The sequence below is a fragment of the Mustelus asterias genome, chromosome 20 (genome assembly GCF_964213995.1).
Source record: "Mustelus asterias chromosome 20, sMusAst1.hap1.1, whole genome shotgun sequence".
NCBI lineage: Eukaryota > Metazoa > Chordata > Chondrichthyes > Carcharhiniformes > Triakidae > Mustelus > Mustelus asterias.
Window position 1 is genome coordinate 8927987 of NC_135820.1, and position 144179 is coordinate 9072165.

General features: G+C 45.3%; 2 protein-coding genes and 1 pseudogene across 5 annotated transcripts; 1 reads left to right on the forward strand and 2 right to left on the reverse strand.

Moving 5' to 3' along the window:
* Positions 1 to 31792: 31792 nt before the first annotated feature.
* LOC144508404 (phospholipase A2 inhibitor NAI-like) lies at positions 31793 to 103506 on the reverse strand. 4 transcript variants are annotated; one of them, XM_078236285.1, is made up of 7 exons: positions 103254 to 103503; positions 80127 to 80225; positions 46393 to 46503; positions 41457 to 41594; positions 39649 to 39792; positions 36643 to 36780; positions 31793 to 32587 (listed from the first exon to the last, which is right to left on the reverse strand). In XM_078236285.1, coding segments are annotated over exons 2-7 (729 nt in total). In that variant the 5' UTR covers positions 80128 to 80225; positions 103254 to 103503; the 3' UTR covers positions 31793 to 32390. The 4 variants fall into 4 exon arrangements, with proteins under 4 accessions (XP_078092411.1, XP_078092412.1, XP_078092409.1 ...); XM_078236286.1 differs by lacking the exon at positions 103254 to 103503 and adding an exon at positions 89664 to 89800; XM_078236283.1 differs by lacking the exon at positions 80127 to 80225 and having other exon boundaries at positions 103254 to 103506.
* On the reverse strand, positions 35575 to 35750 carry LOC144508815 (U2 spliceosomal RNA; annotated as a pseudogene).
* A 31959-nt stretch (positions 103507 to 135465) lies between the features above and the next one.
* Positions 135466 to 136620, forward strand: LOC144508752 (G-protein coupled receptor 15-like). The gene has a single exon (XM_078237062.1). It carries the CDS (start codon positions 135466 to 135468, stop codon positions 136618 to 136620), a length of 1155 nt encoding a protein of 384 aa, XP_078093188.1.
* Positions 136621 to 144179: the final 7559 nt, after the last annotated feature.

The window sequence follows — 144179 nt, forward strand, 5'->3', positions numbered from 1 at the left end:
GCAGATAGCATAATCAAGGACCCCACACGACACAGATATAGTCCCTTCCAGCTTCTTCCATCTGAAAAAGGTACAAAAGTCTGGGATCACATACCAATGGACTCAAGAACAGTGGCTTCGCTGACACTATCAGACTCTTGAATGGACCTATCATATAATAAGTTCGTCTTTCCCTACAGCGTAGCTAAGACTGTAACACTAAATTCTACAATCTCTCCTTTCCTTGCCCACTATGTACTCTATGAATGGTATGCACTCTCTGTGTAGTGCACAGGAAATAATATTTTTGATTGAATCCAGAACTTGGGGGTCATAGTTTGAAACAAAGTGTTAAACATTTTAGAACTGTGATGAGCAATATCTTCAGCTGGAGAGTGGTGAATTAGTGGAATTCACGACCAGACAAAGTAGCTGCGTTCAAACATCTTGTGAATTCATGAAGGAATTACATCGATCTCTTGGGGCTAAAGGGAACAAGGGATATGGGGGGAAGGCGAGCCCAGGATATTGAATTTGATGAACAGCCAAGATCATAATGAATGGTGGAGCACGTTCGAAGGGCTGGATGGCCTACTTCTCTTTCTATCTTCTATGAAGACGTTCCTACAAATGTGAAGGTCTCCAGTGGCTAGTCAGTTCATAGCTCTAAGTCACTGAGGAAACGTCCGTCTGTCTATCTCTATGTCTGTCTGTCTGTCTGTCACTCTCTCCAGCTCTCTGTTACTTTCTCTCCACATTTAAACCTGAAGGTCGTGGTTTGATATTCCATCGGTCCCCTTCCAGTCTTTTTCAATGGGTGACATCTGAAATTATCACTGCAACAGTATTAATTGTTAGTTTTCTAATGACAGCTGTATTCTCAGAAACCTGCTGTGTGCTAATAGTCTGCAACGTGCCATAATTGGCAATGACAAGAACGTTTTAAAATAATTGATGTGTATTAAAGCGAATCCTGAGCAGTGCCACAAATTAGTTCTTGAATTAGTTTGCCATGGGCTATGAGGGGAATGTTGAAAATCTTCAATTTCTTTTTGACGCATATTTCTCTTGTTCTCTATTTAAGATTCTAATTTTTTTGAAAAGGTGAAAGGCCACTGACTTGTAAGTCACTCTTGTTTTGGGATCTCGCTGTGCTCAAATGTTCCTCAGCTTTTCGTACTTTGCAGCATTGAATTCATTTATAAATGAGGTCAACCACAAATTGACCAATCCCTCGCGACTGCAGGACCAACTTCTCCGTTTGGAAATGTTTAAACATTTGTTAGAATATCAAACAACAAAGGAGGAGATGGGGAGGAGGAGGAGAGAGGAGCGGGAGGGGAGAAGTGGAGGAGGGAGGGGAGAGAGCGAGGGGAAGAAGTGCAACAGGGATGGGGGAGTGGGGATGAGGAAGGGTGGGGGGAGAGGGGGAAGGGGAAAAGGGGAGCAGAAGGGGAGGTGGGAGGGAGTGGGGAAGGGGGATAGGGGGAGGGGAAGAGAGAGGAGGAATGAAGGGGGAAGGGAACGGGGAGGGGAGAGTGGGTAGAGGGAGAGGAAGGGGTGGGGGAGGGGGAAGGGGAAAAGAGGGGAGGGGGAGAGGGAGTGGGGACGAGGAGGGGAAGGCAGTCGGGGGTGGTGAGGAGTGGAGATGGGGGAGATGGAGGGGGATGTGGAAGGGGAAGGGGGAAAAGGGAGAGGAGGGAAGAGGGGAAGGGGAGGGGGAGAGTGGGAGTGGGTGGGGAGGTGGAGAAAGAGGGGGAGGGGAGAAGTGGGTAGAGGGAGTGGGAAGGTGGAGAGGGTGAGGTGTTAGGGGAAGGGATGCGGTTGCGTCGTGGTGAGGGGGAAGGTGAGTGGGAAAGGAAGGGGGAAACGGAAGGGGTTGGGCTGGGGGTGAGAGGGGGATGTGGTTGGGGGGGGCGGGGGGCGAAAACAACATTCATTGTTGATACCTTCACCGAGCGTCGGTACAGTGATCGACACTTTCAAAGTGACATTTGTGGCAGGAGACACCATGTTATTTAAAACCGAACTCTCTGACAGGCCCAGCACAGCAGAGTCAGGGCTGCACAGCAAGTCTACTTGTGCAAACATCCAAATTGCTCTGGCAGGAGAAGTGGCTTCATTTCCAAACAAATAAGAACCGATGACTAACTTCCCCTCCTCGGGGCCTCATTAAAATGAAGTGTCTAGCGCGTGTAACCCTGTAAATATTTTTCCTCAATGCTTCTGATTCTGCGCAGTGAGATGCATTGCGTGAAATGTGCAAAAAGTGCTGTTTCAATTCATTTCATTGAGGTGTAAGTATTGGATTTGACTCAGTGCCTATCTTTCGCATGCCCAGGCTGACAAATCCGTGGGGGGAGAAAGAGAAAAAGTACATAATGGGGGAAGCAGATCCCGATAGAAAAGAAACTGTAGATGTGGTGGGTGGGGAAGAGGACAGTGATCTAGGTCTCTCTTGTCTGTAGCCACTGCACAGTTCCACGCCTTTTGTGCATTGCACAGGATACCAGTGAGACCACTTCTGGAATGTGGCTCGCAGCATTGGTTGTCGAATTGAAGGAAGAATGGACATGCGTTGGGAGTAGTTCAGAGGAGGATTAACTGGACTAATACCTGATATGGGTGGGTTGTTTCATGAGGAAGTTTTGGACAGGCTAAGCTTGTATTCATTGGAGTTTATAAGGGTAAGAGGCGACATGATCAAAATCTTTAACATCCTGAGTGGCCTTGATAGGGTGGACATGGAGAGAATGGTTCGGCCTGTGGGAGAATCTGGATGTGGAGATGCCGGCGTTGGACTGGGGTAAACACAGTAAGAAGTTTAACAACACCAGGTTAAAGTCCAGCAGGTTTATTTGGTAGCTTTTGCTGCCAAATAAACCTGTTGGACTTTAACCTGGTGTTGTTAAACTTCTTACGGAGAATCTGGAACCAGGGGGCCACTGTTAAAGATATGTGTTTGCCCATTGAAAGCTGGAATGAGAAGACTTTTTTTCCTTCATGAGGACATGAGTCTCTGGAACTCTCTTCCTAAAATGATGGTGGAAGCAGAGTCTTCGATTCTTTTATTTAATGCATAGCTGGATAGATTCTTAATATGCAAGAGAGTGCAAGGCTATGATAATCGGCCGAATTGAGATTTAAGGTTACTATCGGATCAGCCATTTTCAAAAAATAATGTTGGAATGGAGTTTTATTAATTGATCAGTTTCTGATCTGGATTCGAGTCTCCCTCTTTCTGTAACTCTCCTGTGTTTCCTCTCTGTGTCTCTACATAAAGTTTTAACAAATAAAACCAAGTGACTTAATGATTATCTGTGAAGCTCAGGAAGCAAATCTTGGCCTATTGCTGAGATATTGTTTTCATAATGTATTTAAAGTGACTTTGATTTGGAAAGTGGGTAGGGGGTGGAAGTGAAGGGGCGGTGGAAGTGGGGGTGGATTTTGTTAGGGAGAGGGAGAGTATGCCCCGATAGAATGGTAACTGTTTGGTGTGGTAACTATCACTGGATTTTGCTTATAGTTTTAAAACACCTGTAAGATGTTATTGCGAGTGAAGTAGCTCGGAGATTAGGGGAATAAAGGTGTTTAGGAAAGCTCAGAGTACTGTGTATAGCCACTGATATGTTGAGTATACTTCTGATTGCCTTTCGTGTTGTTGATTTTATTACTGAATGGACACATTTGGGCCAGTGGGCTGATGAATGGCAGATGGAGTTTAATTTAGACAAATGCGAGGCGATGCATTTTGGTAGATTGAACCAGGGCAGGACTTAGTCAGTTAATGGTAGGGCATTGGGGAGAGTTACAGAACAAAGTGATCTAGGGGTACATGTTCATAGCTCCTTGAAAGTGGAGTCACAGGTGGACAGAGTGGTGAAGAAGGCATTCGGTATGCTTGGTTTCATCGGTCAGAACATCGAATACAGGAGTTGGGACGTCTTGCTGAAGTTGTACAAGACATTGGTAAGGCCACACTTGGAATACTGTGTGCAATTCTGGTCACTCTATTATAGAAAGGATATTATTAAACTAAAAAGAGTGCAGAAAAATTTTACTAGGATGCTACCGGGACTTGATGGATTGAGGTATAAGGAGAGGCTGAATAGAATGGGACTTTTTTCTCTGGCGCGTAGGAGGCTGAGGGGTGGCCTTATTGAGGTCTATAAAATACTGAGGGGCATAGACAAGGTAGATAGTCAATATATTTTCCCAAAGGTATGGGAGTCTAAAACTAGAGGGCATAGGTTTAAGGTGAGAGGGGAGAGATACAAAAGTGTCCAGAGGGGCAATTGTTTCACACAGAGGGTGGTGAGTGTCTGGAACAAGCTGCCAGAGGTAGTAGTCGAGGCGGGTACAATTGTGCGGGTTAGGTTGATTGGCCATGCTAAATTGCCCCTTAGTGTCCTGAGATGCGTAGGTTAGAGGGATTAGCGGGTAAATATGTAGGGATATGGGGGTAGGGCCTGGGTGGGATTGTGGTCGGTGCAGACTCGATGGGCCGAATGACCTCTTTCTGCACTGTAGGGCTTCTCTGATTGTTCTATGAAAAAGTATTTAGATAGTTACATGGGTATGATGGGTATAGAGGGATATGGGCCAAATGCAGGCAATTGGGATTAGCTTAGGGGTTTTAAAAAAAAGGGTGGCATGGACAAGTTGGGCCGAAGGGCCTGTTTCCATGCTGTAAACCTTTATGATTCTATGACATGTTTTACTTTATATCATCACAATACCTGGGATATCATTCCCTGGTTTTCGAATCATATTCTAATTCAGATTATAGCAAATTGAAAAACACAGTTCATTGAGGGTTTCCCTTCTGGGATTTTATCATCAGCCATGCTTTCAACAACCAGTGGATATTTCTATTTGGCTGTTCTCTGTTCAGGGGAAAGTTCACAGAGCTCTGGTTTTGCTATCTCCTTGCTGATGGTGGTGCAGTGAAATGTCTTTCTGTAATAAAGGAATTGATGTGGAGATGCCGGCGTTGGACTGGGGTAAATACAGTAAGAAGTTTAACAACACCAGGTTAAAGTCCAACAGGTTTATTTGGTAGCAAAAGCCACACAAGCTTTCGGAGCTGCAAGCCCCTTCTTCAGGTGAGTGGGAATTCTGTTCACAAACAGAGCATATAAAGACACAAACTCAATTTGCATGAATAATGGTTGGAATGCGAATACTTACAACTAATCAAGTCTTTAAGAAACAAAACAGCATGAGTGGAGAGAGCATCAAGACAGGCTAAAAAGATGTGTATTGTCTCCAGACAAGACAGCCAGTGAAACTCTGTGGGGGTTACAAATAGTGGGACATGAACCCAATATCCCGGTTGAGGCCATCCTCGTGTGTGCGGAACTTGGCTATCAGTTTCTGCTCAGCGACTCTGCGCTGTCGTGTGTCGTGAAGGCCGCCTTGGAGAACGCTTACCCGAATATCAGAGGCCGAATGCCCGTGACCGCTGAAGTGCTCCCCAACAGGAAGAGAACAGTCTTGCCTGGTGATTGTCTTGTCTGGAGACAATACACATCTTTTTAGCCTGTCTTGATGCTCTCTCCACTCATGCTGTTTTGTTTCTTAAAGACTTTAATAGTTGTAAGTATTCGCATTCCAACCATTATTCATGTAAATTGAGTTTGTGTCTTTATATGCTCTGTTTGTGAACAGAATTCCCACTCACCTGAAGAAGGGGCTTGCAGCTCTGAAAGCTTGTGTGGCTTTTGCTACCAAATAAACCTGTTGGACTGTTGTTAAACTTCTTACTTTATAAAGGAATTGTCCAGGGGTGGGATATTCCTGAATTTAACGGGTTCCAATGCCAGTCACATTCTGAATGTCCATGCTGAATGTCTATTCCCAGGTTTGGCTGACTATAACTTAAAAGACTTGCTCCTGTGAACTCGGGAGCAAGTTCCAAGCATGAGATGGTGCGTTTTGAAAAGTAAAATTCCATTGTATCATTACTTATAATTACAAAATATGATTTGTGTGTTCCATGAAGAAAAGCACAATCATTAAGAGGCCTGGGTTTTGGGGCACATTGTAATGTTAATAAATAGGAATTACAGGAATGTTTAAGTTGATGTATTTCCTCTTGAAGTGCCAGGTAAATGTTAGGCATTTCACATGGCATTCAATTAGCATTCCAATACACATTTAATTGCATAAGAATTGACCTCATTCGACTGATTTGTGGGAGAATCAATGCAGATTCGTGCCTACGTCAACTATTTAATGCATATTTGACCTGCTTCTTTTGCCCATCTGATTGATTTTAAATGGAAAATTATTGTAAGTTTCAGGGCAATCCTCCATATTTTCAAAGGAATCAGGAGAAACCTGACAGTTTAAAAGTGGCCAACTCTGGCTGCTGGCTGATAAAACCTCCCAGAAAGCTGGGCAGGACAAACATAACCTGCCTGTGGACTGTGCTAAGGAAAGGTGTGAGACCCCTGAATGCAAGTGGCCAGGTGCGGCAGAAAGGCAGACACACCAGTGATCTAATCTTCAGAAGGACAAAGGGAGATGGAGACCAGCAGACGAACAGTAAACAGACCAGCAGGGAGACAAGGGCCACGGAAATCGGCCCATCCACAGAGGACAGGAAGACCCATCTCACAAATGGGATACCGTTCAGGAAGCTCCGGAGGAGCATTAAAAAGACATTAAAATAACGACCAACGGGGGTCAAGGCAGTTCCAGCCTTTTGTGTATGGACTTGACTCAATTCAACCGAGACTGTCGGTGATCGGAAGCCCATTGTCCTTGAAAATCACCTATGGGGGCAGAGAGGTTAGTTGTTAAATTGGGCTGAAGTTAAGATCAAGGGAGGCAGACAAGCCAAACCGAGCTCTCTTCCAGAATCACAAACTCATGTTCAGAGGTGAAGACCAACAGCAGCCCAGTTTTGACCCTGCACTGAGACGTTCGAGCCCATCACAAAGGAACCCCTTTTAGAATTGTGAGTATCCCAGCCAACCTTGTGAAGCTCCCGAGGATAGGATAGAGGTTGAGGCAAGGGGAGGGGTGGTGTATTGTAATTTTAAAGTTCAATAATCTTGTTTTGAACTGTGTAAAGTAAGATTTTACATTGTACCCGTTAGCATTTCTCCCATAGTGATAGTATAAAGTATAAGTTTTATTCATGTGTGGTGGGGTATTGGAGAGGTTGATTCTATTGTTAAATAAATCACTGTAAGTTTTGAAACTCGTTTGGAGTTCGTCTTGCCTCTTGTTCTCTCATCAGCGCACTCTGGTGAGGTCACAGTTTCAATATCCCTTACCATAAATCCGGAGTCTAAAACCGAGGATGATCTGAGCGATTGGAACCCGCTCACTCAAGGGAGACTGTTGGTCAGGAGATAAAGAACAGAGTCTCTCTGTTCTCTCTCTTGGAGACCTACTCGAGTGGAGTGGGTGCAGGGTGGCCGTTGTCCCACCGACAAAGGAGAGAATTTTTGGTGGGAATAATGTAGGGAGGAGCTACACGATAAATGGAAGAACCATAAAGGGTGTAGAGACGCAGAGGGACCTGGGTGTGCAAGTCCACAGATCTTTGAAGGTGACGTCACAGGTGGAGAAGGTGGTGAAGAAGGCATATGGCATGCTTGCCTTTATAGGACGGGGCATAGAGTATAAAAGTTGGGGTCTGATGTTGCAGATGTATAGAACATTGGTTCGGCCGCATTTGGAATACTGCGTCCAGTTCTGGTCGCCACACTACCAGAAGGACGTGGAGGCTTTGGAGAGAGTACAGAGGAGGTTTACCAGGATGTTGCCTGGTATGGAGGGGCTTGGTTATGAGGAGAGATTGGGGAAACTGGGGTTGTTCTCCTTGGAAAGACGGAGGATGAGGGGAGACTTAATAGAGGTGTATAAAATTATGAAAGGCATGGATAGGGTGAACGGTGGGAAGCTTTTCCCCGGGTCGGTGGTGACGTTCACGAGGGGTCATAGGTTCAAGGTGAAGGCGGGGAGGTTTAACACAGATATCAGAAGGACATATTTCACACAGAGGGTCGTGGGGGCCTGGAATGTGTTGCCGGGCAAGGTGGTGGAGGCGGACACACTGGGAACGTTTAAGACTTATCTAGACAGCTATATGAACGGAGTGGGAATGGAGGGATACAAAAGAGTGGTCTAGTTTGGACCAGGGAGCGGCGCGGGCTAATTGTTCCTTGTTTCTCGTTTCAAGGCTTCATTCTATGATCATCTTGCTGGTGCCAGTACAGAGCGAGACTGCGGATAGTTGGGAACCTGTCCCGGGGGCAGGGAATTCATATGGTGTTCGTGGAAGTGGAAATGACTAGGGTTGGGAAGCATTTTCCGATCAGGGCCATTGTGATCTCCTGGACTCGTTTCGATCGCCTCAGGGGGTCGGAGAGGAATTTCCCAGATTTTTTTTTCCCCATATTGGCCCTGGGGTTTTTCACTCTGGGTTTTCGCCTCTCCCTGGAGATCACATGGTCTGGAATGGGGGGGGGGGGGTGGGGGTGAGTTAACAGGTTGTAATGAACAAAGCATCGTAGCTGTGAGGGACAGCTCGGTGGATAGGATATTGTTATGTAGATAGGCTGGAAAATTGGGCGGGGATCCTGGATTCAGGATTCAATCCTGGACCGGGGAGCGGCGCGGGCTTGGAGGGCCGAAGGGCCTGTTCCTGTGCTGTATTGTTCTTTGTTCTTTGTTGTTGTTTGAATCACTCAGGCCTTGGTGGCGGTTTTGGGATGGCTGTGTGATAGAAGTATCAGGTTACCGGTCAGGTATAAACGGTGAGCCTGGTTCAGCGCTCTCTCCTGCGGAATTGCCCCAGTGCAGCATTCCCAGGCCTTTGAAATTTCAGGACCTGTAAGAGAGAGACAGTCGCAGCTATCGGCAGACCCCCAAATATCGGCCTGTAAGTGGAGTAAAGAGAAAGATCCCGCTACAATGGCGACCGCGCCAGGACTCGTGTGCTCTGGGATATGTGACTTGCCAGAGGAGGTGAGAGAAAGAAGCAAGATGGAGGAGAGAATCTCCTCTTATCTATTTTAAAAAATCAACCTTACCAAAAAATGGTGATAGCGCTCACAACAGCGGAGCAGCCCGCAGCGGCGGCCGCGGAGTGGACAGAGAGCAAGGATTATAATAAGGAACAGGAAAAGGCAGTTTGGCTGGCGTGCTTATCCCAGCAGGTAGCCAAAATGGAGAGACGTACTGCCATTTTGGAAAGACAGCTTGCAGAAGCAAGGACCAGCGCAGGGAACGCGCTAGAGCAGAGGAACAGCTATATGATGAGCTTTGTGAGGCCAGGCAGCATATCCTGCAGGCAAATGAATCACACAGAAACACCCAGGAATTTCTCCAATGCCAGACTTTAGAGGCAAAGGAGAGGGAGCGGAATGCCCAGGAACTCCTGGCTCAGAGTACACTGAGGTACAGGGAGCTGGAGGGTAGGTTCAGGGACATTCAGGCAGCATACAGGGTAGCCTGTGACGAGCGGGGGGACAGTGATCATGGGCCGTGTCAGGAAAGGATCGGAGAGCTGGAGGAGGCCCTGTCCAAAGTTAGGGGACGGGCGTACCTGGTAGGACCAGGAGGCTCCCCTGGGTGCAGAGGGCTTCACACAGCAGACGATTCCCCAGGGGCGAAGGGGAATAGACCGCCTCCAGAAGCGCTGGTAATGTGTCCGGGTTGGCAGGTGGGGTTCGGGCTGTCCAGGGAGGGACGGGCCCAAGGGGGGTCGGGAGAACACCCCCAGTTAGCGGCGTCTCCGTCGTGTGTAGCACGCCACGAGGCGGTGGTGCTACCGATCATGGTGGGAGAGCCGGAGACCGTAGTGTTAGAGGGGCAGCAGCCCCAGGTAGGGCAGATGTGCCCGGTAAGGCAGCGCAAGTATGGTTCCCCAGTGAGACAGGCAGATAGGGGACCGATAGAGAGCGATATAATAATTCCCCATGGGGCACACGCGCTCAGGGGGATGGTGACCCACATTCCAAGGTTGACCAGGGCGGGAGACCCGTCATTACATTTTATGGAGGTGCAGCAGGCAGCCGACATAAACGACTGTGATGAGGTGGAAAGGGTAAAACTATTACTGATGACCCTAGACTCATATCTATGTAAGGCAGTGACCTCCAGGGAACGGGGAAGACCTGCAACATGGGTAGTAGCACAGACAGCGGTTCTGGAGGCCATGGGGTTAAACCAGGGTAGTCCGTTCACGGTGTGGGAGACAAAGCAGCATGTTGCAGAGTCCCCGGACATGTTCGCAGACAGGCTGTGGACGGTGTATGAGGGAGCGTGTGGAACTCCTTTAGACAGGCAGAATTTGGATGAGAGAACAGCCCACTGGCTGAAAACACTGGGAGCAAACTGTCTCCCGCGAGTTAGGGCAAAGGCCGAGCATTGGTTCGACCCAATGGACCCGAACCTGAACGAGGCGGAGATAATTAGAAAACTCACCCTTGCATACCGCAACGGGGAGAAGGGTGAGGAGAAGCCCTCTGAGGGCAAGGTGCACAAAATTGCACCTGCAGCCCTCAAGAGGAGGGAGTGGAAGCAGGAAGGCAGTGGGATTTCAGACAAAAGACCGGTGTGCTACGGGTGTGGGAAGCCCGGGCACTACAGGAGGGAGCGTAGAAACCCGAATAGGTCAGTGGAGGAAAGGGCCCCGGTAGCAGCCAACCCAGCCCCGCTGGTAGGTGTCCCTGGGCAGGGGACTATAGATGTTAAAGATCTGCTGGCATATTTACAATCCAAAGCAGCATAACCCGGACAGGTGGCCATGGCAACCGGCCAGAGAGCACCCGTGTCCGTAAACCAAGCAACCCTATGACTAGTAACGAAGCAGCCCACCTTTTTATGCCCACTAGAATATGGCCCATGTGGGAGACCCTGGGTCAGGATGGGGGTCCAAGATGTAGTCGGGAGTTACCTGCTGGACACAGGTGCTTCCAGTACTATTGTCCACACAGACAACCCTCGAACATCCCCCCTATCCAGCGGGGCGCCCTCCAGTCTTGTCGGCTTTACAGGGAACGAGAAGGTTGTTTTTTTCTTGGTTCCTTTGTCTATCAGGTTAGGGACACTCCAGGCGCAGTGGAAATGCCTCCTGATGAGCTGGGAACAAGAGAGTAAAGGGATTTTAGGCGCCGATTTTATAGTGGCACACCAGGTCCTGGTGGATCTGAGAAACCACTGTCTGTGGGGCATAACAGGGGAGGGGGCTGGGAAGGAGGTCATGGTGATAGAGGAAGCACGAGAAGGGGGCCCTGTGTGTGGTAAAGCCCAAGGAGGGGAATGCTTTAGAGGCCCTAGTAAGAAATACCCCGGAGGACTATCAAGGGAAAGTGAAAGGAAATCGAGCCGCCTTCGCGACCCATAAGCATGATTGTGGGAGGGTCACCGGGACAGAGGTAAGGATAGATGGGGATCCCATGTGCCGACCCCAAAAACAGTATCACTTCCCCTGGGAAGCGGAGGCTGATTTAGAAATCGCCCTAAGTTCGCTGGCTAGGCAAGGCATTTTGAGGCCAATCGCCACCCACGTGAACTCGCCACTCTGGCCAGTAAGGAAGCCAGATAATTCATGGAGGGCGAGTGTGGATTATAGGGTCCTCAATAAAAACATTCCGGCTTGCGCCCCAACGGTGGCAGCCATAGCAGACCTGTTAGGAGAGATCCCAGCGTCAGCATCTCTATTTACAGTGCTGGACATTTCTAATGGCTTCTGGTCCATCCCAGTCAGGTGGAGGATCAATATAAGTTTGCATTTACATTTAAGGGGCAGCAGTATCCATGGAGCTGCCTCCCACAAGGGTTCCACAACAGCCCCAGCATTTTCCACCAATGCATGGCGGAATATCTGAAAGGATTTAGTGAGCCCCACAGACTCATCCAGTATGTGGATAACATTTTACTGTTTCCGGACAGTCATGAGGAACATTGGCCCCTGGTCGATGAGCTGTTGGAGTTGCTCTGTAGGAGCGGGTTGAAAGTCAACCCAAAGAAAGCACAGATCGGGTTGCGGGAGGTCAAGTTCCTGGGATTGACCCTTAGGGCCGGGGAAAGGGGGGTAGATGCGGCAAGAAGGCAAACAGTACAGTAACTCCCAGTCCCAGCGGAGGTCAAAGGGGTTAGGTCCTTTTTGGGAATCACAGGCTGCTGCCGTGATTTCATTGAGGACTATGCCACAACCGCAGCACCTTTGCTCAGGCTGCTACGTAAGTGAGTAGAGTGGGAATGGGATGAGAAATGTGAATCTGCATTTGTCCCACTTAAACAGGACTTGCAGAAGGCCCCAGCCCTGGGAGCCATTGACCCCAGGAGGGAGTTTTTCCTGGAGGTGGATGTGGGCAGTGATAGCCTGAGCGCGGTGCTCCTCCAGGAACGGCACGGCAAGCTGAGGCCGGTAGTTTGTGCCTCCCGGGTCCTCACGGAAGTAGAAAGGTCGTACTCTAACTGTGAGCAGCACCTGCTACCCACATACTGGGCAGTGCAGAAGGTGCAAGTTTTTATTAGAATGTCCCCCATCACTCTCCTGACCCATCATACCCCAACCCAAATGCTGTTGGACGGCCGGATTAAGGATGGCACGGTGAGCAGCGCTAGGATCACCCGATGGACCCTTCTCCTTTCCCAAATGGCTTTACGGGTGAAGGGGCTAAGTGAGCCGCAGCTCGCAGCCAACTTGGTGTACCCCGGGGAACCGCACCATTGTTCGGTAGAGGGGGTATGGGAGGTAGAGTTTGGCTTTCAGGCAGGGCTGCGCCCCACGGGTAGGGAGATATAAATGGACGGGTCCAGTACCGTATCTGAGGGCACCAGGCTCATGGGTTGGGCATCTGGGACCCAGAGGCAGAGATAGTCCTTGCCCTTAAACTCCCACATACTCTAAGTGCTCAGCAGGCAGAGCTGGCCGCAGTGATATATGTGGTGACCCACCCTGAACGTTTCCCTTGAGCAAGTCGATAGCATCTTTATAATTTTGGGAATCGCGAATTGTTGCTTACACAATGTCGCTCACCCTGGCGTGGAGGACCCGCAATCTGTCGGCGTCAGACTGGACTGCTGCCGAGGCCTCAACGTAATCCTCAAAGCACTTTAACCAATGGTCGAAAGTGTTCGATGCCCCAGCGGCACGCGGATCCAAGGTTAGCCGATCGGGCTTTAGCATCTGCTCCATTTTCTTTGAACAAAATTTTCAGTTTTGTCGTGAATAAAATTGATGCGCGATTAATTCATACGGGAGGCTAGAACGTACCCCGGAATAAAGGCTTTTGTTCACGACAAAAATAGGAGCACACTACTCAACAATATTATCATAGAATCATAGAAACCCTACAGTGCAGAAGGAGGCCATTCGGCCCATCGAGTCTGCACCGACCACAATCCCACCCAAGCCCTACCCCCACATATTTACCCGCTAATCCCTCTAACCTACGCATCCCAGGACTCTAAGGAGCAATTTTTTTTTTTAACCAGGCCAATCAACCTAACCCGCACATCTTTGGACTGTGGGAGGAAACCGGAGCACCCGGAGGAAACCCACGCAGACACGAGGAGAATGTGCAAACTCCACAGAGACAGTGACCCGAGCCAGGAATCGAACCCGGGACCCTGGAGCTGTGAAGCAGCAGTGCTAACCACTGTGCTACCGTGCCGCCCTATCCCAGACTAAAGACTACTAGGAAGTAGCAGTGACCTTTATACTCCTGTAAGAAGGCGGAGCCGAACGGAGTGTACCACATAAACAGTAATAACAGGTGGAACACCCAAACCCTAACCCCAACAGTAACAAGAGTAACATATGTACAAGTACCCATAGTGGGAACCATCTATGGTTCACCACACAAGGGAAGCAAATCAACGGAGGATTAGTGAAATGCACAAAGTGTCGGGTGAAGCTTAAGAAAGCCATTGGAAAAGAAAAGAGGGGAAGTGAGAGCCTCTAGCTGGCAAAAGTACTGAAAATATCAAAATATTCTATGACTATATCAATTGGAAGAGGATAACCAGGAAAAGACTAGGGCTTATTTGGGACGAAGGAATCTGTGGGTGGAGGCAGAGGACATTTGTAGAATGCTGAACGAATATGTCACATTTGTCTTTACCCAAGAGAATGAGGATGAAGGTTTGGAACTCAGGGTGAGGGACTGTGGGGTTTGTGAACAACTGGTCATAGGGAAGGTGTTGACAGGCTCAAAAGTGGAAAAATCGCCAGGTGCGGATGAATTCTGTCCCAGCCTGCTGTGGCAGACAAGGGAGGAGTTTGGAGGGGATTCTGACCCAAAATCTTCATTCCTCTCTGGCATGGTGGAGCTGCCAGAGGCCAGGAGAACAGTCAATGTGGTTCCACTATTTAAGGAATGTTGTAGAGATAAACCAAGTTACTACAGACCAGTGAGTCTCATGTCAGCGGTAGGGAAAATATTAGAGAAAATCCATTTACAGGGGCAAGGCTTGATTAGGAATTGTCAGCATGGCTTTGTCAGAACGACATCATGCCTAACAAATTTGATTGATTTTTTTGAGGACATCACCAGATGGGTAGATGAGCGTTGTGCAGTTGATGTAGTTTATATGGGTTTCCGCAAAACCTTTAAAAATGCACTATAAAGAAGACTTATAAACAAGATAAATGCACATGAGCTTTACAAAGTGGGTTCAAAATTGGCACAGTTGCATGAGAGAGAGGGTAATGACAAAAGGCTACTTTAGTGACTGGAAGCTGGTGTCCTTTGGCATTCCACAGGGACGTCTGTTATGTGCCCTCACAGTCATCATTTATCTTAATGAAGTAGAAAACTATTTGGGGGGCGGTGTGGCGGGGGGGGGGGGGGGGGGGGGGTGGTGGGGGGTGGGGGGTGGGGGGGGGGGGGTGGGGGGTGGCATCATTCGGAAGTTTGCAGATTGGCCTGATGGTTGACAGTGAGGTATAGTGTCCTGGGCTATAAGAGGATACAGACTGGATGATGAAATGGGCAGATAGTCCTGGGAAATATGAAGTGATAAACATTGGAAGTAGTAATTTGGCAAGGAAGTATTCCATGAACGTCATGACACCAGGAAGTTCTGTGGAAGGAAGGAACCTTGGCATGATTGTCCACAGATCTCTGGAATAGGAAGGGAATATTAGTAAGATAGTGAAAAGGGCATGAGGGACACTTGCCTTTATCAATCGGGGCACAGATAACAAAAGCAGGGGAGTCAAGTTGGAGTTGTATAGAGCTTTGATGAGGCCACAGCTTGACAAAGTTCTGGTCGCCACATAATAGGAATGATCTGATTGCACAGGAGTGAATGCAGAGGGGATTTACCACCATGCTGCTTGGGATGGAGCATTTAAGTTAAGAAGAAGCGTGGTATAAGCTTGGGTTGAAGCAGAGGACTGAAGGGCGACCTGATCAAGGTACATAAGATTACCAGGGGCATGGACAGAGTGGATCAGGGACAGATGTTCCCCTTAGTTGAAGAGCCAACCACGAGGGGCACAAACTCAAGGTGAGGGGCAGGAGGTACGGGGGAATGCGGGAAAAAACATTTTACAGAGTGGTGATGCTCTGGAAAGTGTGGTCTGGGAAGGTGATAGAGGCGAGTTGCCTCACAAATTTGGCAGGTCATAGCATTCAAGGCTATGGATCAAGTGCTGGCAAATGGGATTAGGTGGGAGGTCAGGAGATTCCTAGTGCTGCCACAGACTCGATGAGCTGAAGGGCATCTTCTGCATGGCATGCTTCTACGATTCAATGGTTCCTGCTCACCCCCAATAACCTTACACCTCCTTCTTAATCTAGAATCGATCCAGCTCTCCTGGAAACGTATTCTGAATCTATGCTTCCACTGTCTTTTAATCAAGAAAGATCCAGATGCTCAGCACTCTTGAGAGAAGATATTTCTCCTGTTCATATCTAAGTGAGCGACCTCTTTTTTTAAAGCAGTGACCCCATCGTTCCAGATTCTTGGACAAGAGGAAACAACATCTCCAGTTCCACCCTGTCAATTCTCTCAGGATCTTAAAGATTTTGATCAAGTCACCTCTTACACTCTTGAACTCCAGCAGATAAAAGCCTAACTTGTCCAACCTTCCCTCATTAGGCAACCCATCTATTCGAGGCATTAGTCAGCAAATCATTCCTGAACTGCTTCCAATGCGTTTGAATGTCCCTTAAATAAGAAGACGAATATTATGCACAATGCCATAAAGATGGTCTCCCTAACAACCAGTATAACTGAGAACATGATGCCTCAGCAGTTGATGAGCTGCGTGCCCACTTCTGGGTCGAGGCCGAAGCAATGCCCTCTTCCCACCCCTGATTTGTCATTGGACTTTCTTGAGGTGCAGCCTCCCAGAGTCAACAAGATATAAACGCAAGTCGATAGGGTCTGAATGCCATGGCAACCACGTGCATATGATGGAGGTCCCCACTGCTGACACTCTGAATTCTGCTGGGAAATTAGCGATTAACAGCCCTTAATCTTCCTGAATGCATGTTTGTGTGTGCATTTGATCCTTGTAAGAAGTTTAACAACACCAGGTTAAAGTCCAACAGGTTTATTTGGTAGCAAAAGCCACACAAGCTTTCGAGGCTCTGAGCCCCTTCTTCAGGTGAAGAAGGGGCTCAGAGCCTCGAAAGCTTGTGTGGCTTTTGCTACCAAATAAACCTGTTGGAATTTAACCTGGTGTTGTTAAACTTCTTACTGTGTTTACCCCAGTCCAACGCCGGCATCTCCACATTTGATCCTTGCCATCCATGAATGTATTGGTGTTGAGTTGCTAGATGTTTCTACATCTATCCCACTAAGCATCGTTGTGGTGGCACACAACATGATGGACAGCATTCACAATGTGGAAACAGGACTTTGTCCACTCCAGCTGTGTGTTTTCACTCTTACTGATACTGTTGTGAACAGATTCACCTGCAACATGTAGACTGGGGAAGATTAGGTCAAGTCAATTTGTCCCCTCTTGCTGGTTCCCTCACCACCTGCCGGAGATGCAGTCGAGAATCTATGTCCTTTAGGACTCGGTGAGCCTGACGAGCTGCTGCCGAGCACTCTTGGTAACGGACTTTGAATTTCTCCATGCAGAGAACATTCTGGGCCCTTGCCAACTTGGGGGATTCTTCTGAGTGGTGTTCGAGTAATTGAACTGGCGTCATGTCCTGAATGGCAAACTGGTGACACATGTGACATCTTTCCACTGAATAAAGGTATCCTGCCTGGCTGCAACATTCCCTGCTAAGACTCTCACTGTGGCAGTGTGATAATTGTCAGATTTCCCATTGGCGTGACCCATTGTTTGTCTGTCACTCTCTCTTCCTTTGAGAATCGTAAGTTTTTCAAGGACTCTCAGCTCTGTTTCAAAATCATTGTTCTCTACTATTCTCCCCAGTATTTTGTTATATAAATAGCCCCATAAATGCCTACAGTGCAGAAAGAGGCCATTTGTCCCACCAACTTTGCACCGTCTCTCCAATGAACAACTTAACTGGGCCAATCTGCCTTATGCCCAGCAACCCACGCATTTACCATGGATAATCCACCGAACCTACATATCTTTGGGCTGTGGGAGGAAACCGGAGCATCTGAAGGAAAGCCACCCAGGCATGGGGACAATATGCAAATTCCACACAGAATGTCAACCAAGGCCAGAATCAAGCTCTGTTCACTGGCACTCTGAGGCAGCAAGGCTAACCACTGTGCAATCCTTCTGCACATTGATATCTTAAATCTTTTTCTTCCTCAGTCTCTGAACTGTATGAGTTCTCTTCATAGTTGGTTACAACCTTCATCTCGACATTTTTTTATTCTTTCATAGGGTATGGGCGTCCCTGGCACGGCCAACATTCATTGCTCGTGGCAAGTTGCTCTTGAACTGAATGACTTGTCTGGCCATTTCAGAGGACAGTTAAGATACAACTGCATGCTGTGGTTCTGGAGTCACATGTATGTCCGGCCGGGGTAGGGTTACAGATGTCCTTAGCTAAAGGATATCAGTTAACATGTTTCTTTTTAACAAAAATCAATTATGGTTTTATGGTCGACGTTACTGAGGATTATATTCTTTGTGTCATACGGTGCAAGGTGCGAGATGTACCCAGTGTTGCTCCACATGCAGCAGGGAGAACCCATTCTCTGCTCAGGTGCTCTGGCAGTAATCCGGGTCACCTTCTGCTTAATGTGGAGATCCAAAACAGCTTGGGTCGCCGGGATTTGGTGGTAGAAGTCTCTCGAGAAAGAGGGGAAATGAATCAAATGTCACCATTATCCTGATGGCCACTCTGCATCGGGGGTGCACTGAAACCCGATATGCAAACACTGAGGCCCTAATTTTACCATTTTCATTCTAAGCGCTGAATCTGGACACAATTCAGATCCGACTTGGAAATCTGTTCCCAGGCGCCCCCATATGCACTCAGCCTGAAAAAAACATGGCAGGTCCCATTCGCGCTGTGGGCGGGGCTAAGCACACCCGAAACGATCGGAGATCTGAACTGCGTATGTACAGTTAGAAAACAAATTTGAAAAAGCGCACCCATGTCAGATCGCTCCTGGGCCGCAGAAAGCAGTGAAAGCAGCCCGGGAGCGAAAAGCGGGAGCAATGGACCCACACAGACATCACTGTCACCCTTGTCCACCCACCCCAACCCCCCACTACCCAGACCGATCGTGACCCCCTGCCCCCTCCCCCCCTCCCTCCCCACCGATCGCCCGCAGAATGGCAGTGGACCCCCCTGAACCCCCTGAACCCCCTCCCCCAACACCAGAGATCCATCTGCCCCCCCACCCCACCAGTGAGCGATCGGCCCTCCCCCCCCCCCAACCAGAGATACATCTTACCCGTCTCCCTCCTTCACCTCTCCCCTCCCCCCCACCCCAGAGAATGACCTGGCCTCTCTCCCCCCCCGCCCCCTCAGAGAATGGTCTGGCCTCACTCACCTGCCCCCAGAGAATGGTCAGGCCTCACTCACCCCCAGCCCCCTCCCCGCGGAACATCTGACCTGCCTCCTCCTCCCTAACCAGAAGACAACGATCAGCCCTCCCTCTCCCCCACCACCAGAAAACGATCAGCCCTCCCTGCCCCCCCCCCGCCCCCCACCACCAGACAACGGTCGGGCCTTCCTCCCTTCCCACCAGAGATACATCTGGCCTGACTCCTCCTCCTCCCCCTCCAACCAGACAATGATCAAGCCTCACTCTGCCCCTCCCCCAAACCAGAGAATGATCTGACCCACCTCCCTCCTCCCCCCTCGCCCCACCACTGATCTGAGTCACAGAGCCGTTGGAAACTCGATAGAACATAGAACATAGAAAGCCACAGCACAAACAGGCCCTTCGGCCCACAGGTTGCGCCGATCACATCCCCACCTCTAGGCCTATCCATAGCCCTCAATCCCATTAAATCCGATGTACTCATCCAGAAGTCTCTTAAAAGACCCCAACGAGTTTGCCTCCACCACCACCGACGTCAGCCGATTCCACTCACCCAGCTTGCTCTTCAGCAGCTGGAGCGCCCAATTCAGACTTTTATCCAGCAGGTTTATTTTGGCGCGATTCCAGATCGGCGAACACGGCGGTAAAGGGGGAAATGCTGATAAAGTTGGGTGGGCAGTTCATTAATTCAATTGAAATACATGCAAATGCATTTTGTTGTAGGTAAAAAGATACCTCTGAGAATGTTAGTGAGTCAAAGTACAGTGGCTTTATTACAAAAGCTTTTGGGAGAGATCTGGCACCTTAACAGCAGACACCAAACTTCTCTCCGAATACAACAAAGTGTGGATATTTATACATTATAGTTCCCAGTACCAGTCACGACGCAAACACTGGTCTGATCACGAATCACATTGCATCTGGTAGCCTCTGGTCACAAATCAGTCTTTGGTTTCACAGCCCTTCCGGCGGCGTCGGCAGCTTTTCCCTTGAAGTAACTGGTGCGGTCGCGGCTGTCCCAGCGGGCGTCTTCCTTTCAAACAGCCGTTATCGCACTTTACCATCTGCAGCTGTTTCCTTTGTTTAACTAGCACACAAGCCTGCAGAAACAGGTAAGACTTGCAACATCTGCAAAATAACATTTACATTTGACTGTCCATCTTTATGAAAATGAAAGTTAAAGAATGAAAGACATGAACAAATAAGGAAAACATGAATAAATAATTTATATTGATGCCAGGAGCAGTTTAAGCCTGGGGAAATCAGCCATGAAGAAGGGCTATGTTTGTGATATATTCGAGGTACAAAATTCATGAACCCTTTCCCTTCTTCAATTTAAATCGCCGTTGCACCTGTTTTGGGCACGAATCCGATCGCCACCATTCCTGGGTTTTGGTAAAGTGGCCATCTGCGCGGATGCGGGCGCGGATCGCATTAATGGCCTCACACCCGACTGTACCACGTTTTCATGCCCAAACACGGGCGCGACGCAAAGGTAAAATGGGGCCCTGAATGTAGCAATGACCACACAATCCAGGCAATTGTCCAGGCAACGTAACACAAAGAGAGGGCACAGAACAGAGCCAAGACAGCAGAGAATATCTCAGGATAAACAGGGGCTTTGAAGATTCAACTCATTGTGAAGTGTTCATTAAAGGGAACACATCTCCAAGATTTTACCTGAGCATTTCTTTGGTACTTTGATATAATGGATATTGTCTACCTAAGTTGAAGAAAACTGATGGACTGTGTTCCCTATAACTTCAGTTTGAAGAAAGGAATTGTGCCACTATTTTTTGCAGCCTCAGCTGCTATTAAGCTGGTTTGTTTAAATTGTCGAGAAGCTCCAATAAATTAAAGTTTACAGAATTAGTTGAAATAAAAATTAAAGAAGTTTGAAAACTAAATATTGAGGATTTAGATAAAAGAGGGCTCACTAAGATTGCAGCTATCTGGAGGGGTTTTGATATGCGAAGTAGCTCAGAAGCAAACAGATATTTACTTAAATGGCGTGGCGAACAATAGATTTTCTTATTTTTGATATTAAATTTGCAGAAGAGATTAATTCAAAGTGGAGTCATAAGAAACATTTCCAACTTATATGCTGGAAACCTGGCTTTGAAGGCGAGTCATCGATATAGAACAAGATCAAAAGGGAAATATGATATATCAGTAGATGGGTGGCTCTGTACTGAGTGAAAAGTTGCAGAGGAGAAGGAAGTCAAACAGCTGGAAAACAGATACGACCGTGGCCATACCAAGCTGGAAAATGGAACTCTCCCACAAGGCAGAATGTTCTTATGGGTTATGGGGAGCGGGCGGCTAAGTGGAACTAAACCACTGTCAGATCAGCCATTATCTTATTGAATGGCAGGGCAGGCTCGAGGGGCTAGATGGCCTACTCCTGCTCCTATTTCTTATGTTCTTATGTTCTTAGAATTCTAGGCATGGAGCTGGTAATTTGAAAACCCCAGAGAAAAACAAACACTAAACCAAAGAAAGGCTTCCTAAACTGAAAGGTAGCTCGTGGGTGGTAACTATTTACTGCATTTATCTCATCGTGGTATATTGTATGGGATTGTTTTGCGACAAGGGACATTTCTCACAATTCAGGAACGTAAAGAGATGCTAATAGGGTTAATTCCAGAATATAGAGTGTCTGTGCATGTATGTGTGCGTGCGTGTGTGTGTATGTTTGTGTGTGTTTCTGTGTGAGAGTATTTGTGTGTGCGTGTGTATGTGTGCTTGTGTATGAGAGAGTTATTGCGTGTGTGTGTGTGTGTGTGTGAGAGAGGGAGTGTGTGTAATGATTATTGTAGTTAATTGTAACCTTGTTTTGCATGGTGACTTTTCTTTGTGTGATTTTACATGCTGATAGAAATTCTTTCTTTTAAATGGTGACCACAAGACTTGACCCATTTCTTTAATGATTGGTAATCTTCTGTCACATTATACCAGCTTGAAAATCCATCCTCAACAAGAGGCACTCCAAGTTGCTCTGTCAGGTTCTGGGATACCCTCATATCTAAAATCACTGTGTTTCTTTAACAAAGTATCCCAAGTACATTGAGAAGTCAGGATGAAGGCAGGTGTGTTCTGTAAGAGGGTAGGATGGAGCTGGCAACATCATGAATAGGATTGTGTGTTTGGATAGCTCCCGGGGACAGATGGAAAGTCAGGGGCATCCAACAGTCAGTGAGGTGGATGAGTGGTCAGCTGGAGCATGCAGCATCACCGATTGGTATTCGCACTAGCAGGGTGTGAAGTGCAATAAAGGTTTAGGAGCGCCTTCGGACAGGTGAGGTATAGTCATGAGGTCGGAAAGGTAGTTGGGCACATGGAAAGGTAGTAAGGGCTTGGGAGGGTAGCTGGGAGATAGGAGAAGCAATCTGGGGTTGGGAGGGCACTCAGGTTAGGTGTAGGTGTGTGTGTGTTTTGGAGGAGGTCGGGGGTAACTCTTATTCGGATTTGGGTGGTCTTGGCCTGGCATCTAGTCATGACTGGGCGGAGTTCATGACTGGGTGGGGTTAGGCAGGTGGCTAGATGCGCAGGGGTGTCTTGTGATGGGTTTAATGTGGTTGAGCATTCTATTGACCCAGGACTTGGATTTGGTTTCAATGTTTCTAACTTTTGGTCGGTAACTTGTTCTTGTAGGATGGTCAGAACCATCCAAAGCTCCAAATTAAATCTTCTTAATTAATTATTCTTCCCAATAATTGCCCATCGGGAGTTTAAACCTTTTGGGCAAAGCCCCCGGTGGCCTTTGTGTGGGGAATTCCGGGGGGAGGGAGACTGCAGAACATCTACCTCCCAGGATTGACCCTCCAGAGTTCAAAGGTTTTGGTCACGGTGAGTGTAATTCTTAATGCAGCCAGGATTGTTTACTACGCTGTTCTCGCCGCACCCTGAAAGCCACACTCAGTTCCATGCGCCACCACATGAAGACGCTCGACATCTCGGTCCAGCAACACCGTCTTACTCTCTATCAAAGCTGTCCCTGTCGGCAGTTTCATTTCATCCTCCACATCATTCGACGTCTTAACAAAAAACTTTTCCTGTTTCTTGCAGATGTTAAGGAATGCAAGCTTCAACAACTTATCAACAACACTGCCCATCCCAGGCCCTCCACCAGTCCCAATCCCTTGAACTCCATCTCTTCGAGCCCCAGCCCTTGCCGTGTCTTCACCATACCCATCCGACCTTGCCCTCTCTGAGTCTGAGTCTGCTGTTCTCAGCAAAGGACTCAGATTTGTACCCTGAGAACCCCACCTCAATGAATTCCGGGCTCGACATGATGTTGAATTCTTCTTCCATCGCCTTTGTCTCCATGCCCACTTCTTTGGGCAGGAGTCCTCGCCCCGTTCCACAGATCCTTTCACGTGCCTCCAACAATCTGCCTCCAAATAGGTACCCCCACCAGGACAATTACCTGCCCTCGATCTTTTCATTGGGAACTGACTTCGGGACATTGGCCATCTCAATTTTTCTGCCCCCCTCATCCATTCCAACCTCTCTCCTTCTGAACTTTCCTTCGCTCCCTCAGGTCCAACCCTGACATTGTCATCAAATCTGCCAACAAAGACGGTGCTGTTGTCGTCTGGTGTACTGACCTCTACCTCGCAGAGGCTGAGTGCCAACTCTCAGATATTTCCTCCTACCTCCCCCTGGATCATGATGACACCACTGAACATCAAGCCATTATGTCCAACACCGTCACTGACCTCATTTCCTCTGGATGCCTTCCCCCCACAGCTTCCAACCTCATAGTCTCCCAACCCCGGACAGCCCACTTCTACCTACTTCCCAAAATCCACAAAAAGAACTGTCCTGGTCGGACCATTGTGTCAGCATGCTCCTGACCCACTGAACTTATTTCCTCTTACCTTGACTCCATCCTCACTCCCCTGGTCCATTCCCTCTCCATCTACATCCGGGATTCCTCTGATGCCCTGCGTCATATTGACTGCTTCCAGTTCGCAGGCCCTAGCCGCCTCCTATTCACCATCGATGTGCAATCTCTCGACACCTCCATCCCACACCAGGACAGCCTGAGAGCTCTTCGCTTCATTCTTGAAAAGAGGCCTGAACAATTCCCATCCACCACCACTCCCCTCCGCCTGGCTGAAATCGTTCTATCTCTATCAAATTCTCCTTTCACTCATCCCATGTTCTCCAAATCAAAGGTGTAGCAATGGGTACCTGAATGGGTCCTAGCTATGCTTGTCTTTTTATGGGGTATGTGGAACATTCCTCGTTCCAGGCCTACATGGGTCCGCTCCCACAATTTCTTTACCAGTACATCGATGACTATTTTAGTGCCACTTCATGCTCTTGTCCTGACCTTGAAAAACTCATCAACTTTTCTTCCAGTTTCCACTCCTCCATCGCCTTCACCTGGTCCATCTCAGACACTTCCCTTCCCTTCCTTGAACTTTCTGTCTCCATTTCCATCAATAGACTATCTACCAATATCCGTCACAGGCCCACTGACTTCCACAGCTACCTGGACTACAGCTCTTCACACCCCACATCCTGTAAGGACTCCATCCCTTTCTCTCAGCTCCTTCGCCTCTATCGCATTTATTCTGATGATGCTGCTTTCCAAAGTGGTGCTTCTAATATGTGCTCCTTTTTCCTCAACTATGGATTCCCATCTACAGTTGTCGACAGGGCCCTCAACAGCGTGCAGTCCATCTCTCGCGCCATGACCCTCAGCCCCTCCCCTCTCTCCCAGAACAAGGATAGAGTCCACCTTGTTCTCACATTTCACCCCTCCAGCCTCCGCACGCAAAGTATAATCCTCCGCCATTTTCGCCATCTCCAGCGTGATGCCACCACCAAACACATCTTCCCTTCACTCCCTCTGTCAGCATTCCGCAGAGACCGTTCCCTCCAGCAAACCTAGTCCACTCCTCCACTATACCCTCTTCCGTCACTCATGGCACCTTCCCATGCAATCGCAGAAGGTGTAACACCTGTCCCTTTACCTCTTCTATGCTCACCATCCAAGGTCCAAAACATTCACTCCAGGTTAAGCAGTGTTTCACTTGCACCTTTTTCAATTTGGTGTATGGCATTCGCTGCTCTCAATGTGGTCTCCTCTATATCGGAGAGACCAAGCGTAGACTGGGTGATCGCTTTGCTGAGCACCTTTGGTCTATGCATAATCAGGACCCTGACCTTGCTGTTGCTTGCCATTTTAACAAACGATCCTGCTCCCATGTCCACATGTCTGTCGTTGGCTTGCTGCAATGTTCCAGTGAAGCTCAACGAACACTGGAGGAACAGCATCTCATCTTCTAGCCAGGCACTTTGTACTTTACCCCACCTTGGCCCCCATTGTTTTCATTCTATTTTATTTATTTTTAAAATTGTTCTCTACCTTTTATTTCTTTGTTGTCTTTCTTCATTTTTCTCCGCCCCCCCCCCCCCCCCCGCCACTCTTTCCCCCCACTTCACCCCCTTCCCTTACCTTTCCTTCCTCCCACTTCCCCTTTTCTACATTGTACCTCTGGCCCATTCCCCCCTCCCCCTCCCCCAATATCTTCATCTGGCACGGCTTACAACTTCTTTGCCATTTGGCCATTCACACCCTTTATTCTCTCTGTGGACAGCTATTAGCAGTCTTTTCCCCTGGTGTCTATGGCTATGACTCATCTTTCATTCCCTCCCCTGCAGTACAAATATCTCCTACTTTCTATGCCTTTTAGCTTTGACAAAGGTTCTTCTGCTCTCGAAACTTAAGTTCTTTTTTCTCCTTACAGATGCTGCCAGACCTGCTGAGATTTTCCAGCGTTTTCTCTTTTGGTTGTTTACTATGTGTTGTCCAATCACAGAATCACATCTAATGTTGGATACTATATTTTGACTTTGGAAAGGTGGAATATGATCAGTCCCGTTACTGTTGCGAACAGACGAAGGGGGGTGCTGTTTGATATAATCCACCAGTCATTGGGCATATGCCCTACATACCGAGCACCGCACCAGCACAGTATTCATGTATTACATTATTCACGTTTGCAATAAGCCAAGCATCTTTTTGGCTTGACAACATAATTTTGTTAGCAGTGCATGGCACTATTGCTCCTGATTTAATGCAATGGTTTTCTTCAACTGTTGCAGAGATTGTTCAGAGACAATCACCTTCCAGAGTAATGTGAGGGATGGAAGGCACTGCTCAGAACCGAAAATGGCAGCCTAAGACCCATTCATGAGTATTTGTTGTATGCAGAAAGAGAGCAATTTGATGTGAGAATAAGTGAGCGTGGGGAAAGGGAGAACAGGTGAGACTGAGAGGACAGTGCATGAGGGAGAGAGCATGAGGGAGCAAGCAAGTAGTAGAGTGAGAGAGGCGGAGAGCGTGAGAGTGCAGGAAAGCACAAAGGACTGTGAGGTAGAGAGAAAAAGAGAGACAGAGAATGAAAGGAGCAAGTGATTTGGAGGTGTGGAGAATGGGTGAGTTGAGAGCAGATGAATGTGAGTGGGAGAGAATGGCAGAGCATGAGATGAGTAGACCAAGGGAATTGGATAAAATGGGGGAGAACAGTAGCTTGAGACAGTGAGAGAAAAAGCAAGCGAGAAGCCCGGAACACGAGGACGCGAGAGGGTGAGACACTCAGAGAGTGAGAGAGACTGAGGCAGTGAGTGAATGAGTGTGGGAGAGTGACTGTACTGAGTGTGAGGGCAGGATATTAAGAGAGCAAAGGAACAGGAACAACTGAGAGAGACTGAGACGTTGAGAGATTGAATGTGGGAGAGTGAGAGTGAGAACATGAACTGCACGCTGGACTGGGACAGTGAGAGCATGAAAGCTGGAGAGAGTGACAGACGGACAGAGAGAGAGAGAGGGAGAGAAAGAGAGAGCACTTAGGAGAGCAGGAGAGTGAAAGTTTAGAGCAATGAAAGAAAGTTGAATGCCAGAGAACAGGAGGGAGTTGGTAAAAAAAGGAGCATGAAAAAAGACATGGGTTTAGAAGAATGAATGTGACAGCAGTAAAGCAAGAGGGCAAGAGAGTGAAGTGAGAAATCGAGGAAGACCGCAGGAGAGATTTCGAGAAGTTTGAGAGATCACAAGAACAGGAGGGTCCAGAGAGGATGAGGCGATGATAGAGGGTGAGATAATGTTTTGAGGATGAGATAGCGATTAAGGTTGAGATAGTGATGGATGATGAGATAGCAATTGAGGGTGAGATAGCAATTGCGGGCAAGTTAGTGAAAATGGATGAGGTGGCTTGAGCAAGTGAGTTAGTGATAGAGTGCCAGATAGTGAAAGAAGGCAAGACAGTGGTAAAGCATCAGATAGTGAGAGCGGATGACATAGCAATGGAGTGTGAGACAGAAAGAAAGAGTGAGAAAGTAAGTGAGGCTGTGATAGAAAGTGAGGGTGATAGAGTGTGAGATAGCAATAGAGGGCGAATTATTGAAAGATAGTGTGAGCGGATGAGAGAGCAAGAGAGGATGAGATAGTGAGAGAAGAGGTGGGGCTTGATAGTGAGAAAGGGCGAGATAGCAAAAGAGTACGAGTTAGTGAGAGAGGGCAAGATTGCAATAGAAAATATGATAGCGATGAAAGATGATTTAGCGAGAGTGGCTGAGATAGCAAATGAGTGCAAGTTCGTGGTAAAAGGCGAAAAAGTGGTAGAGGGCAAGATAGCGATAGAGTGCGAGGTGGGAATAAAGGATGGGATAGTGATAGTGTGAGGTAATGATAGAGCGCGAGCTCGCAAAAGAGGGCAAGATAGTGAAAGAGTGAGATAGCGATAGAGGGCCTAGAAAGCGATAGAGGGCCACATATAGAGTGTGGGCAAGAGAGTGGGAGAGGGCGAGATGGCAAGGAACTGTGAAATAAAGTAAGAGAGGACGAGATATCGGTAGATGGTGAAATAGTGATAGAGGGCGAGAGAGCAAGAGAGGCCAAGAGAGTGAGATAATGAGAGAGCCCATGAGACGGTATAAAAGTGAGAGAGCATCAGAAAGTGTGAGAGAGCTTGAGTGGGCATCATAATGAGAGAGTGCTAGAGCACAAGCTAGTGTTAGTAGGAGAGGGTGAGACTGCAAGGAGATGGGAGAACACAAAACAATGTGCGATGGCAAGATAGCGAAAGGGTGAGAGTTTACAAGAGGAGAGAGCGGAACAGGAGAGGAAAATGACAAGTAACTGTAAAAGGACATGGTAAAGGAAGGTGAGAGAGCACAAAAAGACAAGCAATGTAATCGAAAGAATCTGAGAGGGCAGGTGGGCAAGGGAACATCTGAGAGCAATATGGTATGATAGCAGTACTATAAGATAGCAAAAGAGGGTGAGATAGAAAATTAATGATGGCAAAGTGGACAAGAGGGCACGGGTGTGCCAGAGAGTGCACAAGAGGAAGAGAATGCACAAGAGCAAGAAATCATGAGTGGACAAGGGAGGCAAGTGGGAATGAGAAGGCGAAAAGACAAGAGGGCATGAGTTGGCAAAAGAGCACAAATGGGCAAGAGAGCACAGGTACCAAGGGAGTGGGCAAGGGCAAGATAAAGTGAGTGGGCAAGGGAACATGTGTGAGCAAGAGAGCATGATTGAGCAAGAGAACGTGTTTGGGCAAGAGAGTGCGAGAATGCAAGGAAGCAAAGGTGTCCAAGAGAATGCGAGTGGACAAAGGAGCATGAGTGGGCAACCGAGCATGTGTGGGCAAGAGAGGGTGAGAGGGCAAAAGAGCACAATTGAGCAAAAGAGCGTGAATGGGGAAGAGAGGGCCTCAATGCAAGAGAGTGCAAGTGGTCAAGACAGCACAAGTGGACAACAAAGTGTGAGTGGGCAAGAGAAGGCAATATCGCAAGAAAACTGAAATGGGCAACAGAATGTGAGTGGGGAAGGTAGCACGAGTGGGCAATGCAGCACGACAAGGAAAGACAACGTGAATGGGGAAGAGATGGCAAGAGGGCGAGAGAGCATGAATAGGCAGGAGAGCACAGATGGGCAAGAGGGCACTAAAGGGCAAGAGAGCAGAAGTGGGAATGTGAGTGTGAGAAGGAAGGAGAGTGCAAGTGGGCAAGAGAGTGCGAGAGAGTAAGATAGCATGAGTGGACACGATAGTGCAAGATGGCAGGGCGGCGTGAGTGGGAAGGAGAGCATGAAATGGCAAGATAGTGCAAGTGGGAAAGGGAGTGTGAATTGGCAAGAGTACACAAGAGGGCACGAGATGGCAAGAGAGTGTGGGAGTGCAAGCGAACATCAGAGGGCAAAAGAGCATGAATAGATAAGGGGGTGAGAATGCAAGAGAGCACGAGTGGGCAAGGTAGGGTAAGATGGCAAGAAAGTATGAGTGAGAAAGTGGGCACAAGAGGGCAGAAAGGGCACAAGTGGATAGGAGAGCCTGGGTGCGCAACGGCGTGCGGAAGGGCAAGAGAATATGAGTGGGCAAGAGTGCATGAAATGGTAAGAGACGATGAGTTGGGAAGGTGAATGGGCACGAGAGATTGCGGGAGCATGAGAGCACAAGAGGGCATGAGAGCATAGGTGTGCAAGAGGGCTTTAGATGGCAATAGAGCGTGAGAGGGCAGGAGAATATGAGGAGACATGAGAGTGCAAGAGTATAGTGGAAAAAAGAGGGCAAGAGATCAAGTTGATGAGAGGGCGAGGGAATGAGAGGGCAAAAGTTGAGACAGCAAAGGGTTGAGCTGGTAAGGGTTTAGAGAAGGCAAGGCGTTGAGATGGGGAGAAAGCTAGATAGAGGTAGGGAGTGATATAGAGAAAGTGGGATAGTGAGATTTTGAGATAGAAAGAGGGCGAGATAACGGGCTAATTTCTTTACCCATCATCTTCAATTGGTGTTTTCTGGCTTCCGATCATTCTGCCAATGTAAACAATCTCTCCCAATCAACGTTGTTGAGGCGTCTCACCATTTTCAAAACTTCTACGCATTCTCCCCCGAATCAGAGAAATAATAGAAACCCTACAGTGCAGAAAGAGGCCATTCGACCCATCGAGTCTGCACCGACCACAATCCCACCCAGGCCCTACCCCCATATCCCTACATATGTACCCGCTAATCCCTCTAACCTACGTATTTCAGGACTCTCAGGGGCAATTTTTAGCATAGCCAATCAACCTAACCCGCACATCTTTGGACTGTGGGAGGAAACTGGAGCACCCGGAGGAAACCCACGCAGACACGAGGAGAATGTGCAAACTCCACACAGACAGTGACCCAAGCCAGGAATCGAACCCAGGTCCCTGGAGCTGTGAAGCAGCAGTGCTAACCACTGTGCTACCGTGCCGCCCCTTTGGTCGGTGTCGTTACAAGCTTGAGGGATTTGGAGGCCAATGGGTGTTTGGAATGGCCTCACTCGGCAGAGCAGGAGTAAAAGAACCACAGCTTGCTTACAGAAACGGTAAGATCCCTGAATTCTGCTTCTTTTGGACCGACCAATCAACCCCAGCATGACTTGATACTGAGTGCCCTGTTGATAAGACGAAGCGTCAGATCAAGGCCAAGATGAGATCAATGCACTTTCTTGACAGCTTGGATCTTGTTTGTCTCCCTTATGGGGTGTCTATATACGCTGCAAGAAAGGATGTCCCGAGGCATGGTACATTGGGGAAACTATGCAGACGCTGCGACAACGGATGAATGAACACCGCTCGACAATCACCAGGCAAGACTGTTCTCTTCCTGTTGGGGAGCACTTCAGCGGTCACGGGCATTCGGCCTCTGATATTCGGGTAAGCGTTCTCCAAGGCGGCCTTCGCGACACACGACGGCGCAGAGTCACTGAGCAGAAACTGATAGCCAAGTTCCGCACACACGAGGACGGCCTCAACCGGGATATTGGGTTCATGTCCCACTATTTGTAACCCCCACAGAGTTTCACTGGCTGTCTTGTCTGGAGACAATACCCATCTTTTTAGCCTGTCTTGATGCTCTCTCCACTCATGTTGTTTTGTTTCTTAAAGACTTGATTAGTTGTAAGTATTCGCATTCCAACCATTATTCATGTAAATTGAGTTTGTGTCTTTATATGCTCTGTTTGTGAACAGAATTCCCACTCACCTGAAGAAGGGGCTTGCAGCTCCGAAAGCTTGTGTGGCTTTTGCTACCAAATAAACCTGTTGGACTTTAACCTGGTGTTGTTAAACTTCTTACTCCCTTATGGGGGCCAGAGATCAGATTGAATTTAAGTTTGTTTCTTTAAGCAAGCAAGTAAATGGATTAAAGGCTCACCCAGTCCACTCTGTAACTTTAAAAGAGGAGTGCAACTTTGAGCTCGTTAGAAACTTTCTGAATTAATGAGATGAATTAAAACCACTGCTCCCTCACAGCGCTTGGTACCCAGATTCAATTCCAGCCTTAGGTCACTGCCTAGGTGGCGTTTGTACATTCTCCTGTGTCGGTGTGGATTTCCTCCGGGTGCTCCGGTTGTCTCCCATGGTCCAAACGTGTGCAGATTAGTTGGATTGGCCATGCTAATTTGCCCTCTGGTGTCCCAAGGTATGCCCGTTGGACGGATTAACCATGGGAACTGTATGAGGATAGAGCGGGGGAGATGGCCTGGCTAAGATACCCTGTCAGAGAGTGCGTGAAGACTCGATGGGCCAAATGGCCCCCATATGCACTGTAGTAATTCCACGATATAATAACGATGATCTGATTCTAGAATACAAAGTGACAAAAGAATAGCAGTTCTGGAACAGATTTAGTAAGATAAAAGCAGGATAGAGTTAATCTGACATTCAACTTCAGGCTGCTATTTACAGTACAAGCTATACCCTCTCATGTGGATTCTGGATGGCAGAAAACTTTCTGTTATGTCTTGCTCCACTGTCTTTCGGGATTTAACCTGTCCTGCATGCTGTTATATTTTAAAAAACCTTAAACATGTCCCTAATCTCAGTAAGTAGTCTCACAACACCAGGTTAAAGTCCAACAGGTTTATTTGGTAGCTGATGAAGGAGCGGCTCTCCGAAAGCTCGTGTCTAACCCAGTCCAAAGCCGGCAACTCCAGATCATGTCCCGATTGTGTTAGCCAGCACCAAACTCCCCACCTCCCCTCGCGCCCACTATCTACCCCTTGCTGGCTTTCCCGAGGCGACCAATTACAACTGCCGTTGTACATTTTATTACACAATTACAGGATGCTGATTCAATCAGAGCTGTAATCACATCAACAGCATTGAGCTGCCTGTGAACGCAGCCACATCACTCAGCTCCTGTAGATGCATTCACATCACAGATCACAAGAGACACAAGCCTGGTTTCAAAGCAGTATTAATGCAGATTTGACAGTGCAGAAAAATACGTAGATGAAGGAAATGCCACTCTGCCCCCCGCCCCGTAATTCTAACAGCCTGCATCGACACACAGAGAACATAACCTTGGTATTGTGCCAGTTACAGATTCACATTAAAAGCGATTAGCAGATACACCACAGCAGTGCTCACGCAGAGGCTCGACTCTGTAATCCCAGAAAACTGCCTCCAACTGGAACAGATTCTAACCGAGCCTCGTGTGTCTTCAATCTGAACTCCCTCCGCTGTCACTGCCGGACTCGTTACTGCCACTGTCACTTGATGCCGTTGTGGTGGTCGGAGGCACGGTTGTGGTGGTCGGAGGCACGGTTGTGGTGGTCGGAGGCACGGTTGTGGTGGTCGGAGGCACGGTTGTGGTGGTCGGAGGCACGGTTGTGGTGGTCGGAGGCACGGTGGTTGAAGCTTGAGTGGGGGTTTGTGGTGTTCATCCATTTCAGAGTTAGGGGAAAACAAAGAAAACAATTTGGTTAAGTATGTCTTTGCTCTCCCGCGCAAAAGCCCGCACTTCGATATAAATTTGACACTAACTCTCGCAGGCAACTTTTTATGTAGCCTGCAAATTAATGTTTTTGTAACAACCCAGAGGTTTCCTTCAACGCCATGTCACAGTATTAGGTTGAAAACGTCTGGGAGAAAATGTCTGGGAGAATATCCCAGGCTAAATATATTTGCTGCTGGAGAGAGGGAAAATTCTGCTCAATAAGGAGAAGGGTATGCAATAAATATGTTTCAAATAATACAATGTTTTCTTAGAATACATAAGGAGAAATTCATTTTGGCTAATTAAATCAGGCATTGTACAATGATTCGGATTTAGTTCACAATTTCATAGCAGACAGACCTGTGCAGGAAAATGATGATGACAACGCAATTACATTCTATATTAATTTTGAGAGCGACATCTTTCAGTCCAAATCAACTCATATTTATATTGCGTTTGAGGGTGTTGAATCTTAATCGTAAGAAGATAAATTCCAAATTAGTGATCAAAGATGAAAGGAAATTACTGCGGCTGCTGGAATCTGAAACAAAAACAGGAAATGCTGCGAAAATCTAATCAGACCTGACAGCATCCGAGAAAAGACAATTGAACCAACGTTTCGAGCCTGTGTGACCCATCGTCAGAGAACTGATTGTGATTTATTGACCGAATAGACTATCATGGTGAATGATAGATAAACTGCGGGAAAATCTCATAGGAAAAAACACGCCTTTAACTTAAATCGCTCAATTGGGACAGCAATCTGCGCAAGGTCCATCCTTGTCTTATCCGAAGAAGTTAAGAGTCATATAATATTGCAAGGCACCATCATGTGACGAAGAATTGTGGAGAAATTGAGGATTTCAAATGTTTTAGGAACCAGCAGTTAGTGATTACAACAACATTGATGCAGCGGGAAGAAATATGAGAGTCAAGTGAAACTAGCCTGAAGTGTAAGAAACAATTTTAAAAGTTTGGTTAATGGATACCGAACAATATTGAGCATTTCTAAAATGAGTGTTGGTCCCTTAGAAAGACAGACGGGATCAATTAACAGGAGTGCGGGGTCTTGGGGGGGGGGGAGGGATTGGGGTAGTTGGGAGGGGGTGGGCGGATCGATGCCAGCATGGATGAAGAAGTTGCTGAGCTTTTCCAGCATTTTCTGCTTTAATTTCAGATTTCCCGCAACAGATGTCATTTGTTTTATTTTATTTAAATTATTTGTTTTCGATGGGATATGGACATTGCTAGTTAGACCATTGCCACTTGACCTGGACTTGTTAGGCTATTGAAGACACTGTTATGAGCGAAATTCTGCTGTCGCCTGTCAGCCAAACGATGGAAAGTGGTCATTTGGTTTTCTTCTGAAGGGCACAAATGCACCATATTGAGAGTAGGTCTGTATTTCCAGATTTATTCAGTGAATTGGAACTTCGTGAGCTGCCGTGGTAAGATTTGAGCTCAACAATGAGTGTAAGTATCATAATGTAATTACCATGACCAGAGAAAAATTATTGGGAAAATTTAAAACAACTAGGCGCAAATTTCCAGAACCTGATGGCTTAACGGATTTTTTAAAAAGATGTAGCTGCAGAAATAGTGGAAGCAGGGGGTCATGAATTTCCAGCATTCGCTTGAACCTGCAACATTGTCAATGATGGAAAGACATGATCAATTGTAAATAGAGGGAGCAATTAGGGAACGAGAGGCTCGTTAACCCGGCATAAATCTTCCAGAAAAAAATGACACCATCTATTTTTAAAGAATTCTCAGCAACAAACTTAAAGTGTCACAGACAGGAACAGAGTTGGAGAAGCTCAGCAGGCTGGGCACCATCTATGAGGAGAGAAAACGGATTTAACAGTTTGGGTCAATTTGGTTTTTCATCAGAGCTAAAAAGATGGAGAAATGTGATATATATTAAGCTGAAATTGTGGAGATTGCAACAAGATGTAACTCCTTAATTATAAAGGATAAAACGGCCTGCGGTGGGCGGGAGTGGTGCGTGTGCGTCTGTGTGTGTGTGCGTTGCGCAGGAGGGGGCGAGAAGCTGGTTATTGAATTGAGACAATAAATACGCGGGGTATTTATATGCAAATGGGTGTCCTTGGTGATGGGGCTCACGGTGTCCACTGTTACATTGAGGTCTCTACAATTAATTGGCGCCACAAGGGTCGGGCTGCGTTATCAGTTCCTCAGAATGACATTTTAAGCTATGTTTGATTTGCATTGTTTGTTTTACTTAAGGGTCGGTTACGTTCCTGACATCGTTTAATGGTTCATTTCAGCCCAGCTGGTACCAACGGTTCAGTTACAGAGTTGGGTGCAACCACATGTGTTATTCCGCTACTTTATGAAGGTGTCAAATGCTGAAGAGAGATTGACTTTCTGTCTTCTTCTTTGCCAAAAATGTTGAATAACAGGGCCTGACTTTGAAAAATGGGCCAAGATGTTTTGACTCGGGGAAAATGGGAGGCAATCTCTTCAAATGGTGAAGCATTCTCAAAGGGTTTCACAGAGTTGGAATGGATGAATGTGTCTCCCTGACTGCGGAGTCAATAACACGGGGTCAACTTTTCAGGGAAGGGAATCTGGGCGGCATTGTGGCATAGTGGTTAGCACTGATGCCTCACAGGGCCAGGGGCCCAGATTCAATTCGACCTTGGGTGACTGTCTAAGTGGACATTCTCCCTGCGTCTGTGTGGTTTTCTTCCAGGTAATCTGGTTTCTTCCCACAGTCCAAATATGTGCAAGTTTTTTTTATTTTTTTATACTTTTCCAATTCAATCAAATCAAGTCCAATTCAGAGTCTCAACAAGTTGAGACATTTCCGATCCAAGCTGACAAGACAGGGTCTTCACACCTGTCTTGGGCCTGATCTACATGAGCCAAGCTGATTGGAGAAGGGGGAGGTTGCCTCCTCCAAGGCTTGATCTCATTTGCATCTTAGCCAAAAGGCTGAGATGCCACTTTTAAAAATTGCTTCATATGAATATGAAGCTTAAATGCAACCCAATGACCTCGACCAAGTGCAGCATCCAATCCATACTACACTTGATCTTAGCCAAAAGGCCGAGAAGCGATAGTCCAAATATGTGCAAGTTTTTTTTTGTTACTTTTCCAATTCAATCAAATCAAATCCAATTCAAAGTCTCAACAAGTTGAGACATTCCCGATCCAGGCTGACAAGACAGGGCGAGCGACCAAATCACCCTGTCCTGGGTCCGATCTACATGAGCGAAGCTGATTGGAGAAGGGGGAGGTTCCTCCTCCAAGGCTTGAGCTCATTTGCATCTTAGCCAAAAGGCCGAGATGCCGCTTTTAAAAATTGCTTCATATGAAACATATGAAGCTTCAATGTAACCCAATGACCTCAACCAAGTGCAGCATCCAATCCATACTACACTTGATCTTGGCCGAGAAGCAAGTTAGCTATATTGGTCATGCTAAATTGTCCCTTAGTGTCCCAGCATAGCGGAGTAAGTATGTGGGACTATGATGATTGGACCTGGGTAAGATGAGCCTGTGCAGACTTGATGGGCTGAATGGTCTCCTTCTGCATTGTAGGGATTCTATGATTTCTGAATGAGATTAGGAGTAATGCAGGTTGCATATCTTTTCCATTCTTTTGCTCTCGAGGGTCCAAGATTCTTCATTGTTGAGCAGCTTCAAGGTGAACATTCAAGAGAAAATAGTTAAATATTTTACAGGATGGAGTGTAAAAAGCTATTGGGGGAATTGCAGCAAGATCGGGTGTACTGGTTTATTGGGATAAGGGGCCAAAGACGTTGCATTTCTGGATCATTCTAGGGATTGGTTGATTCAAGATCTGAGAAGGGGGAATGGACAATCAACAAATTCCCACCCTCAGGTCGTATGGGAGTGATGCACACCCAGGATACCATCTACTCTGTGGTTTCCCGTGATAGGCAGGAACCAGCACTGAGGTACACTACTTCCCGTGTTTAGCCATTACCATTTGCAGTATTGCACAGATTCGTCTCACAGCACGTGGGTAGAGGTGTCAGATTTATAGAAAAGATTGACAAATCGATCGCCTTTGCGCATAAATTAGTAGAAGCACATCCTTTGACGAAAATAGGATTTGTCCCGACTGCAAACAAACAAAATGCAGTTTACCTTTAGTACAATTGGCAGATATGACAAAAAAATCATCTTTCATTATCCAAGTGCAGTTCAAATGGTGTGAGTAAATTAGTTAGATTTGCTTGTCCATCCAGGCATTTTATATTGAGTTATTTTGTTCACCCATCTTTAGGTTTATTTCATCTATTGTGATAACTGGCTATGTCCCGTCTGACAGGCAAGAAGGAGCCATCACTGCTCTTTGCTTTCGGTCTCTTATCTGAATATGCAATAGCTCGTTCACAGCCCTTCAAACTTAATTACTAAATTGCTTCCTGGCTGTCTAAAAATGCATGGATAAAGTGGAATAGATGGATCCTACTTGGAAGGGGTTCGGGGATAGGGCTGGCGGGGTCCAGGTAAAATACTCTTTTGGAGAGTTGGTGCAGACTGGATGGCCCGAATGCCATCTTTCTGCACAGTAGTGATTCTATGGATGCCATGGTTCCTGGGCTTTGACCTTCCTGATTTGTTTCTATATTATCCTCACTGCCTCTCTTTCCAATGTCCAGTGTCCATGGTGACATAGTGTCCACTGCTGCCTCACAGCGCCAGGGACTCGGGTTCGAGTCCGGCCTTGAGTGAATTTCTGTTTGGCCTTTGCGTGAGTTTCCCCCTGGTGCTCCGGTTTCCTCCCACAATCCAAATATTACACCAGGGGTGTGTAGGTTATGCACGCTGTCTCGGGAATAGATGATCTTTCAGAGAGTCGGTGCTCTCCGAGAGTGTGGGCTGTACTCTAGGGATGTTACATGCTCAACATCAAATATGGAAAAAATAGCAATGGTGAAACTGTGCCAGTATTAACATAGCCAGATTTAGATTAGAGTTTATTTATTAGTGTCACAAGTAGGCTTACCGTAGCACTGCAGTGAAGTTACTGCAAAATTCCCCCAGCCATCACATTCTGGCATCTATACGGATACAATGAGGGAGCATTTAACATGGCCCATGCACCTAATCAGCATGTCTTTTAGACTTTGGGAGGAAACTGGAGCACCCGGAGGAAACCCACGCAGACACGGGGAGATCGTGCAGACTCCACACAGACAGTGAGCCAAGCTGGGAAGCAAATCTGGAACCCTAGTGCTGTGAGGCAGCAGTGCTAACCACTGTGACTCCGGACCACCCAAGTTTCACACAAAACAGGTCTCACAAGCAAAAGTGAATTTAGGTTTCGGTGAAAAGCATTGGAACTTTCATGTGAAGAGCATTTGCAGCAAGAACGAGAATGGATGGCACAGGCACAGATCATTGGGTTGGATCGGGTTGCAAGGTGACCAATGTTGGTAACTAAATTGACTGATGTTTCGAAAAGGGAGACCCAGTGTTTAATGTGCTGCAGCAACACCGATAATTAAGAATGTAAAGCCAGGAATGAGGAAGAATCTGTGATCACATTGACCCGAGCCCATCCCCCCGTCAAAGTGCTGACGCAAACCCTTCCAACAGTAACATGACGAGTTGAACATTTCCCCAAAACAAAAGTTAGAGCACAAAGGTCTACTGAAAAGGACAAGGACCCCTTCTATTGAATGTAGAATATTAGCACGGCCGGAGGATTGGCTAACTGATAGAAGACAGAGAGTTGGTATGAGGGGCATTTTCAGGCTGGCAACCTGTAATTCGTGGAGTATCACAGGGATACTTGTTGGGGCCACAGCTATTTACAACATGTATTAATGATTTGGATGCTGGAAGTGAATGCACGATTGCAAAGTCTGTGGATAATTATAGGTAGCAAGGCAAGTGATGAGGGTGACACAAAGATTTTAAGGGGGATATGAACGGGTCAGGTGAGTGGGCAAACAACTTGGTTGATGGAATATCATGTAGGAAAATGTAAAGTTCCGAATTTGGTAGGAGGAATGAAGGAGCTGCATATTATTTAAATGGTGTAAGCCTGCAGAAAGCTGCAGCACAAATGGACTTGGAGTTCCTGGTGCATAAATCACATTAAAAGGTGGCATGCAATTTCAGCAGTTAACAGGGAAGCCAAATAGAAAGTTGGTTTTTACTTCAAAGGGAGTGGAGTATGAAAAATAGGCATGTCTTGATAAATCTACCAAGGCACTAATGAGACCACACCTGGAATACTGTGAACAGTTATTTCAGGGTGCTTGACAGGGTCGATGCTGAACCCTTGTGATAGAGTCGAGGACCATTGGGAGTGATCTCAGAGTAAGAAGTCGCATGCATTTAACAAAATTGATCAGCCATTTATTCTCTCAGAGCGTAGTGAATCGGTGGAATTATTTACTGTAGGCAGCTGTAGAGGTTGGGTCGTTAAGTATGAGCCAGACTGAGAGAGACAGATTTTTAATCAGCAAGCGGATCAAGGGTGGTGTGGATAATGTGGGAAAGTGGGAATTAAGGATTATATCCAACCAGCCATGATCTCCTAGAATGGCAAAGCAGACTCAATGTGCTAAATGGCCACTGCTGTTCTGACATCTATATGGTCCAGTGTCCCCTTTCGCACAATCTCATGTTCTCCTATGGCTGCAACCAGATCCAGAGGATAGCGGCATAGCCAAGTGAGGTGGGGGGAATTTACAGGATAGAAAGAGACTGCAAAGAGCTTGGAACAAATTGACTATCTCCTTCACTTACACTGCAAAAGTAAGATGGCCGAATGGACCTTTTCGGTACCATTTCTGCCAGTGGCCCACCTCAGCCTAGCTGAGCCCTGGTCAAATATGTCGGGCCAGTTAAGTCATTTTATGATGAGTGAAATGATTTTAGTTGGAATTGCCGAAAAAATGTGGACAAGCCTCAATGTTGAACAACAGGAATGGGGAGATTCGGATAGTGGAAGAAAAAATGTTACACATACACAAGCTCTGTGTGCCTGATCCAGACAAACACGCATTCTGATCGCCCACACACTTCACCACTTTCTGAGTGCTCGTGCAGTCCTTTTCATCATTGGCCAGACACTCATAACATTGCAGTCCATTCTCGGTCAGATTGGGAGGATCTGCAATGAAAAGCAAAATAAACAACAGCTGGTTGGGTGGTCACTGGGGGACCAGGTCTTCATTTGTGCGTACAAAATTTGTACAAAATTCACTTGTACAAAACTCTGGTGCGGCCGCACTTAGAGTATTGCGTACAGTTCTGGTCACCGCATTATAGGAAGAATGTGGAAGCATTGGAAAGGGGACAGAGGAGATTTACTGGGATGTTGCCTGGTATGGTGGGAAGGTCTGATGAGGAAAGGCTTAGGGTCTTGAGGTTGTTTTCGTTAGAGAGAAGAAGGTTAAGAGGTGACTTAATAGAGGCATACAAGATGATCAGAGGATCAGATAGGGTGGATAGTGAGAGCCTTTTTCCTCGGATGGTGATAGCTAGCATGAGGGGACATGGCTTTAAATTGAGGGGTGATAGATGTAGGACAGATGTCAGAGGTAGGTTCTTCACTCAGAGAGTAGTAAGGGCGTGGAATGCCCTGCCTGCAGCAGTAGTGGACTCGCCAACATTAAGGGCATTTAAATGGTCATTGGATAAACATATGGATGATATTGGAATAGTGTAGGTTAGATGGGCTTTAGATTGTTTTCACTGGTCGGTGCAACATCGAGAGCCGAAGGGCCTGTACTGAGCTGCAATGTTCTATGTTCTATGTATGGGTTCATATGCTAAGTGCCTGGGCCAGTGGCCAGTTGGGGGGAATTGAGTTGTCAGTGTGAAGCGAGCCAGTCTGTGGAGGATCAGATGGTCAGTATGGGGTTGGAGTGGTGAATTGGGTTGCCAATGGGGAAGTGCTGGTCTGTGGAAGATCAAATAGTCAGTGGCAATGGAATTGGGTTGTCACTTGTGGGCAGGGGGAGGTACGAGCAGATCTGTGGAATGGTAGGGCGGTCAGTGGGAGAGGGGGGTTCAAGTTGGTCGTGAGGCGATTGGACTGGGAGGTGAGTAGGGGATAGTGAGCATGGCAAGCTGATGGATTGTAGTGAGATGGGGTGGCGGGTGGATCAGGGGGAAGGTGGGGATCGTTGTGTCGGGAGTTAGTCAGGTATTCTGGAGAGTGGTTGTTGGTATGCGGGGGAGGGAGTGTGATGTAGGGGGAGTTTGGGGATTTTGCAGATGATTCTGGTGGGAGTCAGCAAGATCCTTCGGTGAGCAGGAGAATAGCAGTACTATATTTAGGCGGAAGGTAGAAGTGGATTGAATTATTTTAGCTTTTCAAGATTCCTTTTCTCCCCTTTTCACTCAGAGTATTGGATGGGTCCAATTCAATTGTCCATCGGACGTTTCAACTCCCCAAGGAATTCCCTCACACTCCTTGTCTGGGGAAGAGCGGGGTTTCAGTGGGGTTTCCCGAGAATGGGCCCTCGGAAAGGACAAGCTATGGGCCGCTGGAGCATCACCCAAAGGGTTCCATAGCAGGTTTGATCAAATTACGATTCACACTGAATGACTGATTCGAATTTTACGACAGGAAACCACATGCTTGATCAGAGAACTAGGTCTCAAGATGTTGAGATGGGGAAGAAGCAGGGAGCTTTGGACAGGGAGTTCACACGTTTAGGAAGCGGACAGCAGCAACAGACAGTGTCACGATGATGACGGGGAAGTACAGATAAGTAACCAATGAAATAACACGATTGCATCTGACAGAATCATAAACTGACACATTACCTGGTGTGGTCTGTGTATTACACAGATCAGTGACGCAGAACGTGCTCTGCCTCACGAAAGAAAGAAAGTCACTCTTGAAAGAAAAGGAGTCACCGTTTATCTCACATGTTTGTATTACTGTCGAGGTTTCGAGAGCCCCTGTAAAGAAACACAGTTTGGATAAATATACTTTGATAAATATTCCTCCTTTTCATGGAATTCTTTCAGTAAGATTGTGAGGTGAAAATATTTTGGTCGTGCAAGTGAGCATAGGGTGGGAAGGAAACATAAACCCCACCTGGCTGTTTCATTGCTAGAAAGCTAAGTCCGCACCAGCATGAAGAGCAGGGGCCTCTTCTTGCAGTGTCCAGCTCAATAGCAGGTTTGTGTTTTAAAATGATGGTAAGTATTGCAGGATAGTTACGGCACTTCTTCAATTAGTTTCAAATTTGCGAAAACGTTCAACATTAATACATTTTGAAAAGTCAGCCATTGGGCCAAGCTTGAGGTATCAACAGGGGTGGGCTCCTCTATCCCTAACTGTCATCCCTGGACACCCCCGCCCACCCTCTGAACCCACCCCCCCCTCCCCGCCCCATTCCCACTCCTGCCTCCTTGTTTCTGTTGATACTCTCTGCTCGGCATCCCTACCTCCCCTGTTCATCGGGCTCCCGGTTACATTTTCAACTGCTCCGCTGGGTAACACCGAGGTGTTGTCCTTTGAATGTTTTTGTTTCTATGTCAAAGCGAGATGGATTCTGATTTGGGGTGGGGAGGTTCGGGTAACTATTATCAAGGTGAGCTTGGAATGTGGGAGTTGAGGATACAATCAGATGAATCATGATGTTATGGACCGACAGAGCGTGGTCGAGGGGCCGAGTGGCCAGTTCTTGGCCAACAATTGTTCACTATTTACATTCATGGCCTGGAGGAATGAACAGAATGTAATGTTTCCAAATTTGCCGATTATACAAAGATATGTGGAAGGCCATGTTGTGATGAGGGTACTGTGATTCTGCAATGGGATGTGGATACAGTAGGCAACTGGGCGAAAACCGAGCAAATGGAGCAGAATGTGGGAAGTATGAGGTCATGCACTTTGGTCAGAAGATTAAACGGCAGATTATTATCTCAATGGAGAGCGACTGCAGGTGAGTGAAGTACAGAAGGATTTAGGCATTTTAGTTCATGAATCACAAACGCCTATCAAGCAAGTCCAACAAGCTGTTAAGAAGGCAAACGGCCTTTGACCTTTATTGCAAGTTGGCGTTAAAAATATTGTTGCAATTGCAAAGGATGCTATTGAGGCTTCAGCTGTAACGTTGCATAGAGTTTTGGTCCCCATACCTTAAAAAGGACAGAGTAACAGTGGAGGCAGTCCAAATGAGATTCACCAGGCTAATTCCTGGGATGAGAGTGTTGTTCTGTCAAGAGACTATGTTACCTGGGTTTGTGCTCCTTGTAGTTTAGAAGAATGAGGGCTACCTTATTCAATCATGTAAGATACTGAGGGGGCTTCCCAGGGAAGATGGTAAGACGTTTTGACGAGTGGGAATGTCTTGAACAAGGGGACAGAGCTACATGGTCATTGAAAACTGAGGTGCGCAGAAATTTCTTCTCGCACAGGGTTGTGAATCTCCAGAATTCTCTGCCCCAAACGGAAATGGAGGCTGAATCTTTGGAAGTATTTAAAGTGGAGGTGGATACATACTTGATAGATCAATGAATAGATGGCTATGGGGAAATGACATAGATATGAAAATGAGGCCAGCATAGATCACTTATCATCGTATTGGATGGCGAGCAGGCTTGAAGAGCCGGATGACTCGGATGGGTGGCACGGTAGCACAGTGGTTAGCACTGCTGCTTCACAGCTCCAGGGTCCCGGGTTCGATTCCCGGCTTGGGTCACTATCTGTGTGGAGTTTGCACATTCTCCTCGTGTCTGCGTGGGTTTCCTCCGGGTACTCCGGTTTCCTTCCACAGTCCAAGGATGTGCTGGTTAGGTTGATTGGCCATGCCAAAATTGCCCCTTAGTGTCCTGAGATGTGTAGGTTAGAGGGATTAGCGGGTAAATATGTAGGGATATGGGGGTAGGGCCTGGGTGGGATTGTGGTCGGTGCAGACTCGATGGGCCGAATGGCCTCCTTCTGCACTGTAGGGTTTCTATGATTCTTCTGTGATTCTATGACTCACGCTTGCCTCTATTTCCTGTGTTATTTGTATTCCTTCTCCTGTCTGCAATGTTCTCCTCCCATTGAGCACTGCACTGACCTTGGACGGAACTGAGATGGCGAGAAGATGCCCGGGAACCTGGTGACCTAGGGATGGTCCTGCGGAGATTACCCTGGGTGCCCAGGCGAGCCTAGACGTGTGGGTTCAGAAAAGGTACACGAGAAAATGGGAACAGGAGCTCGGGGAGCGGCGGAGCTGAGGTGTGTTTGTGGAGAGCAGTGCAGCTACTGGGAATCTCGAATGTGGGGATCGAAAAGCCTAACGAACTCATTTAAACATGTAAGTTTCTGACGTCCTAGGCAGAGTACAGATTTTTTAAATCTGCTGGACAATCTAGAATATAGTCAAAACACTAATTAGGAATTAAATTTGAAATAACTAATTCTATCATGAATCTTTAAATCTTTCCATCTCAGGGAGCTGAGGGTTCAATCAGCATGTTTAGAGTAGGTTAAAGACAGATCTGTGAGCCATGGAATAAGCAAACTGAGGTGTAAAGTGGAGTCTATGCCGAAGATTAGTGTTTATCCTATTGAATGCTGGGCCAGGATTGAAGGGTCTAGTTCGATGTCTAACGCATAACTGCTTCTGTACTTGTTCTCGTAGACAATGGTTTCCAATGAAAAACAGGACATGAATAAATCGGGAATCACTTTGTTTTGCGCTATTAAGTTGATGGTGCGATGGGGAAATGAGGAGGCTGTGTGCAAACATGACATTTCCTACCTGCAACATGCAAATACATCGCCAATATGGTTCGCTCTTAAATGCCCACTGAAAGCCATTACATCTAATGACACTTGTTAACCAATTCCCTCTTGAAAATTATATTTAGATCTGCTTCTAGGGCTCTGTGGAATCTTGAATTCAGGATGAGAAGTCACTGATCTCAATAAATCTAACTCCTTGTCTGACCGCTGATTTCCTGGTTTAAAAATCATAGTTTCCCGCCCCTCCCTGCCTCTGGATCTAATTATAGTGCCGCAGTTGCTCCAGAAACTTTATTGAAGAATTATGATAACAAGACAGGTTTCTGACCCTCTGAGCACTCCATGCATTCTACCAATAGGCGATATAACACGCAGGGCCTGATTTTATCATTTTCATTCTGAATGCTGAATCTGGACACAATTCAGATCCGACTTGGAAATCTGTTCCCAGGCGCCCCCATATGCACTCAGCCTGAAAAAAACATCGCGGGTCCAATTCGCACTGTTGGCGGGGCTTAGCACACCCGAAACGATCAGAGATCTGAACTGTGCTTGCGCAGTTAGAAAACAATTTGAAAAAGCGCGCCTGTGTCAGATCACTGCCGGGCCGCAGAAAGCGGAGAAAGCAGCCCGGGAGTGCAAAGCGGGAGCGATGGCCCCCACAGACATCACTGTCGCCTTTATCCACTCCCCCCCCCCCCACCGCTACCCAGACCGATCGCGACCCTCTGCCCCCTTCCCCCTCCACCGATCACCCGCAGAGCAGCAGCGGACCCCCCCTGCCAGAGATCCATCTTACCCGCCTCCCCCCCAGAGAATGATCTGGCCTCACCCCCCCCCCCACCACCCCTAGAGAATGATCTGGCCCCACCCCCCTGTTCCCCCCCCTCCCAGAGAATGATCTGGCCTCACTCCCCCCCCCTCCCCTTCAGAGAATCATCTGGTCTCACTCCCCCCGCCCCCCTCCCAACCCCAGAGAATGATCTGGCCTCATTCACCCCCGCCCCCCCCCCCCACCCCCCAGAGACTGATCTGTCCTCGCTCCTCCCCCCCGCCGAGGAACTTCTGACTCGCCTCCTCCTCCCTCCCGGCCCCCTCACCAGAGAATGATCTGGCCTGCCTCCCTCACCGCTCTCCCCCCCCCCCCACCAGAACCAGACAACGATCGGCCCTCCACCCCCAATCAGACAACGATTGCCCCCCCCCCTCCACCAGACAACGATCGGTCCTCCTTCCCCCTCCCCACCAGAGATACATCTGACCCGCCTCCTCCTCCTTCCCTCCCTACCACCAGAGAATGATCAGGCCCGCCTCCCTTCCGCCCCCACCACCGATCTGAGTCAGAGATTCGTTGGGGGCTCTGAATTCGCTCTTCAGCAGCTGGAGCGCTCGATTCAGACTTTTATTCAGCAGGTTCATTTTAGCGCAATTCCGGATCAGCGAATGCGGTGGTAAAGGGGGAAATGTTGATAAAGTTGGACGGGCAGTTCATTAATTCAATTTAAATGAATTCGGGCGCAAATCAAATCGCCGCCTTTCCCGGGTCTCAGTAAAGTGGGCATTTGCGCAGATGTGGGCGCGGATTACGTTAATGGCCTCACACCCGACTTTACCACGTTTTCGCGCCCGTCAATGGTAAAATAGGGCCCCCAGTCTGAGGTCTATTCATTGTCTCCGTTGATTTTGCTGTATTTGGCTGGACAGGTGGTTAGTGACGTCCACAGAGCGGGTTCAATTACTTTACAAGTTGAGGTTATTCATGAAGGTCTCGCCTCCACAAACTTGCCCCTTGCCTCTGGTGTAGTGATCCTCAGGTTAAATCAACACCAGTCAATTCATAGGAGTGCAGCCTAAGGTTATCTGGGGTCATGTCGGACTTATCTTTCATGTAATTATCGTTGATTGATCACCAGGCTAGAAAGAGTGACGACGTTTCTAAATCCATTAACAACTTTTATCAGAATCACAATTTCAAACATTATTGAAATGCTATTTTTTGATAAGTGGCATTACCTATACTTAACGTGGTCGAAATTGTCTCACAATTGGCTACGGTTGAAGCACAAGTTGTTGAAACCAATACGCATGGAGGTCCGGAGCAGGAATTGCATGTCAGAGATTGCACTATGAAAAAAAAGAGTTAGAACATTTCAGTCACTTTCTGACTTTCAATGCGCGGCGCTCTCGGCTCCTGCCAATAATCCCTCCTGAGATCATATCTGTTCAATAGTTTTGAAGGCATTTCTCTGAGCTTTCAGAACACAGACTCACATCATCTGATTACAGTTATTCAATATAGTCGATGAAAATAACATTCATTTCATCTCAATTCCAAGCGAAAAATGATACTATTGTTTAATTAGCAATGGATCATTTGTTTCAAGTTTTTTAGACCAGTGGCTGAATGCCATCTCTACTCAAGACATGCAGACACATTACTTTACAAAGAGCCAGAGCATTCACAGTTTCATTCAGTAATAGGAGGCGAAGAAAGAAAAGCAGGTAATGCCAGATGCAAATTGCACTGTTTCCGGCAGCATTTCTGGCAAAGAAGCATACTATTGCTCCTGGGTGGGTTTCTTGAAATACGATAGCCTACCGCAATCCCCTGCTCAGCTCAAGCTACCAGTTCTATTATTTTCTCCCTCATGTCCCTCTGTAGCTGCCCCTGAAGTGGAATGTTCAGGGTGGTTTGTGCTAGGGACAAGCATCACCACAGAATATCTTGTTTCTTCCCTCAAAAATGCCTCTCGCATTGAGCGAGAGAGAGCAGCACGGAAGAAGGCCTTTCAACCCATTGAGTCTGTACCGGCCACAATCCCACCCAGGTCCTATTGCCGTAGCCCCACACATTTACCCTGCTAATCCCCATGACACGAGGGTCAATTTTAGCATGGCCAATCAACCTAACCCGCACATCATTGGACTCTGGGAGGACACCAGAGCACTCCGAGGGACCCATGCAGACACGGGGAGAAAGTGCCACACAGACAGTGAACAAGGACGGAATTGAACCTGGGTTCCTGGTGCTGTGAGGCAGCTGTGCTAATCACTGTGCCACCGTGTCGCCCCTATTGGGATTTGAAGAACTTCTGGTGGACAAATTGATTCTACAATGAAAGCGGGAGTCTTTCTTTGATCTGGGTGATGTGTAGATATATGGCAGACCCCATAACACAAATGTAGACAACCACTGTCTCATCCATCAACCTTAGTATCATAAACGTCTCGATAACCAGTTAAACAAATCAACAGTCTCACCTTCAATCAGAGAAGTGCAGATGATGGCAAAAACACAAAACAGCTTCATTTTCTCTTTTTGCCTTGCTGAACTTTGCAATGATAGTGCACTGATCTCAGTCAGAGAGGGGCCTTTGTTCTGAGGCAGAGGCCTGGAATCTGCACAAGGGCTGTCAAAGCTCACCACGCAACACTTCCTATGTTACTCCTGCCCTCATTTTATACCAACAGGTCAGTGACATACGGGAGGTGACACGCCATTCAAATCTCTCTGGTCATCATTGTGAAATTACAAATTAAAAAATATAACGTGACTCATAGCCATTTGCATTGCTCAAATATTCTGCTGTGGTTATATCCATGGAGACCACGGGATAATCTGTGAAGTTATGATGCCTGCCAATTGTTGACAGCACAAAATAAACAGACAAACATTAAACAAAGGAAAAGAAAACAAGAAAAAAGAAGCAGGGACACGTTGATATTCGTCACACCCGGCTGGGATATTAAAGGATCAGAGAAAATGGTTTAAGATTGGCTGGGATGTTTAATGGTCTGACAGATGATCAGGAGAGTGAGCTGCAAATGGTTTTAATCTTAACCGTTCGTCAAACTGAGCCGAGGTGTAGGATTGGATAACATGAAATGTTAAAAGTATTCTTATGTTCTTATGTTCTTATTCAAGTCAACATTCAGAAAGCTGTAAATCACATTTAGCATCTGCAGTCTTATTGATTATTGCGTTCTCCAACATCAAATTCACCATTGATTATTATTTGAACTAATTGTGAAGATTTTGATTCCCCAGTTTACGATTAAACTGTATTATCAGAATTTGAACCCTCAGTACGGAAAGCTGCCAGTTTTCATTAACATAATTAATTCCATTTCAGTTTATCAATCCTGCCTTGCTCATTCACATTCGGTGACCAGATTTTAGAATGCACACAATTTGATTCACAGTTTCATGACTTTTAATTGTCCTGATCTCTGTCGCAAGATTAATCGTGAAGAAATATTTGACAGAACTGCAGATGTTTTGATGCCCCACCTTCTGATTCATTCACAACTGATGCTTAATTCTAAAGATCTTCGCTGTTTAACTCTTCATTGCCTAAGATTTACTTGTCAATTATTCAATCCTTATGATTCCGCAGTTCGTGATTCATAATTCTCTCAACTTGTCCAGTTGATGGCAGACTTCTGTAGTAAATGTATTCAGTTCGCAACAAAAACAGAAATTGCTGGAAAATCGCAACAGGTCAGACAGCATCTATTGAAAGATAACAGAACCAACGTTTTGAGTCTGGATGACTCAATGGCTCTATTCTCTCCCAACAGATGCTGGCAGACCTGCAGAGATTTTGCATTTTTTGTTTCAGATTCCAGCATCCGCAGTATTTTGCCTTTATTCAGTTTGCAATTGGTGTACATTTTACTGATTGGGAAGTCGGAATTTATACAGGGAATGTTTTGCAGTTACTTATCCAAGGTTATAAATGGGTAGCTATTTGCCTTCACATAGATTTTAACTCCCCAGCTTCTGATTAAACAGAACTTTCTCAATTTGATCCTCGGTATGGGAAGCTGTAGTTTCCAGTAAAAAAATCAACAGGAGTAATGTGGCTTTTCACTAAGGGAACATGTACAGGGAAAATAAATAGCTGCAGAAGTTAGGAGGCTGTTTAGACATTCCATTTAAAAAGATCAAAAACAACCGCCATCCCTGTTCAAAATGAAATATGAAACGCGTTGATTCCGGCACAGCAACCTGTACAAAGCAAATATTCGCGCGTGCGCGCGTCTGCGTGTGTGTGTGTCTGTGTTTATGTGTGCTGACATGAACATGCCAGTCGAGCTGTTTTTGTTTCCCAGTATTTGCGTTTGCTTGCTCCTTTGGTGTCCCCGTGTTTCGTGTAGTCAGTGTTTGATGTGCGTGTTGGAGAAGATATATAACACACTCATCGTAGGTAAAAATATTCTGTTTTAGGATGAAGGTACATCCTTATCGTCCATTACATCATGCAGCCTAATCTTGATATCTCTGAGGGAAAACAGTCTGGGTTCGTGCATACTGCACATGTCGGGTTATTGCAAGTGAATCTTGCTGTAATTATACAAGGCCTTGGTTAGAAAATGATTATAGTGAGGAAATACAACTGGCTAACTTGTGTATTCGTGGATTGTTACCGATACCCTGATCAAGAAGAGGAAAACAAGTAGAGAAAGACGCAGATAGGCACCACATCAATGAGGCAAAAACATTTAGATTTTGACAGAACAATTGAGATGCTCAATAACAGGTTTGAGCATTTATTTGTCAAGAGTTACATAGTCACAGCCACACAGCCACAGCAAAAAAGAGGTCCGTTGACCCATCGTGTCCGCACTGGCCATTAAGCACCAGTCTAGTCTAATCCACTTTTGTAGCACTTGAACGAAGTCTCGCAAGCTATCCCTTTGAACTTCTCATCTAAACGCATCTTAAAAGATGCGAGGGTTCCCGCCTCTACCACCCATTCAGGCAGTGAGTTTGAGAATCCCAAAACCCTTTCGGTGAAAAATGTTTTCCTCATATCCCCTCTAACTCTCCTGCCCTTTACCTTTGATCTATGCTACCTAATCATTGAACTCACTACGAAGGCAAACGTTTCTTCCTCTCTACCCTAGCTATGCCCCTCATAATTTTGTGCACATCAATCAGGTTCCCCCCATCAAGTTCTCTGCTCTAAGGAAAACAACGCTAGTCTAACTAACCTCTCTTCATAGATGAAATGTTGCAACCCAGGCAACATTCTTGTGAATCTCCTCTGAAGACTGTCTAGTGCAATTACATCTTTCTTGCAGTGTGGCGACCAGAACTGCACACAATACTCTTGTTGTGACCTTCCCAAAATTTTATACAGCTCCACCATAATCTTCCTGGCCTTGTATTCTATGCATCAGCTAATAAAGGCAGGTATTGAATATTCCTTCTGAACCACCTGATCCAGCTGTCCTGCTACACTCAAGGACCTTCGGACATGCACCCAATGTTCCTCTGGTCCAACGGTACTTGCGAGAATTGTAATGTTCACTCTGCGTTCCCTTGCCTTGTAGTCCATTGAAGATGCACCACATCACACTGTTCAGGGTTAAATTGTATTTTGCAATGTTTTGACCGAGTGGCAGTAGAAATCTTTGGACTGCAGTCACACATTCTACCATCTTGAACGTGTAGAAATGCTTTCTAATTTCCTGGAAAAAAACTGTTGTTACGATCGAGATGCTTTTCGCTAAAGTCTTTAATGTAATCAGGAATTGATATCCAAATGTTGCTGAGCCTCAACTTGTTTCTATGTTCTGCTGCAAAGGATATGGATAAGGTACATACAGGTAAGTTGAAAACTTTAAGTTTCTTACAGGATGAAAAAAAGTTGTTGGAAAGATGCACTAAAGTTACAGTGATTAAGACTGGAAATTCTCCAGAAGACAAAAAACAGGGGAGCAAAACATCTCGGAGTGGGGAGGGCGCATTCCGGATGTGGGGTGGGATAAAGGGAGGCATTGGAGCTGGGGGAGTGCACATGTCATGCATTTCAGAGATAAGGTACGATCCATCTAACTCTCCCTGGACAGATACAGCATGGGGTTAGAACAAAGAACAAAGAACAGTACAGCACAGGAAACAGGCCCTTCGGCCCTCCAAGCCTGTGCCGCTCCTTGGACCAACTAGACCAATCGTTTGTATCCCTCCATTCCCAGGCTGCTCATGTGACTATCCAGGTAAGTCTTAAATGATGTCACCGTGCCTGTCTCCACCACCCTACTTGGCAGCGCATTCCAGGCCCCCACCACCCTCTGTGTAAAAAACGTCCCTCTGATATCTGAGTTATACTTCGCCCCTCTCACCTTGAGCCCGTGACCCCTCGTGATCGTCACCTCCGACCTGGGAAAAAACTTCCCACTGTTCACCCTATCTATACTCTTCATAATCTTGTACACCTCTATTAGATCTCCCCTCATTCTCCATCTTTCCAGGGAGCACAACCCCAGTTTATCCAATCTCTCCTTATATCTAAGACCCTCCATACCAGGCAACATCCTGGTAAACCTTCTCTGCACTCTCTCTAACGCCTCCACGTCCTTCTGGTAGTGCGGTGACCAGAACTGGATGCAGTACTCCAAATGTGGCCTAACCAGCGTTCTATACAGCTGCATCATCAGACTCCAGCTTTTATACTCTATACCCCATCCTATAAAGGCAAGCATACCATATGCCTTCTTCACCACCTTCTCCACCTGTGTTGCCACCTTCAAGGATTTGTGGACTTGCACACCTAGGTCCCTCTGTGTTTCTATACTCCTGATGACTCTGCCATTTATTGTATAACTCCTCCCTACATTATTTCTTCCAAAATGCATCACTTCGCATTTATACGGATTAAACTCCATCTGCCACCTCTCCGCCCAATTTTCCAGCCTATCTATATCCTGCTGTATTGCCCGACAATGCTCTTCGCTGTCCGCAAGTCCAGCCATCTTTGTGTCATCTGCAAACTTGCTGATTACACCAGTTACACCTTCTTCCAAATCATTTATATATATCACAAATAGCAGAGGTCCCAGTACAGAGCCCTGCGGAACACCACTGGTCACAGCCTCCAGCCGGAAAAAGATCCTTCGACCACTACCCTCTGTCTCCTATGGCCAAGCCAGTTCTCCACCCATCTAGCCACTTCTCCTTGTATCCCATGAGCCTTAACCTTCTTAACCAACCTGCCATGTGGGACTTTGTCAATTTCGTGTCGTCGAATTTGTTAGATACAGAGTAAAGCTCCCTCCACACTGTCCCCATCAAACACTCCCAGGGCAGGTACAACATGGGGTTAGATACAGAGCAAAGCTCCCTTTACACTGTCCCCATCAAACGCGCCCAGGTCAGGTACAGCACGGGGTTAGATAGAGAGCAAAGCTCCCTCGACACTGTCCCCATCAAACACTCCCAGCTCAGGTACAGCACGGGGTTCTTCGAAAATGTGACTAAACACATTGATGAAGGGAAAGCGGTAGATGTGGTTTATATGGATTTTAGCAAGGCGTTCGATAAGGTCCCCCATGCAAGGCTTCTAGAAAAAGTGAGGGGCATGGGATCCAAGTGGCTGCTGCCCTGTGGATCCAGAACTGGCTTGCCCAAAGGAGGCAGAGAGCGGGTATAAATGGGTATTTTTTCTAAATGGAGGTCGGTCACCAGTGGTGTGCCCCAGGGATCTGTTCTGGGACCCTTGCTGTTTGTCATTTTCATAAATGACCTGGATGAGGAAGTGGAGGGTTGGGTTGGCAAGTTTGCCGACGACACGAAGGTTGGTGGGGTTGTGGATAGTCTGGAGGGATGTCAGAAGTTACAGAGGGACATAGATAGGATGCAAGACTGGGCGGAGAAATGGCAGATGGACTTCAACCCAGATAAATGCGTAGTGGTCCATTTTGACAGGTCAAATGGGATGAAGGAGTACAATATAAAGGGAAAGACTCTTAGTACAGTAGAGGATCAGAAGGACCTTGGGGTCCGGGTCCATAGGACTCTAAAATTGGCCCCGCAGGTGGAGGAGGTGGTTAAGAAGGCGTATGGTGTGCTGGCCTTTATCAATCGAGGGATTGAGTTTAGGAGTCCGGGGATAATGATGCAGCTATATAAGACCCTCGTCAGACCCCACTTGGAGTACTGTGCTCAGTTCTGGTCGCCTCATTACAGGAAGGATGTGGGAAAGATTGAAAGGGTGCAGAGGAGATTTACAAGGATGTTGCCTGGATTGAGTGGCATGCCTTATGAGGATAGGCTGAGGGAGCTCGGCCTTTTCTCCTTGGAGAGACGTAGGATGAGAGGAGACCTAATAGAGGTATGTAAGATGTTGAGAGGCATAGATCGGGTGGACTCTCAGAGGCTTTTTCCCAGGGTGGAAATGGCTGCTACGAGAGGACACAGGTTGAAGGTGATGGGGGTTAGATACAGGGGAAATGTTAGGGGGAAGTTTTTCACACAGAGGGTGGTGGGCGAGTGGAATTGGCTGCCGTCAGTGGTGGTGGAGGCAAACTCAATAGGGTCTTTTAAGAGATTCCTGGATGAGTACATGGGACTTAATAGTATGGACGGTTATAGGTAGGCCGAAAAGGTAGGGAGATGTTCGGCACAACTTGTGGGGCCGAAGGGCCTGTTTTGTGCTGTAGTTTTCTATGTTCTATGTTCTATGTAGATTAGGGATGAAATTCAAAACCAGAATGACAATGCGAATATCGAGTTGAATCTTCAAAGGGAGCCACTGTCAATCAGTGGACAGAGCAGATGGATGAAGACAGCTTCAGAATCTGGGGAGCAGTGTTTCAAATGGCTCTGATATGAGGAAGGTTAAACTATGGGAGGGTTGCCACCTGTGTGTAGAAATAGAGCGATGAAACACTCAGATGAGGGTTTCCTTTGTAGATAATCTGAGGCTGGGAGAAAGTCCACTGATGCTTGCAAAGTTAGAAATATGTACTCTAACTGCTGGCGGAGGTGTGAGGTTCAGAATCAAATCAGCTGGAAGATTCCTCAGTCAATAGTGAACTGTCATTTATTTATTAATCAGTCACCAGCAGGTTTTAATGTTACTGTGAAAATCCTCTAGTCGCCACACTCCAGTGCCTGTTCGTGTACACTGAGGGAGAATTTAGTATGGCCAATCAACCTAACCTGCATATTTTTGGACTGTGGGAGGACACCGGAGCATGCGGTGGAAACCCACACAGACACGGAGAGAACATGCAAACGCCACACAGGCAGTGACCCAGGCCAGGAGTTGAACCCGGGTCCCTGGCGCTGTGAGGCAACAAGTGCTAACCACCGTGCCATGGTGCCATCCCGTACTTTGCTGTCACCTAATTATGACTGTTTTTTCATACTCAGGGTGAAATATTTCAATGTAGCACTCGATAACAGCAGTGAGACATCAGGATAGAAAAAGGGAAAGAGAAAGAGAGAGAGCGAGACTGAGTTGTAGTCCATTATGTGGTGTCCAGTTTAATATTTGAATATTTCCTTAATACGTTACTTCTCCACAAATTTCCTTCTGAGATGCGTCCCTCCTCAGCATGTGTTGATGCGTCATGTGTGTATGCGTCAATTTCACCAGTGTGCCTGAAGACACCAGCCTTCTCAGTGAAGTCTGCTGTTACCCCTCTCATTCTTTATGATTTAGAAGTTATACCATATAAAGCCAAGCCGATGCAACTTCACCAGAAAACATGATGCAATTGATTTTAATTTAACTGTTGGCACTCTGGGTGATGTGGACCTGCAGAAGACTCTGGGGCTGACAGTATAAGACACTAAGAAGTTAGGAGTCCTGGCGGAAATATGCATGGGCGACTGCAGGGATCTTGAGTTTAATGGCAAGAGGTTTATTACTGGTAATCGCCACGTGATAGACATTCCAGAGTCACGTTGAGTTCGAAATTGAATGAAGAATGATTTCCCTAATCAAAGTGTATGTCCCTCGACTGGTATGGGCCATGTGGAAGTGCAAATAACATGATGACATGTTCTCCAAATCTGCTTGAACATACAGCGAGGAAGTGCTAAAACTAATTTACAAAGGGACAGAACAGACGATCCCGACTGAGGTCAAAAACAAGGTCAGCGATCATCCCCACCTTCTACCTATTGGCAGAATTTCACTCCCTTCGCTCACTCATTTCATTGACATTTTTTTTAAGTTTGCATAGATATTTTGACTGATATGTAAAAGGGGCATGTGGGTTGCCTGGAAGAGTATTCATTTTAACAGCATTTTGTTTGAGTTCTGGTCTCCTCAACAGGAATTACCCAGTGCGGACGTAGAATTTGACATGGACACAGAAGATGTTAAAGTCAGGAACAATAAAAAGAAACTGTCAGGCCAAATATATTGCATCTCGACTTACAAACGTTATTTCTTAATTGCTATCGATGGTTTTCCGTCACGACAATTTAAATACCAGAGGTGCAGTTTGCACAATAAAGTGGAACGTTAATCAAGTGCCAGTCCATTCAAATGTTGATTGCAAAACTTATTTCGTGCCATTGAGTCATAGAGTTATTGAGTCATAGATGTTTATAGCATGGAAACAGACACTTCGGCCCAAATTATCCAAGCTGCCAGTTTTCAACATTAAACTAGTCCCAGTTTCTCCTGTTTGGCCCATATCCTTCAATCTCAATCGTACCCATGTACTTCAACGAGACGTCCCAACCCCTATATTCAATGTTCTGACCAATGAAACCAAGCATGCTGAATGTTTTCTTCACACTCTGTTCACCCGTGACTCCACTTTCAAGGAGCAATGAATCTGTACCCCGAGATCTCTTTTTTCTAACTCCTTTTTAAATGACAAAATTTTACATGCCTCCACTACTATCTCTGGCAGTTCTTTCCAGACACTCTCCACCCTCTGTGTGAATAAAAATGCCCTCTGGAACCTTTTATATCTCTCCCGTCTCACTTGAAACCTATGCTCCTCAGTTTTAGACTCCTCTACCTTTAAAAAAAGACGTTGACTATCTCCCCCATCTATACCCCTCAATATTTTATAGACTTCTATGAGATCACATCTAAACCTTCTATGCTCCAGGGGAAAACAGTCCTATTCTATGCAGCCTCTCCTTGTAACTCAAACCCTCAAGTCCCGGTAGCTTCCTAGTAAATCTTTACTCCACTCTTTCTGGTTTAATAATATCCTTTCTATAATAGGGTGACCAGAACTGTACACAGTATTCCAAGTGTGACCTTACTAATGTCTTCTGGAACTTCAACAAGATGTCCCAATCCCTGTATTCAATGTTCTGACCAATGAAACCAAACATGCCGAATGTCTTCTTCGCCACTCTGTCCAGCTGTGACGCCACTTTCAAGGAACTATGAGCCTGTACCTCGAGATCTCTTTTTTCTATTACTCCCATCAGTGGCCTACCATGAACTGAATAATGGTATCTGTTCTGGGACCCTTGCTCTTTGTGATTTTTATAAATGACCTGGATGAGGAAGTGGAAGGATGGGTTGGCAGGTTTGCTGATGACACAAAGGTTGGTGGTGTTGTGGATAGTGTAGAGGGATGTCAGCAGTTGCAACGAGACATTGATAGGATGCAAGACTGAGCGGAGAAGTGGCAAATGGACTTCAACCCAGATAAGTGTGTGGTGGTTCATTTTGGCAGTTCGAATAGGATGAAAGAATATAATATTAAGGGTAAGACGCTTGGCAGTGTGGAAGATCAGAAGGATCTTGGGGTCCGGGTTCATAGGACGCTCAAAGCAGTGTTGCAGGAAGAGGCTGTGGTTAAGAAGGCGTATGGAACACTGGCCTTCATCAATAGAGGAATTGAGTTTAGAAATCGGGAGCTAATGCTGCAGCTGCATAGGACCCTAGTCAGATCCCACCTGGGGTCTGTTCTGGTCGCCTCATTACAGAAAGGATGTGGAAGCCATAGAAAGGGTGCAGAGGAGATTCACAAGGATGTTGCCTGGATTAGGTGGCATGCCTTATGAGGATAGGTTGAGAGAGCTAGGTCTTTTCTCCTTGGAGAAGCGAAAGATGAGAGGTGACCTGACAGAGGTGTATAAGATGTTGAGAGGTATTGATAGAGTGGATTCTCAGGGGCTTTTACCCAGGGCTGAAATGGTTGCCACAAGAGGTCACAGGTTTAGGATGCTGGGGAGTAGGTACAGAGGAGATGTTAGGGGTAAGTTTTTCACTCAGAGGGCGGTGGGTGCGTGGAATCGGCTGCCAGTCGTGGTGGTGGAGGTGGATTCGATAGGGTCTTTTAAGAGACTTTTGGATAAGTTCATGGAAGTTAGTAAGATAGAGGGTTATAGGTAAGCCTAGTAGGTAGGGACATGTTCGGCGCAACTTGTGGGCCGAAGGGCCTGTTTGTGCCGTAGCTTTTCTATGTTCTATGTTCTAAGTCCTGCTCTGGTTCGATCCACCAAATGCATCACCTCGCATTTATCTAAATTAAACTCCATCTGCCATTCATCTTCCCACTGGCCCAATTGATCAAGATCCTGTTGGAATCCAAGATAATCATCTTCATTTTCCACTCTGCCACCAATCTTGGTGTCATCTGCAAAGTTACTAACCATTCGTCCTAAATTCTCATCCAAATTATTAATATGAATGGCAAATAACAGTGGATCCAGCATCGATCACAAAGGTCCACAGGCCTCCATTTGATCAACAACACTCTACAACCATTACTTGACAGATATGTTTTGGACCAACAATGAACTCCGGTAGACTCAACTAAATACCGAATTACTTTCCATTAAAAATCAACTAAATGGCCGAGAAGCAACTTTAAAGATGGATTAAATATGAGTTAGGACATATCTGAATCTCCATTAATTCTACCATGAATCAACTGGCAGAGGACAATTCTTATGCAGATAAACACGTACTGCAAATCTCATTAAAAGTAATTTGAAACACCTAATAATTATATACTATTTGAAGAGAAAATGTGTCGCGTTAAACTTTCCTGCAATTCCTTTTCATTAGCATTACCATCTTCCAGAAAAACTGACATCATTTAAGGACTGTGTTTTCCTTGGAACTTGTCCCTGAGTTCAATAATGACGTGTGTGCCAAAAATGTCAAACAGCTTTCTGTATTTTCTTCGTCTCCCTTTCCCTGTCTCTCTCTTACTCTCCTTCAAACTCACCAAGTGCAGCCACCAGATGCATTATGGTTGAGTAAAGCAGAAACAAGGAAACGTAAGAAATAGGAGAAGGAGGAGATCAGTCGACCCTTTGAGCCTGCTCCATCATTCAATTTGGTCATGGTAGAACCCTTGTCCCAACATCATACTTCCGCAATCCCTCCATATCCTTTGGTGAATTTCGAGACGTGCAATCTATCTATTTCCTTCATAAATATATTCAGCGACTTTACTGCCACAGGCATCTGCAGTAGATAATTTCAGAGGGGAATGAAACTGGACAGGTGGTTGATGTGTTGGTGAGGGAGCATTTTGTTGATAGCAACCGCAATATGGTTCAATTCAAATAAGCAGGTAGTTATGGAACTCGGGGAGAGAGACTGTGAGGTTCTGGAGCAAATTGTCATAGGCAGTGACAAGGTATTGGAGGTAATGGCGGTCTTAAAAGTGGACACATCTCTCAGTCCAGATGAAATGTGTCCCAGGCTCTTGTAGGCGGTGAGGGAGGAAATTGCAGGGGCACTGATCCAAATTTTTAATTCTCTGTGGCTACCGGGGAGATGCCAGAGGAATGGAGAACAGTGGTCCCACTATTTAAGAAAGGTTGCAGGGACAAACCAGGGAACTACAGACCAGTGAGTCTCACGTCTGTGTTGGGAAACTACTGGAGATGATTTTGAAGGAGAGAATCTATCTCCATTTGGAGAGGTAAGGTTTGATCAGGGATAGTCAGCATTGCTTTGTCAGAGGGAGGTCATGCCTAACAAAGTTGATTGAATTTTTTAGCATGTAACCAAGTGAGGGTTGATGTAGTTGACATGGATTTCAGCACAGCCCTTAACAAAGACCCACATGGAGACTTATTATGAAGGCAAATGCACATGGGATACAGGGCGACCTGATGAGGTGGGTTCGTGATTGGCTTAGATGTAGGAGGCAGAGAGTGATGACCGATGGCTGCTTTAGTGACTGGAGGCCAGTGACGTACTCGAGGAATCCGTGCTGGCTCCCCCATTGTTCATCATTTATACAAATGATATAGATGACTATGTGGGGAGTACAATCAGTAAGTTTGCCGAAGACACAAAGATTGGCCGGGTGGTTAACAGTGAGGTTGTTTGTCTTGGGTTACAGGAAGACGTAGACAAATTGGTCAAATGGGTGAATAAATGGCAAATGGAAGTTAACCCTGAAAAACCTGAGATGATACACTTTGGAAGGAGCAAGTTGATAAGGAACTTTACATTGGAAGACCTGACACTGGGATGTAACGAAGAATAAAATCACCTTGGCATGTTTGTCCATAGATCTCTCAAGGCAGAAAGGCAAGTTAATAGGGTGGTGAAAAATTTGAGGTGATACATTTTGGAAGGAGCAAGTTGATAAGGAACTTTACAATGGAAGGCCTGACACTGGGAAGTGACGAAGAGCAAAATCACCTTGGCGTGTTTGTTCATAGAACTCTGAAGGCGGAAAGGCAGATTAATAAGGCATTATTAATTAAGTGAAAAAGGCATATGGCACACTCACCTTTATCAATCGAGGTATAGATTCCAAAAGCAGAGAGATTATGATGGAGTTGTATAGAACTTTGGTGAGGGCACAGCTAGAGTATGGTGTGCAGTTCTGCTCGCCACATTATAGGAAGGCTGTGATCACACTGGAAGGGGTGCAGAGGTGATTCACGAGGATGTTGCCTGGGATGGAACATTTAAGTTATAAAGAGAGCTTGGGTAGGCTTGTGTTTTTTTCTCTGGAGCAGAAAAAACTGAGGGGGCGACCTCATTGAGATGTTCAAGATTATGAGGGGCATGGGCAGAGTGGATAGGAAGCAGCTGGAAGATCACATCCTTTAAAATGAAACAGGATGAGCACTTGGCACGCAATAACATTCAAGGCTATGGGCCAATTGCTGGCAAGTGGGATTAGGTGGGCAAGTCAGGGCCTTTGATGCATCAGTGCAGGCTCGAAGGGCTGAAGTGCCCCTTATGCACTGTATTATTCTGTGATTTTGTGAGTCTTTGAACAAATCAGAAAGTGAAGATGTTTTGCCTCAACTCAGTGTTAAAAAGCTTACTCCGTTGTGCTGGGACTGTGAACCCTTTTTCTAGATGCACTGTTATAATTCAGGTCAGAAACTCCAAACTGTTTTATGAAATCCGCCTGGACCATAGGTTTTGCTCTTCGAATTTGGCTCGGGTGAACAAGAGATTTTCACTTCAGGTATGATGCAAATGACCCACTAGGGGGCTTTTATCTAACTAAAGTGAGTTTGAGAATACAGTTCACATGTATAGTCAGGAAACTAGCAATACCTTTGATCAATTGCAAACAAGAATAAAAACAATCATACTGTTGTATAAACCTTAACAGCAAAACACCGTTCCAATGAAACAAATCCCATAAACAAAACCTTTGTCACAGGTTTGACAGTGCAAAGACTAATGCTCATGTGAGAGTGGAATTCAGCCTTTTGTTTGAATTCTGCAATTCTCTTGAGGCACACACAGACAAGCTTGGAGTCAGAACAGTTCAGTCCTTTGGTTGGAGAATTGAAACCATGACTTCTCAGCCTTGTAACTTCTAGCAGTCCTCTGAATACACCCAGAACAGTTTGAAGTCAGAACAACTACCCAGAATACCAGGGAGAGAGAGAAAGAGAGAGAAAATCTAGGCAAGCCAACCATCAACAGCAGATTTTCCACTCGAGGAAGGCAAGAAGCCTTGCTTTCAGCTAACCAGCAGAATGTCAAGTACCAGGAGAGACAGAGAAACATTGCTTTCTTGTCTGATGTCCACACCTTCTAAACTAAAACTGAAAATGAATCTTTAGATTTGTTTCTTGGGGAGGAACCACCAGACTTTGTCTTGTCAATCAATCTTCCCTCTCACAATGCAAAGTCATAAAAATTTCACAGAGTAAAAATAAACCAAACCCCAGGTAAGCCATTGAAGTAGTAATACAAGGACTTTTCCAGACAGCCCGGAAACAATGAAAAAAGCCGAGGCTGTGTGAGTGGCAGAGGACATGATTAAAGAAAAACATTTCTTAAAGGTACACTAACATCAGAACACGCCAGTCAAAGGGAAGAAAATTCATTCAACCCGTCTGTCGATCCCTGTCAGAATTGTATTCATTCCGATTAGATTTTCTCTCATTCTTTGAAGCTCCAATGGATACAAACCCAGTTGACCTAACTTCAATTGACATGACATTTCTACGCTCCCAGGGATTAGCCTCGTGATCATTCGTTGCATTCCCTCAATGCTAAGTATATAATTTCTGAGACAAGGAGGTGAAAATTGCACAGAATCCTCCAGAATTGCTCTCTCCAAGACGGTGTAAAGCTGCAGTAAGACATAACTGCTCCTTTATTCATGTCTTCTTGCAAGGAAGGCTGACATAATATTTGCCTTCCTAATTGCTTGTTGCACCTGAATACTTGTTTTAGTAACTGGTGTTCAAGGAAACCTAGGTCCTATTGTACATCATCATTTCCCAATCTATTAGTATTTGTATAATACTCTGTCATCTTCTTTTTGTGGATAATGTCAAATTTGTCCACGTTCCATTGTATCTGCCACGCATTTGCCCGCTCACTCGTCTTGTCTAAATCACCCTTGAAGCCTCTGAACATCCTCCTCACCGCTCATATTCCCACCAAGTTTCAGGTCATTCGCGAGCTTGGAAATATTACATATTGTTCCCTGATCCAAATCATTGATATATATTGTGAATAGCTAGGGCCCGATCACTGATCCCTGCGGGACTCCACATGTCACCGCCTGCCACTTTGAAAACTACCCACTCACTCCTACACTCTGTTTCCTGTCTGGTAATCAATTCTCAATTCATGCCAATATACTACCCTCAATCTCATCCACTTTAGTTTCGTAAAATTAGAGTTGCATGTGAAAATGTGTGGACTCCATTAAGACCTGTCTCATTTAATACGTTACATGTGATCACACCCCACCACCAACCCCCCCCCCCCCCCCCGCCTCCATGTAATGCACTCATAGCACATCTACCTAGTTACCTGTGTTCGTCCTTGTGCATAACCCCCTGACACTTTCCCCAACATACTACTGTTTCAACTTTCACATATGAAACCCTCATATATTGCCTTCCACCTAAAGTGAAATTCTTTATCACCACTACTTCCCGAAGACTTCATATCTCTCAAATAGTCTTTCGTTAACTTCAATTCTACTCCTGATCAACCGCTGGGACTCTGTGAATAGGCTCCTCTTAAACTCAATGCCAAACTTTTCCATAGTCAGTGAAACTTTAATTCGTAATGGGCCAGACGTGGGATGGTCATTCAGCATGGAAACGCAGAGGGTAATGGGCATTCTGACACTATAACAACTGGATTATCCCCTGAACAAAGAACAGCCAAGAAGAAATATCCATTGATTTTGAGCGTGGCTGATGGTAAAATCCAAGATTGAGACCCGTCATTAAATGCATTATTCTATTTGATACACTATGACAAAGATTCAAAAATCAGGGAATTTTGTCTCAGATGGTATGGTGATGATATTGAGCAAAATAAGTGTTCACTCATCAATAAATTAAACACCAATGAAGTTCACCAGAAGGTTATTTATCATATCAGTGGCGATACACATTATCCCGAGCCTTACCTAGCTTTCACAAAATCCTTTATTTCCCTAACATCCGAGCTGAGTCACTCTAAATAACATATTACCACGGTAGGCAATCTGTTGGAGATGTTTCTCAGGGACAGGATACATTCTCATGTGGGCATGAATGGACTTATCAGTGATAGGCAGCATGGTTCTGTGAGGGTGTCTCACAAACATTACTGAGTATTTTGAGCAGGTGACAAGAATGATTGATGGGAGAAAAGCGGTGGACATTGTCTACATGTACTTTAGTAAGGTATTTGACAAGGTCCCTCATGGCAGATTGGTACAAAATGTAAATTTTCATGGGATCCGGAGTGGCTTGCTAGATGGATACTGAACTGGCTTGGTCATAGTAAGAAGTCTCACAACACCAGGTTAAAGTCCAACAGGTTTATTTGGTCGCAAAAGCCACCAGCTTTTGGAGTGCTGCCCCTTCGTCAGGTGAGTGGGAGTTCTGTTCACAAACAGGGCAAATAAAGACGCAAACTCAATTTACAAAATAATGATTGGAATGCGAGTCTTTACAGGTAATCAAGTCTTGATTACGGGTAATCAAGTCTTGATTACAAGATTACAAGTCTTGATTACAGGTAATCAAGACTTGATTACCTGTAAAGACTCGCATTCCAACCATTATTTTGTAAATTGAGTTTGTGTCTTTATACGCCCTGTTTGTGAACAGAGCTCCCACTCACCTGACGAAGGGGCAGCGCTCCGAAAGCTGGTGGCTTTTGCGACCAAATAAACCTGTTGGACTTTAACCTGGTGTTGTGAGACTTCTTACTGTGTTTACCCCAGTCCAACGCCGGCATTTCCACATCTTGGTCATAGTAGACAGAGAATAGAGGCTGAATGGTGCTTTTCAGAATGGAGACGGTAACTAGTGGTGTTCCACAGGGAGCAGTGCTGGGACCTTTGATGTTTCATTGTCTGTATGTGAGGAAAATGTAAGTGGTCTGATTAGTAAATTTGTGGATAACATAAAACACAATGCTGATTGTGCCGAGGATTGTCAAAGGACAGAGAATATAAATAGATTGCAGACTTGGGCAATGAAATGGCCAATGGAGTTTAATCCAGGCAAATGATAGGAGATGCATTTTGAAAGATCAAATTCAGGTGCGATTTATACAATAAAAGAAACAGACCCAGTAGTTGCATTGACATGCAGAGGAGCCACAGGGCCACAGATCTCTGAAAGTGACAAAACAGGTTGAGAAGGTTGCCCAGAAGGCATACAGCATCCTTGCCTTTATCAGCCGGGCCATCGAGTATAAAAGTTGACAAGTTATGTAACAACTGTATAACACATTATTTAGGCTGCATTTTGAATATTGCGTACATTTCTGGTCGCAGCACAACCAGAAGAACATGGATGCTTTGGAGAGGGTGCAAAGAAGGTTCACAAGGATGTCACGTGGCATGCAGGGTCTTAGGTATGAGGAGAGATTCGACAAATTCAGATATTTAAGCAAGGGATCAAGAAACAGAGAGGGGAGCAGAAAAAACAAGGCAGTCAGGGAATCAGAAACCAAGGGAAGAAACTGAGTGAAATATACCACAAGAGTCGTGCTGATAGAAGTAAATAGATACCGGGATAGAGTGCAAAATATGTCTAGTGGGAAATAGGAAATCCAGCAGTAATGCAAACACATGCCGAATGGCACAAGTCAATCTATCTGTCTCAAAATCCAATAGAATCCCTACAGTCCAGAAGGAGTCCATTTGGCCCATCAGATCTGCATTGACGCTCTGACACAGCACACTTACCAGGGCCCTATCCGAATAACCTCAAGTATTTTCCCAGCAAACCCCCTAACCTAAATATCTTGGGACACTAATGGGAAAATTACCATGGCCGATGCAACTAATCTGCACATGTTTTAACTATGGACAGATACCAGATCACTCAGAGGGAATCCACACAACACATTGGGAAAACACACAAATGCTACGCAGCACAAAAGGTTAGAATCAAATCAAAGTCCCTGGTGCTGTGAGGTAGCAGTGTTCACTATTGTGCCATCATGCCATTTCATCCCTCAATACCTGCCCCCTCCCATGGAAACAGAGGATTGGCACTCAAGAAACTTGTGTACAATAATTGGACAACAAAATGTAAGTAGCAGTCTTAGTATATTACATCACAGTTAACAAATGCTATTTCTTAATGATAATCGGTTATTGCCCAGCATGACTGTTATAATAATGATAATAATAATACCATAATAACATAATGACATATTCATAATAACAGAGGTACAGTTTGCACAATTAAATGGAATGTTAATTAAATGATAATCGCATTCAACTGTTGATTGCAAACCCTATTTGCTTGAAGCTTATGGCACGACCATAGACTCTGGTAGTGATAAATAACGAATACTTTTTCCATTAAAAATCAATTAGATGGCCAGGAGAAGCAAGTTAAATATGCATTAAATTATAATTATGATATATTCGAATCTCCATTGATTCTCTCATGAATCAGCTGACAACGGTTAATTCTTGTGCAATGAAATCTATATTGAAAAGCTAATGACATGCCATTTGAAATGCCAAACATTTATCTACTATTTGAAGATGAAATACATTGCGTCAGGAATCCTGCAATTCCTATTCATTGGCATTATAACCTGCCACCAAATCCGGAACCTTTGAAGGATTGTGTTTTCCTTCATGGAAGATGCAAATCACATTTTTAAATTATAATAATCACAAAATAGAATTGAATTTTTCTGTCCATGTCAAGAGATTAATAAACACTCAGCATCTCATGCTGCGTTCATTGTCAACAATGACCTATGTGCCAAAAAAGGGCATGATGTGGAGATGCCGGCGTTGGAATGGGGTAAATACAGTAAGAGTTTTAACAACACCTGGTTAAAGTACAACAGGTTTATTTGGTAGCAAATACCATTAGCTTTCGGAGCGCTGCTCCTTCGTCAGATGGAGTGGAAATCTGCTCTCAAACAGGGCACAGAGACACAAAATCAAGTTACAGAATACTGATTAGAATGCAAATCTCTGCAGCCAACCAGGTCTTAAAGATACAGACAATGTGAGTGGAGGGAGCATTAAGCACAGGTTAAAGAGATGTGCATTGTCTCCAGACAGGACAGCCAGCAAGACCAGGAGGCAAACTGTGGGGGTTACTGATAGTGTGACATAAATCCAACATCCCGGTTTAGGCCGTCCTCATGTGTGCGGAACTAGGCTATCAGTTTCTGCTCAGCGACTCTGCGCTGTCGTGTGTCGTGAAGGCCGCCTTGGAGAACGCTTACCCGAAGATCAGAGGCTGAATGCCCTTTCTGTATTTTCCTCACTTTCCCTCTTCTTGTCTCTCCCTTACTCTCACTCTCTTTCAAACACACCAAATGCAGCCACCAGACGTATATTTGAGTAAAGTACAAGCATAGAAACATAAGAAATAGGAGAAGGCGGAGGCCTGTCTGCCCTTTGAGCCTGCTCCATGCTCTGCCTCACCTTTCTCTCTCGCTTACTCCCACTCTCCTTCAGGACAAAAAGCTTTCTATCTTTACCTGATTATCAAACTTTAAATTTCATTGTTGGGCACATCAGTTAACCAGAAAGGTTCGGTTTTCCGTGTTAATTGACATTATTGAATTTGAACGAATTACTTGGCTGGGTCGTTGTGCGAGAATGCTGACATATTTTGCACAAGCGATTAACATAGTTGACTGCAGCTGAATACCATGCTAAAGTGTAGCTGCAAATTGACAAGGATACCTCGCTCTCTCCCCCACCGCCCGCCCGCCCGCCCTCCCCAGCTTTCTCCTCTGGTACTGCTTTTCTTCAAATGCACCCGTTCAGCCACCAGAAGTACTATGATGGATGATTAAAGTAGATGCGTGGAAGCGTAGACAATAGGAGCAGGCCATTCAGTTCTTCGAGCCTTTTCCATCATTCAGTATGATTCTACCTGATTCCATGTCCCAAAGCTATGTTTTTGAACTTGCTCCACACCTTTTCCTTTTCACTTTGTCTAAATCAGCCTTTCGAGTCCAGCAGACTATCTATTTCCTTATTAATTATATTCAGTGACTTTGACTCCATAAGCTAACATGGTTGAAAACTCCAGATATCGACCATCCTCAGAGCGAAGATGTTTCTCCTCATTTTCAGTCTTACAAGGTGTACATCGTATAACAAAACTGTGATCCTTTTTTTTCGGCCCTCCCCAGTCAGAGGACACAATCATTCATTCAGTCATAGAAATCATAGAAACCCTACAGTGCAGAAGGAGGCCATTCGGCCCATCGAGTCTGCACCGACCACAATCCAACCCAGGCCCTACCCCCACATATTTACCCACTAATCCCTCTAACCTACGCATCTCAGGACTCTAAGGGGCAATTTCTAACCTGGCCAATCAACCTAACCCTCAGATCTTTGGACTGTGGGAGGAAACCGGAGCACCCGGAGGAAACCCACGCAGACACGAGGAGAATGTGCAAACTCCACACAGACAGTGACCCGAGCCAGGAATCGAACCCGGGACCCTGGAGCTGTGAAGCAGCAGTGCTAACCACTGTGCTACCGTGCAGCTCTGTCAGAATTGCATAAATTGCAATTAGATGATCTATCGTTCTCCCAAACTCGAAAAGTAACAAGTCCAGTTGATCCAACTTCTATTCACATGACAATCTTACCTACTCAAGAATTAGCCCAGTTGACACTCGCTACATTCCTTCGATGGCAGGTATATAATTTCTTAGACAAGGAGACCACAACTGCACAGACGCTGCCAGGATTTGTCTCAACAAAGCCGTGTACAGCTGCGGTACGATTTCCTTGCTTCTTTACTCATGTGTTCTTGCAATGAAGGCCAACATGACATTTATCTTCCCAACTGCTTGCAGACATAGTAGGGAAGCAAGGGTCTAATGAGGAGAAATAGTAGAAAAAGAGTTTCTCACAGAAAACATGCCTGCTTTCAGTGACTGCTGCACAAGGACACCCAGGTCCCTTTGTACGTCAACATTTCCCAATGTATCACTATTTATATAAAAGTCTGACATTCTGTTTCTCCACTCGAAGTGGGTAAATGCATGATCATCCAAGTTACATTGCATCTACCAGATATTTGTCCAACCACTCATTGTGTCAAAATCAGCCTAGAAGCCTCTGAACATCATCTTTGCCATGCACATTCCCACCAAATTTCAAATCGACAGTGAACTTTGAAATTTTATGCTGTTCCCTCATCCAAAATATTTAGCCATATTTTGAATAACTGTGGCTTTAACACTGATCTTTCCGGGATGCCACAAGTCACCACTGCCAGCTCTCTGCTTCCTGCCTGCTAAGCAATTCTCAATCCGAGTCAATATATTGCCGCCAATCGCATTCGCTTTAATCTTGTAAATTAACCTCTTATGTGTGACTTTATCGAAAGTTTTCTGAAAATCCAAATGCGCGACATCATTTGTTCACCATTATCTATTCTGATAGTAAGTTCACAAAATATTCCTGTAGGTTTCCCTGCTGCTGATGTTAGGCTAACAGTTTGTAATTTCCAGTTTTCTCACTTCCTCCTTTTTTAAATAGTGAGGTTGCATTTGCCACACTCTAGGCTGATAGGATTGCTCCAGAATTTACAGAATTGTGTAAGATGTCAACCAATGAATTCACTATTTCCATGGCCACCTCCCTTAAAACCTTGGGATGGAAATTACTAGTCCCTGGAATTTGTTTTGGCTTTCAAGCCTATTAATTTCTCCTGCACTGGTTTTCTAGTCATACTCTTTTTCTACTATTTCTCCTCATTAGCCCCTTGCTTCCCTCCTATGTCTGGAATGTTATTTGATTCTTCATCACGAAGACAGAATTACAATGATTGCATAATTGCTCTGGCCTGTCCTTGTTTTATAAATTCCAGTGATCTGGACTGAAGTAGAACTACATTTGCCATTACAAATCATTTTCTTCTTATATACTTATAGAAAACCTTTGCAGTCCATTTTTTAATGGAACTTTCTTTAAACCATCCACAGTCAGAGGTAACAACATTCCTTGATCCAATCTATCCAATCCTGTCATCTGGACCATTTCTTATTCTACTGAACTCCAGTGAAGTTGAGCACAGTCGACAAAATCTCTCTTGACTTGACATTTCTGCCCTCCCATGAATTAGCATATTGAACATTTGCTGCATTCGCTCTATGACAATATATAATTTCTCAGACAAAAAGACCAAAACAGCAACAAATGCTCCAGATTTCATCTCACCAAGGCTGTATGCACCTGCTGTAAGACAGCCTTCCCGCTTGCAATGATGACCAATGTACCATTTGCCTCCCCAACCTTTAGCTGTACCTACTTGCTTGCTTACAGTGACTGGTGTTCAAGGATTCCTGGATCACTGGGAAGTTTTCAAGAGAGGAGGGCACCTGTACAAGAAGGATGGGTCACAACTAAATTGGAAGGGCACGAATATCCTGGCTGGGAGTTTTGCTAGTGCAGTTCGGGTGGGTGTAAACTAATATGGCAGGGGGGTGGGGATCAAAAAATTATGTCTACAAGTGTAGAGGCTGGGGACGAGCTTGGGGCCATCCTGGCAAAGAAGAAGAGCACTCTGGGGGAGGATGACCTCACTGGGCCTGGAGGTCTGGAGTGCATCTACTTCAATGCAAGGAGCGTAGCAGGTAAGACAGACGAACTTAGGGCCTTAATGCTTACGAGGAATTTGGATGTGACTGTGGTGACAGAAACTTGGTTGAAAGAGGGACAGGACTGGCAACTGAATATTCCGGGGTACAAGTGTTTTAGGCGAGATAGAGGAGGGGCCAAAAGAGGTGGGGGAGTAGCAGTATTAGTTAGAGAGCATATTACAGCGGTGCAGAGGGAGGACAATTCAGAGGGGTCGTGTAACGAGTCACTCTGGGTGGTGCTCAGAAACAGGAAGGGCACAGTCACTATGTTGGGGTATACTACAGGCCCCCCAACAGCCCAAGGGAAGTGGAAGAACGGATGTCAGGAGATAATTGGAAGGGCACCAATATCCTGGGGGGTAAATTTGCTAAGGCCATGCAGGGAGGTTTAAACTGATTCGGGGGGGGGGAGGGATCCTGAGTAGTGGGGCTGAAAGTGAGGGATGCATGGATGGGGACTGCAATGCACGGCATTGCAGAGGTGGGGTGGAGCAGGGTTTGAAATGTGTATACTTCAATGCCAGGAGTATTCGCAATAAAGTGGGTGAACTTGCAGCGTGGATCAGTACCTGGGACTTCGATGTTGTGGCTATTTCAGAGACATGGATAGAGCAGGGGCAGGAATGGATGCTGCAGGTCCCGGGGTTCAAATGTTTTAGTCGAAGTAGGGAAGGAGGTAGAAGAGGGGGAGGGGTAGCATTATTGGTCAGAGATTGTATCACAGTGTCAGAGAGGAGGTTTGATGAGGACTTATCTGTTGAGGTAGTATGGGCGGAGATTAGAAATAGGAGAGGAGAGGTCACCCTGTTGGGAGTCTTTTATAGACCTCCTAAAAGTTCTAGAGAGGTTGAGGAAAGGATTGCGGAGTCAATCCTGCTTAGGAGTGAAAGTAATAGGGCAATTGTTATGGGGGATTTTAACTTGACTAATATTGACTGGAATTGTTATAGCTCTAGCTCGTTAGAGGGGTCAGTTTTTGTTCAAAGCGTGCAGGAAGGTTTTTTGACTCAGTATGTAGACAGGCCAACTAGAGGTGAGGCTATATTGGATCTGGTGCTGGGAAATGAGCCAGACCAGGTGCTAGACTTGGAAGTTGGTGTGCATTTTGGTGATAGTGACCACAATTCGGTTACGTTCACCTTAGTGATGGAAAGGGATAGGCATGAACCTCGGGCCAGTGGTTTTAGCTGGGGGAAGGGTAATTATGAGGCTATTAGGAGAGAATTAGGAAACATAGGTTGGACTAGGAGATTACAGGGACTGGGAACGTCCGACATGTGGAGTTTTTTCAAGGAGCAGCTACTGCGAGTCTGTGATAGGTATGTCCCTGTCAGGCAAGGAGGAATTGGTAGGGCTAGGGAACCGTGGTGCACCAAAAAAGTTTCTTTGTTGGTTAAAAAGAAAAAGGAGGCTTATGTTCGGATGAGACGTGAGCACTCGGGTAGTGCACTAGAAAGCTTTAGATTGGCTAAGAGGGAGTTGAAGAGCGAGCTTAGACGGGCTAAAAGGGGACATGAGAAGACTTTGGCGGATAGGGTTAAAGAGAATCCTAAGGCGTTCTATAGGTATGTCAAGAACAGAAGGTTGGTTAGGGCAAGTTTAGGGCCAGTTATAGATGGCAGAGGGAAGTTATGTGTGGAACCGGAGGAGATTGGTGAAGCATTGAACCAATATTTCTCTTCGGTGTTCACGCAAGGGGACATGAATATAGCTGAGGAGGACACTGGGTTGCAAGGGAGTAGAATAGACAGTATTACAGTTGATAAGGAGGATGTGCAGGATATTCTGGAGGGTCTGAAAATAGATAAATCCCCTGGTCCGGATGGGATTTATCCAAGGATTCTCTGGGAGGCAAGAGAAGTGATTGCAGAGCCTCTGGCTCTGATCTTCAGGTCGTCGTTGGCCTCTGGTATAGTACCAGAAGATTGGAGGTTAGCGAATGTTGTCCCATTGTTTAAGAAGGGGAACAGAGACTTCCCCGGGAATTATAGACCGGTGAGTCTCACTTCTGTTGTCGGCAAGATGTTGGAAAAAATTATAAGGGATAGGATTTATAGTTATTTGGAGAGTAATGAATTGATAGGTGATAGTCAGCATGGTTTTGTGGCAGGTAGGTCGTGCCTTACTAACCTTATTGAGTTTTTTGAGAAAGTGACCAAGGAGGTGGATGGGGGCAAGGCAGTGGACGTGGTATATATGGATTTTAGTAAGGCGTTTGATAAGGTTCACCATGGTAGGCTTCTGCAGAAAATGCAGATGTATGGGATTGGGGGTGATCTAGGAAATTGGATCAGGAATTGGCTAGCGGATAGGAAACAGAGGGTGGTGGTTGATAGTAAATATTCATCATGGAGTGCGGTTACAAGTGGTGTACCTCAGGGATCTGTTTTGGGGCCACTGCTGTTTGTAATATTTATTAATGATCTGGATGAGGGTATAGTTGGGTGGATTAGCAAATTTGCTGATGACACCAAAGTCGGTGGTGTGGTAGACAGTGAGGAAGGGTGTCGTAGTTTGCAGGAAGACTTAGACAGGTTGCAAAGTTGGGCCGAGAGGTGGCGGATGGAGTTTAATGCGGAGAAGTGTGAGGTAATTCACTTTGGTAGGAATAACAGATGTGTTGAGTATAGGGCTAACGGGAGGACTTTGAATAGTGTGGAGGAGCAGAGGGATCTAGGTGTATGTGTGCATAGATCCCTGAAAGTTGGGAATCAAGTAGATAAGGTTGTTAAGAAGGCATATGGTGTCTTGGCGTTTATTGGTAGGGGGATTGAATTTAGGAGTCGTAGCGTTATGTTGCAACTGTACACAACTCTGGTGCGGCCGCACTTGGAGTACTGTGTGCAGTTCTGGTCCCCACATTACAGGAAGGATGTGGAGGCTTTGGAGAGGGTGCAGAGGAGGTTTACCAGGATGTTGCCTGGTATGGAGGGGAGATCCTATGAGGAGAGGCTGAGGGATTTGGGATTGTTTTCGCTGGAAAGGCGGCGGCTAAGAGGGGATCTTATTGAAACATATAAGATGATTAGAGGTTTAGATAGGGTGGATAGTGATAGCCTTTTTCCTCTGATGGAGAAATCCAGCACGAGGGGGCATGGCTTTAAATTGAGGGGGGGTAGTTATAGAACCGATGTCAGGGGTAGGTTCTTTACCCAGAGGGTGGTGAGGGATTGGAATGCCCTGCCAGCATCAGTAGTAAATGCGCCTAGTTTGGGGGCGTTTAAGAGATCCGTAGATAGGTTCATGGACGAAAAGAAATTGGTTTAGGTTGGAGGGTCACAGTTTTTTTTTTAACTGGTCGGTGCAACATCGTGGGCCGAAGGGCCTGTTCTGCGCTGTAATGTTCTATGTTCTATGTTCTATGTTCTATAATGGATAGGTGCAGGAAAAATAGGGTTGTTGTAGTGGGAGACTTCAATTTCCCTGTTATAGACTGGAAATCGCGTCGGGCTGGGAGTCTGAATGGGGAGGAATTTGTAAAATGCGTACAGGACGGTTCTTTAGACCAATATGTAGATAGCCCGTGAAGTCGCGAATGGGGTAATGAACTTTGTCACACTTAAGCATTAAGACCCGAACTCTGTGATTTTGTTGAGAACACTGCAGAGTTCATGTTTTTGTCAGAGTTCGGTGTTTTTCATGTCTGTGCCAGATAAGAGGAACAGCTATTCTTGTTATTAAGAAATGTGATTAACCCAGCTCGAAATAAGCTAAACAGTCTCCATTTTCATGTACCTTTGTTTAACACGATGGAGTTGACATGTATGCCTTCTGTCTTTGTATAACCATAGATTCATATATATATATTCATCATACGTTATTCATCTTATCCTGATATAAAGTATTATACAAACTTGTATGTATATTAGTTAACTTGTTTGTGCAAAACATGTGATGTTGTTTCAAGGATATAAATGATGAACAATCGTGGCCTTGGAGATCGAGCAAACTATGCAGAGGAAGATACTGCTAATACAACAAGAATCTCACCATGAACAATGACAGACATCTTCGAGAATTGCAATGTAATGAGGGCGGGGCCCGGGACATATATAAACTCTGTTCTTACTTGTGTTCGATGAGAAGGCTGGGGGTCCACTGTTAGGAACCTCACTTCTCCCACAATTGTGAAAATAAACACTGCATTTTGAACCACTAATAGTGTCAGCGGTTTTTTTACCTACAACAGCCCGACTAGAGAGGGGGCTATACTGGACCTAGAACTGGGGAATGAGCCCGGTCAGGTCTCCAAAGTTTCAGTAGGGGAACATGTGGCAAATAGTGATCACAATTCTGTTAGCTTTAGGATAGTGATGGAAAAGGATGAGTGGTGTCCCAAGGGTAAGGTGTTGGATTGGGGGAAGGCTAACTTGAGTGGGATTAGGCAGAAATTGGCAGCTGTTGATTGGGAGAGGCTGTTTGAGAGTAAGTCAACATCTGGCATGTGGGAGTCTTTTAAGGAACAGTTGTTAGGGCTGTAGGATAGGCATGTGCCTGTGAAAAAGAAGGATAGGAAGGGTAGGATTCGAGAACCGTGGATAACCAGGGAAATTGAGGGATTGATCAAAAAGAAAAGAGAGGCGTACGTTAGGTCCAGGCAGCTAAAAACGGAGGGAGCTCTGGAGGAATACAAAGATAGTAGGAAAGAACTCAAACGAGGAATTAGAAGGGCAAAAAGGGTCACAAAATGTCCTTGGCAGACAGGATTAAGGAAAATCCCAAGGCATTTTATTCATACGTTAGGAACAAAAGGGTTGTCAGGGAAAAAATCGGACCTCTCATTGACAAAAGTGGGGAATTATGCTGAGAGCCGAAAGAAGTAGGGGAGATTCGAAATGAATACTTTGCGTCGGTATTCACAAAGGAGAGGGATGTGTTGACTGGGAGTGTCTCGGAGGGGAGTGTTAACTCGTGAGCGAAAATCTCCATTACAAGGGAGGAAGTGTTAGGTTTTTTAGGGAATATAAAGACTGACAAATCCCCAGGGCCTGATGGAATCTATCCAAGGCTGCTCAGGGAGACGAGAGATGAAATCGCTGGGCCTCTGACGCAAACCTTTGTCTTGTCACTGGACACAGGGGAGGTCCCAGAGGATTGGAGGATAGCTAATGTGGTCCCGTTATTTAAGAAGGGTAGGAAGGATAACCCGGGAAATTATAGGCCGGTGAGCTTGACGTCTGTGGTAGGGAAGTTGTTGGAGAGGATTCTTAGAGATAGGATGTATGCGCATTTAGAAAGGAATAAACTCATTCACGATAGTCAGCATGGTTTTGTGAGAGGGAGGTCATGCCTCACTAACCTGGTGGAGTTTTTTGAAGAAGTGACTCGAATGGTTGATGAGGGAAGGGCCGTGGATGTTGTCTATATGGACTTTAGTAAAGCGTTTGACAAAGTCCCTCATGGTAGGTTGGTGCAAAAGGTTAGATCTCATGGGATAAAAGGGGAGGTTGCTAGATGGGTGGAGAACTGGCTTGGTCACAGAAGTGGAGATGCCGGCGTTGGACTGGGGTAAACACAGTAAGAGGTTTAACAACACCAAGTTAAAGTCCAACAGGTTTATTTGGTAGCAAAAGCCACACCAGCTTTCGGAGCTCCAAGCCCCTTCTTCAGGTGAGTGGGAATTCTGTTCACAAACAGGGCACATAAAGACACAGACTCAATTTACATGAATAATGGTTGGAATGCGAATACTTACAACTAATCAAGTCTTTGAGAAACGAAACAATGTGAGTGGAGAGAGCATCAAGACAGGCTAAAAAGATGTGTATTGTCTCCAGACACGACAGCCAGTGTAATTCTGCAGGTCCACGCAACTGTGGGAGTTACAAATAGTGTGACATGAACCCAATATCCCGGTTGAGGCCGTCCTCGTGTGTGCGGAACTTGGCTATCAGTTTCTGCTCAGCGACTCTGCGCTGTCGTGTGTCGCAAAGGCCGCCTTGGAGAATGCTTACTCGAATATCGGAGGCCGAATGCCCGTGACCGCTGAAGTGCTCCCCAACAGGAAGAGAACAGTCTTGCCTGGTGATTGTCGAGCGGTGTTCATTCATCCGTTGTCGCAGCGTCTGCATAGTTTCCCCAATGTACCATGCCTCGGGACATCCTTTCTTGCAGCGTATCAGGTAGACAACGGCCGAATTGCAAGAGTATGTACCGTGTACCTGGTGGATGGTGTTCTCACGTGAGATGATGGCATCTGTGTCGATGATCCGGCACGTCTTGCAGAGGTTGCTGTGGCAGGGTTGTGTGGTGTCATGGTCACTGTTCTCCTGAAGGCTGGGTAGTTTGCTGCGGAAAATGGTCTGTTTGAGGTTGTGCGGTTGTTTGAAGGCAAGAAGTGGGGGTGTGGGGATGGCCTTGGCGAGATGTCCATCTTCATCAATGAGATGTTGAAGGCTCCGGAGGAGATGCCGTAGCTTCTCCGCTCCGGGGAAGTACTGGACAACGAAGGGTACTCTGTCCACTGTGTCCTGTATTTGTCTTCTGAGGAGGTCGGTGCGGTTTTTCGCTGTGGCGCGTTGGAACTGTTGATCAATGAGTCGAGCGCCATATCCTGTTCTTATGAGGGCATCTTTCAGCGTCTGGAGGTGTCTGTTGCGATCCTCCTCATCCGAGCAGATCCTGTGTATACGGAGGGCTTGTCCATAGGGGATGGCTTCTTTAACGTGTTGAGGGTGGAAGCTGGAGAAGTGGAGCATCGTGAGGTTATCCGTGGGCTTGCGGTACAGTGAGGTGCTGAGGTGACCGTCCTTAATGGAGATGCGTGTGTCCAAGAATACAACCGATTCCGGAGAGTAGTCTATGGTGAGCCTGATGGTGGGATGGAACTTGTTGATGTCATCATAGAGTTGTTTCAGTGATTGTTCACCGGGATATTGGGTTCATGTCACACTATTTGTAACTCCCACAGTTGCGTGGACCTGCAGAGTTTCACTGGCTGTCTTGTCTGGAGACAATACACATCTTTTTAGCCTGTCTTGATGCTCTCTCCACTCACATTGTTTCGTTTCTTAAAGACTTGATTAGTTGTAAGTATTCGCATTCCAACCATTATTCATGTAAATTGAGTCTGTGTCTTTATAAGCTCTGTTTGTGAACAGAATTCCCACTCACCTGAAGAAGGGGCGAAGAGCTCCGAAAGCTTGTGTGGCTTTTGCTACCAAATAAACCTGTTGGACTTTAACCTGGTGTTGTTAAACTTCTTACTTGGTCACTGAAGACAGAGGGTGGTAGTGGAAGGGTCTTTTTCTGGCTGAATGCCTGTGACTAGTGATGTTCCACAGGGCTCTATATTGGGACCTCTGCTCTTTGTGATTTATATAAACGATCTGGAAGACGGTGTAACTGGGGTGATCAGTAAGTTTGCGGACGACACGAAAATGGCTGGACTTGAAGATAGTGAAGAACATTGTCAGAGGCTACAGAAGGATATAGATAGGCTGGAAATTTGGGCAAAGAAATGGCAGATGGAGTTCAATCCAGATAAATGCGAAGTGATGCATTTTGGTAGAACTAACGTAGGAGGGAGCTATACGATAAATGGCAGAACCATAAAGGGTGTAGATACGCAGAGGGACCTGGGTGTGCAAGTCCACAGATCCTTGAAGGTGTCGTCACAGGTGGAGAAGGTATTGAATAAAGCATATGGCATGCTTGCCTTTATAGTACGGGGCATAGAGTATAAAAGTTGGGGTCTGATGTTGCAGTTGTATAGAACGTTGGTTCGGCCGCATTTGGAATACTGCACCCAGTTCTGGTCAGAAGGACGTGGAGGCTTTAGAGAGAGTGCAGAGGAGGTTTGCCAGGATGTTGCCTGGTATGAAAGGGCTTAGTTATGAGGAGAGATTGGGTAAACTGGGGTTGTTCTCACTGGAAAGACGGAGGATGAGGGGTGACCTAATAGAGGTGTATAAAATTATGAAAGGCATAAATAGGGTGAATGGTGGGAAGCTTTTTCCCAGGTCGGAGGTGATATTCACGAGGGGTCATAGGTTCAAGGTGAGTGGGGGGAGGTTTAACACGGATATCAGAAGGATGTATTTTACACAGAGGGTGGTGGGGGCCTGGAATGCGCTGCCGGGCAAAGTGGTGGAGGCGGACACACTGGAAACGTTTAAGACTTATCTAGATAGCCGCATGAACGGAGTGGGAATGGAGGGATACAAAAGAATGGTCTAGTTTGGACCAGGGAATGGAGCGGGCTTGGAGGGCCGAAGGGCCTGTTCCTGTGCTGTATTGTTCTTTGTTCTTTGTTGATTTCAAGGTCCCTTTTTACAGCAACATTTCCCAGTCCATCACGATTGATATAATACTCTGCCATTTTGCATTTCCTTTCAAAGTGGATAATTTCAGATTTAAGTAAGTTACTGCATGTGCCATGTTTTTTTTTCCGACTCACCCATCTTGTCTAAATCCACCGTGAAAATTTTTTTAAATTTCCCCACCCATCACCACTAAACTTATGTGTCGTCAGCAAATTTGGATATATTACAAGTTGTTCCATCATCCAAATCGTGAATGTGTATTGTGAATAGCTGGGGCCCAAATACTGATCCTTGTGGGATCCCACTACTTACTGGCTGTCACTTTGAAAAAAAAAACATTAATTCCACCCTCTGCTCTCTGTCTGCTCACAGGATCTAAATCCGTGCCAATTTAAAACTCCATGCGAATCCATCTTAAATTCGTACACCGACTTCTTGTGTAGGACTTATCGAAAGTTTTCTGAAAATCCAGATTTGGCTTGATTGATCACTGTCACATTTATTGTGATCCAGCGAAAAGACTTGTTACTTGCGTGCTATACAGACAAAATACACCGTTCACAGAGTACATAGGGGAGAAGGGAAGGAGGGGGAGTAGAATACAATGTCACAGTCATAGCTGGGCGGTATGTCCATTCAAAAGTCTTTTGGCAGCAGGGAAGAAACTGTTCTTGAGTCAGTTGCTACGTGATGTCATCCATTTTTATCTCGTGCCCGATGGAAGAAGGTGGAAGGGAGTATGTTCAGATTGTGTGATGTTCTTGATTATGGTGGCTGCTTTACTGAAGCCGTGGGAAGTGTTGCCGCAGTCAATGGATGGGAAGCTAGTTTGCGTGATTGAATGGACTACAAACACAACACTTTGTAGTTTCTTGCTGCATTTCTCAGAGCAGCATCCATAAAAGGCTGTGATACATCCAAAAGGGGTGCTTTCTGTGGTGCATCTGTAAAAAAAACTGGTGAGCGTCGTAGCGGACATGCCGAATTTCCTCAGCCTCCCGAGAAAGTAGAGACGTTGTTGGGTTTTCTTAACTATAGCATCAGAGTGGAAGGTCTAAGAACATAAGAACATAAGGACATAAGAAATGGGAGCAGGAGTAGGCCATCTGGCCCCTCGAGCCTGCCCCGCCATTCAACAAGATCATGGCTGATCTGAAGCGAATCAGTTCCACTTACCCGCCTGCTCCCCATATCCCCTAATTCCCTTATCGATCAGAAAACTATCTACCCGTGATTTAAACATATTCAACGAGGAAGCCTCCACCACTTCAATGGGCAGAGAATTCCAGAGATTCACTACCCTCTGAGAGAAGAAGTTCCCCCTCAACTCTGTCTGACTAGGACAGGTTGTTAGTTATTTGGACACCAAGAAACGCGCCACATCACTTGTTTACCCTTATGCATTATGTTATTAAGTCCACAAACTACTCCTGTAGGGTTGACAAGCATGATTTTTTAAAAATCACAAATCCATGTTGACTTTCTCTAAACCAGTTGGTACTTTCTAAAGTTTCCTGTTCGCGCATTAATAATAAGATATTCTCGTCCTTCTCTACTATTGATATCAGGCTAAGTGGTCTGTATTTCCCTAGTTTCTCCTCCCCCTTTTTGTACATAACGGGGTTACATTTCCCACATTCCAGCCTGACGGGACTGTTTGAGGATTTATTGTATTTTTGTAGATGAAAACCAATGCATCCAATATTTCCAATTGTACTATTAATCTGCCATTTCCTTGTTCTGTGTTATAAATTCTCCAGATTTGGGCTGCATTGGACATACATTTGCCTACGTATACCTAAAGAAGCATTTGCAGTCCATTTTATGGATGCTTACTCTCAAGTTTACTCTCATACACTATTTTCCCCTCTTAGTCAACCTCTTTGAACTGTCAACTTCTCCCAATCCTCAACGTCGCTCCGGCTTCTAGCAAATTTATATTTAGTCCAATTTCGATCCACTGCATCCAAAGGCCACTGATTGTAATACGTGGGAAGGGGACAACTGAAAATATCATTGGCTGTCACAATTAAGAACAAACAATCCTTCATGAGCATTGAAAGTAGGATCAAAGAGAGGTTGAGGAATTGGTCAGCAAATGCTATACAAAGGCCGTGTGCATTGCCATTCAATTCGGGCATATGAAATCAAATGAGTCATTGGACCAATTTCATTCCCTGTAAATAATTGGAATAACTATCCTTACTTTATTTTGTTCGCTATGGTTGATCCACTTTTCTTGCTTGGTCTTCCATCAGTGAAGTATGCATGTTGTCATGGATCTTTTTGGACCTTTGACTCCCGTCTCGAAAAAAAAGCAAAATACAGTCAATTTTGGAAAACAGAAATAATAGCAGAAAACACTGGAAATGCTCAACAAACTGTTTAATCTATTAGTGTCAAGGAATGTTTTCATATTTTGCCTTCTCAGTTATCCAGGTCTATATTCTGACAGCTGTTCCGCATGCCCTTATGTTTCCATGTTCCAATGCTTTGAATCGCTGACTGCAACTGGACGTGAAATGGAACTGAACGCATGCGCACTTGAATTGATTCTACTCATTGACAGACAGTGTAATTGGCCCAATGATTCGTTTGATTTCAAAACTCCGAATGGAATGGCTATGCGCACTCCCTCTGCCTCAATAGACGATAACCAATGCCTCAACCTTCGTTTAAAAGTCCTTTTAATCGTCATAAAGCATTTTTTCGTGCTTAATAATGTCAGCCGCTGACATTTTCAGTCACCCCATTTCCCATCGGATTCCATTTTATGATCTCTTCGACGTAAAAAAAACATTTTTTAACTTAGTTCCTTATTGTGCTGGAAGCCGGCACGTTAGCAACATTTAAGAGGCATCTGGATGGGCACATGGAGGGAACAGTGGGTTACGGACCGAGTAAAGACAGTTTTTTTTTAGATCGGGCATCATGGTCGGCACAGACTTGGAAGGCCGAATGGTCTGTTCCTGTGCTGTACTTTTCTTAGTTCTCGCATTACGGAACCCTTATCTCTCAAAGCCCCAATTTCCAAAAATGTAGAAGCATCTTTTGAACTGCACACCATTCCATCCCACAAACTACACCACCACCTGCCTCCGTTAATATGTTGCATATGACTCCATCCCTCCCGCCATGTAGGCCGCTTGTTGCACATCCACATAGTTACCTGCGTGCTCTTACTTGTGAATAGCTGGCTGTTAATTTCCCCCACTGCACTATTGCTCCAACTCCCCCATGTGAAACCACCATATATTGACTTCCATGCAATGTGTATGTCTTCGTCGTACTGCTTTCCCAAGGTCTTATCTCATCTCACCAATGTCTTTAATTAGCTTGAATTCTGCTCCTCATTAACCGCTGGATCTCTGTGAATTGGCTCCCCTATACTCAGTACAAAATGGTTCCATACTCCCTGCAACTTAATGTCATAATCAACCAAACCTAGGGATGGATATTCTGCATTTACACGCAGAGGGTGACTGGCATTCTGACCCTATAAATACAGGATTATGCGAGTCCCAGACAATTCCAATATTGCAGAAAGATATGCCATTGCTCCCCTATCCCAGAAAGCAGAGCCACAGCTCCATGACCTTTCCCCTCAACTGAGAACATCCAATAAGAAATATCCATTGAATGTTGAACGCATGGTTGATGGTAAAATCCCTGAAGAGAAACTTGGAGAACCCAGCATTAACTGCAGTTTTCAATCTGATACAACATGAGAATGACTAGAAAACCGGGGAATGGTGTCCCAGACGTTTTTCTGCTGATATTAAGTAAAATGGGCAGATAGCACTATTTGTTCGTTGACAGGGAGGGGCGCAGAGCTATTTGTTTTGGAATTTTTGAAAGTGATAACAATGCACTTGTAAACATTTTGGAGAGAGACCGAGAAATGATGTCCAGAGAATGAGATTTTAGGAAAGTTATGGGCAAGCAGCTGTATGACCTTGGAAGAAGGGTCAGCACAGTGCTGCCTCGCAGCGCCAGGGATCTGGGTTTGGTTCCTGACTTGGGTCACTGTCTGCGTGGAGTTTGTGCCTTCTCCCCTTTTCTGCGTGGGTTTCCTCCGGGAGCTCCGGTTTCCTCCCACAGTCCAAACATGTGCAGGTTGGGTGGATTGGTCATGCAAAATTGCCCCTTAGTGACAGGGGAACTAGCTATGTTAAATGTATGGGGTTATGGGGATAGGGCCTGAGTGGGATTGTGGTCAGTGCAGACTCAATGGGCCGAATGGCTTCCTTCTGCATTGCAGGATTCTATGATCTTCTATGAAGGTTCAGTGAAAAATTTTCCGGAAGAGTGGATAGATTGAAATTTATAGAATAATACACGATGTTCTGGATTGATGCTAGTCAATCTATCTGTCTCGAAATCCCAATGAAATCCTACAGTGCAGAACAGGGCTATTTGGCACATCAAGTTTGCACTGACTCTCCATCTCAGCACATTTACCCAGGCCCTATCCTAATAACCCCAGGTATTTATCTCGATACCACCTCCCCCCAACAACCTACACATTTTGTGACACTACGGGGCAAATTAACATGGCCAATGCATCAAAGATGCATATCTTTAGACTGTGGGAGGAAACCTGAGCACTCGTGAGGGGAACCCACGCAAGCACCGGAAGAATGCACATACTCCAGGCAGTCATCCAAGGATGGAATCAAATCCCAATCTGTATCAATAAAGAAAGCAGAACCAGCGTTCTGTGACCTTCCCCCTGAACAGAGAACATACAAGTAGAGAAATCCATTGATTGCTAAAAGCATGGCTGTTGGTAAAATCCAGGAAGGGCAACTCTTCACACGATGCATGTTTCAATTTGATATAACAGGAATTTGAATACCATTCAAAAAACATGGAATGATCTCTTAGATGATATTGTGATGATTTTAAGTAAAAGATGTGTTCATTCTACAATTCAATTAACAACAATGAATGCAACGAGAAGTACATTTAACATATCAATGGCTACACACAGGGCCCGATTTTATCATTGTGTTGCGCCCATTTCCGGGTGCGGAAACGTGGTAAAGTCGGGTGCGAGGCAATTAATGCAATCCACACCCGCGTCCGCGCAGATTGCTTCTTTACCGAGCCCTGGGAATTGCATGCATTTAAATTGAATTAATGAACTGCCTGCCCAACGTTATCAGCATTTCCCCCTTTACCACCGCGTTTGCCAACCGGAACTGCGCCGTAATGGACCTGCTAAATAAATGTCCAAATCGGGCGCTCCAGCTGCTGAAGAGCGAGTTCAGAGTTTCCAATGGGTCTCTGACCCTTTGGATTTTCCAAAGAGCTTCTATAGGTATGTTAGGAGCAAAAGGATAGTGAGGGATAAAATTGGTCCTCTTGAAGACCAGAGTGGTAGACTGTGTATGGAACCAAAAGAGATGGGGGAGATACTAAATGGTTTTTTTGCATCCGTATTTACTGAGGAAACGGGCATGGAGCCTACGGAAATAGGGCAAACAGGTAGGGAGGTCATGGAACCTTTACAGATTAAAGGGGAGGAGGTGCTCGCTGTCTTGAGGCAAATCAGAGTGGATAAATCCCCAGGACCAGACAGGGTATTCCCATGGACCTTGAGGGAAGCTCGTGTTGAACTTGCAGGGGCCCAGGCAGACATATTTAAAATGTCAGTATTCACGGGGGAGGTGCCGGATGATTGGAGGGTGGCTCATGTCGTTCCGTTGTTTAAAAAAGGTTCCAAAAGAAATCCGGGAAATTATAGGTCAGTAAGTTTGACGTCGGTGGTGGGCAAGTTATTAGAATGTATAATAAGGGATAGGATCTACAAATATTTGGATAGACAGGGACTTATTAGGAAGAGTCAACATGGCTTTGTGCGTGGTAGGTCATGTTTGACCAATCTATTAGAGTTTTCCGACGAGGTTACCAGGAAAGTGGATGAAGGGAAAGCAGTGGATGTTGTCGACCTGGATTTCAGCAAGGCCTTTGACAAGGTCCCTCATGGGAGGTTAGTTAGGAAGGTTCAGTCGCTAGGTATACATGGGGAGGTAGTAAATTGGATTAGACACTGGCTCAATGGAAGAAGCCAGAGAGTGGTTGTGGAGGATTGCTTCTCTGAGTGGAGCCCTATGACCAATCTATTAGAGTTTTTCGAGGAGGTTACCAGGAAAACGGATGAAGGGAAGGCAGTGGATGTTGTCGACCTGGATTTCAGCAAGGCCTTTGACAAGGTCCCTCATGGGAGGTTAGTTAGGAAGGTTCAGTCGCTAGGTATACATGGGGAGGTAGTAAATTGGATTAGACACTGGCTCAATGGAAGAAGCCAGAGAGTGGTTGTGGAGGATTGCTTCTCTGAGTGGAGCCCTGTGACTAGTGGTGTGCCGCAGGGATCGGTGTTGGGTCCATTGTTGTTTGTCATCTATATCAATGATCTGGATGATAATGTGGTAAATTGGATCAGCAAGTTTGCTGATGATACAAAGATTGGAGGTGTAGTGGACAGTGAGGAAGGTTTTCAAAGCTTGCAGAGGGATTTGGACCAACTAGAAAAATGGGCTGAAAAATGGCAAATGGAATTTAGCGCAGACAAGTGTGAGATATTGCACGTTGGAAGGACAAACCAAAGTAGAACGTACAGGGTAAATGGTAGGACTCTGAAGAGTGCAGTTGAACAGAGGGACCTGGGAATACAGGTACAGAATTACCTAAAAGTGACGTCACAGGTGGATAGGGTCGTAAAGAGTGCCTTTGGTACTTTGGCCTTTATAAATCGGAGTATCGAGTATAAAAGTTGGAGTGTTATGGTAAGGTTATATAAGGCATTGGTGAGGCCGAATTTGGAGTATTGTGTACAGTTTTGGTCACCTAGTTACAGGAAGGATGTAAATAAGGTTGAAAGAGTGCAGAGAAGGTTCACAAGGATGTTGCCAGCACTTGAGAAGCTGAGTTACAGAGAGAGATTGAATAGGTTGGGACTTTATTCCCTGGAGCGTAGAAGATTGAGGGGAGATTTGATAGAGGTGTATAAGATTTTGATGGGTATAGATAGAGTGAATGCAAGCAGGCTTTTTCCGCTGAGGCTAGGGGAGAAAAAAACCAGAGGGCATGGGTTAAGGGTGAAAGGAGAAAAGTTTAAAGGTAATATTAGGAGGGGCTTCTTCACGCAGAGAGTGGTGGGAGTGTGGAATGAGCTGCCGGATAAAGTGGTAAATACGGGGTCACTTTTAACATTTAAGAAAAACTTGGACGGGTTCATGGATGAGAGGGGTGTGGAGGGATATGGTCCAAGTGCAGGTCAGTGGGACTAGGCAAAAAATGGTTCGGCACAGACAAGAAGGGCCAAAAGGCCTGTTTCTGAGCTGTAATTTTCTATGGTTCTATCAGTGGTGGGGGGGGGGGGGGAGAGACGACGGACGAGGAAGGCGGGTCAGATCATTCTCTGGTTGGGGGGTGAGGGGAGTGAGGCCAGATGGTTGTCTGGTTGGGTGGGGGGAGGATGAGGAGGCGGGTCAGATGTCCCTCTGGGGGGTGGGGGGGGGTGTGAGTGAGGCCAGATTGTTGTCTGGGATGGCTGGGGGGGTGGTGGGTGGGTGAGTGAGGCCAGACCATTCTCTGGCGGGGGGGGGGGTGAGGCCAGATCGTTGTCTGGGGAGGAGGGTGACCAGACCATTCTCTGGGGAGGTGGGGTGGGGGGGGATGGGGGGGTGAGGCCAGATCGTTGTCTGGGTCGGGGGGAGGAGGGATGCAGGTAAGATGTATCTCTGGTGGGGGTGGGGGGGGGGGTGGGGAGGCACGATCGCTCACTGGTGGGGGGTGTCTGATGGATCTCTGGTTGGGGGTGCGGGGGGGCAGGGGGGTCCACTGCCACTCTGAGGGCAATCGGTGGGGGGGGAAGGGGGGCAGGGGTGGCGATCGGTCTGGGTAGTGGGAGGGTGGATAAGGGGGACAGTGATGTGTGTGGGTATTGGGAGGGTGGATAAGGGGGACAGTGATGTGTGTGCGTAGTGGGGGGGCTGGATAAGGGGGACAGTGATGTCTGTGAGGGTCCATCACTCCCGCGTTTTGCTCCCGGGCCACTTTCTCCACTTTCTGCGGCCCACGAGCGATCTGACACAGGCACGCTTTTTCAAATCTTTTCGAACTGCGCATGCGCAGTTCAGATCTCCGATCGTTTCAGGCGCACTAAGCCCCGCCCACAGCGTAAATGGGAGCTGCGATTTTTTTTCAGGCTGAGAGTGCGTTTGGGAGTGCCTGGGAACAGATTTCCAAGTCGGATCTGCATTACGCCCAGATTAGAATGAAAATGGTAAAATCGGTCCCACAGTATACTGAGTTTTCTCTGGCTTTTCCGAACACAACTATTTCTCTAATCTCTGAGCCAATTCACTCCAAATAACACCTTACATGTGTTTTAAAACTATAAGCAAAGTCCAGTAATTGTTACTACATCAGATAATTACATTGTTTGCAGTTGCTTCTGATGTTGCACAAAAAATACATCACTGTTCTTGCATGCTTTCTTCAAATACACGGCTGCCAGTATTTCAAACAATTATCCTTTCTGTGGCCATGGTCTCTAAAGAACTTTCCATGAACTGGTTGAATGGCTTCTGATATACTGTTTTCCCATTTTTATCATCCTTTATCTGAACTAACCTCTTCAGAATTGAAACTTAAATCACTTAATTGAATCGTTCCTTTTTTTCAAAAATTGCAAAGTTCATACCTTGTCTCCTGATTTCAAACTCTGATATCTTACTCAAAACATTGATGTTCTATTTCCCATGTTGCCAACTTCCGTTATGTATACATTTGTTTGCAGTGTTGGTAGTCTCTTCAACATACCAAACACACCAGTTCCACAAAGTTAGTCAATATGTCTCTGCTGTTAAATAGTTAGTTCCCATTGTTAAATATGTCCCTCTTCACAGGGTGGACACAGTAAAAATTGATGGAGCTGATGCATCGAGTGTGAAAAAAGCACAGGGCAAGGATTTGGTTTAATGAAATAATGCAAACTGTGTGTGTGTCAATCAACTGTGACTTCCACATCCCTCATCCGTTTATGTGCTGAGGACATGAAAATTCACGGGCTGATGGACAAGAAGATTTCGGTTCTTCATCACCTGCAGAACGCCGTGTTGAAATATCCAACACTGAAAAAATAAAAACCAGAGATAGCAAGCAGGGATTTTGAGATAGCTCAGGTAATTAAGCGAGGGATAAAGACATAGAGAGGAGAGCAGGAATAACAGAGGCGTACAGGGAACGCAAAGCTAAGGGATGAAATTTAGAGTAATATAGTAGGGGAGTGTGTCTGATGGAGAGAAAAAGATGCATGGATAGAGTGTTGAACATGCAGAGTGGGGAATGGAAAACGCTGCAGTGATGCAGAGGGGGAAATGTTGAGTGTTCAGAGGCACAAACTGTGATGTGAATGCACTGATAAAAGAGAGTGGCGGTACAAACAATGTACAGACACAATATTGCTGGAAGTGAATGACAGGGATGCAGAGATAGAAATATGAGAGAGAGAGAGAAAGATATGTAGGGATATCAATATTTTGAGAGATGTGTAACTATATGTGAAGAAAATATATCCTGCAGAAACTGAGATAAATAGATGCAGAAAGTGAGAGGAGAACAGAAGGGGAGTGATAAAATGTGAGCTGGACATTGAGAGAATGATAGCCTGCAATAGGGGGTCACATGAGTGGGTTGGGTGGGGGGGGGGGGGGCACAGAAATAAAGATTCTGAGTTCTTGAAGGTGATAAAAATGAACTCGTAATCATTTAGAGAGATAGAGACAGACTAGTCATACCAAGAGATCGAGAAAATGAGATTTTGCGCAAGCAGATGTATGAACTTGGAGGAAGGGGTGTGATGAAGTGGTGGAAAAGGTGGATAGGTGACAATACATGGTGTGATATCCATTGATCTGGAATAGCGCTGGTTGATCCAACTGTTTCTGGTGCCGTGACTTTTCCCCCTCCCTGTTGCAAAAAATCCCACCAACCGCTGAAGTAGAAGCCATTTTCTCTGTCTGTAAATCCCTCAGAATCACTACAGTGCAGAGGGAAGTCATTTAACTCATCTGGTCCGCACCAACTCTCCGACAGAGCATCTATTCCTGGGACCCTAGGTACTTTCCCCGCTAATCCCACTGAAATGAAGATTTTGGGACACTAAGGGGCAATTTATCATAGTCAATCCATCTAACCTGCATACCTTCTGACACCAAAGGGCAACTTAGCATGGCCAAGGCCACTAACTGTTTGGATTGTGAGGGGAAGCTGGAGTACCCGTAGGAAACCCATGCAGACACGGGGAAAACATGCAAACTCCACACAGTCACCCAAGGCTGAAATTGAATCCGTGTCCATAAGACCATAAGACCATAAGACATAGGAGCGGAAGTAAGGCCATTCGGCCCATCGAGTCCACTCCACCATTCAATCATGGTTGATTTCAACTCCATTTACCCGCTCTCTCCCCAATAAGACCATAAGACATAGGTGTCCCTGATTGCTGTGTGCCAGCAGTGCTAACCACTGTGCCACTGAGCCACAATACGGGTGAGGAAGTCGAACATATGTCATGATTAATAATTTCACCTCTGCCAATCTTGTCTCTGAATTGCTGAATGCTAAACCATTCTGCCCCATCGTTCAGGAATGTACAAGTGGCAAAAAATATATTACCCTGGGAAAAGGCAATAGCAATTGATCATTGCACATGCTTTGAAACAGCTCTGCTGAATGGAGTCCTCCCCACTCCCTCTATTTTGAATGGCAGCCATGGTTATTCTTTGCGGAAATGCGGAGAGTAAGTTACTCAGAGTGAGACCCCCACAATCAGCAATATAATACTGATCAGATATCCCCGATTTTCCATGAAGGGCTAGTGCCCCTGAAAGGGAGATAAGTTACCCATTCCTTCAGGACACTCTCTCCCTTCCTCCACCCCCACCTCTAACCATTTTCCAAATTACTGCTATTCATCAAAGTAATTTAAAATACATTATTAAACACTATCAGAGCAAGAGGCCAGGATTTGCTCCCGAGGGATCACAGACAATCACTAAGTCACTTGGTTTTATTTGTTAAAGTTTTTTGCAGAGGCAGAGACAGAGAATACAGGAGTTTCAGAGAAAGAGAGAGACAGAAATCCAGACCAGAACCTGATTAGAACTAATGAATGGAACTCCATTCCAAAATTTTGTTTTTAATGGCTGATATGATAGCAACCTCAAATCTAATTTCCGCCTACTCAGATAGCCAATCATCGCCTTGCTTATCAAGAAGCTACCCACCTCCATATTAGAAATATTCAAAGTATCTGCTTCCATCACCTTTTCAGCAAGAGATTCCAGAGATTTATGTCTTCATGGACAGAAACATTTGTTTCTCATTACAGTTTTAAATGGGCGAACCATTTTAAACTTTTAAACAGTGACCACGTTGTATTAGATTCTCCAACAAGAAGCATCCTCTCCACATCCAGCCTGCCAAGGTCACTCAGGATGCTAAAGGTTTTGAACAAGTCACCTCTTACTTTCCTGAACTCCAGTCCGACCCATCTTCCTAGAAAACCCACCCATTCTAGGTATTAGTCTAGTTAAGCTTCATCTGAACTGTTCCAACATATTTGCATCCTTCTTTCCATAACCGGAGCTGTGCGCCACATTCCAGAAGTGTTCTCACCAATACCCTGTACAATGCGCAAAAGGAATGGTACTGCGAGTTGCCGACTGACCTGAAAATCCTAGATCAATGTCACTTTTCCCCAGCCACTGCCTCTACGTTTTCTTTTTTTCTGTATCTGTTTCCTTCATTCTGTACTTTCTCTTTCTCTCTCTCTCACCGTGGATTTGTGAGCCTGAGTGTGCGAAACTTAGGAAATGAAACAAAACCAATATTTCCACTATAAGTGTTTTTTTTTTACGAGGTAGCAAAGATTCACTCACGAAGCTAATGTCACTGTTACAAAAGACAATATTGTTGAGACCAGAGGCCAATGGGAGAAGTTACCTCAAGGGTCACAGATGCAGAACATAAAAACATAAGAACTCGGAGCAGGAGGAAGCCGCCTGGCCCCTCGAGCCTGCTCCACCATTCAAAAAGATCATGGCTGATCTTTTCATGCACTCAGCTCCACTTACCCGCCCGCTCACCATAACCCTTAATTCCTTTACTGTTCAAAAATTTATCTATCTTTGCCTTAAAAACATTCAATGAGGTAGCCTCAACTGCTTCACTGAGCAGGGAATTCCACAGATTCACAACCCTTTGTGTGAAGAAGTTCCTCCTCAACTCAGTCCTAAATCTGCTTCCCCTTATTTTGAGACCATGCCCCCTAGTTCTAATTTCACCCGCCAGTGGAAACAACTTCCCTGCTTCTATCTTATCCATTCCCTTCATAATCTTATATATGTTTTTTCTATAAGATCTCCCCTCATTCTTCTGAATTCCAATGTGTATAGCCGCAGTCTACTCAGTCTTTCCTCATAAGCCAACCCTCTCAACTCCAGAATCAACCTAGTTAATCTCCTCTGCACCCTCTCCAGTGCCAGTATATCCTTCCTCAAGTAAGGAGACCAAAACTGTACACAGTACTCCAGGTGTGGCCTCACCAGCACCTTAAACAGCTGCAACATAACCTTGCTGTTTTTAAACTCCATCCCTCTCGCAATGAAGGACAAAATTCCATTTGCCTTCTTAATTACCTGCTGCACCTGCAAACCAACTCCTTGTGATTCTTGCACAAAGACAACCAGGTCCCTCTGCACAGCAGCATGCTGCAATTTTTTACCATTTAAATAATAGACCATTTTGCTGTTATTCCTACCAAAATGGATGACCTCACATTTATCATGATGTGACGATGCCGGCGTTGGACTGGGGTAAACACAGTAAGAGTTTTAACAACACCAGGTTAAAGTCCAACAGGTTTATTTGGTAGCAAATGCTATTTGCTATCAAATAAACCTGTTGGACTTTAACCTGGTGTTGTTAAAACTCTTACTGCACTCACATTTATCAACATTGCACTCCATCTGCCAGATCCTCGCCCACTCACTTAGACTATCTATTTCCCTTTGCAGACTTTCAGCATCCTCTGCACAGTTTGTTCTGCCACTCATCTTAGTGTCATCTGCGAATTTTGACACACTACACTTGGTCCCCAACTCCAAATCATTGATGTAAATCGTAAACAATTGCAGCCCCAACACTGATCCCTGAGGCACACCACTAGTCATTGATGGCCAATCAGAAAAATACCCATTTACCCCCATTCTTTGCTTCCTGTTAGTTAACCAATCCTCTATCCACATTACCCATAACACCATGCATCTTTATCTTATGCAGCAGTCTTTGGTGCGGCACCTTGTCATTTGCCTTCTGAAAATCCAATACACCACATCCACAGGTTCCACATTGTGGACTGCGCATGTAATGTTCTCAAAGAATTCCACCAAATTAGACAAACATGACCTGCCCTTCATGAACCCATGTTGCGTCTTACCAGTGGGACAATTTATATCCAGATGTCTCGCTATTTCTTCCTTGATGATAGATTCAAGCATTTTCCCTACTACAGAAGTTAAGCTAACCGGCCTATAGTTACCTGCCTTTTGTCTACCTCCTTTTTTAAACAGTGGCATCACATTTGCTGTTTTCCAATCTGCGGGTACCACCCCAGAGTCCAGCGAATTTTGGTAAATTACCACTAGTGCATTTGCTATTTCTCCCACCATCTCTTTTAGTACCCTGGGATGCATTCCATCAGGACTGGTATTGGATTTTACATTCTCATGCTCCATCTTTAAACATCCAGACACACGGACCTCTCAGACAAGTTATGAGGTTATCAGTATAGAGTAGCACAATTATACAATTTAATTTTCTAAGTACCCGCCCTTCATTAGCTATAAATCAAACCATCTTCATTACATACAAACCAATAATAATAACTGTCATGTACTTCACTCAATTGACATATAGAATACAGCATTATTGTGTTCTATTTGTCCATTAAATCTGGGCACTACCACCTATTCTGACTAAGACCAATTTTCTGTTGCTACATTACCTCAAATGCCTTTTGGAAAGGTCAGAGTGAATGTTCTCGTGGGTTCGTTTTTACCTCTTACTGTGTTTACCCCAGTCCAACGCCGGCATCTCCACATCGTTTTTAGGTCACAGTTAAATTAGATAGTCATGCATTCCCACATCTGGGCGCATTGCCAACTGATCTGAATAATGAAAAGCCAATTCATAAATGCTTCTCTTTCTGTCCTTGCATAAGACACTATCTGATATCAGCCTGCTTACTGTAAGGTTTTTCAAAGGTGCTGATAAACCCTTCACCTAAACCATCATGCCTTGCGGTAACTTGCCTTGACTAACTTAGTTTATAATTCACATAATATACTTAAACTGCATTCAAAATATCAATATATATGTTTTAAATCATAGGCACTTGTTTGAATCTCTTTACTGCATTTCATATGTGTGTAGACTATTCTCTTGTTGACTTATAATCTTGCTGTATGAATCACTAAACTCTTTGCTGGTAGCCCCGTCAGTGCCTTAATATCTAATATAGAATATAATATAGAAACCTTGTTAACTGGTTAGAATTTCCCCACATCAGCACCTGAATGAAATAAATGGAAACTGTATGTTTTGCACATTTCACGCAATTCATCTTACTGCGCAAAAGCAGAAGCAATGATGACAAGCAAATGTTTACGGGGTTCCACATGCAGTACTTTTCTTTTAATGCATCCCCGAGGATGTGAAGTTGGGTCATCGACTGTTATTTGTTTGGAAATGAAGCCAACGTGGACGTCTGCACACGCGCACTTACCTGTTTAGCCTTGACGGGCCTGTCGGAGAGTTCGGTTTTAAATGACACGGTGTCTCCTGCCACCCATGTCACTTAGGAAAGCGCCGATCACCATACCGGCGATATTTGAAGGTTTCAGCAATAAATCGTGCTTCTCCACCGCCCTCACCCTACGCCAATTTCAGAGGTGCACACACCTGCTCCCTCCCCCGCTCTCCGAAATAAAACAGAGGGATGTCCCCGCTTCCTGGGAGCCGGCGATGTGACCGGGTGCAGTCAAATTTTGCGTCAGTTTCGTACACTCCCGATAGAGTGCGAGTGGCCGTGAGGGACTGAACGCAGCCGAGAAGCATGAGAACTGAGCAGAAGACACAATTACTTGAGCGGTGTTAAATAATAGGCACAATATCAGTGAGAGGAACATTTTTTTTCAAAGAGAATGACAAATTGTAAACCAACTCGCACGATCTACGCAGGAGCCCGGCCACAGGACCAAATCACAGGGACGAACATACGGATTAGAAATAGGATTAGGCCCCTCGAGTCTCATGCGCCGTCAATAGGATCTGCTTTGATTGGAAAATGACTACAAATTCTCACCAACTCCGATAACTATTCACCCTCCGCCCCCAACTAACCTTTCTAAATGCAAAGACTCTGCTTCCAGCTACATTGTTGGACAGTTCTAAAGACCCTCTGAGAGGAATCAAACGATCTTCTCATGAATATCTTAACTGGGCGACCCCTGAATTTTAAACAGTGCAACCGAGTTCGAGATTCTCTCACAAATGGACACATTCTTTCGACATCCACCCTGTTGAGTCACCCCTCAGGATCTCCAGGATGTCACGTGCTAATATTCCCGCCACAGCTCAAACCAAACGCCGTCGGTAAAACTGCGAAATTGGACTTCCTCGTTTCAGACTCACATGGACAGATTACAATGCTGTGAGTTTTATAGATCAAAACTAAAAGAAACGGAATAGCGCGAGAGAGAGAGAGAAAGCTGGACAGATCCCGACAGATCCACAGTGAAGAAAAATACATAACATGCATAAAAAACACATTGGCGTTTATCTTTTTCAATTATAACAGACGTTTAAACATTTTCACACAAAGTAATTGGTACTGCAGTCACGAGGGATTATTGAATTTGCGATTGGTCTCGATTCAAAATGAATTCAAAACGCTGAAGAACATATGAGCACAGTAAGATCCCAAACTCAACAGTGGTTTACAAGCCAGAAGTGGCTCACCTCTTTTTAAAACGTTATTAGAAGCTTAAATACAGAACGAGAGAAATGCGGTTCGAGTTGAAATTGGAGATTTTCTCTGATCCTCAAAGCACAGAGTTATTTGGCAAACTTTTTCAAACACATTGTTTGCATTGCTCAGGAATAGCTGAAATATCCATATATTATTTTAAAACATTCTTGCCGTTTCTATTTACGGAATGGTGCAGATTATTAGGACACAGAAGGATTCCAAAAAATATATATCTGTCATGAGAAAGCATTCAGTTAAAACTATTACAGTTGTAATTCCTGATGGTACCCACTGGGGAAAGAAATGGAGGGTGGTACTGAAATCTCAAACCAGGAGCTTAAGTTTTAACGGTAGGAAAAAAAAGAATGAAGTTGTAGACAGCTCGAGGGAGAGCAATAGTGTGTGTCAGAGAGGTAAATACAATCGATGTTTGAGATCAGACAGACAGACAGACAGACAGACATGCGTTCCTACATATGGCGCACGGACCTGATTCCTTCTTTATCTTGCAACCTGCTGAAAACATTTTCCACAAATTCATTTCAACTCCATGTCTATCCCTTGGCTTGTGGTGTCTCTTTACTTCCAAAAAACTGGTAAACTACCCCCTTAAACACGGTGTAAGGGGTTGTTTCCTTCAGATTCAGAAAATTTACTGTCTGAAAATATGTTTTTAAAAATATCAATCGTCCTGCACGGTTACGTCAGGACAGATTTGTCAAAGGCTTAGAACTGTGAAGTGATTACCCATTGGAGACGTTCGCATTCATAGAAACATGTATCTGGAAAATAGAAACAGGAATAGTCCATTCGGCCCTTCGATCCTCCTCGGTCACTGATTAACATCATGGTTGATTATCAAATTCAATACCCTGATGCTGCCTTTCCCACATGTTCCTTGATCAATATAGTCCCAAGCACTATATCTAATTGCTCCTTGAACTCACATAGCGGTTTGGTCTCAACCACATTGTGGTAGCGAATACCACAGATTCACCACTTTGGGTAAAAACAGTTGTCCTCATCTCATTGTTAACTGGTTTACCTCTTATCCTCAAATATTAACCCCCACTTCTGGACTCACCCACAATCAGGAATATTCTTTCTGAACCTACCATGTCCAATGCTTTTAGAATTGTATAAATTTCTATTAGGTGCTCTCTCACTGTTCTAAACTCCAATGAATATAATCCAAACCGATTTACTGCACTCCCTCTATAGCAAGATAATCCTTCCTCAGATAAGGACGCGAAAGCTGCATGCAATACTTCAGGTGTGGCTTCACCAACGTCTGGTGCCATTGCAGTACAACATCCCTATTCATATGTTCAAATCATCTCGCTATGAAGGACAACATACCATTTATTTACTTCTTTACTGCCTGCTGTAACTGCGCCTTTACTTTCAGCAATTGATACGTGAGGACACCAAGGACTCACTGACTATCCACTTCTCTCAATTTACACGCATTCAAATAATAATCTGTCTTCATACATTTTCTACTACGATGGATAACTTCACATTGATATTCAGCATTTCTTTCCCTTGCACCTCCGTTTTGCTGTCCCCTCCTGTACTTACAACCTTTAAATTTTCTCTGTTCCCGACATGTGTTATATTTAAAATATGAGGAAATGTTTGGCAAGTTGTGTGTCCACTGCCTGGATCACAAAGGGGCGCTCGAGGAGACAGGAAACTGTGCCGGAATGAGACAGAAACGGAGTGAGTAATGAATGAGGTTCAAATGCCTACTCAGTACATCGGGGGAAGAGGTGTGACATACACATAATTCATTCTAAGTTCATGATGAATGTAAATTAGTAATGTTGACTGAATACCTTAAGGAAAAATCTCAGGACTGATGGTGGTTTGCAGCGAGGGAATGTGGTACATTTTGGATGCTAAAGCATTCCATGACAATCCTGTCTGCAGGAAGTGTCAAAAACTAGAAAAAATCTGGATCAGGATTATTGAGCTGCATGCTGAACTGCAGACAGTGCAGAATTAAGGGCAGTACGTGGCATAATGGTTAGCACTGCTGTCTCACACCGCCAGGAGCACAAGTTGGATTCCAGCCTTGGATGTCTGTCAGATTGGAGTATGCACATTCTCCCCGGGTTTGTATGGGTTTCCTCCAGGTGCTCCAGTTTCCTTCCACAGTCCAAAGATGTGCAGGTTAAGTGGATTGGCCATGCTAAGTTGCCCACTAGTGTCCAAGATGTGTAGGTTAGGGGGATTAGCAGGGTAAATGTGTGGAGTTAAGGGAATTTTGCGTGGGGAGGGGGATGGCCCTCGGTAAGATGTTCTGTTGGAGAGTCGGTGCGGTCTAAATGGGCTGAATTGCCTCCTTCTTCACTATAGGGATTCTATGATTCTATGGTTAAGACGGTTACCCATTTAGAATAGGATCACATCTTTTGGTCAGCGGTGAGAGAAAACAGATGATGTGACCCTGAGTGAGACCGATAACTGGACTGAATAGACAGTAGGGGAGGGGACTCAGGCTTTTGAATTTTCAAACAGGTTTGAGCTGCTGAGCACCCGTGTGTACCAAATTGAAGTCCCCAAGGTTGATGCACAGAGTAGCCATGGCATCATGTTGCAGCAGGCTGTTTGGGGGTGGGGAAAGGGGGTGGGGAAGGGGAGGGCTTTGATAAAAAATAACCATATATTGAGAGTATGGGCCTTGGGACTTCCGGTTTTTAAATTGAAGTGATACACCAACTTTCAGAATAAATAATTGAGGTGGGGTATAGGGGCTTGCAAAAAGTTTGAGGAAGAACAGATTGATATTATTCACGAAAGCACTGGCTGTCCAGGCTGTGTTGCCTGCCCAATGCCAACCTTCATGCCGTATGCTCAGGGCTGGAGAAGAAACTTCAGGGAGAGGTAGGGGGATCCATTTCTCCTTGCCCATGTAGTTACCAGCAACTTCGGCCGGATAAGGAAAGAGTTTTTGCATGGTGAATACGAGGAACTAGGTACCAAATTGGGAAGCAGAACATCAGCCAAGTGCACATTGGCACCGCTGAAATAAGTTTGGAGATATGAATGCTTAGTTCAAAGAATGGTGTGGGAGAAGTGGGGTCGGGTTCGTGGGGCACTGGAACCAGTACTGAGAACTATGGTGCTGTCCATTGGGATGCTGGGATGAGTGCTTTGCAAATGATGTTAATAGGGAAGTATATTTTTTAAACTAAATAGTGGGAGAAAGGGGAGCAAATATGGCAAGGTATAGCATTTAAAAGAGCAGAAGCTAGATATTAGAGCAACATGTTCATTTGGGAAATTATAAAATGATCATGACATGAATGGACAGGGATCAGGTTTCTAAGATTGGAGAGAGAGATAAGGCTGCAGGTGGCAAACATAATAGAACAGAAAAAAAAAGCATAAATGAGCTGCTAGCGAAAATATAGTATAGCAGTATGATTTAACAATAATAATCGGGACATGATTGGGATAGTTTGGGACCTGAATATTGAAGGGCATGAGTCATTTTGGTCCCCTTATTTAAGAAAGGATATATTAGCTTTGGAGGGGGTACAGAGAAGGTTCACCAGGTTGATTCCGGAGATGAGGGGGTTAGCCTATGAGGAGAGATTGAGTAGACTGGGCCTGTACTCATTGGAGTTTAGAAGGTTGAGGGGAGATCTTATAGACATATAAGATAATGAAGGGGCTAGACAGGGTAGAAGCAGCAAGGCTATTTCCATTTACAATGGAAACAAGAACTAGGGGGCATAGCCTCAAAATACGGGGGAGTCAATTTAGAACAGAGTTGAGGAGGAACTTCTTCTCCCAGAGGGTAGTGAATCTTTGGAATTCTGTGCCCAATGAAGCAGTAGAGGCTACCTCGTTAAATGTGGTTAAGTCACAGATAGGTAGATTTTTAACCATTAAGGGAATTAAGGGTTATGGGGAACGGGCAGGTAAGTGGAACTGAACCCACTATCAGATCAGCCATGATCTTATTAAATGGTGGAGCAGGCTTGAGGGGTTAGATGGCCTACTCCTGCTCCTATTTCTTATGTTCTTATTTTGGAATGATAGGAAGTAAGGAAACGGTGGGTGGGTGCCGATCTAAAGTAAGGACAATTTTAACTCGATTGACAGGGTCGACCGGATCAGGAATCCAGGGATATAGAAGTGGTTTGTATTGAGATCAGAAATGATATAGGCCACACATAACTTTTGTGAGTTTGATACAAGCCACTAAAATGCAGTCAAATGTTAGGAAGGGAAAGCAAATTAGATATAGTGGGGTCTGGTGAGAAAGTTACAGTGATTATAATGGGGGATATGAATCGAAACATGGACTGGAACAATGAGATGGGCCAGGGTAGCGTTGATGACAAATGAATAGAATGCTTTGGGGAAAATTTCTTTTTCCAGCTTGTTCTGGATCTCACCAGGGAGCAGGCTATACTAGACCTGATTTTGTTCAAAAATTAATCACAGTTCCCAATGTTAAACCACCCTTAAATTGCTGTTGTCTTCATATGACTGAGTTTTGAATTCAGTCTGAGGGAAAGAAGAGTGGGCCACAGACCACCATTTTAAACCTAAATAAGAACAATCACAATGGCATGAAAGCAAACCTGGTTAGCGAAACTGAACTGGCAACTTACATTAAGGGATAGATCAATAGAGATGCAGTGGTAGAGAATTAAGAGGATGTTTAGAATATACAGAAAAAAGGCTTTTGAATGAGAAAGAAAAATTCCAACCAGAGGATCTCCCATCTGTGGTTATCTAAAAATCTTTTGAAATACTATCAAACAGAAAAGAGAAGCATTTGATTGCACCACGATGGACAAATGAACAAAGTCAGCCTCGGAACAATAGAAATTGAGTCTGTCAGGTAATCTGGGAAAACAAGGAAATTAACAGAGGGATGTTGCATCGGGGAATACTGGAGATTCAACTGACACCCCAGAAACAGCTGCAAAATTGCAATCTGGATGGAGGAATTAACTTAAATTTTAATCAACGAGAGGTACTCAGGAAAAACATTGATAATTCCCTGAGTCTGATGGGTTGGATTGTAGGGTAACAAAATAAATGGCGAGAGAGATAGATAATGCATTGGTTTTAATTTTTCAAAACGTACTAGATTCAGGAAAGGTTCCATTCATTTTGGAAATGGCTAATGCCCTGCCATATTAAAAAGTGGTAGGAGGCAGAAAACATGAAACTAAAGGTCTGTTCACTTGATATAGTGAATGTTTTACAAGTAATAATTAATGATATTATAACAGGGTAATTAGATAAAGTGACGGTAATCAGATCGAGTCAAAACGGTTTGCTGTGAGAGAAAACATTTTTAACAAATTTATTGGAGATTTTTAAGAAGTAACTGCTGCTGTTGATGATGTGGAATTGTGGGCGCACGGTACTTAGATTTTCAGCAGGCATTATATAAGATGCCTCAACAAAGTTCATTGTGAAAAATAAACATGCATGATGTGGGTGTAACATATTGTTATGGAAAGAAGTTTGAGTATCTGATGGCAAACCGAGTAGAGTCATACATGGATCATTTTCTGGAAGAGACAAGTGTGGTTCCCCACAGTTACTAGTGCTTGAAACTCAAATCTCGATCATTTATATCAATGATTTCATTCCTGGCCCATGGCATGCTTGCTAAATTTGCTGATGACAAAGAAATATAGGGAAGTAAATTGGGAAAAGAACGTAAGAAGGCAACACAAAATGTGGATTGCTCAAGCATGGGCATGGAGACTAATGTGAAAAAATGTGAGATTGTTCAATTTGGCAGGGAAATTAAAATAAATAGGAGAACCGTATTATCTTCATGGCAAGAGTGTGGCATGGAGAGGGTCTTGTGCATGAATCTCAATGTTTTAGCAATTAAGTAGCAAAGCTGCTTAGCATTCAATACAAGGGGATTCAAACACAGGTTATGCTTCAGTTGAGTGACAGTGTTGAGAGAGAGTGTATCTCGAGTATTGTATATAACATGTCTCTTTATTTTAGGAAATATATAAATACATTCGAAACAATTGAGAAAATATTTACCAGACCTATACCTGAAATGGGTAGACTGCTTATGGCGAAGGTTTGGACGGGCTAGACATGGACCCAGTGGGGTTCAGGACAGAAAGATGTGATTTGACTGAAACTTGTGGTATCCTGTTGGGTCTTGATAGGATGGACGCCAAAAGGATGTTTCCGCTTGTGGAATAATCTCGAACCCAGTGTCACTGGTTAAAAATAAGGATTTTTTCACACCTTACTTATCAATATCTGTTTCCCTCTGCCTTGAAAATCTTCGAGCAATAAGCAAGGGTCAAAGGTTATCAGAGGTACGCAGGAAGACGAAGAACTTAAAAACAGATCAACCATGAATTATTCAATGATATAGCAGGGCCGAGTGGGCTACTCCTGCTCCTAATTCGAATGTTCATCAAAAAACCCCCAGATAAATGGCTAAATAAAGATATTTAAAATTCTGAAAGATTGAACAGATTTGATATCGGGAGACGCCTTCTGCTGTTGGAAAAGAGAATAACTAGACGACATATGTGCAAGACAATGACCAAGAAATCCAGGAGCGAATTCACATTCCTTCTGTAAGAACAGGAATGTAGAACACAGTGGCAGGACACTCAAGCCGGCACACTGAGATAAAGAATGTAGAACTCGCCACCACAGGAAATGTTTGAGCCGAGTCAAGTGGAAGGTTTGTGCCAGGGAAGATACAGGAGGTTAAGATCGAATATTTGCGTGGGAAGAAAAAGACAAGTGCAATTTTGATAAAGTATCAGCACCATCTCGTGGAGCAGGAAGGCCTCTTTCAGTGTCTAATTTCGTCTTAAATCGTCGGTCCCTTTTCATTTGATGGGGATCCGCAAAGATGTGGAGATGCCGGCGTTGGACTGGGGTAAACACAGTAAGAAGTTTACAAACATCAGGTTAAAGTCCAACAGGTTTATTTGGTAGCTTGTGTGGCTTTTGCTACCAAATAAACCTATTGGACTTTAACCTGGTGTTGTTAAACTTCTTACTGGATCCGCAAAGAAACAGAGAGACCTCCCTAAACAGTACCACAATGGGCTGAATTTAAACGGCTGCTGCACATTTCATTGGTTCCCTTTTAATTTCAAACCTCATCTTCAAAGCATTTACAATGGTCAATCAGGTCTTATCTCGCCTTGGTTCCCGGTCGGCTCTGCTTTTTGCCTGTGAATATCAAGCCGTGTCGGTTCTCTCTTGCAATTTGAGTACATCAATTTCCCCTCAAGAAATTATGCCTTAATCGTCAGCTATGTTAAGGTTTTTTTAATAAAGTGATTGCAACGTTTAAACAGATAATAAATGATTGGGGATGGGCGGTGTGGCCGTGGGTGGATAGAGGTAGAGACAAAGCGACAGTGTGAGGGGGTAAAGGAAAGGAGTAGATGGAGAGGCACAAACGAGTCAGAGAGAGAGGAAAGAGAGAGAGAGAGCGACAGAGGAAGACAGTGAGAGGGGGTGGGGGGAGGGAGACAAAGGGAGAGACAGTGAGGCAGCAGAAGAGAGAAAGAGAGAGAGATGGATACAAACTAATTTGAAAAAAAGTTCCTCGTTCTTTACATCTCAGATACTTAAAATAAAACAGCAAGTTTCAGTCCCATATATCATCTAACCGACTGCATTGCCCAGAAATAGATTTGCTTCCCATGTGTTACAGCAGCAGCTGTTCTTCTGTGATTTTTATGGAACGTTGCCGGGAATTTTCACGCAAACTCCCCCAAAAACCTTGCTATTATTTTGTTAGATGATGCTGCCTAGGCTGTATACACTGGCAAAAATAGCAGCCACAAAGTAAGGAATAATAAACTGTGTGAAACTCTGACCAGCCTCACCAAACTCTGCTTAGGTGTTCCGAGCCCAAAACAGGCCGCAGGTATTCATCGCCTCACAACAGCTGACATCAAAATGATCATGCAAGTAGGAAAAGCGATTCCCTTTTTAGCCATCCTACTCTGTACAAAATAACAACAAACTGCTTGACTGTTTGCCACATTTTTTAAACACAAACGTTTGTAAGTAGAATAACGTGGAAAGATGCTGGAGATAGACAGAAAGAGAGAGAATATTACATCCTGAATCCCAGGATACCTGTATTTAAATGGCAGATATGTGTCCCATTTGAACCATCAATGTTGCACGCTGACCGGTAATAGCTTTACTCCTTGTGATTTATTTTTAAATCTCAGTCTGAGTTGTTTGTGTGAAATGCTGCAATAATTTTTGCCCAACTTGTTCGTACAAACAGCCATGAGAAAAATCGTCGACGAAAACCTATTCATTGATGTTTCTGGGGGAAATAAAGTTTGCAAAATGTCAGAGGGGCAAAGACACCTGATGCACTATCAGAGTCTTCAAGAATGAAAATGTGTCACAACTCCTTGGTTGTACAAAAGGGGGCCTTGTGGTGAGACAACGCCCCAATCAATTTCATCAATTCCCTCCGCAGCTCATACCAAGCTTAGAGTCGGAGTTGGAAGGAACAAATGGGAAATGGGTTCGGCACTTTCATCCATTGAAGTTAACAACAAACAATATTCCAGCATTGTATTTAAACAATCGTATCAATACAAATTTCGAAGAATGCTGAAGAGAGCGCGAGAGGAAGAGAAAGAGAGAGCGAAAGAGATCTGTGGGGCGCAGTATGTGAGTCATTTCGGGCAAGCTACAGACTGAGACCGTCTAGATATCCGCCCTGCTGAGTACACTGTATTCAGGCAGCTGACCGAGGAATCATTGAAAGCTCAAATTCCTGAGAGTACCGAAAACACATTTGCTAGGTTTAAATTTTAAAACGAATCACCAAAGGCTAAGCATTTTGCACCACGCCCTATCCAGAATTTTGCGGTCGTTTGTTTTTACAGTGTGGTTATTGTTGGAATGCAGTAAGAACCACAGGGAACGTGCACACAGCAATAGCGTCATCACATCAGTACATAAACAGCTTATTTATCTAAACTCAGTTCAACTATACTCAGTTTTATTTCCGCCTCTCTCTTTCTCTCTCTCGCATACACACACACACATACATAGACACACACAGTCTGTATGCATCACCTTTAAGGAGTCTAACAACACCAGGTTAAAGTCCAACAGGTTTATTTGGTAGCAAACGCCACTAGCAAATACATCACCTTTAAGCACAGAAAGTGCTATACTCTTTAAACACGGAAGAAGCGATTTAGTAATTACCAGTTTCAAGTATCAGGGCCGTGGGGTTTGTAATTATCCCCCAGGTCTGTAACTGAGTGTTTCCGTCCGGAGGCTTTGAACTGTGGAGTAACGACATGCTTTGGAAAATGACCTGCGTCTCTCCGCTGTCCCTCTGCTTTGCTGTCACGTCTTATTAAAACGTGCCGATTTCTGCTGTCTGTACCAGGAGACGAAGGGCAGGCCATGCGTGTTCTCACTTGTCATTTGAGCACAGCAGCATTCCTTCTGCAATAATGTTATTTCTGGTGAAGTTTATGTCAGTTGAACTTTGGAAGAGAGGGTGGGGCGAGAGTGGGAAAAGTATGAGAGGTAAAGATATTTTTCCCTCAGCTCGACAGTAAAATAACTTCCTCGAGTGTTTTAGAGTCATTTAATTACGACAATGTGTCCAATGTTACATTGTGGGATACACTGCAGGCAAGGATTGCGAATAGTATGTTCCTGATCGTACGTAAATGAGATTTGGCACCTATTTCTTTCTTCTGCAGCAAACTCCAGTTCCGATGTTTACTGTGGGACTGGACTATGTCTTCGGTCCCCAGAAAGTGCTAAATCGCATGGTTAAACAAAGAAATTGCTGATTCTTTTGGAGATTTAAAAATCACGGTTGATTCAATGTTGCAAATCAGGCCTGCTTCCGTGTAACTGGGACTTTTTCTCCACAGAGTGCAAGCTGTGCAGTATTTATCAATTTCGTCCCCGGTCTCCCGTCCGCCCAACATTCCGTGACTCCTTCCCAGCCCATCCAATTTCCTGTCTCCCCCTTTTTGTTCCAAACACGCTCATCTAACATAAAAATAAAATACTGCGGATGCTGGAATCTGAAACAACCTGGTGTTGTTAAAACTCTTAATCTGAAACAAAAACAGAGAATGCTGTAAAAACTCGGCAGGTCTGACAGCATCTGTCGGGAGAAAATAGAGCCAGTATTTCGAGTCTGGATGACCCTTCGTCAGAAGGTTCGCTCTAGTTTTTCTTCTCCACTGCCTCTGTGTATATAGGAGACCAGGACTGACCCCTTGTGCCTTCTCTCTTTTGAAAGATAAATGAGGCACAGAGGTATCGAAATTTAAATCATTCATGTTATGAGAACATTTTTTTTGCGTGGTAGATGATATTGAGAGAATGCTTTCACTTCGAGATACGGTCCTGATGAAGGGGCAATGCTCCGAAAGCTCACGCTACCAAATAAACCTGTTGGACTTTAACCTGGTGTTGTGAGACTACTTACTGTGCTTACCCCAGTCCAACACCGGCATCTCCACATCACTTCTAGATAAGATTCTAACCAGAAGAGATCAATGTCAAATCGTCACAAAAATATCCAATCGGGATGCAGAAGCAACTTCTGCTCCCAAAGACGGGTACAGCTCTCTACCTTGCCAGCAAAGAGAGCTGTCAAAGCGACTAGTATAGCTGTGCTCAAAGGCACAGCGTGAAAATACATAGGGAAGAAGAACATAGAAGGAGGCGATGGAAGTTTTGATGAAAATACATGACCCTATGTTCAGTACATTAAACATCTTTATGCACTGGTGGGGTAGAATGAACTGCTTCTCTGTCATCTATCCAATGGAAACCTACCCAATGTCCTGTTTCCCTCTATCAGAAAGATAAGATTCAGAGGTGCACGGAAACAGAGAAGAAAAATGTTCCAACCTTAGTCTTGCTTCAATTTTGGCCCCCTTACCGAGGGAAACCTTGACTGGCAACGGAGGCAGTACTGAGAATGTTCTCCAGGCTGATTCCGGATATGGGGGGATTTTCTTATGAGGAGATGTTGAGTAAGTTGGCCCTGTACTCACTGAAATAGAGAAGACTGAGAGGCGACCATGTAGGATTCTTAGGGAGCTTCACAGCGTAGATTCTGAGAGGTTGTTTCCCCTTGTGGGAGAAGCTTGGACCAGAGAGCATAATGTCAGAATAAGGAGTCACTCATTTAAGACAGAGATGAGGAGGGATTTCCTTTCTCAGTGGGTAAGGCGTCTGTGGAATTCTTTATCTCAGAGCGCTACAGCTGTTATGTCTTTAAATATGTTCAAGGCTGTGATAGATAGATTTTTAATCAGAAACAGAATCAAGGGTTATGGGAATAATGGGGGAAAGTGGAGTTCAGGGTTATCACATCAAATCAGTCATGACCTTATTGAATGGTAGAGCAGACGTGTTGGGCCAATGGGCCGCATCTGCTCCTACTTCTTATCACCTTCTGTTCTAAGTTTGAGAGAGTAAGAAGTTTCACGACGGCAGGTTAAAGTCCAACAGGTTTATTTGGTATCCCAAGCTTTCGGTGCGCCACTCCTTCGATGAAAGAAGCAGTATTCCAAAAGCTTGTGATACCAAATAAGCTTCCTGGACTTTAATCTGGTGTTGTGAGACTACTTACTGTGCTCACTCCAGTACAATGCCGGCATCTCCACATCAAGTTAGAGAAAGAGAGAGAGAGAGATAGCAAAAGTTGAATTTGTAAAAGGATGTACACTGTTAGGACACAGAGGTTAATCCCTTTACAATGCATCGTAATCTGCTACAATTATTTGGGAAGGTGTTATCTGTTCTTAATTAACAGTTAGAGATTCATTAATATAAAGGCCTGACACTTGCTTTAAGTGAACAATTGACAAAGTATTTTATTTAGATAACCAGGAACTTGAACTAAACAAGTAACATTTGAATGAAAGGAAATTTTCAACTGAAATGCTGTTCGCATAAACCAAGGACCATTCAGTATTAAAACAGTAATAATCGAATCTTAGTCACGCTCAAAAAAAAATTATACGATATATGCAACCAGGTCTGATAGCGTTTAGAGTCTTTCGATAGTTGTCCCCTGTCTGTAAGCGCTGTCTGATTTGGTACTTTCTGCTGGTTCGCGGCTGATTTATCTTAAGGCCTGTCTGAAGCTGACAGACTTAAGATCTAACTACTCCAGTTGACCTAACTGCCCTGAATTGCCTTTAACTACTTCAGGTGATCAGGTCCCGCTTCTGGTTTAATTCTTGGCTCAACGCCTGGTGGGACTGAACTGAAGGCAGTTGAGTTATTTTTTATAATCGTGATGATGTATCAACATTCATGTACTCAGATTGGCCTGAGCTTGGCAACATTAGTAAATCCAAATCTGTTTGGTCCACTTAAGCTGAGTGTTTACTTTAAACTCATAGGCTGTGAGCTGATCGTCTTCTTTAAACTCATAGGCTGTTACAATGCAAAAAGCCTGCAGAGCCGGTTAGCAAGGCCACTCTGAGGCTTGGTCCTTTTGAAACAAATGTTACCACTTAAAGTGGCAGCTTAAAGTCCATGTGTACTCTGCATTTTCAACATCTCAGCTTTTTAAGGCGCTGACACAAGCAGCTTTTAAAGGGGCCATGTCATGTTTTCCTCCGTTTAGATGGCAATGTTATATACTATATGTGGATTCCAGGCAGACATTGACAATCGTTGCCAAATAACACTACTTTTCTAGTAATTTTGGACTTTCTTGTGCTCTTCATAGTTTCCCTTCTCAAGCTGAGCCCCTTATCTGTCTTACATTGTTTTGTTCCGCACTCCTTTAAAGCGACTGCTTGAAAGTGCCCCTGCTATACCGTCAGGCCCCTGACTGGCTTCCCAGAGACTGTCAGTTTGAACTGTCCATGTACATTTCATGACACAGTAATGCGATTCTTGGCCAAACATGTGCGTAACCACGTGAACAGTGTTCGCCTGCCCATGAGCGTAGTGATATCATTCAGCTCTTGCATTACTCTTCTCAGTTGTCAACTGGTACAAGCATGTTTCTGAAGTTTGTCAAGGTTTATATCGATCTCATGGCAGATACCAATAGGCAGGGAAATATACTGACCAGTACTGTTGAGAGGCTACATCAATACACGGGCACATGAAGAACAAGCCAGTTAGAGATTTACATGGTAGAGCAGGAACTGGGTTCAGCTCGGCAATGATCACACAGAGACTCCAGCCTATCCAATCAGAGCAACCACCTGAGAGGTGGTGGTGAAAAGGGTTTCAGAGAGAGGGTGAGAAATCTACAATGTAGGATGAGAACTGCGGACATGGACAGACAAATCTTGGAATGCAGAAATGCAGACCCAGCGGTATCCAGTGAAAGGAAATTGGTGTGTGGAAATACAGAGGGCGAAACTGAGGTGCAGAGAGATTGATCGTGTTCAAAAAAACAGGGAAGTGAAGTTGTTGGAAATGCGATATAAGTTTATATTGATCCCTTGGACAGCCAATCCAAATCTGTGGAGAGGTCACATTTTTCCCTGGCCGTACAGCAAGTGTGAGCGTTTCTTTTGTAACGCAAAATTTCCGAAAGACCGTGCTGCACTCCAGTTGCCAATCATAGCTTTAAACTCCCCCAATACCAAACACAAAACACAACACAGACTCAATGAAATGAGACGGGACCGGATGTACAGAAATCGAGAACGAGGTCACGGGACAAAGAAAATTGAGACATATATTACGGTGGAGATATAACTGAAGCAATAAAGAGGACCAAAAAGTATCACAGCGAGGCTTAAATATAGATTGGTAGAAATTACCATAAATCCAAAGAGACAAGGACAGAGGGTAAGAGAGAGATCGGAGGGGGTGATTTGTCTGTGTGAGACAGAGCGGGTTGGAGAGAGAGTAACAGAGGGCGAGTGAGAGATAAGGGGCAGATTGGAGAGAGAAAGGGAGAGGTTGCATGCGTGAGATTGAGGGAGGTGTGTGTGTGTGAGAGAGAGAGCATATTTTTGATTCATTTGTGGGACATGGCTTGCCAGCATTTATTGCCCATCCCTAGCTGCCCGAGGGCAGTTGAGTGTCAACCACATTGCTGTGGCAGAGTCACATGTAGGCCAGACCAGATCAGGTAAGGGCGGCAAATTTCCTTCCCGAAGGGACATTAGTGAACCAGATGGGTTTTGCCGACAATCAACAATGGTTTCAAGGTCATCAGTAGATTCTTAATTCCAGATATTTTTTTAGTGAAATTCCATCACCTGCGGTGGCGGGATTCGAACCCCGCTCCCCTGAGCATTAGCTGAGTTCCTGGATTCATAGTTTGGCGATAATACCACCAGGCCATCACCTCCCCATCATCTCCCCCTCTTTCGTGGTGGAGAGATGGGTGGAGACTGATCTGGAGAAATCAATCCTTCTGCTCTCCTAATTTCGGATACTTAAATAAAATGGGAACTCCGTATCCCAGTTAAGCATCAAATTTATCGCACTATCCAGAAGTAGCTTTGCAGTCCATCAATTAGTTTTAGTATGAAATGTATGAAACGCTGCAGGGAAATTCTACACAGAATAGATATATTCAATGGGAACGCATGTAAAAACAGAGGCAAACAAGACACAGAAGGATGAGATTTAAATGGCAGCGCATTTGATGGAACAAACACCATCATTTGCTGCTGGGAAAATAAAGGCTGTTTCTGTGTAATATACTCTTATGTAACCTTAGGCACAAGCCTGCATCTCAGTCAGATAGAAATAAGAAGAGCTGTAAAGGAATCGTGAGAGCTCCACGATCAGAACCTGAGTATTGTGAATTCAATTGGCTCTCCCTCCCCTCCCCCCACAGTCCAGGCCCCGCCCCCACCCTCGCAATTTCCACGACACCTCCGAATTTATTGCCTGCCAACAATGCATTCTTCAGGAATGATATCCAACTCTGGAACAATTTCTGACTTAGGACTTTGGCAGCATGCCAAATGAGGTGGAAAGTTGGACATTGACAATGTATCGACACAGACATCAATTTTCTACACGCAGAATCGCTGAGCAGAAACTGCAGCAACTGATCGCCAAGTTCCGTACACATGAGGACGGCCTCAACTTGGGTCTTGGGTTCATGTCTCACTATCTGTAACCCCCACGACTTGCCTGGGCTTGCAAAATCTCACTAACTGTCCTGGCTGGAGAGAATTCACACCTCTTTAACCTGTGCTTAACCCTTTCTCCACTCACATTGTCTGCATCTGTAAAGACTTGATTACCTGTTAAGACACACATTCCAACCATTATCTTGTAATTGATTTTCTGTCTATATATACCCTGTTTGTGATCTGAACTCTTCACTCACCTGATGAAGTAGCAATGCTCCGAAAGCTCGTGCTACCAAATAAACCTGTTGGGCTTTAACTTGGTGTTGTGAGACTACTTATTGTGCTACCCCAACGCCAACGCCGGCAACTCCACATCATGAGTACCAGAGAGAGAGAGACTGAGTTAGAGTGAGAACTAGAGAACGACAGTGAAGGAGAAAGAGGTGTAGTAGGGAATGGGTGAGAGAGATGCAAATAGAGGGTGGAAAGAGGAGGAGTAAAAGAGAGAGAAAGAGACAGAAAGGAAGAAATAGATCATATCTGCAACAAGCCAGAAAAACCCCATTTAAGATCCTCTGTAAAGTTAATACAAATACCTGCTGCAAGTTAAATTCCAGCCAGAAATTTACAACATGTGGCAACATGCTAATGTTCCTTAGGAATTGTATTAGGAATTTAGAAAGACAAGGACTTTAACTGTACGCACTATCATGGCCTTTACAGTCATACACCTTTCAGACTGTGTTTTCACTTGCAATTGACGAAACCATACAGAAAAATCGCAAACAGCAGGTTTCTGCAAGTTGTAATGTGATCACACCCATATTGGAATGGACTTGATTCTTGCCTCTTACTCTACACTATTGCAAAACATCAAACCACATGTTTATTCCAAGGCAAGGGGTATCACATCAGTTATGATTAATTGCTATTCTACCTTTATAAACACGGGGAATGCTTTCGATTCATTTGGTTTTTTCCATGTCTGAGTTTCTGAATTTACTGTTTGAAACTCTGGCCATCTCCAAAGAATAAATTGTTGTCTTATCTTTCTCTACAGAGATTGAGAGCTGGACAGAGACTAAGCACGGCAGAAATCCCACATTCTGTGAATTTTGCCTGACTTATCAGTTTTCCTGTTTCTACATGACTCGACGTGTCTGATTTATTTGGAGTCAGTTGCTTTCCAGAGCTGGTTCAGATCTACTGTATCAAATGATATCGTCAAATTACTGTGAACATTACTGGAATCATTCTCCAGAATAAAGTCGACCCTACTTAATTGCAACTGGATCCTGAACTTCCTAACTCACAGACCACAATCAGTAAGGATAGGCAACAACATATCCTCCACGATCAAAGTTAAAGTTTATTTATCAGTCATATGTAGGATTACATTAACACTGCAATGAAGTTACTGTGAAAATCCCCTAGTCACCACACTCCAACGTATTTTCGGGTACACCGAGGGAGAATTTAGCATCGCCAATATACCGAACCAGCACATCTTTCGGACTGTGGGAGGAAACCGGAGCATCTGGAGGAAACCCACGCGGACACGGGGTGAACATGCAAATTCCACACAGACAGTGGCTCAAGCTGGGAATGGAACCCAGGTTCTGGTGCTGTGAGGCAGCAGTGCTAACCACTGTGCCACCATGCTGCCCCCCTCCTCAACAACCCACAAGGCTGTGTTCTCAGCCCCCTACTATACTCCTGATATACCTATGACGGTGTGCCCAAATTCCCCTCCAACCCGACTTTCAAGTTTGCTGATGACACCACTGTAATGTGTCAGATATCAAACAACGACAAGACAATACAGAAATGAGATAGAGAATCTGGTGAACTGGTGCGATCACAATAATGTCTCCCTGAATGTCAACAAAATGATGGAGATTGTCATTGACTTCAGGAAGCATAGTGGAGCACAGATCCCTGACTACATCAATGGGGATGAAGTAAAAATGGTCGAGAGCTTCACATTTTTAGGTGTCCATATCACCAACTTGTCCTAGTCCCCCTGTGTCAACACTATAGTTAAGAAGGCCCATCAATGCCTCTACTTTCTCAGAAGACTAAAGAAATTTGGCATGTCCGCTACGACTATCAGCAACCTTTACAGATGCATCATAGAAAGCATTGTTTCTGGTTGTATCACAGCTTGGTATGGCTCCTGCTCTACCAAGACCACAAGAAACTATAGGTCGTGAATGTAGCCCAATCCATAACACAAATCAGCCTCCCATCCATTGATTCTGTCGACACTTCTCTCTGCCTCTGAAAAGCAGCCAGTATAATTAAGGATAATTTCGAATGAGGAACAGTTGAGGACTCTGGGTCTGTACTCGTTGGAGTTTAGAAGGATGAGGGGAGATCATATTGAAACTTATAGGATACTGCGAGGCCTGGATAGAGAGGACGTGGAGAGGATGTTTCCACGAGTAGGAAAAACTAGAACCAAAGGGCACAACCTCAGTTTAAAGGGATGATCCTTTTAAGACAGAGATGAGGAGGAATTTCTTCAGCCAGTGGTGAATCTGTGGAACTCTTTGCCACAGAAGGCTGCGGAAGGCCACGTCATTGAGTGTCTTTAAGCCAGAGATAGATAGGTTCTTGATTAATAAGGGGATCAGAGGTTATGGGAAATAGGCAGGAGAAAATGAGAATGAGAAAGAAAATCAGCCATGACTGAATGGCGGAGCAGACTAGTTGGGCCGAGTGGACTAATTCTGCTCCTACGTCTTCTGGTCTTATGGAGTCTGAGCTTCCGAAATTGCGGCACATCCGTGAGGGGTAGAGTTACCTGGACACTTTGTTTCAGGAGGTGGTCACACCAGTGAATTACGCATCTCTAATTCAGTCAGTGGTCAGGGCCAGCAAGGTGTGACTGCAAGTGAGGCAGGTAGAGGGGCCTGAATTCAGGAACTGAGGATGCTCAGCTCTTGACCTTGTCCAAGAGGTATGTGGTACTTGCTCCCTGTGTGGATGAGGGAAAGGGCTGCAGGGAAGATGAGATAGCCAACCACTGCCCTATGGTACAGGAGGCCATTCAAGAGCTGGAGCAAAAAGACAAGTGATTGTTATAGGTGATTCTGTGATTAAGGGGATTGATAGCATCCTTTGTATGCAGAATTACGTATGTTGCCTGCCCAGTGACAGGATGAGGGACATCTCTGACTGGCTTGAAAGGATATTGGAGTGTGAAGAGGAGGATCCAGTTGTTGTGGTCCACGTTGGGACAAACAACATAGGCAAAACTAGGAAAAAGGACCGGTTTGGGGACTATCAGGCACTTGGAACTAAATTAAAGAACAGGTCCTCAAGGGTTATAATCTCTGGATTACTACCTGATCCACGTGTGAATTGGCATGGGGATGAGAAAATTAGGGAAGTAAACACATAGCTAAAGAAGTGGCACAAGGAAGAGCATTTCCATTTCATGGGGCATTGGCATCAGTATTTGACCAGGAGGGATCTGTACCATTGGGAGAGTCTTCATCTGAAGTGTTGTGGGACCAGTGTTCTAGTGGAAAGGATAAATAGGATGGTCACACGGACTTTAAACTAACAAGTGTTTAGGTGGGTGGGTGGGGAGGGTAAAACTATGGGAAGTATTGGAAGCTGCTAAGCATGTGGGGAGGGGGGTTTCAACTAATGGAAAATGATGAGAAAAGTTAAAAGGAAGGAGAACTCAGGAGACCTTATTAATGGAGGTGTTAGGATTCAAAAGGAAAGTATGAAAACTAGCATAAGGACACTTTACCTAAATGCTCGTAGCATTCAAAACAACGTCAATGATCTGATGGCATAAATCATCCTGATGAGTATGGTATGGTTTAGTTGCCATTAGAGACACGGTTGCAGGGTGGTCACGACTGGGAGTTAAATATCCAGGGGTATTAGATTGTTCGGAAGGACAGACGTTAAGGTAAGAGAGGTGGTGTAGCTCTGGTATTTCAGGATGACATCAGGATAGTATTGAGAGATGCTATCGGTTCTTTGCAGAAAATGGTTGAATCCATTCAGGTGGAAATGAGAAGTAGTCAGGAGAAAAAGTCGCTGATGCCTGTATTGTCTCTCACTGATCACAGGGATTCTCTTTCACAGACCATGGGGATCATAGACTGAGGGAGGAGTCACAGATCCCAGAGATTAATGACAAATGAACATAGGGGCTGAGAGCGATCATGTGGGAGCGATGAGTGGAGAGGACGCACTGGGAGAAGCTGCCATTGAGAGATGGAGTTGGGGGTGGGGGAGACTGGTGGTGAGGGATGGTTGTGCTGTTTGGACTGACTTTCAAAATACATTGTGTGTCGAGTGGAATTTTCCAATTCAGAGTTCATTCAGTTCCTTGGTGTGTTTGACCGGCAAACTCTATCTTCCAGGCAGCTGTCCGAAATGTTGCTCATGATGTGGAGATGCCGGCGTTGGACTGGGGTAAACACAGTAAGAAGTTTAACAACACCAGGTTAAAGTCCAACATGGACTTTAACCTGGTGTTGTTAAACTTCTTACTGAAATGTTGCTCTCAGTGAGCTTCCAACTGATAACACTGCCTCGTGTGGGTAATGCGCCATCTAGTGGCTGTCTTGTTCATACAAATCTCTTTCTTAAATCTTGTCTGCTATAACTTCATCAAATCTTCATTCTCTTCTTCATTGCAGTTCTCGGTGGAGGTTTCTATTTCAGTTTCTGCCTCCGTGTATCTAACGTGGCCACACTCTCATTTGCTCCTAAATCAGATTCCTGAAAGTCTCATTCTCACAGCAATGCGGGTGATCTGACGACACATGAACTGCAGTTGATCAAGAAACATAGAATCTCTAAGTGCAGACGGAGGCCAGTCGACCCATCGAACCTACACCGACAATAATCTCACGCAGGCCATATTCCCGTAACCCCACCTATTTATCGTGTTAGTCCCCCTGACAGCAAGGGACACTATGATGGGGGCTCACCACTTCCTTCTCTATGCTGCTCTACAAAAGCTAGATTAGTGATCCCAGGAACGAATTTTAAAACAATGTAACGTGGCATAAACTAAGAATTCTGGGTTTGCTGATGTTGATTGAATGGGAAATTTTGCTGAGGTAGAGCTCTCTGAGGTGCTATCAAGTTCTGCAGCGTGGGATTTGTCACATTCACCTGAAAGGGAGATGGAACACTGGTTTACTGTGCCATGTAAGAAGTCTCACAACACCAGGTTAAAGTCCAACAGGTTTATTTGGTAGCACAAGCTTTCGGAGTGTCTCTCTTTCTTCAGGTGAGTGAGGAGTTGTGTTCACAAACAGGGCATATATAGACACAAACTCAATTTACACGGTAATGGTTGGAATGCGAATCTTTACAGGTAATCAAGTCTTAAAGGTACAGACAATGTGAGTGGAGAGAGGGTTAAGCACAGGTTAAAGAGGTGTGAGTTATCTCCAGCCAGGACAGTTAGTGAGATTTTGCAAGCCCAGGCAAGTCGTGGGGGTTACAGATAGTGTGACATGAACCCAAAATCCCAGTTGAGGCCGTCCTCATGTGTGCGCAACTGAGTGTGAATCGCTGAGCAGAAACTGATAGCCAAATTCCACAGTGGAGTGCTCCCTCAGCACTGATTCTCTGACAGTACAAACTCCATTACAAGATAATAGTTGGAAACCATTCCAATCATGATCTTGTAATTGAGTTTGTGTCTATATATGCCCTGTTGTGAAACAATTCCTGCACTCACTGATGAAGGAACGGCGTTCCGAAAGCTCATGCTACCAAATAAACTTGTTGGACTTTAAACTGGTGTTGTGAGACTACCTATTGAACTAAAATTAGAGAGTTATTATATATCAAAATAAAACTAGGAAACATCATGTTGCATTAAGTTACATGTTGCAGTAAATGCTCTTGTACTCCACACACAGTTATGCCCCAGGTAATGAGTATGATTTGAAATTCATTATCTTGGTGTTATTTGGTTTGTAAAGGTCTGTGGCTGTTGTTTCCAATTTTCAGAAGTGTTTGGAGGTCCTGGTTTGACATTACTGTTGCTGCCATTTGAACTAAAACGTTGGTAAATCATCTGCACCACTCTCACCTGATCTGCTTTGAGGAATGGGGGAGATACAAATAGACAAGTTACCTGACTCGGCCAGCATATTTTGTGTCTTGAATAGCTCCACTCTGTGGCATAGGGCTGTCCCCTCCTCCTCCATCTCCTCACCCAGGTCACTTTCTGCCTCGGTTTTACAGCTCTCCCGTACATGTTTTATGCAGAACATGGGAATCACACTCGGAGTTCCCAGTTGAGTCCCGGCTTCTCCCCACTATTCCTCCATATTCCCCACTCGCTTCTACATGCCTAGCATTATCTCTTCTCCCTGACCCCTTCCCCTCACTCCTTTCCTCCCACTGTCCACCCATTGTCCCCTTTTCCCCACTCTGTCCCTTTACCCCATGCTATGTCCATTTACCCCTTTCCCCACCCCTTTCCCCCACTCTGCCCCTTTTTCCCACCTCTTTCCTCACTCTGTTTTTTCCCCCCACTTTCGGCACCTTTCCCCCACTATCTAAGCCTTTCTCTTACTGCCTGTCGCTTTCTCCTGCTTTCTGCCTCTTTCCCCACAATCGCCACACCTTCCCTTACTCCCCCGCTCTTTCTCCCCATTCTGCTACTTTTTCCCCATCCCCAATCCTTTCCCCCACTCAATGGCCATTTCACCTACAGCGCGTTTCTTTCCCCACGCTCCTTCCACTCTGCCCCTTCCAACACTCCATCCCTTTTCCTCACTTCCCAAGTCCCCCACACTTAGTCCCTTCTACAAACTCTTTTCCCAATTCCCCATTTCCCTCCATTCTTTGCTCATCTCTCCCACCTTTTCTACCACTTCCAGACCTTTCCCCACTCGCCAGTCCTTCCACCCAATCCATGCCTTTCACCCAAATCCTTATCTTTCCCCACTCCCATCACTTTCCCATACGCCCCACACCTTACCCCACTCCCTTCCACTTTGCAGCACTTTCCCCCTCTTTTTCTTTCTTCTCCTGCATCTCCCATTGGTAGCCCATCCACTTTTGAGAGCCCCTAGACTTCAGTCTTTGTATCTGATCTGAGTTGGTGAGAGTGGGTGAGGGGGAGAAAGTGAGGTTCAGTGAGTGAGAGTGAATCAGAGGGAGGGAGAGAGGGCTATTGTGTAAGGCAGTGAGAATTATTGTGTGAGGGTGAGTGAGGAGCGGTATGAAAAGGTGCGTGAGGGAGAGTGAGAGGGAGTGAATGAGGGTTAGTGAGTGAGGGTGTGAGAGGGAGTGAGGGTTAGTGAGTGAGAGTGTGAGAGGAAGGGAGTGAGGATTAATGACTGAGGGTTAATGAGAAGGAGGGAATGAGAGTTATTAGTGAGTGAGGGTGAGTGAGAGAGGGAGTGAGGATTAGTCAATAAGGGTTTGTTAGACTGCGTCTGTCCTCAGAACAGAGTAAAAGCTAGATCAATTCCAGCAAAAATACTTTCCAATAGCAACTAAGATAACACTGTCTCAAAATTCCTCTCCTCCTCTTCTCCCTCTCTTCTACTTCCATTCCCTCTCCCCACCTCCACCTCGCCCTCTCCTCCACCTCCTCGTCTTCTCCTCCTCTCATCTCATCCACCTCCTCTTTCCACATTCTCCTCTTCCTCCTCCACTTCGTCCTCTTCCTCCTTCACCTCCCCTTCTCCTCCACCTCATCTTCTTCTCTTCCAACTCCTCCTTTTCCTCTCCTTCACCCCCTCCTCTTCTCCAGCTCCTCATCTGCTGCTCCTCCACCTCCTCCTGTTCCTCTCTTCCAACTGCTCCTCCTCTCCACTCTTCCACTTTCTCTCCTCTACCACTCCTCCACCATCTCCTCTTCTCCACTTCCTCCTCTTCTGCTCCTCCACTTCCTCCTCTTCCTTTCCTCCACCTCTTGCACTCCATCACCTCCTCCAAATTTATCTTGAGCATGACTCAAGGTCGCACACTTCCCAATAACAATTTGTAACTGTCAGCTAGTTGTAGTGCCAACAGCCTCTAGTCTTTGTGTTGTAAATTTCCATGGTTCCATAGTCAAGTATCCCATGATTCTCCACTTCAACAACCCAATCACAACTCAATACCCCTTGCCCCCTTGTCAGAGTTCTCACCTGGGTAGACACCCAAAAATCCTTGGCCTGCCTCACAATTTGGTGACCTAACTACACTCGGCCAGCTTCAAATTCCTCCCAACATTTTTTCTCCTATAGTGTTGCTGTAACCCTTATAGCCTAAGCTCAGCCTGGAGCATTTGTATATACATAAACATTCTCCCCTATTCAATCCCTGTTTCTCTGAGTGAGTAGTTCAGTGAGTGCAATGTGTATCTGTGTGTGTGCCCTTGTTGACACAGCATCCACCTGTACAGTTTTGGGAGATTACCAATTGTTGTGATTATTGAAACCAGCGCTGATGCTGTTGGTTGTCCTCCCCATTCCCCCCAGTTATTGAGTCATAGTGTCACTGAGGTTTACAGCATGAAAACAGGCCCTTCGGCCCAACTTGTCCATGCACCCTTTTATTTTAAAGCCCTAAGCTAGTCCCAATTGCCCACATTTGGCCCATGCCCCTCTATACCCATCTTACCCATGTAACTGTCTAAAAGCTTTTTAAAATACAAAATTGTACCCGCCTCTACTACTACCTCTGGCAGCTTGTTCCAGACATTCACCACCCTCTGTGTGAAAAAATTGTCCCTCTGAACCCTTTTGTATTTCTCCCCTCTCACCTTAAACCTATGCCCTCTAGTTTTAGACTCCCCTACCTTTGGGAAAACATATTGACTATCTAGCTGATCTATGCCCCTCATTATTTTTTAGACCTCTCCAAGATCACCCCTCAGCCTCCAACACTGCAGAGAAAAAAGTCCCAGTCTATCCAGCCTCTCCTTATAACTCAAACCATCAAGTCCCGGTAGCATCCTAGAAAGTCTTTTCTGCGCTCTTTCTAGTTTAATAATATCCGTTCTATAATAGGGTGACCAGAACTGTGCACAGTATTCCAAGTGTGGCCTTACCAATGTCTTGTACAACTTCAACAAGACGTCCCAACTCCTGTATTCAATGTTCTGACCAATGAAACCAAGCATGCCGAATGCCTTCTTCACCACTCTGTCCACCTCTGTCACTTTTAAGGAGCAATACAGGAACCATGAAGGGATGGGGGTGATGGCGGAGGAATTTTCCCACCTCTCCTGCTGGTGGGATCTTCCAGTCCTGCCAAAATCAATGAACATTTTAATGGCTTTCTGCATCTCCTCAGAGGAATCATTGGCAGCAAGACTGGAAAATCCAGGCCATGGTGTTGTCCATTGAGAAGTTGGGGTGCCTTTAAATCTCTTTCTGGAGGATTTACTGACACCATAATAATAGAGTCATTATTGATGGTTCTTAGCATTTTGCAGGAGCAGACAACATAAAGCCGCGACTCAGTGCTACATTCCCTGGACATCATTAGCAGAGAATGATTTTGATCCAACATGAGGTACATACTTGACCCCACTGGGTACACCATGCCTGCAGATTGAAACCTTACCCCAGTGATAGATAGATCTCTTTGATGTGTACCTCTGCATAATCATCAGGAATTTCAGTTCCCTAACTTAGCCACTCGCTGTGGGTATTATAACTATTAGCACATCCCTGTCATTCTGGAGATTCATGTCAGACTTAACGTTCTCTCAAGTATCATGTTACATCACATGCTATACCCTTCACCTGCTTGCACCCACCCTCTTCTCACTTTGACATGTCCATGTTCTCGTACCTGCCTCTGGCCTGTGAATTAGCGCTTTGGACACACTTTCCAAAGCTCGCTGTCTTGGCACACTCTCTTAGGCTTCGTTCTGACCTGCTTGCATGTCTGTTCTCTCTTGTTGACTCGCGGCACTTGTTGCAGCTATTGCTCATCTGCTCACAGTTTTATTTTAGTCCTTTTCATCCACGCACTGTCTCACCAGGCAACTGGGTAGTAAGAATAACATGCTCATTCATTCTGTGTGTCCAGTTGCCTGTCTCCTCAACCACTGGGGGATTCTGCCAATTTGTTGCAGAGTATCAAAGTAATGACACTGAATTCATAGCTGTAAGTAAATCTGGCAAAGTTCATTACCAGTATGCGCACAGTGTAGGTTGTCTCTCAGCTATGTCTGGGAGATGATTCATCAAATCATAGAATCCCTACTGTGCAGAAGGTGGCGATTTGGCCACTGGAGTCTGCACTGACTCTGCGACAGAGCATCTTATCCAGGCCTTCTCCCTGTAACGCCTGCGTTTTTCTCACTAACCCTCATAACCTACACATCTTAGTACACTAAGAGGCAACGTAGCATGGCCAACCCACCTATCCTGCACATCTTTGGACTGTTGGAGGAAACCTAAGCACCCAGATGAAATCCACATTGACAAGGGAAGAACATGCAAACTCCACGCAGTCACCGAAAGCTGGAATCAAACCCATGGCACTGTGAAGGAGCCATGCTAACCACTGTACCACTGCATAGCCTCTTACTTACATTCATTCACAGCAGACACCTAGCTCCATTTGTTCTAGGTGTCAACTGACTGCCTTCAGGCAAAGTTAGCTGTGGCTACTCACTCAGTTCCTTTTTTTTGTTCCACTCTCAGTCATGGTCCCTTGCTGAGGTTATCTTGAGCATGAACACTGGGAGACAGTGACATAATGGTATTGTAAGTGGACTGGACACAGAGACTCAGCATAATGCTCTGGTGAGCTGGGTTCGAATCCCTTCTCAATAGATAGTGGAATTTGAAATCATTAAAAAAAACTGGAATTAAAAGTTTAATGATGCTCCTGATTGTTGTAAAAACCTATCTGGTTCACTAATGCAGGGTTTCCAAATTTGATTCTGCCAGAGGATCCCAGGGGTTCTGCGGGAGACCAGGCAGATCTGTACAAAGTGTAAAGATCAGAGTGAGGAAGAACGAGTGTGGAAGAATGATCTGACCTGGGAAATGAGAGTGTACATCTGTGAGTGAGAGAAAGGTGAGTGTATGCATGAGAGAGAGAGGTGAGGGAGTGTGTGTGTGAGAGAGAGGTAAGAGTCTGTTTTTGTGTGTGAGGGAGGGTGTGTGAGAGAGCTGAGAGTGTGTCTGAGAAAGGTGAGTGTGTCTCTGAGAGATAAAGATGAGTGTATGAGCGAGAGAAAGGTGAGCCTGTGTATGTCTGTCAGATAGGTGAATGTGTGTATGAGAGGAGAGTGCATGCGAGAGAGAGAAAGGTGAGTGTGTGAGAGGTGAGTGTGTGAGAGGTGAGACTATGTGCGTTTCCAATATGTGTATTCAGCACTCCAACAGTGCTCCTCCTATTTGAACCAAAGGAGCAGCAACAGTCCCCACATTAAGATTGACAAAGATATGTTTATTTGATAACAAAACCTTTTAATTATAGAAAGCATATAAATACAAGAAACAAAACGACTTCTATAAATTTGTGTATGTTTGCATCTATTGTGCAAAAACATAATTTTTCTGGTTTGGCTCCTTAATACAATAAAAATGTTTCTCAGCGGTACCTTCAAAGAGTGCAGTGTTCCCTCAGCTCTAACTTGCTGATAATGTAATGCAGTGTTCCCTCAGCACTGATCCTGTGACAGTTCAGTGCTCCCTCAATACTGGCACTGCAAAAGTGAAGAGCTCCCTCAAATCTAACCCTCCAACAGTGCAGCACTCCCTCAGTACTGACCCTTTGACAGTGCAGCACTCTTTCAGTACTGAATCTCCGACAGTGCTGCACTCTCTCAGTACTGACTCTCTGACAGTGCAGCACTCCTTCAGTACTGACCCTCCGACAGTGCTGCGCTCCCTCAGTACTGAACGTCCGTCAGTGCAGCACTCCCTCAGTAGTGAGTCTCTGACAGTGCAGCACTCCAAGAACAATTAACAAAGATAATACAGGAACAGGCCCTTCAGCCCTACAAGCCTGTGCCGATCAAGATGCTCCCCTTCATGACCCTCTGTCAGAGCAGCACTTTCTCAGCACTGACCCTGCAAAGCCATTTGAATATTTTGTCTATCTCTGTGATGCTGTAAGATCCTCCTTTATTTCTGTTTTGCTTGTACTTGGTGGAATTTTCCCAAAAAATGACAACGTGTCATAACGAGAAAATTGGAGCGATCTGCGCAATACTATCTGGTGTGGACCAGACCACAATCATCCCCTGCCAGTTCTGGGAGGGGCAGGAGCTAAACACATCAGTGAGCCCGGCAGCAAAGCAAGTGGGCATCATTTTGAAAGGGTGCCCCAATCTCACAGTGCACTGGAAGGCACCCTCCATCCCCCCATGGCATTGTCACCACCAAGCCCCCAACCCCATCAGCGACATGTTTCCTGACTCCCTCCCCAACATGGATCGTTGGTATCAGGGCATTGGGTCCTTTCCAAAAGTTCCCCCTTTATGCCCCACCCTTCATCCCCCACTTTATGACCCGTACTCATGCCCCACCACTTTGGCACTGCCCATGCACATTGGAAATGCCCAACTGGCATGTTCCAGGTGGGCATTGCCAGTGTGCCTGGTGGACACTGCTAGTGTGCCAACTAGGCATTGTCAGGTGGCACTGCCAGAGGAGCACTGCCCAGCCATGTCCCTGACCATCTGGGGCTTCAATGGCCTCTGAAGCCCCTGGGTGGCCATCATGTCTGGACTCCACTAGTGGCGATCTGTTGTGATTCTCGCCTGGTTTGTGACATGCCTGAGGGTCGGAAGATCTTGGGAGCTGGGAGAATCCGGCGCCAAATAGGCTAGGCATATTTAAATGTGACTTTGGGTATGTTAACTGGCCTCGCACCTTTTCTGGGCAACATCTGGTTTGCACCAGTAGCAAGGGACCAGGTGGATTACAAACCATTTGGTGCTGGGCACAAAAAACGTTTTCATGCCTGCAGGTAATTTTCCAGAATTGGCGTGAATTGGCTGCAGCAGGTGCAGCGAGCCCAGAAAATCGCCCCATTATCTTTATAATTATGTCAAAATATAACCAGTTGTGAGAGGGCCCAATGTCCTGTGCTCAGAGCCGGCTGGTAGGCATGTGGTCTGTGGAGGACATCGGATTAAAGTTTCTGACCACACACATGTATTTGCGCACACAGATACAGACACACACCTGTCAGGACTTGCCACTGGGACAATAGCTAACCACCAGACCCTCTAAACACCTTGGGGCGCACGGTGGTACAGTGGTCAATACTGCTGCTTCACAGCGCCAGGGACCAGGGTTTAAAACCACCTTTGGGTGACTGTCTGTGTGGAGTTTGCATGTTCTCCCTGTGTCTGCATGGGTTTCCTTTTCCACTCTAAAAATGTTTAGGTGAATTGGCCATGCGAAAGGTGCCCCTTAGTGTCCAAAGATGTGTAGGTTAGATGGATTAGTGGGATAAATACATGGGGTTAAGGGGTTAGGGCCTGGGTAAGATTTTCTGTCGGAGAGTCAGTACAGACTCAATGGGCCTTCTGCACTGTAGGATTCGATTCTATGTAAAACAGAAACTAACCTAGGAAATGCCCTTCCTGAGATAGAGAAATCACATGGATTGCTGGCAGATAGAGTGAGACATCCCTTACCGAGATCAGATCAGGCTGTCTTTGCATGGCCAGGATGGGGTTGATCATCTGTTCGGCTGACTTGATTTAAGACATTAATTTCTAAGTCGAGGCACAGTGTCAGAAAGGGGTATAAAAGACACAGCTCTCAAGGACAGTGGGGCTGCAACTCGGAGATGTGACTAGGTCAGTGACTGGATGTCATGTGGAAGAACTTGTTCAGCGGACCAAGCACCTGTGAACGAGCTCCTGTACTTGGGTCCTACTGAGCAACTGGTGTCAGTATTATAAAGTATATATTACTGGGTTCATAATGTTTGTCAACTTGAAGTGAAACTTGTATCAATGGATTACTTTGCGTGGTTGATCGTAAAATACGGGGTTTGGACCTTAAGAGGGCAAAGAGACCCACTGGTTATGTCTTTTCTTCAATAATTCAAGGGATGTCAACATTGCTGGCTGGGCCAGAATGTATTTCCCAGTCCTTATCACCTGTGAACTGTGAGGCATTTCAGAGACATTCATATCACCGTGGATCTGGAGTGACCTGTCGGGAAATCCAGGAAAGGATAGAATATTTCATTCCCTAACAATTCGTGAACCAAATGGGTTGTCAGGACAATCAACAAAGATTTGATGTTTTTCATTAGGTACCGAGTCTCCAGAGCCTTACCCTGATTCTCTGGATTATTAGTCCAGTGAGAATACCATTACACAACTGCCTCCCCCTGTCTTGCAGACAAAGCACAAATCACACAGTACTGGCCCTCTGACAGTGCAGCACTCCCTCAGTACTGACCCTCTGACAGTGCAGCACTCCCTCAGTACTGACCCTCTGACAGTGCAGCACTCCCTCAGTACTGACCCTCTGACAGTGCTGTACTCCCTCAGTACTGACCCTCTGACAGTACGGCGCTCCCTCAGTACTGACCCTCTGACAGTGCAGCACTCCCTCAGTACTGACCCTCTGACAGTGCAGTACTTGCTCAGCAATGACCCTCCGACAGTGCAGTACTTCCTCAGTACTGACCCTCTGACAGTGCAGCACTCCCACAGTACTGACCGTCTGAAAATGCTGCACTCTGTCAGGACTGACTACTTGACAGTGCAGCACTCCCTCAGCACTGACCCTCTGACAGTGCAGCAGCACTCGCTCAGTACTGACCCTCCGACAATGCAGCACCCCCTCAGTACTGACCTTCTGACACTGCAGCGTTCCCTCAGTACTGACCTTCTGACAATGCAGCATTCCCTCAGTACTGACCTTCTGACAATGCAGCACTCCCTCACTACTGACCCTCTGACAGTGCAGCACCCCCTCAGTACTGACCTTCTGACAATGCAGCACTCCCTCACTACTGACCCTCTGACAGTGCAGCACCCCCTCAGTACTGACCCTCCGACAGTGCAGCACCCCCTCAGTACTGACCCTGACAGTGCAGCACTCCCTCAGTACTGACCCTTTGACAGTGCAGCACCCCCTCAGTACTGACCCTCTGACAGTGCAGCACCCCCTCAGTACAGACCCTCTGACAGTGCAGCACCCCCTCAGACTGACCCTCTGACAGTGCAGCACCCCCTCAGTACTGACCCTCTGACAGTGCAGCACCCCCTCAGTACTGACCCTGACAGTGCAGCACTCCCTCAGTACTGACCCTCTGACAGTGCAGCACCCCCTCAGTACTGACCCTCTGACAGTGCAGCACCCCCTCAGTACTGACCCTCTGACAGTGCAGCACCCCCTCAGTACTGACCCTCTGACAGTGCAGCACCCCCTCAGTACTGACCCTCTGACAGTGCAGCACCCCCTCAGTACTGACCCTCTGACAGTGCAGCACCCCCTCAGTACTGACCCTCTGACAGTGCAGCACCCCCTCAGTAGTGACCCTTTGACACTCCGGTGCTCTCTCAGTGCTGACTTCACAGAAGTTCAATAAATATCATCCGAAATACGTGTACAGTTAGATACCTGAGATATTGTATTAAAAGAAATGTCTTTGCTTTGCGTGTTGTGCAATATAAAATCCAAATTATAATGGTGTGTAGACGCATGCACATTTTTAGAATAAAGGTGAGCAATGAAAACACATTCAGATGGACGTTGGTGTATCTGCACAAAGGAACAGAAAAAGGTTGGGACGGCAAATGTCATATTGCTCTTCTTTGTAACGAGATTGAAGTCCAGTAATCATAGAATATCATAGAAACCCTACAGTGCAGAAAGAGGCCAATGGGCCCATCGGGTCTGCACCCACCACAATTAATAAGCAAGTCTAACTATAATAAACAGGATGTTTGTGAATATGTTGCTTAGTTTAGGTCTCTTTATTAAAGGGAGGATATACTTGCACTGGTGTTCATACAGCATAGGCTGAAATCATTCATTCCTGGGTTGAAAGGGTTATTCAGTGATCAGAGGTTGAGGAAAATGGGAATATAAACTCCAAGGTTCAGAAGAATGAGAGATGATCTTTGTAGTCGGGCTCCCAGGGAGGCTGCAGCAAGATAGGAAAGAACAGAAAGGGTTAAACAGGCAGCCTGGCTGTAGTATCAAAACTCACTGCAGGGAGATACGTGACAAATTACAAATCACTACCTCCCAGACTACACTAGACAGTCACACCTCAGGTCTTTGGAGATTACAGCAACAATAAATAATTAATACCAGTTATCATGACACCACTATGTCTAGAGACAACATATAACTTCCACTCTGCATCCAGAAAACTAATCAAGACAACTGACATGCACAGTTGAAATTCTAAAAGGAAAATGCAGGGCTTTGATATTACAACAAGGTAGACAGGACGTGTGCAAAATAGCGATTAAAGATAAAAGCACACAGGACAATGGAGCAGTACAATGTGATAAAAACAGAACTTTAACAAGTTTAAGGTTAAGATGGTGATCTAATCAAAATCTTGCATGTAACACATTGTAACGTGAAAAAGTATAAGAATGTGTAAGAACTTATGATTTGCAAAGTAGCTTGGAAACAAGCTGGAATTACAGTTCCGAGTGCTGCTCTCCCTCATGCATGTTGAATAAAGCCATTTTTGCTTAAGCTCCAAATGGTCTCGCAGACTGTTCGTTCAATCCCTCGAATACTCTCAATGAAACCAGTCTGGTTTTAATGGTTGAAGGGGTTTGACAGGGTCGATGCTGAGAGATTGCTTCCCTTGGCTGTGGAACGTAGTAAGAAGTCTTACAACACCAGGTTAAAGTCCAACAGGTTTATTTGGTAGCAAAAGCCACTCGCTACCAAATAAATTATTTGCTACCAAATAAACCTGTTGGGCTTTAACCTGGTGTTGTGAGGCTTTTTACTGTGTTTACCCTAGTCCAATGCTGGAATCTCCACATTGTGGAACGTAGAACATCGAGGCACAGTCTCAGGACAAAGGGCCGATCGTTTACGACTGAGAAGAGGTGAAATCACTTCATACAAAAAGTGAACTCAAAGAGTCGTTGATAATATGGATCAGTGATGAGCTAGTGAGTGGGCTGCATGAGTGGTCCTTCTTCATCTCAATGGTTTGCAAGATTGAAATCAGGTATATGCACTAACTATGACCCTGTGAATAAGATTCTCTCTCTCTCTCCCACCCTTTTGGCATCCTGACAATGCATACGTCAGACTACTGTCTGCTTCTGCAGCTAATTATTCCTGGAACAGGTTGCTCGTCAGTTGTGAGGGGCTTATAACTGAGGGGTACTAAACCACATAAAGCACAGCCACGCTCACACACACAGACAAACTAAGGAGCAATTTAACATGGCCAATCCACCTAATTTGCACATCTTTCGACTGTGGGAGGAAACTGGAGCACCCGGAGAAAACACACAGACTTGCAAAACATATAGAACTTGCAAAATCCACACAGACAGTCATGCAAGGCCGAATCGCACCGAGGTCCCTGGCACTGTGAGGCAGCAGTGCTAACCACTGTGTTACCGTGCTGTCCGTGAATAAGATTAAACACATTTAATACACGCTGAATACGTCATAATGAGTTATAGAAAATGCTTAATCATTCATATTTTAACAGAAGTGTCATCAACTTCAAATAGTAAAATCAATCGAAATACTTACACTTAGATTGCATGAAGAGGGAGGCGCATGGCTCTCACAATATTGTATACAATCAGCACGCACCTCACCTCATATGCCTTACTTTACATGCGTATCACTTCAGTCACACCAATACAAAAAAAAAATGTGGATGGAAACCAGAGGAATGTGGTAACCCTGTGTGTGGGCAACAGTCAACAAAATGTGCTCACTCATGTGACCCAAGGATTGCCCACCACTGATCTGGATGCTAAAACGTGGAACATAGCTAAGTCTGAGGTGAGACAGATTTTTGGTCTCGTTGGGAAGCCATGGAGATGGGGAGCGAGCTGGAGAACGTAGCTGAGACTGAGGATCAGCCATGATGACACTCAATGGTGGAGCAGGCATGAGGGGCAGAATGGTTTACATCAGTTCATATTTATCATCTCCCTGGAAGATAACCTCAGAGATGAACTTCAATATCCAATTTGATCTCCGTTTCTGAACTACAATGCAGAGGCCTCAGCACGATCTGCAATGAATGTCAGGACTCAATCGCTTCCTCATGGTTCACTTCAGGTTGACCACAATCTGTGTCATCGCATGCAAACTCATCCAGATGCTGATCAACCCCACCACTGGCAGTTATTTTTTTTCAAGACACATTTCCGTTGAGTTTCTTAATGTGCTGAGGTTATCACAGGTTGAAGGCCACAGAACTACTCTGTTTCTTCTATTCATAACTAATGATGCTGTGCCACTGCATTTTCTTCCAGAATCATTCTCAGCCTGAATAATTGCAAACTGGTAAATCATTTTGGCCTCTCTGTTCCGCTTTCGTCTCTCAACAAATTTCACAAACTGATGTAAGGCAGACGATGGACGTTTCAATCTCCTCCTCAACCATACCCTTCCACTTTCCAGTGATTGGAGCTCCACAATCAAGGTTCATCTCATTCCCCCCGCCACTACCTGAAGTGCCACGATGGCACTACCTGAAATTCGGTAGTGAGGGGGTGCTGCACTGTCAGAGGGTCAGTATTGAGGGAGTGCTGCACTCTCAGAGGGTCAGTACTGAGGATGTGCTGCACTATCAGAGGGTCAGTACTGAGGGAGTGCTACACTGTCAGAGGGTGAGTACTGAGGGAGTGTCGCACTGACAGAGGGTCATTACTGAGGGAGTGCTGCACTATGTAATGGCCAGTACTGAGGGAATAATACACTGTTGGAGGGTCAGTGCTGAGGAATTATTGCTCTGTCAGATGGTCAGCACAGAGGGAGAGATGGACTGTCAGAGGGTCAGTACTGAGGGAGTGCTGCACTGCCTGAGGGTCAGTATTGAGGGACTGCTGCACTGTCAGAAGGTCTGTACAGAGGGGGTGCTGCACTGTCAGAGTGTCAGTACTGAGGGAGTGCTGCACTGTCAGAGGGTCTGTACAGAGGGAGTGCTGCACTGCCAGAAGGTCAGTACTGAGGGAGTGCTGCACTGTTTGAAGGTCAGTACTGAGCAAGTGCTACACTGTCAAAGAGTGAGGCTGAAGGGATTGAGGGAGTGCTGCATTATGCCAGGATTAGTACTGAGGGAGGACTGCACTGTCGGACGGTCAGTGCTGAGGGAGTGCTGCACTGTTGCAGGGTCAGTACTGAGGGAGTACTGCATTGTTGGAGACTTATTACTGAGGGAGTGCTGCACTGTCAGACGGTCAGTACTGAGAGAGTGCTGCACTGTCAGAGGGTCAGTACTGAGGGAGTACAAAGAACAAAGAACAATACAGCACAGGAACAGGCCCTTCGGCCCTCCAAGCCCACGCCGCTCCCTGGTCCAAACTAGACCATTCTTTTGTATCCCTCCATTCCCACTCCGTTCATGTGGCTATCTAGATAAGTCTTAAACGTTCCCAGTGTGTCCGCCTCCACCACCTTGCCCGGCAGCGCATTCCAGGCCCCAACCACCCTCTGTGTAAAATACGTCCTTCTGATATCCGTGTTAAACCTCCCCCGCCTCACCTTGAACCTATGACCCCTCGTGAATGTCACCACCGACCTGGGAAAAAGCTTCCCGCCGTTCACCCTATCTATGCCTGTCATAATTTTATACACCTCTATTAAGTCTCCCCTCATCCTCCGTCTTTCCAGTGAGAACAACCCCAGTTTCCCTAATCTCTCCTCATAACTAAGCCCTTCCATACCAGGCAACATCCTGGCAAACCTCCTCTGCACTCTCTCTAAAGCCTCCACGTCCTTCTGGTAGTGTGGCGACCAGAACTGGGCGCAGTATTCCCAATGCAGCCGAACCAACGTTCTATACAACTGCAACATCAGACCCCAACTTTTATACTCTATGCCCCGTACTATAAAGGCAAGCATGCCATATGCCTTATTCACTACCTTCTCCACCTGTGACATCACCTTTAAGGATCTGTGGACTTGCACACCCAGGTCCCTCTGCGTATCTACACCCTTTATGGTTCTGCCGTTTATCGTATAGCTCCCCCCTACGTTAGTTCTACCAAAATGCATCACTTCACATTTATCAGGATTGAACTCCATCTGCCATTTCTTTGCCCAAATTTCCTGCCTATCTATATCCTTCTGTAGCCTCTGACAATGTTCCTCACTATCTGCAAGTCCAGCCATTTTTGTGTCATCTGCAAACTTACTGATCACCCCAGTTACACCTTCTTCCAGATCGTTTATATAAATCACAAACAGCAGAGGTCCCAATACAAAGCCCTGCGGAACACCACTAGTCACAGGCATCCAGCCAGAAAAAGACCCTTCCAGGACCACCCTCTGTCTTCTGTGACCAAGCCAGTTCTCCACCCATCTCGCCACCTTCCCCTTTATCCCATGAGATCCAACCTTTTGCACCAACCTACCATGAGGGACTTTTTCAAATGCTTTACTAAAGTCCATATAGACGACATCCACGGCCCTTCCCTCGTCAACCATTCTAGTCACTTCTTCAAAAATCTTCACCAGGTTAGTGAGGCATGACCTCCCTCTCACAAAACCATGCTGACTATCGTTAATGAGTTTATTCCTTTCTAAATGCGCATACATCCCATTTCTAAGAATCCTTTCCAACAACTTCCCTACCACGGACGTCAGGCTCACCGGCCTATAATTTCCTGGGTTATCCTTCCTACCCTTCTTAAATAACGGGACCACATTAGCTATCCTCCAATCCTCTGGGACCTCCCCTGTGTCCAGTGACAAGACAAAGGTTTGCGTCAGAGGCCCAGCGATTTAATCTCTTGTCTCCCTGAGCAGCCTTGGATAGGTTCCATCAGGCCCTGGGGATTTGTCAGTCTTTATATTCCGTGAAAAACCTAACACTTCCTCCCTTGTAATGGAGACTTTCTCTAATGGGTCAACACATCCCTCTCCTTTGTGAATACCGACGCAAAGTATTCATTTAGGATCTCCCCTACTTCTTTGGGCTTTAAGCATAATTCCCCACTTTTGTCCCTGAGAGGTCCGATTTTTTCCCTGACAACCCTTTTGTTCCTAACGTATGAATAAAATGCCTTGGGATTCTCCTTAATCCTGTCTGCCAAGGACATTTCGTGACCCCTTTTTGCTCTTCTAATTCCTCGTTTGAGTTGTTTCCTACTTTCAGTACTGCACTGTCGAGGGGTCAGCACTGAGGAAGTGCTTCCCCATTGGAGGTCACTACTGAGGGAATGAAGGACGTCAGAGGGTCAGTATTGAGGGAGCGCTGCACCATCAGCAGGTCAGTACTGAGGGAGCACTGCACCGTTGGAGGGTCAGTACAAAGAGAGTGTTGCACTCTTGGCTGAACTGAGGGAGTGACGCACTGTCTGAGCGTCAGTACTTAGGGAGCGCTGCACTAATGCATAGTACTGGGGAAGTAATGAACTGTTGGAGGTTTAGTACTCAGGAATTGCTGCTCTGTCGGAGGGTCAATACAGAGGAAATGATGGACTGTTGGAGAGTCAGTACTGAAGGAGTGCTGCACTGTCAGAGAGTCAGTACTGAGGGAGTGCTGCACTGTCATAGGGTCAGTACTGAGGGAGTGCTGCACTGTCAGAGGGTCAGTACTGAGGCAGTGCTGCACTGTCAGAGGGTCAGTACTGAAGGAGTGCTGCACTGTCAGAGGGTCAGTACTGAGGGAGTGCTGCACTGTCAGAGGGTCAGTACTGAGGGAGTGCTGCACTCTCGGCGGGTCAGTCATGAGGGAGTGCTGCACTGTCAGAGGGTCAGGACTGAGGCAATATTATTAATATTCTGTGTTGATAAGATCAGCTCCTTATGAATACTGCATTCACCCTTCTCTGACCTGGTACTTTCAATCTTTGTCACGTTGCGTGCCAAGTACCAAAGTTAAGATTATTCAAACTTTGAACTGAAGTCTCTCGCTATTACTCATTTTTTTCGATTCAGTTTCAACAATTGCCCTGTCTATAAGTGAACCAGAGTGCTCGGCTCAACTAACTGGTGCTGTTTCCACTTTTGCAGCATTGCAGCTTGTCTCAGTTGTTCAAAAATGGTAGGTTATTAAAATATTGGCGGCAATTCTGCAAATGCATTATATTTTTTAGGAAACAGGAAGATATCTGAAAAGAAACCAGGCTCGGAAAATTCAACACTTTGTGATTGATTACAGGTGATTTGCTATGCTTTAAATAATAGTGCTGCCAAGGATCGCTCAAAATATGTTAAAATAGGAGGAAACAATCACTCCATGGATGTATCTTCAAGCAGAATGTCTTGATTAATTTGTATAGCCGTTTTCAACTGTTGAACTCCGAAAGCCTCGAGTTCATGGGTCAGCAAATGGTTCCAACTGGATGGTGTGTTGCAAACTCAGTGTGTGATTTATTGTTGTTGTCTTTTAATTTAAACATTAATCCAAATTAATCTTACAATAAAACCCAAAAGATAACTTTAACTCAAATTAGAGAAAGGTCCAATTAAAGAAATGTAATAGCGAGTGGAGCAAGTTAATTTAACCTTCGATGTAAATTTTATAATGCAATCTTTAACATTAGATTGCCATGTTCCTACATTCTTAATTCAAATGAGTGGATTATTTAATATTGAATTCTGACATACATCTTTAATTAATGTAAATTTCTGGTTTATTTAAGACTGAATCGATACTATCCTATCAAATTACTTTAAATTACTGGATTATTTAATATTGAATCACAACATTCCTATTTAATTTAAATTGCTGGATAATTTAATTACTGTGTTCCTAATTCAATTAAAATAATTTTATAATTTTATGTTTAATGTTGAATCCTTACATGCTTATTTGATTTAAAATCGTGGATAATTTAATATTTAATCCGTATCCACATTTAATTTAAATTACTGAATAATTTAGTATTTAATGTTAAAGCTGTGTTCCTGTGATTCCAAGGTGTCCTTGCGTATCCGCCTCTCTCAATTTATGCCCATTCAAGTAAAACCGATCTTCCTATTATTGCCACCAAAGTAATACCTCATATTTATCCACATTATACCGCATCTGCCATGCAGATGTGCACTCAGCCTGTCCAATATATTTAATATTGAATTCTACATTCATATTTAGTTTAAGTTATTGGATAACTTAATTCAAACTGACTCGCTGCCTTCCCATTTAAGCTAAATTCCTGGATAATTTAATATTGAATCCCTGCATTCTGAATTATCTTAAATTACTGGATAATTTATGATTTAACATTGAATGCCTATGCTCCCAATTAATTTAAATTACCAAAATATTTAATATTGACTCATTGCATTGCCATTCAATTTAATCTACTGGGAATTTAATATTTACTTGCTACATTTACATTTAATTTAAATTACCAAATATTTTAATATTTAATAGCGAGCACCTATGTCTGTTTTCCTTTAAATTACTGGAAATTTAATATTTAGCATTGATTCATTACATTCCCAATCAATTTAAATTACTGGAAATTAAATATTTAATTTTGACTGGCTACATTCTCATTTAATTTAAATTACTGGGAAATTTAATGTTTAATATTGACTTGCTATATTCTCATTTAATTTATATTACTGAATATTTTAATATTAAGTGACGAATACTTCTGTTCCTTTTTAGTTTAAATTCTTGAAAATGTAATATTTTGTCTTGACTCTTAAATTCCCATTCAATTTTAATAACTGGAAACATAATATTTAATGTTAACTCACTAGATTTCCATTTAATTTAAATTACTGGATAATTTAATATTTAATGGTGAATCCTTATGTCCCTTTTTAGTTTAAATTACTGGAAATTTAATATTGACTTGCTACATTCTATTTAATTTAAATTACTGGATAATTTAATATTTATTGTTGAATATCGCGTCCTTATTATTTTAAATTACTGGGTAATTTAGTATTTAATGCTAATTCCCTATGTTCCTATTTAATTGAAATTGCTGGTTAATATAATAATTAATAACAAATCATTGTGTTATGATGTACCTAATCAGAATAAAAAACTTATTATTTTTAGGCTAAATACGTACCTGAATTATGTGGAATAAAGGGCATAGGGCAGGAGTCACCGTGTTTCGTGGCTCACCATTGGCCCGCGGCAGGATCTTCTGGTCCCACCGTTGTTACCAAATAAACCTGTTGGACTTTAACCTGGCGTTGTTAAACTTCTTACTGTGCCCACCATTGTTAACAGGGTGTCCCATTGAATGCACCCCTCAGAAGATCCTGCCAGTTTCTGGCCATTATGTTTTGAGAAAACTTTACGTTTAATACTCTGAATCTCACTGGATTTTAACATAGCAAGGTTATTGCGTCTGAAAAAAATATTGGGTTATTTCTTCTGAAAAAATGTCAGGAAACAATGTTGATATTTCTTTGTTCTGATCTGTGAGGGTTTGTGTTGGCAATAGGACCCGACTGATTTTAATTTTAGATGTGATGTTTTTGGTTATTTTGAGTCTGATGTGGGTGCGCGTGTGTGCGTTTTGATATTTTTGTTCGGTCTGCGTACTTTGTTGCCTGTCGCTTTCAGGCTGGTTGCTTTTGTTTCACACTCTGGAGAGTCACCCCACCCAAACTTCATAACTTCCTTTAACCCATTCATCCCTTTGAGATTTCTGTGTTCCTCACTTTTGGCCTCTTGTTTATCGCCAACATCCATCGTTTCATAATGAGCGATATCATGGAATTCCCTCCCTAAAATTTTCCATTAGTCTCTCTCTCTCTCCTTTAAGGCACTCCGTCAAACTGAACTCTCTAGAGCCTAAGCTCTTGTTCAGCTGTACATAGCTCCTTAAATATCTTGGTGTCAGATCTGGTTTCATTCATACTTCTGCCAAAGTGTCTTGGAGTTTTTACCCTGTTGAAGATGCTCTATAAATGCAAACTCCTGTCACATTTATAACTGCGTATTTGGCTTTGTGTTGAGCAAATTAATTGATATTTTACTTGATATCAAGGCTTTGGAGAGGGTGCAAGAGCAGATTTCCTAGCATGGTCGTTGGAATGAGGGATTTCAGTTAATGTGAAAGGACAGGGACAAGTTGGGATTACTCTTCATGGAGCAGAGAAGTGAAAGAGGAGATTTAATTGAGGCAATCAAAATCAAGCAGGATTTTGCTCAGAATGAAAAAAGGAGAATTGTTTCCAGTGACAGCGAGGTAACCAGAGAGACACAGTTTGAAAATAATTTGTAAAAGAGTCAGACAGGGAAATGGGGAGAATTTTTTTCTTTCGCAGCAAGTTGATGTGATCTGGAAGGCGCTGTCTGAAAGGACGGTGGAAGCAGATTAAATGGGAACTTTCAAAAGGGTGGATGTCTGAAGGAGAAAGAATTATAGGTTTTGTGCCATATTCTAGGTCACAATAACTTGTTGCAGCAACTGGGAGAGACCTGCAATCGTACTTGGGATTTATTAATCTTACATTTACAAACGTTCGAATTATTCTCCTGAAGAGTAGAGAAGCTGGAACTGGGAGAAGGTGGAGATTGGTTGAAGGGGTGAAGGACTACAGTTGCTTGGAGAGACTGGAGAAGCTGGCATTTAACTCCTTGGAGCGGAGAAGGTTAAGAGGAGATTTAATAGAGGTGGCCAAAATCTTGAAGGGTTTGGATAGGAGGAGATGAGAAAAAATTGTGTTTCACAGTTTGAGTTGTGAGTGATGTACAAGGTTTTGGCTGAAGGATCAGTGGAAACAAAGTGACGGATAGAGAGAGAGAGATGGGGATGGAGCTGTAAGTAGTCAAAAAGTGAGATGCAGAGAGATGCAGCGAGAGACAAAAGGAGAAAAGGGATGAAAGGAGAGAGAGAAAGAGAGGGGTAGAAAGAGAGCAAGGATAGAAAAGGAGGGAAAGGGACACTGAAAAAAGAGTTGACAGCTTAGTGAAAGAGAACGAGAATTTGGATGGGACAGAAAGGGTAGAGAAAGGGCCACAGGCGATTGTTAGATAGGACAGAGTAATATTTGAGGAATGGGAATTGGAGGAGATAAAAGGACAGTGAGGGACTGTTAAGGTCAGTTGAAAAACACAGTTCACCACCGTCAAACAAATTAATCATGTTTTCCGGGAGTGGGTGAGGGGGGGAGGGGGTTGTTGTTGCTGGTGGTGGCAGTCAGGAAGTGAGATTTGAGAGATAAAACCTCTCACATGCCAGGTGAGATGACCAATCAGATGCCAGGGGAGGGGAGTGAATAAGCTTCAACAGTCGTGAGCTGACAAACAATTACATCAAACAGAGACAAAGAGCGATGGAAGAGGTGACCATGGAGAACGTGACAGATTATTATTCTGATCTGAATTATTATTACGAGTCTTACCCCACTGAGATGAGTGAAGAAGAGGAGTGTGAAACTATCTCCCTTCCCCAGTCCAGTCTCTTCTTTCCCCTAGTTTACTGCCTGATCTTCGTGGTGGGAGTGCTGGGCAATGGGCTGCTGGTCTTAGCCATTGGGATGAGGTGCCGGGTCAAGAGGCAGCTGGACATCTTCGTCTTGAACTTGGCTTTGGCCGACCTGGTCTTCCTGATCACCCTGCCTCTCTGGGTGGACGCTGAGGCCTGGGACCAGTCCTGGAGGAGTGGCCTCTTGCTGTGCCAGCTGAGCAGTTACCTGGTGGCGGTGAACGCCTACTCCAGCATCCTCTTCCTGAGTTGCATGAGCCTGGACCGTTACCTTGCTGTCATGCACCCATTCCGCTCCCGGAGAGTCCGCTCCAAGGCTTACGCGACGCTGACCTGTCTGTTGGTGTGGGCAGCCTCGTTCCTCTTGGGATTGCCGGTACTTCGCAGCCGAACCATCCAGACGCGGGACGAGGGGAGGGTGTCCTACTGCGTCGAAGACCAGGACTCCACCAACCCCGCTGTCTCTCTCACCTACCTGCTCCTGACCTTCTTCTGCCCAATGCTGGTCATCCTGCTCTGTTACTGCTCCATCACCAAGAAGCTGTGCCTCCAGTACAGGAGGAGCAAGAAACAAGACATCAAGCTGAGGAAGTCGATGAGGGTGGTCTTTCTGGTAGTGCTGGCCTTCTTGATCTCCTGGCTGCCTTTAAATGTTTTTCGGTCCTTACGCTTGCTGCTGCGCTGGGGGGTGGGGCAGGGGTCCTGCACCTTCTTGACAGCGGTGGGACTTGGTCTGATGGTCAGCGCTCCCCTGGCCTTTGCCAATAGCTGCTCCAATCCGATCATCTACTGCCTCTATGACCGATCTATCCAGAAGGCTGTGCTACAACTGCTGCTACCTTGCCTCAAGCCCCTTCACCTTCGCCAGTTCTCCACCACCTCCGACAGTCAGCCCAGCAGATCCCTCTCCAGCACCATCATCACAGAAGGTCCCAGCTACAAGAGGAGATTGACCTGCCCCACTATGCAGCTCTCTACAAGGGCTCCCAATCTCCAATCCTGAGCCCCACTGCACGGGTGGAGGGGCTGGGGAGAGGAGCAGGGGGCTAAGCTTGGTGTTGGAACAAGAAGAGGCTATGTGCGGACTTTGATGTGGAGGGAAAACATTGGCATTGACTAGATGCACCCAGTGTCCTTTCACTTTGTTCCACACATTATGTCATTTATAGACTCCTACCAGAAATGGCACCTTGCCTACATTAACCGAAGAAGATGGGGCATTCCATCCAGCGACAGGTAATCTCACATGAACCACATCCACGACTGTATGTGGAGATTTCCCCTCTTTCCATTGGATAGAATCACGAGAAGTGGCCTCTAAGAAAATGGAAACCAAACAGAGACACGCACAAGAAACAGCCCGTGTCCTGTCTGACTCTGCCCTTCAGCGCTGGGAGATGAACCTTGCACCTTGACCCAGAAATGGACAGATCAACACTTAAATAGAGGTCTGGTCTCGCTGAGATTGAAACTCTTTATTTAAGATAAGTAATATGAAGAGATACTGTCCCTTTATCAAGAGTGGGTGTTTGTGAGGTGAAGATGAATCTATCGTGTGTTCATCACCTTGTGTTCGGATTCAAAGCCATATGGTGTGTCAGAGATTGGTAAATAGCTGGATATGACTGGACATATAACCAAAGATGCATTTCCTGTCTCTCTGTTATTGCATCCAAGACCCTTTGAGTCCTTGGCCGGGGTTCTCCCAAAATAAGACGAAGTGCCCAACGGGGAGGAAAACAGGGGATTTTCCATCTTTTTTTGGGTGTACTTCACTGAATGAATCTCTGACACTCTGTGCAACGTAGAGTGCCTCAAAGTGATTCACTGTGAAAAGTGGGGGGTGGGGCCAGAATCAGCATGCTGAGCAGGCCACTGCACCTGCGCCGCTCTGTCAGTGGGGCGATCGACGCATACGCACTGCCTCCAATGCCTGCCTCATGATCACTGGCCTCCCCGAAGTTCCCAAACCCCCCGGGCCACTCCCAATCTCCCCCCACCCCCCCACCAATGGACAGCCCCAATCTTCCCAACCCCCTCCCCCAACCCCCGATGGCCAGCCGTGAATACCCCAATGGCCAGCCCTGACCCCCCATGATGACCAGTCGCAATTGCCTCTTCCTTCTTCCACTGATCCCACTTGCAGAGTGGCAATGGTTCATTCCTGCCACCGATTCCACTCCCCCCAATAGGCCCCCCTCAGTATACCCCACGTCCTCTGGCCTCACACCCTTGCTACTGCCCAGCTCCGGTGGGTAGTGTCAAGGTGTTCAGTGGGCAGTGCTAGTGTGCCTCTTGGGCAGTGCCAGGCTGGCACTGCTCAAGGGGCACCCCCCCTCCTTGTCCCCAATCTCTCCGTGGGTCCTCAATGGCCTCTGTCCCCACCAGCGGCTTGAGGACACCTGTTCCCCATTAATGGGGAGCAGTTGTAAGCTTCACTGGTGGGAACAGCTCCCTGCGGGGGTTGGGGAGACTCTAGTGGGCACAGTGACTACCGTCCAGGGCCCGCAAATCCGATGGAAATTCAAATTTCTGTATAATAATCAGCTCTGTGCCGATTTCCAGCACTGAGCTGATTACGCTAAAAAAAGTGCCTCGGAGACTCTCAACCTGCCGGGCGCCAGTTGCAAATCTCGCGAAAGGCCTCCTGCTGTTGTCTCCCGGTGGAGATGATAATGCCTGCCATTCCAAATCCCTTTGGTTATTTTGCACAGTTATTGCGAATGTGTTAATTAATGAACACAGTAAGAAGTCTCACAACACCAGGTTAAAGTCCAACAGGTTTATTTGGTAGCAAATACTATAAGCTTTCGGAGCGCTGCTCCTTCGTCAGATGGAGTGGAAATGTGCTCTCAAATAGTGCACAGAGACACAAAATCAAGTTACAGAATACTGATTAGAATGCGAATCCCTACAGCAAGCCAGGTTTTAAAGATACAGACAATGTGGGTGGAGGGAGCATTAAGCACAGGGTAAAGAGATGTTTATTGTCTCCAGACAGAAGGACGAAGGAGCAGCGCTCCGAAAGCTTATGGTATTTGCTGCCAAATAAACCTGTTGGACTTTAACCTGGTGTTGTGAGACTTCTTACTGTGTTCACCCCAGTCCAACGCCGGCATCTCCACATCATTAATTAATGAATACAGGGATTTTACAAGAAGCTGTAGCTGTACATACAATATCCCATGGTGTGTCAGAACAGTGTAAATCAGACCACATTTGACACCAAGTTATATTGGAGACATTAGGTCAGGTGACCAAGACCTTGGTCATAGAGGGAGGTTTTAAACAGCATCTTAAAATAAAAACTATTCCCCCTCTCTCTGCCCTTTCCTCTCTCCTCCATTCTCCTCTTCCGTCTCCCCTCAGCTCTTCTAGCTCATTCACTCTTCATTTTCCTCTCTTCTTTCTCTCCCCCTCCCTTCATCACCCTGTCTTCTGTAGCCCCCGATCTCTCTTCATCCTCTTCCACCATCCCTCCTTCATCAGCCAAAATCCTCAGCACAATAGCCCTAAAAACAGTGTTGCAGAGACTCCCAATAAAATTTCAAATAACCCTCGCACAACAGCGCTTCCACAATCTCCTGGGGCACCATACAGACACAGAGACAGAGACAGTACAATTTGATGAATCTATAACCAGCATTAGACAAATGTTGGAATGTTTCAGAGAGGAACTCCGTGTCTGACTAAGATATCTCTATTTAATTTCTTTGTCATATGTGTACCTTGAAACCTGCCTGTTGCTGTTTTCATGCAATGCTTCATATTAAAGGTATTTGTGAAACTATTGACGTTCTCATAACATCTTTTTGCAAATAAAATGAAGGGTCAGGATTGTGGTTATTATTTAAAAATTGTGTCTGGCGTCACCCACTTTATCCTGAGTTCAGTTCACTTGGTCTTGTAATACTCACAACTTCAAGGCAGGAGGCAGAGAGGCAGGAGCAAGGAGGTGAGGAAGGCAGAAGGACACACACACATACAGGCGCACACATGCAAGTATACACACACACCCACACACACACACACACATAGACAAGCAAGGTCACAGAGGGGACAAACAGCAAGAGAGAGAGAAGGAGGTAGATAGCGAGAGAGAAAGAGATAATGTGCGAAATTCTTCAAAAAATTTCTAAGTATCATAATGGTGAGAATAATGGTGTGATCTGCGCCAGTCTCTCAGGCGAGCACCGTACCACTGTCCTCTCACACTCAGGCATTTGTTTGGAGAATTGGGAGTTTTGTGCTGGTACTGAGAGGGTGGGGGCCTAAATATTTCAATGAGCCTGGCTTCTGAGACCGTGGGTGCTGTTTTGCAAGGGCATCAGAATGCACTGGGAGACTCCCTCCCTCACCTCATGGGCATTGGGACAGCCCTTCTCATCAGCGGCATATTCCCCAATATGGGTAGCCAGCACTGGGACATCAGGGCACCTCTAATGGGTCTCCCTGCCCAACATCCGAAATGCCCCCGACCTCCGCCATGCCTCCCTCTGCCTTCACAATCCAACCCTGCACAAGCCTCCCCATCAGAACCTCCTCCCCCCCGCCCCCCCAAATAGACCCTGGTCATGGGCCCCACTCAGGCCTCACCCTATCAGCACTGCTCCCGCACAATGGCAGTGTCCAACTGGTTCTGTCGTGCCATCCGGTGGCTACTGCTGGGAACTGCCTGTGTGCCAGACGGGCCCTGTCAAGTGAGCCTTGTCGGTAGGGCACCGCCCGGCATGCTGCTTTCCATCAGGGGCTTCAGTGGTCTGTAAGCACCCCCCACACATGATCATCGTGCCAGGTCTCCGCTAATAGAGACCAGAAGTGATTCTCGTTATTGCATCGTGCCTGAAGGCCAGTGAATTCCATACACTGGAATTTGAACAGGCTGTGCACATTTGAATGTTTTAAATATGCTAATCAGCCTTGCGCCCGATTCGGTTCACGCCATTAGGAAGGGGCTGGAAGAATCGCAAACTGTTTGGTGCTGGGTGCACAACTGATTTTTAGACCCATACTCTATTCTCCGGAACTGGCACAATCTACAAAGAGCGTGGCAAGGTGGGAGAATTGCTTCCAAGATGTGAGATGGAACAACTGAAGAGTGAGAAATGAAGAGAGGGAGTCACAGATTGTGAACAACTAACTGAGATAATGGGAGACAGAGGGCAAGCAAAGAGAATCAGGGGGAGGCAGAAAAGGGGAAAAACTGAGAAAAAGACTGAGACAGAGAGAGTGAGAGGGGCTGAGAGATAGAGCAGTGAGAGTCAGCAAGTGACAGTCAGCAAGAGGCAAAGAAAGAGAGAGATGGAAACACAGAATGAGAGAGTTTGAGAGAAGGAGAGAAAGACAAAGGGAGAAAGAATGAAAGACAAGGATGGATACTGAAAAAAACAGACAGGGAGCAAGACAAAGAGAGTGAGAGGCAGAGAGAGAAAACAAAAGAAGGGTTAAGATATAGATAAAGTGAGAGAGAAAGACACATGAAGGAACTGTGAAAGACAAAGACATATAGAAACAGACTGAGTGAAACAGAGAGATAAAGAGACAGACAGAAAGAGGCAGTGTGAGGGACTGAGACAAAAATAAAGAATAAAAGACAGAAAGAGTAGATAAAGTGGCGACAGAGAGAGCATGAGAAGGAGCCAGAGAGAGAGAGAGAGACACTGATGGAGCCCAAGTGACAGATGGACAGACAGGAGGACAAGAGGAACAATAACAGAAAGACAGAGGGAGAGCCAGTGAAAGTGGGCCAGGCAGGGCGAGAGAGAGAAGGACAGAGACACAGTCACAGGGAGAAAAAGATACTGAAAGACAGAGGGAGACAGAGAAAGCAAGACATGGACAGACAGAGAGAGAAAGACAGGAGGAGCAGAGGGAAACAGATTGACAAACAGAGGTTGAGAAAGACAAAGAGAGATAAGAGAGAGACTGACGGAGAGAGGAGAAAAGCAGAGACAGAGTGAGGCAGAGGCAAATACACAGAGCTACATAAGTAACAAATTAATATATAATATTGTCTATAATATAATTCTCTAGTATATAATGTTCTATTATATATAATCCTGGCTATGATAGTCTATTGTCGACAATCATCTGCATATATTGCTGTCTATAATATATAATAAGAAGTTTAACAACACCAGGTTAAAGTCCAACAGGTTTCTTTGGTAGCAAAAGCCACACAAGCTTTCGGAGCTCCAAGCCCCTTCTTCAGGTGAGTGGGAATTCCCACTCACCTGAAGAAGGGGCTTGGAACTCCGAAAGCTTGTGTGGCTTTTGCTACCAAATAGAACATAGAACATTACAGCGCAGTACAGGCCCTTCGGCCCTCGATGTTGCGCCGACCAGTGGCACCAATCTAAAGCCCCTCTAATCTACACTATTCCAATATCATCCATATGTTTATCCAATAACCAAAAACCAAATAAACCTGTTGGACTTTAACCTGGTGTTGTTAAACTTCTTACTGTGTTTACCCCAGTCCAACTCCGGCATCTCCACATTATAATATATAACCCACAGTATTAGGTAAGAGGTAGCCTAATATAAGAAGCCTGTAACTCACAGTCAGGATATTTGCCTGATCTTCAATAGTCCTCCGTGCTGGTTTGAATAAGAATCAAAGTGAGTGAATGCAGCAACACAGGGTCAGGCTGGGAGCAGTCATTCCACTCACAGCCAGCCCACAGGCACAGCATAGGTCAGAAACAGGTCACCTTCGCCTCTGTCACTTCCTCACATTTCGATGTAACAGGAGCTGCTCTGGTACATCTGTTAACTGTGATTATTACAGGAGCTCTACAAAGCAATCTATGATTTCTCAAAGTGGTATCCTGTGGTTGAGTATGTGATAGTTCTGAGTGTGTGGAGATAAATATGTATTTCTACTGCATTCAGGAGAAACTGACTGCAAAGGAGTCAGGCTCCTCATGAGAAATTATTCCTTGCACAATTGCTGGGCACATTCTGGTTGCTATGTTAACTGCATTATAACAGTCTCTACACTTCAAAAAATCCTTTATTAGCTGCGAAGGCCTTTGACATTCAGGTGGTGTAAGGTAATGTAGAGAGAGGAATCCTTTAACAAACAAGCCTGCGGGGGAGAGAGAGAAAAATTGCCATCTACACAATTAATTATCTCAAACTGCCAGACAGAATGAGGAGGCACATAAAAAAAATCAGTTACTCAGGAAATCTGTGGTCAAAAGCTTCTCCAAATTTTAGTCGCTTCAAAGGTTGGAGGCGAGACATGCAAAGCGGAGTGTGTCTGGGCTCTTGCAAGCGGTTGTTAGCAGAATCACTGAAACCACATCTAGCTTCCACTCATTCCAAACAGAATCACAGTCTTATCCTCAGAAACCATTTAATGGTCTGTCCTTTCCGAGCTGCTCTGTGACAGGATGATGGTGTCTCTGCTCACCAAAAATCATAACGGAGGGGGTGCTGCGAAGGAATTGTTCTAAAATGATCAACGAGTATGCAATTCTGGTTGAGGGCAGGAAGCTGTTGATTATTTTCACCTCCACAACATCATCTGACTTCACCCCTGCCTCAATTCATTTGCCACAGAGCCCTCTCTGAAAAATGCAGCTAGATTTATACGTCATCGTCCCACTTGATTCGAAAAATGCAACCAAGGGAGGTGTAATACCCTGACTGTATTAGAGGTTGTGAGTTTTAAATAAAAAGGAAAGTTGAGGTTTGCACACGTCGATTCAAAATAACAATAGATTTATTCTACGAGCTCTTGCCACAACAGCAGCTTCTGCAAACACCACAGTGGCATTGCCATTAAATCATGCAATCAGATCTTAAATCAAACATGCAACCCTTTTCAATATATAACAGGAGGAATATCATATCCTCCCCTCTGCAATTCTCCATGTGGGGAATATTTTGCGTAAACAGAAACTGCTGGTGAATCCAGAGAATCTGCAATGAATCACGTCATTACTTTTTGTTCCTTCGCTCAAAGTTGCTGCATTAAATAACCCAGAAGCAATGATGGAGGTACAATGGACCAAACTGTGAGGGGAGGTGGTGGCGTAGTGGTAATACCGTTAGACTATTAATCTAGAAATTCAATTAACGTTCAGGGGACCTGGGTTCAAATCCCATCATGAAAGGTGGTAGAATTTGAACTCAATAAAAATAATCTGGAATTAAGAATCTACTGATGATCATGAAGCCACTGTCCATTGGCAGAAAACAACCATCTGATTCATTAAAGTCCTTTAAGGAAGGAAATTTGCCGACCTTACCTGGGTCTGTCCTACATATGCCTACACAGCAATGTGGTTGACTGTCAACTGCCTCGGGAAAGTAGCGATGGGCAATAAATGCTGGCCAGCCAACAACACCCATGTCCCACAAATGAGGAAGAAAAAAATGACAATGAAAGCATCTGCGTGACACAGGCAGTTGACATCTCCTCAAGCTGTCTACACAAGCCAGCAGAATCATATCCAGATGCATGATGCCACCCATTATCTTATTAAAAGCAGAGGGTGTCTTGACCTCACTCCCTCGGCAAAAGGCAGCAGCAGAAAATAATATGACAACTTA

Coding starts and splice junctions, on each gene's coding strand:
- LOC144508404 (XM_078236283.1), bottom strand. CDS start 103,350: ATGTCGTTACTCCACAGTTCAAAGCCTCCGGACGGAAACACTCAGTTA. Junction 41,595..46,392: donor TTCGACCACGTTAAGTATAG/GTAATGCCACTT, acceptor GTTTCTTTACAG/GGGCTCTCGAAACCTCGACA. Junction 39,793..41,456: donor TAATACACAGACCACACCAG/GTAATGTGTCAG, acceptor TTTTCATTGCAG/ATCCTCCCAATCTGACCGAG.
- LOC144508752 (XM_078237062.1), top strand. CDS start 135,466: ATGGAAGAGGTGACCATGGAGAACGTGACAGATTATTATTCTGATCTG.